Consider the following 144,179-nt stretch of genomic DNA (forward strand, 5'->3'; position numbering starts at 1 on the left):
GGGCAGTTTTTTCTTTTTTTCTATTCTGGCCATTTCAGCCATACAGATGTTTCATTTATGCTATGATCTGAAACACACTTGCACAAAATGTTTATCTTGATGATCTCTAGGCCAAGTTTGAAACTGGGTCATGTGAGTTTAAAAACTAGGTCACCAGATCAAATCAAAGGAAAAGCTTGTTAACATCAGAGGCCATACTTTAGACCCTATCATCATGAAATTTGGTCAGAATGTTTATCTTGATGATTCCTATGCCAAGTATCAAACTATGTCATACGGGGTCAAAAACTAGGTCACCCAGTCAAATCAAAGGAAAACGTTTTAAACACACTTGCGGTCGTATTTACGCTCCTATCTTCATGAAACTTTGCAAGAATGTTTATCTTGATGATTCCTAGTATAAGATCGAAACTGGGTGATGTGGAGTCAAAACCTACATCACCACTTAAATCAAAGTCAAAGCTTTTTAACAGGCCAAGTTTAACAGGTGTGCGATATAGGGTCATCATGACCCTCTTGTTTAACGTTTGGATCATAAATAAAATTTGCTAAATAATTATCAATGATGATGAAGCTATTTTCCTTTAACTGATTCCATATTTACCTGTAAATTCAGCCAAAATTGACAGAAGAAATCTTCAGTCTTTACAGGTAAAGTGAGGAGTGTGAGATACATAGAGGCTTACTGGACTATGTGCCTTTAAATCACAATCAGTATTATTTTAGCACACTTAAACAGTATTATCATCCCTATTATCCAATAATTATGGAATGTAATGTTGGTCCTTGAGAAGCAATGTACTCTTTCACGTAATTTTATTACACATATACTGGAATGAACTTTTCATAACAGGTAATAAAATAATCACAAAGGGCACATATTTATATTTCATTTTATTGCCTCAGTTTTGTTCAGACACATTTAGAGAGATTGTCACAATATAAAATATCACATCTGTTGTCAATCAAGAGTATTTTCTCTCTCCATCAGCGAGTATATCCCGAGACACCAGCATACGCATCACTTCATTTGTTCCTGAAAGAAATACAAACAAGAGGACCATGATGGTCCTGAATCGCTCACCTATCCCCACATGACCCAGTGTTGAACTGAGTATGAAGTCGTTATTTCTATTATTTGTCATAGTGACCTAGGTTTTGAGCATATGTGACCTAGATATCATCAAGATAAAAAATTCTGACCAATTTTCATGAACTCCATTGAAAAATATGACCTCTAGAGAGGTCACAAGGTTTTTCTATTATTTGACCTAATGACCTAGTTTTTGAAGGTACGTGACCCACTTTTAAACTTGACCTAGATATCATCAAGGTGAACAATCTCACCGATTTTCATGAAGATCTCATGAAAAATATGGCCTTTAGAGAGGTCACAAGGTTTTTCTATTTTTCAACCTACTGACCTAGTTTTTGACCGCACATGACCCAGTTACGAACTTGACCTAGATATCATCAAGCTGAACATTCTCATTAATTTTCATGAAGATCCATTGAGAAATATGGCCTCTAGAAAGGTCACAAGGTTTTTCTATTTTTAGACCTACTGACCTAGTTTTTGACCGCACGTGACCCAGTTTCGAATTTGATCTAGATATCATCAAGGTGAACATTCTGACCTATTTCCATGAAGATCTCTTGAAAAATATGGCCTCTAAAGAGGTCACAAGGTTTTTCTATTTTTAGATCTACTGACCTAGTTATTGACCGCACGTGACCCAGTTTCAAACTTGAGCTAGAGATCATCAAGGTGAACATTCTGACCAATTTCTATGAAGATCCATTGAGAAATATGGCCTCTAGAGAGGTCACAAGGTTTTTCTATTTTTAGACCTACTGACCTAGTTTTTGACCCCACGTGACCCAGTTTCGAACTTGACCTAGATATCATCTAGGTTAACATTCTGACCAATATTCATGAAGATCTCTTGAAAAATATGGCCTCTAGAGAGGTCACAATGTTTTTCTATTTTTAGATCTACTGACCTAGTTTTTGACCCCACGTGACCCAGTTTCGAACTTGATCTAGATATCATCAAGATGAACAATCTGACTAATTTTCATGAAGATCCATTGAGAAATATGGCCTCTAGAGAGGTCACAAGGTTTTTCTATTTTTAGACCTACTGACCTAGTTTTTGACCCTACGTGACCCAGTTTCGAACTTGACCTAGATATCATCAAGGTGAACATTCTGACCAATATTCATGAAGATCTCTTGAAAAAAATAGCCTCTAGAGAGGTCACAAGGTTTTTCTATTTTTAGATCTACTGACCTAGTTTTTGACCCCACGTGACCCAGTTTCGAACTTGACCTAGATATCATCAAGATGAACATTCTGACCAATTTTCATGAAGATCCATTGAGAAATATGGCCTCTAGAGAGGTCACAAGGTTTTTCTATTTTTAGACCTACTGACCTAGTTTTTGACCCCACGTGACCCAGTTTCGAACTTGACCTAGATATCATCAAGGTGAACATTCTGACCAATTTTCATGAAGATCTCATGAAAAATATGGCCTCTAGAGAGGTCACAAGTTTTTCTATTTTAGATCTACTGACCTAGTTTTTGACCGCACGTGACCCAGTTTCGAACTTGACCTAGATATCATCAAGATGAACATTCTGACCAACTTTCATAAAGATCCCATGAAAAATGTGACCTCTAGAGTGGTCACAAGCAAAAGTTTACGGACTGACAGACGGACGCACGGACGCACGGACGACGGACGACGGACGCCACGCGATCACAAAAGCTCACCTTGTCACTTTGTGACAGGTGAGCTAAAAAAACACACAATTTGTTGGCAATATTTGGTCTCATCATTTTGGTAAGTTTATTGGAAAGAAAGAGGTTTCATTTCAAGGTGTCTTTTTTTCAAACATCAGGGCCATGATGACCCTAGATCGCTCACCTGCCGTATTTTGCTTGCTTGGAAAATGGTCATGCAAAAAATATCTGTAAAATTATTTTGAAATATGGACAGCGTTTTCTGAAACAAGAGCTGTCCGTAAGACAGCGCGCTCGACTTTTCTCAGTGCTTGACTATGAATTAGAGCTTTGCCAGTAAAAAAAATCCAAGTTAAAAAGGGACATAACTCTGTCAAAATTCAAATCAGAGTTATAGGAATTGTGTGTCCTGGTGTAGACTTAAATAGTAAATAACTGTTTTGAGTTTCAAGTAAAAAGCTTTATTAGTAACAGTGATATTTGACTTTATCAAAAATTTTAACAAAAAAAATCTAAGTTAAAAAGGGGCATAATTCTGTCAAAATTCAATCAGAGTTATGGGGATTGTTTCTCCTGGTGTAGACTTTGATGGTAAATAAGTATTTTAAGTTTCAAGTCAATAGCTTTGATAGTAACAGAGATATTTGACTTTATCAAAAACTTTAACCAAACATTCTAAGTTAAAAAGGGGCACAATTCTGTCAAAATTCAAACCAGAGTTATGGGGATTGTTTCTTCTGGTGTAGACTTTGATGGTAAATAAGTACTTTAAGTTTCAAGTCAATAGCTTTGAAAGTAACAGAGATATTTGACTTTATCAAAAACTTTAACCAAAAATTCTAAGTTAACAAGAGCTGTCACTAATGGTGACAAATGCCCCCAGCAGCACCTTGACCTTTGACCTGGTGACCTTGACCTTTGACGTGGAGACCCCAAAGTCAATAGGGGTCGTGTACTCAGTGAGTACTATTAGCATTTGAAGTTTGAAGGTCCTGGGTGCAGTGGTTCGCGAGTTAAGTGCCTTCATGCAAAAAGTTAACGTTGGCCCCTGTGACCTTGACCTTTGACCTGGTGACCCCAAAGTCAATAGGTGTCGTGTACTCAGTGAGTACTATCAGCATGTGAAGTTTGAAGGTCCTGGGTGCAGTGGTTCGCGTGTAAAGTGCCTTCATGCAAAAAGTTAACGTTGCCCCCTGTGACCTTGACCTTTGACCTGGTGACCCCAAAGTCAGTAGGGGTCGTGTACTCAATGAGTACTATCAGCATGTGAAGTTTGAAGGTCCTGGGTGCAGTGCTTTGCGAGTAAAGTGCCTTCAAGCAAAAAGTTAACGTTGTGACTAACGAACGAACTAACGGACAGTTGAAAACTAATATGCCTCCCTTCGGGGGGCATAAAAAGGGGCATAATTCTGTCATACAACAAACACACACTGTGGTGTCCTCCATACCAGACACACACCATGTTGTCCTCAATACAACACTCACACACACATTGTGGTGTCCTCCAGCCAACATGCTAACTGTTCTGGTGAGCAAAGGCTGGTCCACTATCACTACTAACTTCCGACAGAAAATCTGACTGCCAGCTAACATGTAAGTTCGAATACTAAATGTTTCTTGATTAGGGTGAGTGAGCGATAAGGAGACAAATTTCGATGATCATTATGTAGAAATGAATGCTTTAAAAGTCAAGTAATAAGCAACGACAATTACTGGTGTAAATACTAACCGATTTGAAAACAAGAACAAATTTCAGTCACATAATGGTTACAAGTGACTTGCATGTGCCTGATAAGTTGTTTATTGCTCAGTAATTAATAAGAAACCATTTTCAATCTAAAGGTTACGATGACCTTAACCCTTGAGGTACTGACCCAAAAACAATAGTAGTCATCTCCTGATCAAAGGCTATCATTCTATGTAACCTTAAAATAAAAAAGCTTCAAATACTGCAGTATATCGTTATCAGTTTTGAGGTCACTATGACCTTGACCTTTGACTGTTTAACCCCCCAAGACATAAGCAGTCATTTGTTGACCACAGGCAATAATTCTGTGAAGCTAAAAAGCATTAGGGACAAGTGTTCTTTAGTTGTTAAGCGATATTGTTTTCGTTATTTTCAAGGTAAATGCCACCTTGACCTTTGGCCTACTAATCAAACAATGAGGGTCATCTACTGATTAGAGGCAATCATCCTATAAAGTCTGATGACTGTAGGTCAATGTGTTCTTTAATTATTAAGCAGAAACAAACTGTGACTAAGACCTGTGACCTAATGATCTCTAAAACAAGGACCATCTACTGACCTCAGGCAATCATCCTATGAAGTTTGACCATTCTGAGACCAAGCATCCTCTCATTATTGTTGAACAAGAGGGCCATGAAGGCCCTGTATCGCTCACCTGACCTATTGACCTCAAGATCATCAAGATAGTTTCATTAAGATATGGTCATAAATGTGACCTCTAAAGTGTTAACTAACTTTTCCTTTGATTTGACCTGGTGACCTAGTTTTTGAGCCTATATGACCCAGATTCGAACTTGACCTAAAGATCATCAAGACTAACATTCTGACTAAGTTTCATGAAGATAAAGTCATAAATGTGGCCTCTAGAGTGTTAACAAGCTTTTCCTTTGATTTGACCCGGTGACCTAGTTTTTGATCCCACATGACCCAGATTCGAATTTGACCTAAAGATCATCAAGATTAACATTCTGACTAAGTTTCATAAAGATACAGTCATAAATGTGGCCTCTAGAGTGTTAACAAGCTTTTCCTTTGATTTGACCCGGTGACCTAGTTTTTGACCCCACCTGACCCAGATCTGAACATGACCTATAGATCATCAAGATTAACATTCTGACCAAGTTTCATTTAGATATGGTCATAAATGTGGCCTCTACTGTGTTAACTAGCTTTTCCTTTGATTTGACCTGGTGACCTAGTTTTTGACCCTACATGACCCAGATTCAAACGGGACTTTGAGATCATCATGAGTAACATTCTGACCAAGTTTCATGAAGATACATCATAAATGTGGCCTCTACAGTGTTAACAAGCTTTTCGGTGACCTAGTTTTTGACCCCACATGACCCTGATTCGAACTTGACCTAAAGATCATCAAGATTAACATTCTAAGTTTCATAAAGATACAGTCATAAATGTGGCCTCTAGAGTGTTAACAAGCTTTTCCTTTGATTTGACCCGGTGACCTAGGTTTTGAACCCACATGACCCTGATTCGAACTTGACCTAAAGATCATCAAGATTAACATTCTGACTAAGTTTCATAAAGATACAATCATAAATGTGGCCTCTAGAGTGTTAACAAGCTTTTCCTTTGATTTGACTCGGTGACCTAGTTTTTGACCCCACCTGACCCAGATTTGAACACGACCTATAGATCATCAAGATTAACATTCTGATCAAGTTTCATTAAGATATGGTCACAAATGTGGCCTCTAGAGTGTTAACAAGCTTTTCCTTTGATTTGACCTGGTGACCTAGTTTTTGACCCAAGATGACCCAATATCGAACTCATCCAAGATTTTATTAAGGGTAACACTCTGACCAAGTTTCATTAAGATTGGGCCAAAATTGTTACCTCTAGAGTGTTAACAAGTGTTTCCTTTGATTTGACCTGGTGACCTAGTTTTTAACCCCAGATGACCCAATATCGAACTTGTCCAAGATTTTTATGAGGGTAACATTCTGACCAAGTTTCATTAAGATTGGGCCAAAATTGTGACCTCTAGAGTGTTAACAAGCTTTTCCTTTGATTTGACCTGGTGACCTAGTTTTTGACCACAGATGACCCAATATCGAACTCATCCAAGATTTTATTGAGGGTAACATTCTGACCAAGTTTCATTAAGATTGGGCTAAAATTGTGACCTCTAGAGTGTTAACAAGCTTTTCCTTTGATTTGACCTGGTATCCTAGTTTTTGACCCCAGATGACCCAATATCAAACTTGTCCAAGATTTTTATGAGGGTAACATTCTGACCAAGTTTCATTAAGATTAGGCCAAATTTGTGACCTCTAGAGTGTTAACAGTCAAATTGTTGACGACGGACGGACGGACGATGGACACAGGGTGATCACAAAAGCTCACCTTGAGCACTTTGTGCTCAGGTGAGCTAAAAATCAAATGGTCTGAATGACCTACAGACAATGGGCAAAACAAAGTGGAACATAAATATGGCTTATCTATGGACAAAGGTAATCACCCCATGACATCTGACAGCTACAAATCCGAAAGGTTTTGACAAACTGACTGAAAAACTTTTTTAAGTCTTAATGTCACATTTCCCTTGACTCAAGGAGAATACCACTCATCTATTGGCCACAGGCAAATCTCCTTTCGCCATCTTTCCTCACACACTCACCACATCCCAAAACTAATCAATGTACTCTAATCTAGTTGGTAATCCAGACTCAAAATCAATTTGCTTCACCTTCCCTTATGGATTTCCCAAAATTTAAGCCATAATTTTTCATCTTTTAACTTAAATGACACTGGGTGGTGAAGGAACTAACGAATTCATTTTTAAACATAATTACCTTCAAGAATCTGGTGAACCCGGCAGTCTCTCATATACTGTTGTACTGCATAATCTTTCAAATACCCATACCCTCCATGTATTTGTATCGCTTGATTACATATCTGAAACAGATCAACTAATAACTATTTAAAGAAATATGCAAAGATGGTAAATCATATATTAGTGAATAAAACACATTATTAATTTATACCTCATTTTATTCTCAATGCAAAACTTCCATACGACAAATTTTTGATATCTATACTTTTTCTATAGGAATATTGTGACAGTCGTTATTTCTGTTGGTCAATTTAAGCCAAAAAACAAGAAGCTGCGTTCAATAAACACTTGATGCCCCCGGTGGCATGGGCATCCTTGTCGATACAAAGCAACCTAAGTCCAAAACGAGGTCAAGTTCAGGGTCAAACTGAGGCATGTCTGAAGATGAGGAATGGTCACAGGTTACATCTGCATTAGTATCAAGTCATTCTAGTAAGGGGTATTGATGCTAGACAAAACGGTCCCATTTGGTTAACCAAGAGATGGCCCATATAAAGCAACCTAAGTCCAAAATGAGGTCAAGGTCAAGGTCAAACTGAGGTCAGGTGATGTCTGAAGATGAGGAATGTCACAGGTTACATCTGCATTAGTATCAAGTCATTCTAGTAAGGGGTATTGATGCTAGACGAAACGGTCCCATTTGGTTAACCAAGAGATGGCCCATATAAAGCAACCTAAGTCCAAAATGAGGTCAAGGTCATGGTCAAACTGAGGTCAGGTGATGTCTGAAGATGAGGAATGGTCACAGGTTACATCTGCATTCGTATCAAGCCATTCTAGTAAGGGGTATTGATGCTAGACGAAACGGTCCCATTTGGTTAACCTCGTACGGACGGACGGACAGGACAATCACTATATGCCTCCCGCATCAGTAGATGCCTGGGGCGTAAAAACAAAAACAATGTCAATGACAATATACAAGCCTTCCACAGATTAAAACTTTGTGATTTTTTCAATGAAAGTTTCTAAATGCGTTTGTTATACATGTGCATTAAAAAGTCTTTCTATTCTCCCAACTTTATTAAACATATACCACATCGCGTTACATGGGACAGCTATATATTGCCAACATTTATAGAAATACTGTCAGCCTCCACATTGCCTTTGCTGACAACTTACTCTCCTTATACTGACAATGTTTTCTGTCCAAGGGACCCGCTCAGTGCAATATAATATCTATATGTTTTATGTCGCATCTGATCCTGCATTTGATACAAAATGTTGAAAAAATGATACTATCGATACTGTAAAGTCAAAATTTAATGCAAATCTGAATAGCTTCTCTGGCAGTAGGGAGTTGATAAAAAAATTCAATCCAAAGATTGCCTTTTCTATCTTCAGGTTACTCTCAATGTAATTAAATATTTCAGGAGGAAAATCTTAAGTATTTGTCATAACTTGGCTAATTGCATAGAAATCATCTGTAATTTAGTCTTCTTAAAGAAATTTAAACAAGAAAAATAAATAATTCAGTGCTTCTAGCTTACATTAAAACATTCATCAGTAGCAAAATATTTTGCCATAGAGCACAAGGCGACTTTCTCTGGCCAGTCCTCCTCTAGCGCTCTGGCGGCTTGCCTCACCATGTTCCGTGACACTACAAGCTTTGTTGCCATTTCTGCCAGCAGAAATTGTAAATACTGAAAATAATTAGATAATTTTGCAAAATATCCAATAAAGTAAACAAGAATGATGTCAACAGTGTATATGTATTATATTACATTGCCAACTGAAAATACTTTACAGAATACATGTAAAATTATAAAGTCCCCAAAAAGGGAGTAAAACTAAAAAATAATTGGACATTAAACTCCTGAAAATATGTGCATGTTCACTTCATCTTGATGATGTACACAAAGTTTTATTTGAATTGGGAGGAATGTGTAGTACACAATGTACAGATGTTTATTTCAAAATCCAAAACAGGGCCATAATTCAAGAAAAAAAATCTTACCTACTTTATAAATATTTCATTTGAATTGGATGAAAACTTGTAGGAGTCGAGTACACAAGAAAATGTAACAGATAGACAGACAGTTAAAACACTGTATGCCTCCCTAGTCTTAAATACAAGGGACACAAAGATGTATTCTGTTTCTGCTTATCAGTACATGCATGTAACTTTACTGGTATATATCTGAGTTGTGTATTTATTTTAAAAATAAATTGTTTATTTTTCAGTTAAGACTTCAGTAACAAAACATTTAAAGACACATCTGACAGTTTTCTATATGTATATAGGCAAAAAATTTCCTACAGACAGAATTTCTTTAAACTTTGTGTACTGACTGAGAATCAAGTTTAAAACGGAAATATGTATTATAAATCATAGGTAGCAGTGCTTTGTCTTGAATTATCTGCCCTTGAAAATCAGAAAATACTAAAAAATCCAATTTTCAAGGGAAGATAATTCAAGATTAAGGCAAGGGAACTGTGCATTTTAATTCATATTTCTTTTTTAGTCATCATTTGCATTCGGTCCATGGGAAAGACCAGGACTTTGAGGTATCATTTTGTCATGTTCATAGTCAAGGACATTTGCCACGGTGTCTATATTGACATGGGGCAACATTTTCTTATGGACAGAATTTCTTCTTTAAACTGTGTTTACTGACAGAGCATAAATATAAAATAAAGCAAATCATAGGTACCCAGCCTTGGTCATGAATTGTCTGCCCTTGTAAGTCGGAAAATACTGAAAAAATCTATTTTCAAGGGCAGATAATTCAAGATCAAGCACCGGTACCTATGATTTTTAATAAATATTTCCGTTTTATACTTGATTCTCAGTCAGTTAAAGAAATTCTGTCTGTAGGAAACATTTTGCCTATATACATATAGACTAGATGCCCACGGGCAACATGTCGAGCCCGTCAGCTGTCAAAAGGACTGGGAGTTGCACACGACACTCTGTCGCATTGAGGCAAACATTTATGCCAAATAAAAAAAAGATTGCAAAAAGTTACAATGTAAGTTATTTGTAGTAACAACAAAGGGAAGTAAATCTTTAAAAGAAAAAAAATAAAAAAAATTTGTAAGTCCACACAAAAACCCTTACCAGTAGAGATAGGTCAAAATACACCTCAAAATTGGATGTAACATGCAAGTTGTACTACAGAAAAGTTGTCCTGATTTTTCCCTACCACCAGTAATAAAAAAGTTACAGGGCCCACACTGGGCTGAAAAAAGTTGGAACCACCTTTTTTCTCGGGAACGGTAGGGAGGGTGCTGGAGAGGTTTCCCTTCCCGCGGTGCGTTGAAAATTTTTGTTACTTCCCATAAGCAAATGGTGATATTCTAGCTATATAGGGGGACTTTTGAATGAAAGTGGGTATACCTCTAAAGCAAGTTTTGTATTTTAAAATGTTGTTGGATGTTTGAAGCAACCTGTCTGAAATATTTTTCCATTACATCTTCTTTTTGTTGTGGGCCTACTATGTAAATGCATGGCCCGGGGGCTGTGTTTTTGGTGCTCTGTGCTTTCGAGAAATCTACCCTGATACAGGATTACATTTCAAATCCATTCCTAACTTTTAAAGACATTCAAAAAACTTGGCAAACACCTTTACTAATTACTTACTAAGATCACAGACACGGATCCAGTGTATTTTTTTTTTTTTTGATTAATATAAAAAAACAACCTTTTTTCACAGACATATGCTTTCTATATGTTAGAGAAATGAAAAAAAAAATGATGACAAAAATCCGGTCACAGTGTCGTGTATGATACTGTGACCGGATTTTTTGTCATCATTTTTTTTTTTCATTTGACTAACATATAAAAAGTATATTTGTGTGAAAAAAAGGATTTTTATATTAAACAAAAAATACACTGGACCTGTGCCTGTGACTAAGATACTGTCTGACGGTGCCAACAACGTTAAAAAATTCATCAAACCATTCATTATTTTGCCGATTTATTATTAATTATTTGATCCATGGAAATTAAAGGCATCAATCATTTAATCCGGCGTAATGACAACGAAACAAAAAGATTATTTTAACCCGATAATCGGTTGCTAATTGATTGCAAATTGCATCTTCTCGCGTGTCAAGATGTTTATTACACATTGTTATATGTAAAGCAAGCGCAGACTGGGTAGTACTATCCCGAAATAAGTTAATTTTATAAGGTAAAATTATCGGAACCAGTCAACTGTTTTTTTTAACATAATTTCTCGGAGGTTACGATTTAGAACGTCTGAAACAAAATGGCGGTCCAAATTACGAACATTTTTTCATTTTCGCCACTCGCGATTTTTCTTCGCCACTTTCCTCGCAGATTCGCCAAATGGCTCGAGTGGCGAACGACAGCGTGGGCCCTGAGTTACAATACAAGCTATTTATAGTAACAACAAAGGGAAGTAATTCTAGGTTCTTGCGCATGACACTCCGTCTCATGATGGTGAACAATTGTGCCAAGTTACATCAAAATCCCTCTATGCGTGAAAAAGAAATGCTCCGGACAGTCATTCTTGTATCTGACCTTTGACCTCTAAATGTGTCCTTGACCTTAGACCTAAGGACCTGGCCCCAATTTCACGAAAAAACTTAAGTAATTGCTTAGCTAAGTCTGTTATTTCAAATGCTTGTATTCGCCCTTTATGCGTCTTCAATGTTGACTTTTTCATCCATAACAGAACCGTATATGTCAGTTTCATAGATCAAAACACAATAATTTTGAATTTTACGGAAAATGCAGTATAGAAATAAGAAAAATACTTAAGCAAATACTTAAGTTCGTTATATCGTGCTTAAAGAGAAATGTCATATTTGCGTGACAGAAATAAATACTGCAGAGAAATGCTAGTAACCATAGTGTATTTTAGCTATAAATACATTGTTATAGAAAAAAATCAACTTTAAATAACAATTACTTAAGTAATAACACTATTTTAAAATAACAGACTTAACTAAGTAATTACTTAAGTTTTTTTGTGAAATTGGGGCCTGGTTCTTGCGCATGACACTCTGTCTCATGATGGTGAACATTTATGCCAAGTTACATCAAAATCCCTCCATGCATGAAGAAGAAATGCTCCGGACAAAGTTGTCATTCTTGTATACTTTGACCTCTAAGTGTGACCTTGACCTTAGACCTAGGGACCTGATTCTTGTGCCTGACACTCCGTCTCATGATGGTGAACAATTGTGCCAAGTTACATCAAAACCCCTCCATGCATGAAGAAGCAATGCTCCAGACAGTCGTTATTGAATTTGACCTTTGACCTCTGTGACCTTGACCTTTGAGATAGGAACCTGGCGTTTGCGCATGACACTCCGTCTCACTGAGGTTAACATTCATGCCAAATATAAACAAGATTGCTCCATACATGTCAAAGTTATGGTCCGGACAAACAAATCCGGACGGACGCACGCACATACACCGAACAGCCATTTGGACATCTATGTCTTCGCTTCCGCAAGCGGGCTCAACAAAAACTGTCAGATGTGTCTTTAAGAGCTGATCATGGGCTTCTTTTTTATATTTTCAACATGTATGAACTTGAATATCCATTTATTTGTTTACACCGTACATAGGGAAATATCTAATGAGGAAGAATTAAAATTAGAAATCAAAATTTTAAATTCTTATTCATACTTTTAACTATCATTTAAAACTTATTATTAATGTATATAACAATCATTTACTATACATATGTCAAAGCCTCCATTGCTGATTGCTACTGTTGCATTATGTGAATGATTTGAGAAATTTTGCATCAAAAAGGGTTTATATTTACTGGAAATTAACATGTTTGTCCAAAGGAGATGTCCCCTGCCTACCTGAATGTCTTCCAAAGAACATACTGTTTTCTCCAACTTTGAGATGATCCCTGCTTACCTGAAAGTTTTCCAGGGTTTGTCCAAACTGTTTTCTAACTTTGAGATGATCCCTGCTTAACTCTACACTTGCCTGGGCTGCTCCTAACGAACATGATGCTGCAAATACATTTAAATTAAACAAACTATCAAATGGTCACCAATGCATAATTCCTGCTCTTCACATCATAAACATCCTCTCATATTTACAGACAAACCATGAAGATAGAAGCAGTGATGGTTACTTAATGCCTAATGAAGTGCCTATAACATTTATGTTACAAAGTGTTTGTAAGCTTACAAGGCTTGTTTGGTAACTCTTGTGTTACTTGTGTCACTACTTCATCTGAGATGTACAATTTTCTGGATAATGCCCATGGAAAGCCTGCATTAAGGTCCTCATTTCCATTCTGGAAAATTTAGACCTTTTATTCAAAATAGTAACAAATTAAACCATTATTACAAGTTACAACATATATTAACTGCACCATAAGGAATTTTATTCCAGTTTGAATATTTTTTCATCTGCTTGTATTTCAAAAAGGCATGCATGATGGCCTCCATATTCTTTAAACAAGCCTTTTCAATAAATAAAAATTTACAACTGATTTCTTAACTGAAATTTAATGGCAGTAAACATAGATAAAAGTGAAATAGAAACCATCTAACTAACAGTGTATGGAATCAACATATTTGGTTGTTAAGTAATTCCATTTAGAGACCAGTCTTACATAATTTTAAAGTCTCAAAATCAACTTCTCAGACCCAACTTTAGAGTAACAAGAGCTATCCAAAGACTATTTGACAACTTCTAAGTCAAACAAGAGCTCATCGAACACTAAATGCCCCCCCTTGATGCATTCAGTAATTGCACAGGGAACAGAAATTATATGCTCACTGTTAACAAAAGTTTTTATGTTCTGGTTCAATGTGACATTGACCTTTGACCTATTGACCTCAAAATCAACAGGGGTCATCTGGTGGTCATGATCAACCTCCCTATTAAGTTTAGTGATCCTAGGCCCAAGCGTTTTCGAGGTATCGTCCGGAAAGAGTTTAACTGTTCTGGGTCAGTGTGACTTTGACCTTTAGCCTACAGACCTCAAAATCTATAGGGGTCATCTACAGGTCATGACCAACCTCCCTATCAAATTTCATGATCCTAGGCCCAAGCGTTCTCAAGTTATTGTCTGGAAATGGTTTAAATGTTCTGGGTCACTGTAACCTTGACCTTTGACCTACTGACCTTAAAATCAATAGGGGTCATCGGCTGGTCATGATGAACCTCTCTATCATCTTTTATGACCCACGGCCCAAGCATTCTCAAGTTATCATCCAGAAACCGTTTAACTGTTCCTGGCAAATCTGACCTTGAACTTTGACCAAATGACCTCAAAATCAATAGGGATCATCTGCTGGTCATGATCAATCTCCCTATCAATTTTCCTGATCCTAGGCCCAAGCGTTCTTGAGTTATCGCCCAGAAACCGTTTTACTGTTCCTGGTCACTGTGACCTTGACCTTTGACCAACTGACCTTAAAATCTAAATGCATCATCTGCTGGTCATGACCAACCTTCCTATCAAATTTCACGATCCTAGGCCTAAGTAATCTCGAGTAATCATTCAGAAACCGCTTAACTGTTCAGAGTCACTGTGACCTTGAACTTTGATATACTGACCTCAAAATCAATAGGGGTCATCTGCTAGTCATGATCAACCTCCCTATCAACTTTCATGATCCTAGGCCTAAGCGTTCTTGAGTTATCATTCGGAAACCGTTTAACTGTTCAGGGTCACTGTGACCTTGACCTTTGACATACAGATCTCAAAATCAATAGGGGTCATCTGCAGGTCATGACCAACCTCCCTATCAACTTTCACAATCCTAGGCACAAGCAATCTTGAGTTAACATCCGGAAACCGTTTAACTGTTCCGGGTCACTGTGACCTTGAACTTCGACATACTGACCTCAAAATCAATAGGGGTCATCTGCTGGTCATTACCAACCTTCCTATCAACTTTCATGATCCTAGGCCCAAGCGTTCTTGAGTTATCATACGGAAACGGATTGGTCTACATACAGACTGACCGACCGACCGACATCTGCAAAACAATATACTCCTCCTTCTTCGAAGGGGGGCATAACAAGGGCCATATCTTGGAAAGAATTATATTCTTGAGTTATTTCATTACAATTTTAGTGAATTTATTACAAACTAAAATTTTATTAGGGCAATAATAACCACTTGCATGCAAAACTTCAACCGAATTTTCTAGGTCAAATAGGGGTCATAACTTATTTCAACCAAGAGTCTGAATGGAAGTTGGATGAGAAGGATGTCTTGTGTGAAGTTTCAATCCGATATAGATAGTTATTAGATAGTTAGTTGCATGAAAAACTTTAAGTGACTTAACAAAGTTGAGAAAAGACCATAATTTACATTAAATCTAACTAAAATTTATTTAACTTAGTTATTTTAATAGGTCTGATGACAGGAAAGCCATCTGGCTGTTATTGTCAGACAGGTACACTTAACTACCACTATACTTGATCTCTAGAAATCTTTTAGAGCAATTGTTTGTCAATATTTTCTAAAAGACTAAAAATACATCATTGCTTCATAATCAAAATAGCAACATAACTTTCAAATGAAAATGGTGTAAAAGATATTTTGCACACCCAGTGTTGGTTTTTAGCTTCACTATTCAAAGAATAGTGAGAACTGATCCACTCTATCAGGCATGCAAGATTATATCTTCGTCACTGTTGCATGTATTAGATTGTAACTTTACACAATGTTTCCTTGTCATCAAATATATTGACATAACCAAGTCAGATAACTCTTGTTTGAATTTTATACATGTCATGGCGCTTTTTCCACTTAGAATGTTTTATTAAAGTTTTGCATGCAACTATTAAGCTGTGTCCCAGTAACAGTTACATGTACCGGATTGAAACTTCACACAGTTCAGTTCATTTGCTAAAGCATTTAGCCCGATACTTCAGCAGCCATCAAACAACATGGGCTGGAAGGATAGGAAACTTTTAGTCAACTGAAATAATTTACAGCAAAGAGGGAGGAGAGAGAAGACTTAGAAGGAAGAAGGAAGTGGAAACCATTCAAAAGTTGTATCAACCTCTGATATATATTAAGATAGCTGTGTTTTACTTGCAGAGTCTAATAACAAAAGGCTTTAGTTTGTATTTATTGTGTTTAACAGCACACCATCACAATGTAGGTCATATGGCGACTTTTCCAGCTTCTGATGGTGCATGACGACCCCAGGTGCCCCTCCAGGCATTTTTTCAGACATTGAACCTTTGACCTTCCTTAAGCCAGCTGGATGGCTTCCTCACATAAAGAATGCTACACCCCATGAAAGGTTTCGAATCCACATCAGTGTGAGACAAGAGATTCACAGTCAGATAATTTAAACACTCGACCATGGAGGCACCTAAATGACTTCAGACATCTTGTCTCCAGCAAATCATCAAAGAGACTATATGCCTCCTAAGATTTGGGTCTATGACTACATCTGATTATACATCTTGTGAAATACAATTGAGTTAACAAGACAATGAAGGCATCGGGGCTTGGAAAGAGACTAGAAACATTTAAGCTAACTAGAAAATACGCAAATACTAAATCTTACCAACATTAATTCTTCCTCCATTTAACCCTCTCATTGCAATCTTGAAACCATCCCCAGGTTGTCCTATAACATTTGTAGCAGGTACCTTACAATCTTCAAATATCACAGCTCTTGTTGGTTGTGAATTCCAGCCTACCTAGGAATATTTCGAATTCAACAAGCAATATGATTGGGCTATTATTATTATAGTAGCTTGATCTGGGATGCTGTATTCGGCTCGAGCAAATTTTGATATGATGTCTGATAACACAAGGCGTGCAAGCGCCGAGTGATCCAACCTGGCAAAATCCACGAAAGTAGAATACAAAATCCCAGATCTAGCTACTGTTATAATGACCCTTTTATCACATACATGTACTATTTTGTTATCGAACGAAATCTTCTATGTTTTAACAGTTTATTGATGTTTAAATAGAACTGAGTGTAGTTTTTGTGTACGCTGTCTATAGAACTGTGTCAGGTCATGCATATTAAATGAAAGTAGTCTGGCAACCTACAATACAAAAGGTACAATACAGATTTTTTTCTGCCTGTTCCTATTTACTTGTAAAATACAAGCCGTATTTTAGACAGAACTTATATAGGTATATAATAAATTATATTCATGTAAAATAATAAATTATATTCATGTAAAGATGTCTTTCACGAGACTGAAACCTGTATTTTTCAACTTTATCTTCTCTACTGACCCAAAAAAGCTATTGACATCCTGCTGTACAAAATAAAACACACTAGAAACCTCATATTCTTGCAAAGTGAACTTAATTGTATGTGTGTTTCATCTGAGGATCAGTTTCTCATACCAAGAGGTGGAGGACAAATGATTTCAGACACAATGTCTTTATCAAATCGTCACAAAGAACACCCACCTGGCCCGGGGATCGAACTCACAACTTCAAAAGAAGACCACCCAAGGAACATAATTATGGGCCAGCTAATGATTTCAAAGGACAGATGGTAACTGATCATTATAGCTCACCTTGAGCAGAAAGTGCTTTGATGAGCTAAAAGTGCAAGTTTTTAATATATTTTTTTTAAAAAAGCTTTGTCTTTAACAAAAATCAGTGATTAAGCTGCTTTAAACAAGATCTATATCATATAAACCTTTTTCTCCTTCTTGCCAAAGTCAAGACCAGGAGTCCCTTTCTCTACGAGAAGACAGGAAATCCCTTTTGGACCTTTGTCCCCTGTTCTACTCATGACTAGATACACATCTGTTTCTCCACCTCCACTGATAAACATCTGAAAATAATTATTCAAAATTTACTGGAAAAATATTTTACATTATCAAAGGCAATCTTATGGCTTAACAAGAGCTGTCCGTAAGACAGCCAAGCTCGACTATTCGAAATATTGTCCCAGAAGCAGGAAAATATTACCCAAAAAGGTTAAATATCAAAAGAGTTTTAAGTTCAAAAGGGGGCATAATTTCACCAAAATGCATATCAGTTATGGGACTTGCTGCTATCAACTAGTTTTATAACCCCAAAGGCACATGTGAAGTTTCAATTCAATATCTGCATTAGTTTTGGAGATAGAAACTCGCATGTAAAACTTTAACCAGAATTTTCAAAGTCCAAAAGGGGGCATAATTTGCCCAAAATACATGCCAGAGTTATGGGACTTGACCCAGTGAGGTTGGTAATTGATCTAGAAAAAGAAAAAATAAGTTTCAAATCTATATGCCTTTTAGTAATTGCTGTATGTACTTGCACGCAAAACTTTAACCAGGATTTTCTAAGTCCAAAAAGGGGAATAATTTGCTCAAAATACATGTAAGAGTTATGGGACTTGATCCAGTGAGGTTAGTAAATGATCTAGAAAAAGAAAAAATAAGTTTCAAATCTATATGCCTTTTAGTAATAGCTGTATGTACTTGCACGCAAAACTTTAACCAGAATTTGCTAAGTCCAAAAGGGGGCATAATTTGGCCAAAATGAAGGTCAGAGTTATGGGACTTGCTGCTATCAACTAGTTTTATAACCCTGAAGACACATGTGAAGTTTCAAATCAATATCTGCATTAGTTTTGGAGATAGTAACTTGCATGTAAAACTTTAACCAAAATTTTCTAAGTCTAAAAGGGGGCATAATTTGCTCAAAATACATGTCAGAGTTATGAGACTTGACCCAGTGAGGTTGGTAATTGATCTAGAAAAAGAAAAAGTAAGTTTCAAATCTATATGCCTTTTAGAAATAGTTGTATGTACTTGCACGCAATACTTTAACCAAAATTTTGTAAGTCCAAAAGGGGGCATAATTTGCTCAAAATACATGTCAGAGTTATGGGACTTGACCCAGAGAGGTTGGTAATTGACCTAGAAAAAGAAAAAATAAGTTTCAAAGCTATATGCCTTTAATTGATGGCTGTATGTACTTGCATGCAAAAACTTAACCAAGGTGTGACGCCGACACCGACGCCGACGCCAGGGTGAGTAGAATAGCTAGACTATTCTTTGAATAGTCGAGCTAATAAATATATTGTGAGCAAAATATCCAACAAACAATAGGTCGATATTAGTCATAGTACTTACTGACAGTGAATACTAATGAGTATGTGTGACACAGGAATATGTTAGTCTGTACCTGTTTACACCCCCACCCTTTTATCTACCCTTTACCCATTTTTGTATTTTGCATATAATTAAAATGTGCTATTGTTTGATTTTAAAGTAACCCATCTTCTATATTTTTCGATTACAGTTCCTTTTTGTTGCGGGCCTACTTTACGATGCACGGCCCCGGCTGTGTTTAGGGTGCTCTGTGCATTCGGAAAATCTACCCTTACCTTTTATTTTTCCTAAAAATTGAAATCCTATTGAAAGTAAATTCACTGCTAAAACTTGGACAAAGCTTGCTGTCCTTGCCATTCACTTGCTGGTAAAAGGGCAAATATAAAAGATTTGGTGTAAAAGATATTTCACTGGTACTGCCAGTTAGTAAGTACATACTATACAAAACAAGAAAGAGAAATTTTAGCAGGTTTTACAGAATAAAAATGTCAGGAAAAAAGGGGTATAACTTTTTTTACCTAAATTTCTATTAATATAAATATGTAAATACATGGATCATACAGAATACTCTGAACATATCACTTTCTGAGAATGGATCCAGTTCACATAATGTAGTCAGGTTTGAGAATAAGGGTGCCTTTACACTGCCTTGCAACAGAATGCTATTACAACTATGTTATGAAGTCTTGTGTTTATGTGTGTGAGGTTTTTGGTTCCATTCTTGACCATTGCTTAAATGTTTGCAGTATATTTTCAGGGTATCAGACTGCTCCATATCTCTATATTTAAGCCACGCCATGAGAAAACCAACACAGTGGGTTTGCGACCAGCATGGATCCAGACCAGCCTGCGCATCTGCGCAGTCTGGTCAGGATCCATGCTGTTCGCTAACAGTTTCTCCAATTCCAACAGGCTTTAAAAGCGAACAGCATGGATCCTGACCAGACTGCGCGGATGCGCAGGCTGGTCTGGATCCATGCTGGTCGCAAAGCCACTATGTTGGTTTTCTCATGGTTAGGCTCATTTAAGTGAACGGTATAAAAACACTGGGTCATTGTTAAACAATCCAGATTACTGTTAAATGAAGTCTTGCCCCAGATATTTGTTAGGTCAGTTAAATACCTGTTACCAGTATACAAATGTCTACAACACAGGGATAGGGGCTTAGTAAAGGATTAGGCCTATACAGGACCTCCATAGTTCAAATCACATTGTCGAACATAGTGATAGGCCTATACAGGAATAGGCCTATACAGGACCCTTATTAAAAAGTTGTTCAAGTCAAAAAGTCAAACACAGGGATAAGGCCTATACAGGAATTTTTTTGTCTCTGTATAATAGAAATATTATCATACCCATGATTTTCAAAGTCCAAAAGGGGCCATAATTCTGGCAAAAAAGCAATGTAGAGTTAGGGTACTTACTGTCCAGAGTCAGCTTTTAATAGCAAATTACTGCTCCGAGTTTTAAAGCAAAAGCTTTGAGTCCTTGACCATTAAAGAGAAAAGTTAACCTAAATGCAAAACTTGCTGTACAGAGTCAGCTTTTGATGGTGAACAAGTGTTGCAAGTTTTAAAGAAATGGCTTTGATAGTTTAGGAGAAAAGTTGATCTAAACACAAAACTTAACCAAGAAATCTGATATTTTCTAAGTTCAAAAGGGGCCATAATTCTTGCAAAAAGCAGGATGGAGTTACGTTTCTTGCTGTAAAGAGTCAGCTTTTGATGGTGAACAAGTGTTGCACGTTTTAAAGCAATAGCTTTGATATTTTTGAAGAAAAGTTGACCGAAACATAAAACTTAACAAGGCAATGCCGACGCAGACGCCGACACCGACGACAATCAAGCGATGACAATAACTCATCTTTTTTTTCCAAAAAATCAGATGAGCTAAAAAGACAATTTGTTTTAAATCGAGAAATATGAACTAATCTTAAAAAATATTACACTCCTGATGAAGTTAAACAATATCACCTCTGCAGCACTCATGCATATTTCTTGATACAAGCTAATAACCTATACACACGGATGTCAATGTACATATATACAGTTTTAGCGGAATCCATGCAAAATGGTATGATCAGTCAATAGAGAAATAGATGCAGCCAATTTTACTGTTAACCAGTTAACTGTTTGGAAGATTTAATGGTTAACCACTTATTAAAACAATCGTATATTGACACTCCAACCTATGAATATTGCTACCCAACTATTTTGCTATAAAATGTTTGTATATAAAGAGATAAAAACTTTTTATCCTTTATCTTCCTGGACATGAAGAAAGTACCATACATTTATTCTTGACAAGTTACAGACAAATTTCTGGGACCCAAGCTGCCTCTGATAATTCCTGTAAAAAGCACTTGGAGTTTTACCCTTTACAAAATATGTATTCCAATGCATAATCTGGCAGACATATTAAACTGTACCTACCTACCTTAGAACCATTGAGTATATAATAATCTCCCTCTTTTCTAGCTGACAATGACAAATTGGCAGCATCACTTCCATGATCTGCAGAAAAAATCAGTACGCTGTAAGTCTAATCAAAGATAAGCTTAAAGTGGAATTATGTGCATTTTTCAAGTAAAAATCCAGCTGAAATAGATGTGTGTAAAAAGGGTGGAGGAAATTATAGCTTTTAACCCATTATACCAAACTCTTCCAGTTACCAATACAAAATATTAACAAGAAGACTGAAGAAAAGAACTATTATTTTATTAGTCGGATTTCTTTATTTCTAAAGCATCAACTTCAAATACTTATGCAACATTATCATTATTTTAACACATTTCAATTGCTTTTATAAAGCATTCACCAAAAGCACGCTATGTGCAGTAAGATGCACAAAATTTTTACTTTTTTTTTTCAGCTAGCATAAGCTGTATTTGCTTAATTCCTAAACCAGTAGGAGTGGATCTGTACACAATTAGGACACCTGACTATAAAACCTGGGTTTGTGCCCCCCACCACTCTTCTCACTCAAATTCCTAACAGTCTCTTGTATGAGCATAGAAGTCTTAAATCTAGCACATTAACTACATGTAATCAGGAATTAAAGCATCTGTATCTTATCTGCACTACTGTCTTAAGATATTTTTTGGAGGTGAAACCTATATCATCAGCTCCCTTTATGCCTCAGACAGTAAAATTTCCTGTGCAGCACTGAAAGTAATGCTATTCTAACCACTTAATTATGCATAATCTCTATTTGGACAGCTGCTTTATCCTGTTTTTAACATAAAACTGAAATCACTATGGAACTATAAATATCTTACTTGCTTCAGTGAGACAATATGAAGCTAACGCTTCCATAGTTGCTAGTTTAGGTATCCATTCACTTTTCTGATCTTCATTTCCAAACTCGTCCACCATCCATGCACACATACTGAAGATTGTATTCAGAATTTTTACTTCAATTTCTATTGAACTGTTTGCTAGCATATCCCATTTTATCAAGGTAACTAGAAAATGCTTTTGTAAAAAAGCGCATGTCTCCCCAAATGCAAAGTCCTATAGGCAAGAAGTCAATAGGGGTCAGGAGCAAAAGTCAAAGAGACACTGATGGTTGACTGCAATAGGGATCGTCTACTTGGCATGTCCAGTCATCCCGCTAAATTTCAACACTCTTGGCCTAGTGGTTCTCAAGTCACTGTTCAGGCTCCTAAGACCTTGACCTTTGATCAAGTGACCTCAAAATAAATAGGGGTCATCTACTCTGCATGTCCAATCATCCTGTTAAGTTTCAACGTTGTAGGTCAAGTGGTTCTCAAGTTATTTCCAAAAAATGATTTTACATGAACAGGCCACTGTGACCTTGACCTTTAATTGACTGACTCCAAAATCAATAGGGGTCACATACTCTGCATGTTCAATCATCCTATGAAGTTTCAACAATCTGGGTCAAGTGGTTCTCAAGTTATTGATCGGAACTGGTTATCAATGTTCAGGCCCCTGTGACCTTGACCTTTAACGGAGTGACCCCAAAAACAATAGGGGTCATTTACTCTGTATGAACAATCATCCTATGAAGTTTAAACATTCTGGGTCGAGAGGTTCTCAAGTTATTGATTGGAAATGGTTTTCCATGTACAGGCCCCTGTGGCCTCGACCTTTAACAGAGTGACCCCAAAATCATTAGGGGTCATCTACTCTGCATGACCAATCATCCTATGAAGTTTCATCATTCTGGGTCAAGTGGTTCTCAAGTTACTGACCGGAAATGGTTATCAATGTTCAGGCCCCTGTGGCCTTGACCTTTCACAGAGTGACCCAAAAATCGTTAGGGGTCATCTACTCTGCATGACCAATCATCCTATTAAGTTTCAACATTCTGGGTCAAGTGGTTCTCAAGTTACTGACCGGAAATGGTTTTCAATGTTCAGGCCCGGGACCTTGACCTTTAATGGAGTGACCCCAAAATCGATAGGGGTCATCTACTTTGCATGTAGAATCATCCTATGAAGTTTCAACATTCTGGGTGAAGTGGTTCTCCAGTTATTGATCGGAAATGGTTTTCCATGTTCAGGCCCCTGTGACCTTGACCTTTGATGGAGTGACCCCGAAAGTGACCCCAAAATCAATAGGGGTCATCTTCTCTTCATGACCAATCATCCTATGAAGTTTCAACATTCTGGGTCAAGTGGTTCTCTAGTTATTGATTGGAAATGGTTTTCAATGTTCAGGCCCCTGTGACCTTGACCTTTGACGGAGTGTCCCCAAAATCAATAGGGGTCATCTACTCTTCATGACCAATCATCCTATGAAGTTTCAACATTCTGGGTCAAGTGGTTCTCTAGTTATTGATCGGAAATGGTTTTCAATGTTCAGGCCCCTGTGACCTTAACCTTTGACGGAGTGACCCCAAAATCAATAGGGGTCATCTACTCTTCATGACCAATCATCCTATTAAGTTTCAACATTCTGGGTCATGTGGTTCTCTAGTTATTGATCGGAAATGGTTTTCAATGTTCAGGCCCCTGTGACCTTGACCTTTGACAGAGTGACCCCAAAAACAATAGGGGTCGTCTACTCCAGCAGCCCTACAACCCTATAAAGTTTGAAGGTTCTAGGTCAAATGGTTCTCAAGTTATTGCATGGAAATGAAGTGTGACGTACGGACGGACGGACAGGGCAAAAACAATATGTCTCCTGGGGGAGACATAATTACTTTCAGCTACACTTTAAAAACAAATAAAGAACTGTTAAACTTGAACTGTCTTATTCCATTTTGTACAACTTTTAAAATGAATTCACTTTTTTTCTGCATGTTGATCCTTTGATCATTCTTCTATCTAAATAATTTTTTTTTTTTTAGAATTATGTAAAACTTAAGACCAAAAATGGCTTGTACATACATGTATGTATAATACTTTTTAAATGAGATCAAATCTCATATTATTTACAGAGTGCATTAGGTGGTATATCTTTTCTCTTCTGTAACTGATTCCTGAGATTTTATCACTGACTGTAAATACTGCAGAACCATTTAATTTTGCGAGCAAATAATTTTGTGGTTTTGGCCTGAATAAAGTCGAACTTCGTTCCCTCAAATTCAGATAATTTGAACACCATTTCCGCACGCTCATCGTCAGGTCACAGCCAAATTCCTATATGATATTTATTGTTCAATAACTCGAAATACCTATAACTCGAACACATTTTGACTGTTCTGTCGAGTTTGAGACAACGAAGTTTCACTGTAGCTATTTCACGGAGATATGATTTCATGGACATCAACTTTTGAACATAAATTGAGTGGCAGTTTTACTTTTCTTGTGGTTTAATTTCATCTGTGAAAGTAAGTCCCCCACAAATATTCATGCTTTCATAGTATACTGGTATGACCATTAAGTCCATAAGAACTGATACTTCTGATACAAGTCTTTACCAATCTATATTTGTGAACTTATGAATAAATCCCCAACAGAAATACTTTAAATATTTTATAATTATGACTGTGAACAAATTTTTCTTTCTAAAAAAATAAAATCATTTATGCTACTAAAGTCACCATAAAGTTCTGAAATAAAGAGTTATATTCCTATCAAAAAATATAACTTTCATTACAGTTAACTAAAAATTAACATTTTATTTTAAACAGTCAGGGGTGTAACTGTTTATAACCCATTTGAGTTATTGCTTTAACTTTCATAACTGGTTTCAGTTATCATAAAATATTACAAAGCTCTCCTGTGCCAATTCCTCATTTTGAATGAGACTAATGCAATTATTTCCTGAATCCTTGACCTTTTATCTTTCCAGCTATGCAGTAAAATTTTCTAAGCAAGGCTGATAAAGTTTAACGCAAAAGTTTTAAAGCTATAAAACTCTTAATATCCAATTATGCTTATCAGGTCATGCTCAGGCTAAAAGAGAATTGGATTAACCACAGTTTGCTACTAATTTCACTTTAAAGGTGACTTTGTGAGAACAGCAAAAAGGCTTTTTTTGAATAACTTACCTGAGTTAACTATATTTTATAATTAATACAGGTTATAAAATGCTTGAAAAAGTAACTGAAATAGGTTACATAACTTAAAACAGTTACACCCCTGACTGTTAAATGGAAACAAAATTTTAAAATCCAAAAAGGACCATAATTTGAAGAACAATGAATTAATTTCCACCAAGAGTTCTCTGACCTGGTTATGTAAGTACATTTTATGTTAGGTGAAAAGGATGTCTTGTGTGAAGTTTCAATTCTCTATAAATAAGTAGATGTTACTGAGATAAAGCTTGTAGGTAAGTTGACTATGCAAAACTTTAACTGAATTTTCCGAGACAAGAATGGGTAATAATTTACACCAAATCCAACCAAAAGTTATCTAACTTATTTATTTCAGTAGGCCTGAAGACTGAGAAGCATTGTGTGAAGTTTCAATGCAATAATTGTTACTGATATACTGCTTAGTAGCATGCAAAACTTTATCTTAATTTTTCAAGTGAAAAAATGCCATAATTTATATTAAATTCTAATATGCTTGTAGCTGTTAAAACACGCTTAGGCTAGAATGACGTCAAATTAATGTACGGTGACGTCGAAGTTTTTGTTGCGACCAAGAAAGAGCGCTACTATATTTTATCTACTGTTTTAGATTAAGGGCATATTAGAATCAAAATAATTTATAGCAAAACTGTGTTTTAAAACTATTTATACACTCGGGCAGTAATACGCCGTACAAATAATTTCACTCGGACTGCGTCCTCGTGAAATTATTACACCCAACGTATAACAACCCATCATGCATAAATAGTGTTAATTAAAAGCACTCTTTTTCTATAAATTATTTCTTAATTCAACCAAGAGTCATCATCTGCCATAGCTTGGTTCTTTCAGAAGGTGATGACTGGGATGCAATGTGTGAAGTTTCAATCCAGTACATACAAAATGGTTACTGGGATATGACCTTGCACACAAATGACAATCACCAAGATGAGTAGAGCAGCTCTCACTATTTTCTGAAGTCGCGCTAAAAATTATTATTGGGCAAACATTGAGACTAAAACACTATTTGTTGTCCTACTGGTATAAGAACAAATCTCACTTGTGAATACTGATGTAAGCAGTTGTACTGACACAACCCTGAGATAAAGCTTCAAAAATCAGTGAAGCATCTGTCCTTCCGAGACCTATACCTCCAGACTCTTCCTTACAGTATATAGCACCAAAACCTAGACTGCCTGCCTTCCTCAGTACTTCCACAGGGAATGTCTCCTGGAAAATATAGACATAAAATGTACATGTCTCCTGTTGCAAGTAATAAACTGTATGTACAAATATCCTGAATAAAACCTTAATAAAGAGCTGTCTATACATAGGTTATCTGTCAGAAACAATTAATATTTCAAGCTATATTTAATTAAGGCAACTGTCTCAAAAACTAGATTACAGTATTTCTCTGAAATATCAACATGCAATGTATATTGTACAATAAACAGTAAAATAAATAGCAAACTGTCTGAGGTTCTGAAACAGATAAAACTTACGTCTGCTGTTGAGGACAACATTGTAATTATATTCATTTTAGGAGTTTGACTTTAACTGGTTATACAATGAGACACAAAAAAATGTTCAAAATATTCACATCTCATGAATCGATCTGTTTCCAAACTTTTGCTCAAAATTAAGGAAACAAGAGCTGTCACAGGAGACAGTGTCCTAGACTATTTCGATGCTGGATAGTGAAGCTGGGCACATCTGAGGAAGCTGCAGCTGTCACTGGAGTGTTTAATGACTCCAATGTGGATGAAGATATTGGACAATAGCTTGAGTCTGTGTCAAAAGTAATAACAACAGCTCATAGAACACGAAATGCCCCCCTTGATGCATTCAGTAATTGCACAAGAAAATTATTTGGTCACTTTGCACTGGATCAATAATTATGGGTAATTTACCAATCAAAAGTAAACTCTATATCAAATGTGATCTTAGACCAAAGCGTTCTCTAGTTGTCTGGCAAATAAGGTTCTACTGTTCTGGGTCAGTGTGATCTTGACCTTTGACCTACTGACCTCAAAATGGATAGGGGTCACCTGCTGGTCATGATCAACATCCCTATTAAGTTTCGTGATCCTAGGCCCAAACATTCTCAAGTTATAGTCCGGAAACTGTGTACTTGTTCCAGGTCACTGTGTCCTTGACCTTTGGCTGACTGGCCTCAAAATCAATAGGGGTCATCTACTGGTCATGACCAACCTCCCTATCAACTTTCATGATCCTAGGCCCAAGCGTTCTTGAGTTATCATCTGGAAACTGTTTAACTGTTCCGGGTCACTGTGACCTTGACCTTTGAGCAACTGACCTCAAAATTAATAGGGGTCATCAAAATCAACTGTGACCTTGACCTTTGACCTACTGACCTCAACATCAATAGGGGTCATCTACTGGTCATGACCAACCTCCTTATCAATTTTCATGATCCTAGGCCCAAGCGTTCTTGAGTTATCATCCGGAAACTGTTTAACTGTTCCGGGTCACTGTGACCATGACCTTTGAGCAACTGACCTCAAAATCAATTGGGGTCATCTGTTAGTCATGACCAACCTCCTCTATCAACTTTCATGATCCTAGGCCCAAGCGTTCTTGGGTTTATCATCCGGAAACCGTTTAACTATTCAAGGTCACTGTGAGCTGGACTTTTGAGCAACTGACCTCAAAAGCAGAAGGTGTCATCTATTGGTCATGACCAACCTTTTAATCAACTTTCATGATCCTAGGCCATAGTGTTCTTGAGTTATCATCCGGAAACCAATTGGTCTACAGACCGACCGACCAACATCTGCAAAACAATATACCCCACCTTCTTCGAAGGGGGGCATAATTAATAAGAGAGATAAAGATAAAGTGTATCAAAACATTAAATTAGTATAATTCTAAGCAAAAAGGGGGCATAATTCATAAAATATTGGTGCAAGAGTGATGCACCTTGTGTCATATGATGTGGGTGATGATGTTGAACAACTACTTAAAGTTTGAATCAAATCTATTTAGTAATAACTGAGATAGAGTGAAAGTCTACCAACATTTAACCTGAAATTCTAAGTAAAAAGGGGAGATAATTCATGATATACTGTGCTAAAGTTATGGTCCTTTTGTCATATGATGTGAGTGATGATGTTGAACAACTACTTTAAGTTTTATTCAAATCCACTCTGTAATAACATCTACATATAGTAAAAATGCATCAAAATTAACCTTAAATTCTAAGTAAAAGAGAGGCATAACTCATGAAAAATTGCTGCTACAGTTATGGACCTTGTGTCATATGATGTGGGTGATGATGTGGAACAACTGTTTTAAGTTTAAATCAAATCCATATAGTAATAACTGAGACAGAGTGAAAGTGCACCAAAACTTTAACCACGGTGTTGACGCGGAAAGACACCAACGCCGGGTCAAGTAGGACAGCTGTCCATACTTTGTATAGTCGAGCTAAAAAACTACCTCACTTAATATGGATGTTTAATGATTAACATGTTTTTTTAATGATTAACATGTATTTAATATTTTATTTTGGCATGGCAGTTTCAGAGTATTACACAGATACAGATATGCACCCATGTCTCTACCTTACCTCTAGATCCCATTTTGCCATATGTGGTTGAAGTTCATTTCTGGCAAAGTCTGTAGCTACACGTTGAATCTGTTTTTGTTCCTCATTCAGTCCAATGGAAGCTAAAATAAGTAACAGAGCAATCATTTTTACATTCCTTTCTAACCTTTTCTTAAACTTTTAAGCTACAGTGAGCATTCAATCCCTTCTCTCCAATGCAGCATTCATACTCTCAGACTTCATGATTTTAATTTTTTTACTCACAACAGTTTCTCTTTGTTGGATCCTTTCTTAAGTACAGTCAACATCATACATGCCACCATTTGTATTAAGGAGGTAGGTTACCTTGTTACAAGGGTAAATTCAAATTAGTTGAACCGCAGCATCTTTTTGTATTTCGTGTAATATGAAGCTCTAACTGCTAAAATCTCAGTTTCGTTTGTCTCTGTCCCTTCAAGTTCAATTTTTATCCAGGTTGGAAGAACATGACCCTCCAAAGGTATTTCATATTGAAAGAAGAAGGAAAATACAGATATTTAACACTTTTCAGTGTATTTCAGTTTCACTGATATTCGTAGAAGTCCGCACAATCTATAATTTTACTAGTATGCGCGTTAGCTTTCTAATATAAGCTTAAAATGTATATGTCGCGGGGCTCGTGTTTCCATGGTAACGCATTTTCTCTCATTTTTAAACAACTATGTATAAAAATAGGGGTTTTCGACGGCTTCAGTGCTATTCTGTTAATGACCAACATGGAATATTTGGGTAATATTATTAGCAACATACCAAGCACTATACATGGTACCCTATTTTTCTTAATGTTTAAAGTAACCATGGCAACAGAGATGTTTAAAATGGCTTATATCTTGCTTTTTGTCGTAATTTCTTATATAATAATATTGAATAAGATTATCTTTCTCGTTGATGTAGCTTTAAAACATATTATTTCTAACGTAAGTTATATTTTCGTGTTATCTGCATTTATTCAAACAAATTTCTAAGCTTAGAATACTTACAGCAGTACCCCTCGTCTGGCATTTTTCATGGAAAAATCGTTCAGCATGCTACTATTATTCTCATGGATATTGTTGAAATGAAAATAAAAAGCCGAAACTGTGTTTCTTAAATAGACTAGTGTCAACGCTTTTGAATTTTACATTTAGATACATAGGTCACGGGCTTCGTTTCCATGGTAACATCAATTCAATTCAAGAAACCACAATTTTCTACTGAAATTTGAACAATTTTAGATCTTAGTTTTAGTATATAAATAAAAAATTATCAACGGAACCTGAAAAATAGGTATTACAAATCAAACTGCTAGATTTTTTATTTGAAAATGGCCGTAACAAGTAACCTCTCATCCAACTATATTCCAAATAACATTGGTTACCATCATCCATTTTCTTACATTCTGCATAACATCTCAATATAACTACATAAAAGAAGCAAAATATTGATTATTATTCAGAGGAAAAGACTCATAAAGAATATTTCAGCAAATAATATTTATTTGAAAATAGTTTGAATAAAGAAAATGCACAGAATTACGCTCTTTCAAGATAAAAGCTTTTTATTTTGCGCGGTAACTGACACGTAACGTCATGACGTCAATGACGTCATCTTAAGGCAACATTGTTTTGAAGCGTTTCTGCGGCAATTTATTCATTATTTCTGCATTATTAAACCATAAAGCGTCAGATCGAAGATAGGTCTATGATTTGTTTTCAGAAGAATGAATATACAAACACATTTAGTTTGTCGTAAACGTCGTCGTAAATCGTCACGTTAGCTTCCGGTTGGACATGCGCACATACAAATATAAAGGTAACCTACCTCCTTAAACAACTTTTCTGTTAAACAACCGCTTCAAATCTTGCCAGAACATTATACATCCCACTATAAACAACTTTTGCTTTACCTGACCATCGACCACATGAAACCAACTTGAGAAGGTAAAATTATCCGTAGAAGTATCTATTAAACAGCAGCTGCGTACAAAACTTATGCACATGTTATATACGGTAAATATATAATTAGAGAATAGGTTTGCACAATAATTATGTATAATTCACCTTTCTCATAGTCAGCAAATAAACAGTTTCAAAGGTCAGTGGACTGGGAGAAGTATTCACCACATTTCAGCATCTTTTGAACAATACTGAATTTCACAGTTTTGTGCGCATGGTGTATCAACAGTTAAGCATGATACTTGTCATCCTGGATTTAGCAAAATCTTGTTAAGAGACCATTCTATTAAAAGACCACTTTTTTGACAATCCCTTGTGCAATCCCTTAATACAATGTCTACTGTATATGGACTTCATGTAAAACATAACTGTTAGAACATACATACATACTGACAAACATTTATTACACTAAACAAGTTGTTTTCTTCTTCTTTTTTTTTGTCATGCAGGTGGTATTTTTGGTTCGCTGTTACGTATGTACTGACCAAGTCGGTACCTGTTGGTCATTTGATTATACAAAAAAAAGAAAGAAAAAAAGAACAACAATGTAATAGCAATGTTTGTCTATCATGTGCTTGTTAATCATTTTTACAAGGAAATAATATGTTAACTCACCAATTACTGATAAGATATTAATTAATTTCATTGTAAACTAATGAAGAACATCTCTGAAATTTTGATTTAAAACTCACATACGGGTAAACATTAAATAACTAACAAAAGCTGTTTCTCAAACACCTATGACCCCAACTTCCCAATGATGGCCTGTTGGGGGCAAGTCCAAAACATAAAAGAGTCACAGTCTTCAATTTATCATGGTTTTCATATATACATGATATAAGCATGTCAATGTTTTCTCTTAGAAAGTGCCAGGGGTACAGATCCATACCTTTAGAATCGCATTCTAGGGGTACGTATCTGTACCCCTAGACAATCCTGTAAGGGGTTGTATCGGGGTATAGGGTGTAGTGTGTTATTTACATCTTTAATTTTTGGCAAATGAACAATCAAATAAGATTTCAAGAATATTAAACTAAAGCTTGAATCTAACTTGTTCACAGATACCAGCATTCTAATCACGAGATTGTTAACATTTAATTACTTTCGAAATGTAAATAACTGAGGAACATCAAATAAATGATCAGGAACCAAACTGGAACTAAATAGGTTAGACAAAATGATCTTGAATTATGTTGCAATAAACCATTTATAATGATAATTAGAGTATTTATGTTTTCCTCACATTTGGTGACCATTACCAGATACAGGGGAATATTTCACATGTTTACAGTTCCTTCTACTCATGTCAGATAATTGATAATAAAACAAACTGTTCCTTGCCGATTATTATTGTTATAATAAGTAACAACATAAATGGACACATTGTAAAGATTGTTTTAATCAATTTATTCTTTTCTGCTGAATTTAAAATATCATTCAGTCAAGAATTAGAAACTCTCGTTAATCTTTTATCTACAGTTTACTTTACAATAAATTAATCGATACAGAACTGTATTTTCATTTGGAGTTCCTCAGTTTTTAATGAGATATCTAAGAAAATGTAAATATTAAATCGGGCAAACACTGGTATCTGTTGATTTAAGTTTATAATCAAGTTGAATATCGATTAAATCTTATTTAATATATCATTTTCTACCAAATTCGGATGAAAACAACCCACAATATCTGGGAAAAAAATGTATTTGTATTGGTCTTGCTGCTCTTGCAGAACCTTCATGAGTTCTGATACTTGTCTTCAACATCCATTTAATGTTATCTACCTTTTTAAGTTACACTTCTGGTATTTAATGAAGTTTTACAGTAGAGTCAATAATGACGGCTGACTGAAAAAATTTGGTGGTACTAAATCTAGTATCACCATGGTAACTACAGTATGCAACCAAGTTTTGAATTGTAATACATCTGTGGCATTTAAATGAAATTGCCTGGCAAATTATTCAAATTATCAATTGTACGAACACAGACATTTTCAACACAGGTGCTGGAAACTTAATCCTTTTAAATGTTCTATAGTCCTATATACGTATACAAATATACAGGACTATAGAACATTAAAAAGGATTTAGTATCTAGCACCTGTGGTTTTCAACCACATGGGTTATGGATCTGTAACTCTAGAATCAGATTCTAGAGGTACGGATCCATACCACTAGAGACTTCCATTCTCTTAATATGTATCTAAACTGATTTAAGGAGGTAGGTTACCTTCATATTAGTATGTGCGCATGCCCAACCGGAAGCTAACGTGACGATTTACGGCGACGTTTACGACAAACTAAATGTGTTTGTATATCCATTCTTGAGAAATAAAATCATGAACTTGTCTTCGATCTGATGCTTTATGGTTTAATAATGCAGAAATAATGAATAAATTGCCACAGAAACGCTTCAAAACAATGTTGCCTTAAAATGACGTCATTGACGTCATGACGTTACGTGTCAGTTACCGCGCAAAAGTAATAGCTTTTATCTTGAAAGTACGTAATTCTGTACATTTTCGTTATTTTAACTATTTTCAAATAACCATTATTTGCTGAAATATTTTTTTATGAGTCCTTTGCTCTGAATAATAATGAATATTTTGCTTCTTTTATGTAGTTATATTGAAATGTTATGCGGAATGTAAGAAAATGGATGATGGCAACCAATGTTATTTGGAATATAGTTGGGTGAAAGGTTACTTGTTATGGCCATTTTCAAATAAAAAGTCTATCAGTTTGATTTGTAATGCCTATTTTTCAGGTTCCATTGATAATTTGTTACTTATATACTAAAACTAAGATCTAAAATTTAAATTTCAGTAGAAAATTGTGGTTTCTTGAATTGAATTGACGTTACCATGGAAACGAAGCCCGTGACCTATGTATCTAAATGTAAAATTCAAAAGCATTGACACTGGTCTATTTAAGAAACACAGTTTCGGCTTTTTATTTTCATTTCAACAATATCCATGAGAATAATAGCAGCACGCTGAACGATTTTTCCATGAAAAATGGAAGACGAGGGGTACTGCTGTAAGTATTCTAAGCTGTGAAATTTGTTTAAATAAATGCAAATAACACGAAAATGTAACCTACGTTAGAAATAATATGTTTTAAAGCTACATCAACTAGAAAGATAATCTTATTCAATATTTTTTTAAAAGAAATTACGACAAACAGCAAGATATAAGCTATTTTAAACATCTCTGTTGCCATGATTACTTTAAGATATAAGAAAAATAGGGTACCGATGTAAAGTGCTTGGTATTTTGCTAATAATATTACCCAAATATTTCATGTTGGTCATTAACAGAATGGCACTGAAGCCATCGAAAACCCCTATTTTTATACATAGTTGTTTAAAAATGAGAGAAAATGCGTTACCATGGAAACACGAGCCCCGTGACATATACATTTTAAGCTTATATTATAAAGATAACGTGCATACCAGTAAAATTATCAATTATGCAGACTTCTACGGATATCAATGAAACTAAAATACACTGAAAAGTGTTAAATATCCATATTTTCCTTCTTCTTTCAATATGAAATACCTTTGGAGGGTCATGTTCTTCAAACCTGGATAAAAATTGAACTTGAAGGGACAGAGACAAACGAAATTGAGATTGTAGCAATTATCGATAAAACTTCATATTACACGAAATACAAAAACATGCTGTGGTTCAACTAATTTGAATTTACCCTTGTAACAAGGTAACCTACCTCCTTAAGCCTTAAGTCATTCAATACAAGTAGACACAAGAATGAAATGTCTACAAAAAAACTATCCGAATTTCTATCATATCCGATAAATGACACACTTTGGAGGTCAATACTTATGTAATATTTACAATATTAATACTCACGATCAATGCAACTGCCGGCTACCCAACTGTCTCCGATATAACGCCTGCTTGTTTTGAGAACTGCGTTACTTTTCTTCAGAAATTTTCCGAATTTTGCAAAATTTTGACAAGCCATTCCAAAATTGATTCTACATTGAAGAGTTATAATGGCGGGACTTTTAATTATTTACCCAAGTGCACGTAGATGACTTCAAACGTGAATGAATAATAAGACCTCATCAAGTACTTTTAAATTGAGAACTTTGAGAATTTAGTTATCATCTTAACTCCGTTTGACTGGTAAAAAAAACTGAAGTAGTACCATATTTGACACTTTGGAAGCTGGATAAAGGTAATTAATTAATCCTCTTATCTTAAAATCTGATGATAGTAAATCTGCTTAAACCTTACCTCCCGACACAAACCAAAACTATATATACCACAGAATGAAAAAATACATCTATCAAAGCAATGGCGTATAGAAATCACTGATTCTAGAACTTATCTTCATGAACCCATTGATGTGGGATCTTCGCCTCAATGGTAAAATGCAAATTTAGCTCCAGTCAACAAGAGGGACGACAGGTAAAACCCAGCAACTACAGGCCCGTACACTTTACAAAACCACGGATCATCAATTATCAAACTCTCTACAATCCTCGTCTTTCTGTACCATTGCGAGTATGCTCTTTTAGAAAGAGGCTATTATTTAAGATGATGATGATGATGATGATGATCTCCAACATGGTTTCAAGAGAAAAAAAAAGGATCTTGGGTGACCCAACTGAATTATATTTATAAATGACCTTGTCAAATCAGTGTACAACAAACATCAAATTTTCCTTTTAGATTTTAGTAAAGCTCTTGAGACAGTAAGTAACAAGAAAGCCAAAATGAGAAACTACGATATAGTGGTCAAGCCCCTGAATGGATTGAGGGTTTCCTTCACAACCGGGATGCATGCTTGGGCCCAATATACTCTTCCAAGCATATAAAAAAAATGACGACCCATAAAGTATTTAGTCTAAAGTTCGTCTATGTGCGGAAGACACTGCAATATACACGCCAGTAACTTGCGTCAATTAATTAAAAAAAACGACCTTAAAACATTAGAAAAGTGAGAGTTTGAATAATATATAGAATCCAATCCTCTGCCGATGTTAAGGCATTTATGTCACAAGAAGATAACATCCTATTCCCTAATTCTACCTGCATATGATGAGGAATATAAGGGTCAACTCAACACCCATAATAGATCTTAGACAGACCACAGTTGAAATTAACCTCCTAAGCCTAGTTCCAGAACATACAAACCTAATACACCAAATAGGCGGACAGTGCATTGGACTATGTCCGACTTTGACCGCACTAAAATGCTATGTACACAGTTTTAAACGGCCCTAATAAGAAAATCACGTCATTTTCATCCTCTGACCTACTGGTTAATCTCTGCAAGCAAAGAATATTATGTATACTCTTTCTTTCCTTGAACTATAGTCCTATGGAGTAGTCTTCCACCTGTTATTCTCTCGGGTAGTGCAATCATTGAACTTTGGTCTGTCACATCTCTTATATCTTTTAATCAGTAACACATTTTTCTTTCCCTTTTATTTCCCTTTCTATATGTGTACAATCTATGTGGATCTGCGTGCAAGAACATGTTTAGAGTATGTTAAGATTCCGACAGATAGAATAATGTATATATATATAAATAGTCGAAATCTTTTTTCATATCAGACAAACCATAACTTCGTGTTTCTAGTTTTTTTCTTCGTTTTTTTCTCTTCTTCTTCTTCTTCTTCTTCTTCATTTTCTTCTTCTTGGAACCTCCCTCGTGGAAAATTTATTAATATTTTGGGGTAACCTATAATTTTCTAGAATATTGAATACTTCTGTGCAATCCAAAGTCAACGGTCTCACACAGCAAATATTTATTCACCAACAACCAAATATATTTCTCATCCAGGGATTGAGAAGAAATCAATCCTAACCTTTGAACAGTCAAGGTTTTGGCGAAACACGCTTCCAACAGAAGTGTGCATTCCTTTAAGTTTCGTCTAAGAATCCTTGCCAAAGACGATTTGTATACGCTGGTCCATTAGAGGCTCTTAATGTAATGGTACCCTTGTACTTGCTGACTTGGAGAATATAGCTCCTGTGAATGGTCCTCTTGTAAAGTGGTGCGATTCTGACAACTGTGTACTAGTATCTGGTGGAGTTAAAACTCATTTGCCAAGTTCTTTCTTACCACAAGTAGTCTGCAGTTTTATATGAAAAGGAGACTGTCGTCTGCAAATAGCTTAGATTGGGATGACTTGATATACTAGTAATTAAGAAGGTAATTGATAAAAGCAAGGAGAGACCGAGGACAGTGCCACTGGGAAACACCGAACATAAGGTCTGTTGGTTCTGAATTTATTCCGTCAATTGGTTTGGATCGTTGACTGAGGAATGGTCGAATTCATCTCCTGGTGTTATCTCTCAGTCCATATCTATAGTGATCTAGTTTTAGAAGGAGTCTTGTAGCAAGAGCTCTTAGCTCGTGAATCCGTGCTTGTTGTCATATAAAACGACGTGTCTATCAATTTTTCCTCAAACTGCTATATGGACATTTGTGTTTAAGTAGATGCAAACATGTGATTGATGTCAAGGACACATGTCTATAGTTCGCAAGCAAATGTCTATCATCTTGCTTAAAGATGGGCACCACTAGTGCATCTCGCTATTTCTATTCGGTAATTCCTAAGACTGGAGCAATTTCCGAGTCTGCTGCTTTTTGTATGACGGTAGAGAAAGAGTCTTGGCCGGCTGCTTTATTGGGTCTAAAAATGACTAGAAGTTCATGTACTCCCAAACGACGGTTATATCGTGCAAAGATGGGATGTAGCTAAGGCTAGAGTTCTAAATGGATGATGTGTTTTCAGTCGTGAAGGCAGACTTGAAATGATAATTGAAAGTGGTTTCTCTAGAACAAGTGCTGCACTGTGGAAGTCCATCTCTGTTTTTCAGTGGCGGTACTCCTGTCCCTTTGATTTGACAGTTGGTGTTATCATTGTTGTTCCAACTTACAGTGTTGTTTTTTCCTTGTTGGCTTTTGTTATATCATGAGCTGGATTTTTTTCTAAAGCTGCTTATACCGGTCGTGATCTTTTTCATCTGTGTAGCTTTTTCTTCTTTTCTTCTTAAATACCCCCTGTTTTTATCTAAGTTTCTTCACCCGTGGACTTGCATGGCAGGACGTGATCAACTTTGGCTGTATTCTCTTCTCCAAAAATCCCGGATGGGTCTTTTCAGGGTCGTCCATGAATCGTATGTAGAGCCATTGTCTTGGATTTCATCTGCTACGTCTCTAAGATCTTCTTTGATCTTGCATAGGAAAAGCTTTTGTTGTCGTCTATATAACAGAGTAGTACCTAGAAGTCACTGGTTCCAACGTACGGCATGGATTTGCATCTCTGTCTGAAGCTTGGGAGACGTAATACTTATGTCTGGTGTAAAAGGGTTTCGTGTTTCGTAGTTATCACTCCATAAAGGATTTAGAAATGCATTTGAATTTTTTGTCCAAGCCTGAAAAGACCCCAAAAACAAAATAATCCAAGAAAACTGCATTTGATATTGTGCGTTTCTGACCGATTCGTTTGATTTTCAAATGCATGGCTGTATTTCGGGATAACAATATAGCAATGTTGTACCAAATGAAGTTTTTACTTTTATAGCAGATTGAACGAATAAATAACTGAATGTTTGATATGTTTTAAACCACATTTAGACATGCATGAACTTGAGCCCTTTCTTCCGTTCACAGTCCACATCTGGAATACCCTCTTCAGCCATAAACTATCAAGTTGCAGTCTTAGTCTATTAGGTGAGCGACTGGTTATTGTACCTGTAAACATGTGTCAGGATTCCGAGAAATCAAATGAAGATTTCTTCAAGTTTTGTGTACTTTTACTGTAGGTTTAGGTAGCATGTACACATTAAAACAGTGTTCTAACATAGTACTTACAAGCACTAAATGACTGAATTTATCAAAGTGTAATTGAAACTTAGCGGTTGTTGGACACTTCTATGACGCAGTGGTAGGTCTAGACAGAAGTGCTACTTGCTTTGACAAACTTAGTGGTCTGAAATCCGCCAATCAAATTAGAACATTCCGGTAATCCAGGAAGATCCACCAGTCAAAGGAGTGTCGGAATTCGGGGACCGAAATGCAAAATTCTAGTAGCCACTATGTTGAAATCTAGCACGCAAAAGAAATAAGAAAATAAATAATAAGTAACATATAATAATAGTAGTTGATATATTTCTGTTGTTTAACAATTATAGATACAATTAAATACAGATCACGAATTTTCCTTTGTTTAGAAACAGCGATTATTAAATATAAATGGAAACGTTATAAGCTAATTAAGAAATAGGTGGATTTCAAATATTCCCGCCAATGAAACTTTTGGTAATAATCAAATGTGAAAAGTTCAAAAAGGTAATTATTCCACACAGCTACTGTGGCTTCCGTGTATAAAATGTTCAACTCTAATCAGTTCACTCCAGTTTGACAAGTTCATAAGGTAAGTGAATCTATAATTTGTAAAGTTAAGTTCATGGCACAGGATTTCACATTGTCACCAAAATGACCCTGTATTCAATAAACGGTTATATTATAGGTCAGTCATGCCTAAAACATTCATCAAAATATCATATATACATGGTGTGATATCAACTTTGAAAATATGTCAAAAACATCACCATTGCTGTCATTTTCATCATCAGTTTTTATAATGATGTTAATGATGATGATATTGACCGTGATGATGATGATGGTGATGGCGCTATGTTTTCTATCGTAGCTTTTAAAAGCCGACAAAGCGCGTGAGGACAAATATTGTTCGTGGTTTCGTGTAGGCTCAAGAGCCACGTCTGTCAGTACTGCTGTATGTATAGTGGTTCGTAAAGTTTTATAATTTCCTCGTATGGTTGCTTCTAAGTGGTTTGTAAAGTAGTGATAAAGGTGTATAAATGTTCTCATTGGTATGTATACAATATAACGGTAGTCTCGACCTATAAAATTGATCAAGCTTTGATATTATGCTGTATATCATAACTCTGTAATAAAGTTGAAACAGTTTTGAAAGACGGGTCAGCATTGCTAATGTTTTGTTTGATATTACACCAAGTTTTAGCAAGTTGTTATTGTATAAACTCCTGGTGCTAATCATAAAATCGTTCTGACATGTTTGCATATCAATATCACGCTTGTTTACCTGTGTAATACAGTGAAATTCTCATTTCCGTAATTAAAATATCAATTATTTGGTAGACGAATACAAAATAAAACCCGCTTTGACATTTTCAACCTTTCCGTTGTAAAATGAATTAAAAGCGACATACGAAAGTGGTTTGACAGTTTACGATTCCAAACTCAGATTATTTATTGAAATATTGGAAGAATAAATTGTGCATTATTATACTTTTCACGTATTAAAATACTATTTAATAGCTGTAATTAAATATCGCTTATTTTAAAGGGGCTTGTTTCAAGATATGTAGCACAACATGAAAATTATAAAAAAAAACGATAATAAAAAATATATACACATACAAAAAAGTCTTCTTAATATAAACTGTCAACAGTCATACTTGGAGTTAAATATATAAAATACAGTTTGACATATTCTACTTTTCGCATCTACATTGGGACCACTACTCTGAGCCTACTATTATACCTTACAGTTAGAAACAAATGAGAACATTTAGTTAATTGAAAAAGTGTCATAATTTGGAGAAGTGCCCTTTAAAAATGAAATAAAATACAATGGCAATGGAAAATACGCACACGAGTAGCTTTTTTCACATAAGAACATTTTGGGATATTTTGTGTACAAAAATGAAATATTGAAAAATCGAACGTACATCGAATGCAATCTGACTAAAGTACTTGATCTTCTAAACGAAGATCTGAGAACGGCCTATTCACATTCGTCTTCTGTATATTTTGGATTTCCATTATTGCTATTTTTATGTTATCCAATCAGACGACTTGTTCGATTGTCAAAGGATAAGAAAAATATGCGGTTATTCCAGGACTCGAACCCGGGACCCCTCGCTTACATAGCAAGTGGCCTACCGACTGAGCTAACCGGCTATCTGAAACATTACGACATAAGAATTGTAAATATCAAAAGTCAATGCTACATGTAGATTTGCAAGATGTTGTAAGCTAGGCTCTGATTGGCTAGAGAAAGAGCCGTCAGAACGAGGCAATGAATAGGTCGTTTTCAGATCCTATGCGTAGCGTAATAGGATATGTACTTTAGTCAGATTGCATCGAATGTTGGATGCGAGTCTCCGCGCAAAGTAGTGCTATCTCGCCAAGCGACGTAAGTGTTAAATGATACAATCAATGCCGTAACAAGTACGAGTTCATTGAATGAAATGACTGTGCGTCTATTGAAACTAATCAACACACACTCAACGTGATTCTAAAGATTTTCCTTTTTTCGTCGTCCAAAATCTGGCTTTATTAATGTCCACATATAGATTACAAAAAAAAAAAAAAACAAAAAAAAAAAAAAAAAAAAAAAAACACACACACACATACACACACACAAAAGGACACCATTAGTATTCCGGAACGTAATGAAGTAAAATAATTCTTTGAACGTAAGTTCAAGTGGCGTTTTCCGTTGTATAAAAAACGTGTTTTGGTTAATAAAACAAAGCTACTTTATGTTAGCGTCTACATAAACATGTTAATTAGCACCTGCCAACGTAATATCCTTTAATGATAAAACATTGAATGGAAGAGGAAGCTTAATAACGTCTTTAATGCACGTGCGCCGTTACGTTAAATGATTATTGCGGAATAAAGCTGTATGTTTTGGATTCATTTTGTAGTAAAACTGTTGTATAAAGAAACATTTTGTAAATCACCGTATGACAATGCACTCTAAATGCTTTTAATACAACTTCATGTTTTAATTTTCGAAGATATATACTTGCCTTCCTTTCTGTTTTGTTGCGCTTACGGGTGCTCCATTTTTGGAATATTTAGCTACGTGCTCTATTAAGTAACATTGTATTTTCAGGAAAGCCACTTTGAAAAGTCTAATGAATTTCACAGACAATAAAAGATTGACACACTATATGAAAAAAATATGAAAACATATGTTATTTAAAATATATTATGGTAAATAATTTAAACCAACTTCTGATGCTGGGCAAATATACGAAATGATGAGAGTCTAGCAAATAACGAAAAGATATTTCTTGTCATAGAATAACGGAAAGACGAGTTAAGGGAATACGAGGGTGATAAGCACAAGTTGAAGGGATGAGGCTGTTTAAAGGACAAGTTGAAGGGATGGGAGGGTTTACAAGACAAGAGGACTAGTTGACTGTCTAAATTAAAGTGAAAGTCACTGAAGCTGGATGTAGCTAGTGAAAGTATCATAGAAAACGGAAACGAGAGATTTCTACATTTGACATAATAGTTAATGGATTAAACTAAATTAAGCATAATCCTAAAAAAAATCAGTAATTTAAGCTATTTATTGACACGTCCCTGATTTTGCTCTCATATTGTCGTGTTTGAGACGAAAATTAATATTTTCGTGCGTATTTTTCCTTAGTAGTTACTGGAACAACTGATACGGGGACTGGAAACTGGCATTTATCTTATCTGATGCTGTCGTCCAATCGAAGCGTATGCCGTAGGTTATTCTGCTATTACTAGACCTTCCTGGTAGTTACTAGCAGGGCGTTCGTTATCTCGTTTTGGCAAAACTACGCAGCGAAGTAACAAGCACACAAAGATGGCCCTTATTCGCCACCGTACTGCAGCCTATAATAAACCTACCACAAAGCGCTACAACATTTTCAACACGAGCTTACACGATATTTGACAGATAACAAAACGGAAGAAAGGACGGATACAGACAATACAATAGATCATAATGTGACAGTAGGATCGGAAATTGATACAATTATTCTAGTTAGATACTTGTAACATCAAATATTTGGAAGTATGATTATTTAACGTTTAGTTTGTTAACACTTTGTGCTCTGAAGCAAGATAAAATAACATGCTATAATTTCGTGGAAAGGATATATTTAAGAGTGATTTTCTATGTTTAAAGGATTTAAAATAGATATTTTTGAAAGAAAAAAAGGAATCACTTATACCCAAAACCGCTTGCCTATTTATAAATGTGTTGAAATATGCTAATGTGTTGTTGTTGTTTTATTTACTTTGACAGTGCACGTATTTTGGTTAATACCGCTGATATAAATATATATTTTAAGTTGGAGAAAAGCTACATGCGAGGACATAAGCAGGAACTGTTAAATTTCTATCCATAAATCTTATTTATAATGATACCTTGTAGCCATGAGCAAGATTTATGCATTATGAATGCATTAGATGAAAAGAAGGGTATAAAATAACGTATATAAAACGCATATGGTATGTCAGAATGGAAAACGACTCTTTCTTACATTTTTATCCACTAGACTTAGGAAAACTCGTTCATTTTCCAAACTGAATTTCGAACTTATCTTTGGAATCAAAGGATTACATAACGCGAGTGTTGCACGTGCATTCCTTATCAAAGATAGTTTTAAATTCTAAATATTTCGATCGTGTTTAACCACAAAGCTTACAAGTACATGGGTAACTTTTGTTTTGTTTTTGGCTTTTTATGCATTATGTAAGGCACAAGTACTTTATTGAATAATAATTATGTGAACAAATATATTATGGGAACAAAGTGCATTATGACAGCTTAAGGTTATTTGGGGTAAAAAAAATATCCATTTATCTGTAAAAACATTCTTACTTTAAGTGAAGTGGATGTATATATTGTTGTCACCTGTTGGATAATTAAATAATCAGACCAATGTAATTGAATTATGGATCTCAAGGATTTTCATTTAGTGTCCACTTGAAATGGTTCAAAATATACATACACGGGCACTGAAAGGAATGTTGAAATAGTGTGTTAAATTTTGCAAAAAGCACCTGTTTACAAACTAGTACATCGTGTTTTCTGATCTATCGTATTTTCACAGAAGCTTTGTCTTGTCACGCGGCACGTGCGGAGCTGATATTACCGACAAGATCTGATAACTACTGGCAAGGACCACAACGGAAAATTCGACTAATTATGGGGGATAGTGATAGATGCGTCTTTACTTCTTTGTGAAAAGTAAATCTGACTGAAATATTGCCTCTGTGATAAAGATATACAAGGCATGCCAAACATCTACCAAAGTGTTAATAAATTATCAGCAGAACAACAGAAACATTTTTTTGCAAGAATTCTGGCAGTGTGCATTAATGAATAATGTCTTCTCCGATATTTAGACGACTATCAATGCACAATAAAAACCGTCCATTCCGAGTAGTAATTCTTGGCCAGAATGGAGTAGGAAAGTCAGGTATGTAGTTTTTTGCAGTAATTTTTCATGCTTTCATCAGTGCGTTAATTGGGTTATCGTTTTTCCCGGTATTGCAAATAGAAAAAAAATATTAATTGGACACCATTACACAGGTTCAATGAAAGTTATCTCTTTTCTGTTTAAGACACTGTTTTTTTTTCATAAATTATATGTATTTAAAAAGACTCTCCCTTAATTAGCAATTTGACGTTTACAAAACCTAGAATTTCGTAACTCACAAAAACATTATCCTATAACGATGATGACCCTTTTTAATGTGACGGTGCACAAATAGCAAAAATAAAAGTTTAATATAAGTGAAAGACATAAAAAAACAAGAAGAAGAAAAGTCTTAACTAAGATGCAAATAATGTGCCGAAAGAAATTTGTAAACAGATAAGTGCACGGATAACGCGTGCTCAGAAAATAAATTGCTGGCATTAAATTATTCTAGGCCAAAATTATTGCATTCTGTCTGTTTCATGCCGTGCACTCGTCCCACTTACAATAACATAATGTTTTCTTTGCACACTACATTTATTTAACGGCAGGAACTATCTGATATGTTTGGAACATTCCGCGTTTTTTACGAAATATTAAACACGATTTTATCATACTGTGCAACATAATCGTAAATATAATTGTATGTGAGACATCATGCCAAAAAGGACCCAATCTCAGAATGACGTTTTTTGAAAAGCGGAGGTTGAATGAACGAATGTTAAAATTTTTCTTTACACTTTCTTCATCCTGCCACAAAATGTCCAAAGTCATATGAACTATTAAACCTATTTTCTATAGGAAATGGCTCCCCCAGAAACTATACCTGTCCAATGATTAACTGCATATTGTTAAGGATAAACATGCATCTTGAAGCAATGAACAGTTGAAATGTGTTTTAGCTTACCCGAAATAAGTGGCTCAATTATGGGTTTAAGAATATTATGCACACATTGTACTAGATTTGTTAGCTGATATTCACATATATCCAGCTATTCTAAAACACAGAATGTTTGAGTGTCGTCACGTAAAAACAGGCCTGATTTGGGTAAGAACTTTGTCCTCATGATATTGGGATCCTTACATTACATCGTGCATTTTAGAATAGATTCAAGATATTTACATTTTAAACAGTTTTGAAGCTGATATATAGACCAATCTTAAATATCAGCATCTGTACACGATCCGGAAATGGACCAATGAAAATATTGCATTTTGAGAATGATCTATTAACTCAGTTTTATCGTCATGCGCGTATCTGTTTATCAACAGAATGTAAATTACAAAGTGGCAGCGTACGAACATATTTTACGCACGGAAATAATGTTTATTAAATGGCTGTTTCAAATATGGTATGATTCTCGTATACTACGAGTATAGACGTTTTTCGTAACATAGTTAACTATAGCTTATAGCTTCTTTTTTATTAAAAAATAAACATGTTTTAAGAAGAAAATGAAAGTTATTTCAGGTTTTCAGATAACAAGTGTGTGTAAGCTAAAATGACACGGAGCACTGATTAGAAGAAATACGACACCCAGTTCACCTGACCCACAATGACATTATATACAACATTAAAATTTTAAGCAAATAAAATAATTGCAGTAAGTTATGTGCTGTTTAAAGGTAATCTAAACAGTCATTTTTCTTTTATGTATTTACACTGGTCTTTCAATTACAACCATTATAGGACCATTTCAGCACTCAAGTGATCTTGAAAATAATAAAACCTGTACATAGGCGACACAATATGAGCATAAACCCACGAGGTCACAATAATGTGATTCCTGTGCGACTTTATTCTAATAAAAAAAATGCTTTTCTAGTAAGCAAAGTAGCCCCTTACCGCTGTGGGTTCGAAACCTCGTCTGTGGTGAAGAATTCTTTCATGTGAGGAAGTTGTCTGGCTGGATTACGGAAGGTTGGCGGATCTATACCAAAGTGTCCGCGCTCGTCCCAGAAGTAATGCATGGAGGGGCACCAGGGGTCCTCCTCCATAATCAAAAGCTGGGAAGTCACCACACCGCCGATAATTGTGTAGTTGTGACGTTAAACCCAACAGAAACAAGACATATAAATAAAGTTGAATAATTTAACTATACATGCGCTCTTGAAGTAGAAACTGAATATTAAAGATTCATCGTTATATAATGAAGCAAGTTATCTTTATGTCGATTACTCCAAATCTGCATACTTCAGCAAGTGGCGAACTCACCCTTGAATCCAGTAATAAAACATAAGAAATGAAACTTTTGATTGTTGGAGCCAGGCGGCCTCTGTTCACAGGTATATAATCTTTAGCAGATGATTGTCTTAAAGACTAATCGCATGTGATGTACGAAAACCTAAACCGTACAATCAACCCGACCAAAGGAGGAGGGGAAAATGTGTACAACCATAGATGACTGCTTAAAGATATACTATGCTTAACTTTTCGCTAAAATAATTGATCATTAAAATTCCAGCTACGCTAGGGTCTCTAATCATTCAGATTTATATAAAACACATCGCTTGTTTCTCCGCAAACAGAATAAAAAATATGGACAGACTAGACTAGATTTCGTTGGTAGGCAGACTAACAAAAAGACTGACAAATTCGTGAAGGATAATAAATATTCCAAACACATTTTACGCTAGCTTTCTGCACCACAATACATGTTATGAAAAAATGAAAAACTTCTCTGCAACCGCCTAAATAACATATTTTCTGATATTTTTCAATCTTTTTGTCATTTCGTTCTGTCTAGATGCGTTCAGATATGCTAATAGACATCTGAATAAAGCTGGAACAGGAATTAACCCTTATCAGTTTTGCAAGTAAACTACACTAAAATAAATGGGTTTTTTTTAGAGATAGAGTGCAAAAGTCAGCAACCTATGGGCAATATTAATCATAAATTACACAAACAATAATCAGTCAACTTAAAAATATGCAAGATGAAAGACATGATATGTTTTATGATCCAGACACATGTATTCGTTGACCGGGCATTACCTGTCTGTGTTTTTGACATAGTCATAGTCTAATGCTGCACAGACGAACCTAACTTTCGTACCAAATAGGCCTCGCTTAGTCAAAAGTTAAGGTCAAAGTGACATTTTGAATGGAAAAGAATGTCTCCTCGATGTAGAAAGAATGTGAGCACTTTCGATCCACAAACTTTCTTTAGAATTGGGCAAGAGACGAGTACTATTCAGTTCAGAGGTCACTTTTTGCGATGTCGTCAGCTTTGTCGTCATCCAAAAGCTTACCTGCTCAAGAGAACGCATGCATTTTTATTCTCACACTGATTCACTTAGACATAAGTCAAGGTCAAAGTGACCTTTGAATAGAATCTTCACTTATCATGATGCATTAGTACCAGACAGAAGATCAACCTTATTTAATTTTTGGGGCCAGTGAGACGAAGAGTCCGTGAAAAATGGTACTGTTTATTAGTGACCTGTACAAATGTACTGCTTCTGCAATGCCTGAAGAATATGTGTTCATTTTTGTTTGTTGGGTTTAACGTCGCACCGACACATTGATAGGTCATATGGCGACTTTCCAGCTTTGATGGTGGAGGAAGACCCCAGGTGCCCCTCCGTGCATTATTTCATCACGAGCGGGCATTTGGGTAGAACCACCGAACTTCAGTATGCCTCACATGAAGAATTCGAACCCACATCGATGAGGGGCAAGTGATTTGAAGTCAGCGACCTTAACCACTCGGCCACGGAGGCCCCTTATTTGTTCATTGAAGAATTAATATATATACACATGGCACATTTCAAATTATACATACTACAAGCATCATTATCTTAAGCAAATTCTTTCTTTCCATTTTTCGTTCTATTTAATGTTTTCATTTTCTGCATACATCACCAGTATGATCCTTTGTAAAAAAAAAAAATAAGTACGTCCTACAACATAGAAATTAACCGGAGAGTCCTTCTTCCGCTTCTCTCCCAAACGGTTCCTGGAACAACCGTCACTAAATTGCCCAAAGGAATATCTCTTGGTTCGACATCCATGCGATGTAGCTTACACACAGGCGGATACAGCAACGGTGCTAAAAGGACATGTGCGGATCTGGAGGACGATATGGGGTTCACTGACTGAAGGATGTTAAGGGTGGTCTTGCTCGAGAATTATATTTTGATTACTGGACGATTAAATTGCCCAAGTATGTTCTTTAGTATTTTACAAAATATACATCCGAAAAAAAAGGACAACTGATATGACTGGAGGGGGACCTATCCTCGGACAGCTTTAGAATACCCTTCCAATCAAAAATCCAAAGGTCCTGGTACTGATGACATTTGTTTGAGAAATAAACTGATCCTTTTTTCATGATATGTTGCTGCCGTAAGCATTAGTTATATTTACTTTGTAGTACATTTTGTACTTTAAAAACAGGTTTCATGTTTGGCATACTTCTATACTCTTATGACTATTGACTACAGATGTTCACATATCAAGTTTTCTTTCTAGATTTCATATTGCATGCTGCATTTCTTGAATTTGTTTCAGATTAGCCAATAACACCTGCATCGACTTTAGTGGCATAGATATATAATTAAATTTATATACCATTAGCATACTGGCAGTGAAACAACCTGATGTTTGACGAATTTTAAATATATATCTGTAACAATCAATTATAGAAAATGAAAAGAAAGAATTTAATACGTCATTCTTAATCAGCAAGTACCCTGGTGTTTCTGGAGAAAAATCGTTTCTCTTTTCTTACTTTAAAGCTGTCCCTCTGTAAAGCATACTCTTAAAGCTGTCCCTAGGTCATATAAGCCACCTAAGATAAGTTTGAAGTGATTATTTTTTTATTAATTTCAGTTGCTCCAAAGCATTGTCCACTTTGTACATAATTTACAAACAGTTATGAATAATTCTGAGTGAAATGTTAAAAACTGTTCATTTTGTTGAAAGAATAACGTAATTTCCTAAATCCACAATCAGTGGATATAAGGCTGGATGAATGGATGGATGGATGGATGGATAGAAGGATTGGTGAATATAAATAATGAATAACTGAATTTATGAGTGAATGATTTTATCAATCAATCAATCAATCAATCAATCAATCAATCAATCAATCAATTTCCCATAACTACATATTTTTTTATCAGACCACCACCTATGCATCGGCCGAGTACTAGTATTTCACATTTCGTTAAATAGAAACTTACCTTTAAGGACAACAAAAGATGTTTTATCCTTCATTTTATATATTGCTAGACACTTCTGTTGACTGCTATTGATTTGTTTATTTCTCTGTTTCAGCTTTGACAGTTCGATTCTTGACACAGAGGTTCATAGGAGATTACGCTCCGGACTTAGGTATATAATTATAATTTATGTTTACACACGGGAAACACGACCGTGTTCAATCCTTGGCTGGGCACATAATGCATTTAATGCCTTTTTTATGAAATACCACATTCGTCTTTTGTATCTGTTAAAATTTATTGTACAAAGGAGTGCGACATTTAGTTGTGATAAAAATCTGAGCAGTATCTATTATTTCAGAACATAGAATGCGGAAAATAATTAGAATTTGAAAGGATTTTGTAGCAAAACCGCAATGAAACGAAAACCAGTGTTTTGTATACTTATTATTTTATGACCGAAATGAAAGCATGAAATCACCAAACTAAAGAATGTCCTGATAGAAAGAGCAGTAAATGGTATAAATATGAACACGGCATTTTTAAACCTGTTTGGTAAAAAGTCACTTAAACCATTTTCATACATTAGTAGGTTGGTTTGACTGATATTTTCCCAATATTTCAGAGAATACTTACACCTACAATAAATGTATTGACGGTGAAACAGTTACTATGGAGATCAGAGATACAGCGGCACAGGCAAGTTATTGTTTTTGGATGAAAGAACGCGGACAAAATCGAAACTCGGCAAAATCTTTAATTAAACAAAATTTAAAGATAAAGATATCCCGAAACAATATAAAAACGTTTCTTATCTATTTCTGCAGAATTTTCGACATGCTAATACGTCTGCTGCAGGTAGAAATAGTTATATATAGTGTCGGGTTTTGGTATTTATCAATGTATATACATTTGAGATGATAAATTTTTGCACAAGTGTGTAAAATAGTTGTTTAACTGCAAATACTAAATAATTACGTATAGAGAATTTTTCATGCAAAATATATTCCGAACTTTCCAAACTTACAGTTGTTTTTCTTATATATATACAGGTAGAAAATAACAGACTAGAAGTTAATATCAAATGGGCAGACGCTTTTGTTTTAGTGTATTCAATAACGGACAGATGTAGTTTCAATGAATGCAGCAGACTCAAGGTGTTGATAAATTCATACGCAAGAAGCAAAAAGGCAGGTGGACAAAGTGCGTCTTCATCTGTACCCATAGTGTTAGTTGGAAACAAAAGTGATCGGACACGAGACCGAATGATCTCCACAGCAGAAGGTAGGGAGAAAGCGTATGAAATGAAATGTGTTGCTTTTAATGAAATATCTGTCCGCGAAGACCGTGATAGCGCTGGGGGTATTTTCTTAAATCTGTACAAACATTGTAAGCGACCCGGCAGACGATCGGCGCTTCAACAAAGACTGAGTTGTCCCCCTTCTTTGCAATTTACTCCGGCCCTCACGGAGGCAGAAAGTGCTAACGTGTCGTCTCGGCGCAGACGTAGAGCGTTGTATACAATCAGCTGAGAAAAGTATTACGTTTTAGTCAGTCATTCCATTTTCATTATTAGTCAGGTAGTGTTATTGTTAAAGGAAACAGTGTATCATACATTTATCCGAAGCTACAAAGCGTTCTGTTTCTGAGTGCTAGAATTCAACAGAAGCTGACTAACACGGCTTTGTTAAATTTGAACGTATGAAGACATGGCAGACGGTCACAATACCTCCGAAAAATAACGAATCTTGAATATTTCAGCCATTGTGTATTACAGCTCTGTTTTGTTGTAGAATATTGATATTGATTTTCTTTGTGATAATATTTGATTTGTATCTCAGCATTCAAAACTCTAACTTACTTATTTTACTGTTGATATTATGTGTATCAGATGCTGTCTGTATGAAATAAAAACATTCCATTTAGTGCAGCACTAAACATATCTTATGCTAGTAATAAGTTCAGTGTCGGCCAACATACAAATGTTTTGTGTACATTTCGAAATAAAAATGACTACCTAGTAAGAAATATACAAAAGTCCCAATTGTATGAGAGTGTAAAAGTCAGGTGTCTTGTTAGCAACCGTACTTGTATATTTTTATTTGTACATTTTGTATTTTGAAATAAAGATTATATGGATATTATTTCATCTGAGCCTTTGTTTGCCAATACGATTTAATGGAACAAGTCCAAAATATCTGGGAGAAAGGACGACATTGTATTTTTTTTTAATTCAGATTATCAAAAAACCGGAGGATGTTCATCAATTTAGGTGTGCATTACAAAATCACGATAAGGGATGCCGGTAACACGAAGAAATGGTTTAGGACGATCCTTGGTAAAGGATTCCTGAGCAAAGTGTCAAGGATTTCAGGACGATTTCCGTATTATCTAGGTTCAATAGTACCAAATAGGTAATCAAGCAGCACTTCCGGGCTAGTCGGATAGTGGCGGAGAGAGAAAATCCCCATTTTTCCCTGTTAATGTGGCATTTTCATGTTTTATGTAAGCCAGTTCCTGTTTTCATTTCATTATGAACCTATACATTTTGGTAGCATTTTCAAGGAGATTTTTTTGCATTTGTAGAAATGTAAACAAACCTTATTACTCGTGTGTTCATACCCACATTTTAGCTGTCAGTTTGGAAGCTATTCCATATATAGTGTTAACCTGTCAGACAAAAAATCTCTCATAGAAGATACATGACCCCTACTTTTCTTGGTGTTTTTGGTAGTTTATAGGTCATTTGAGAACATAAGGCTAGTAATTATTTTTTAAGATGGACCTGACTATGTGTTACAGCTCTCAGAAAATTGTTAATTTTATGTAGAACATATAGCAAATTTATTTACTACTGTATAGTACGTGGGCATTTCATGGAAATGATACGTATGTTTAATATTTACCTTATTTTTGATTAGATAGTGTTATTTTGCCTACATTTTTACAATCATTTTGCCTCTTTGATGTCACGGATTTCCTGACGACTCATTTTTCCATGTAACGGACATCTGTTTACAGTACAACAGATATATATCTTAGAAATATGGGTTTAATATTTGGACATTTTTTTATTTTAAAATTCGTCTGTGATACATGAGACAAACATTTCATGTATTAGTAAGTTACTTAGAGGTAGTTCACGTGTTTCAGTTGACGTTGGTTACAGGCATACCCACTGACATTTTACCATATCGTGTTGAAATATTTTACTGGCATCTATACACAACTTTCACAATTGTCTGTGGTATATTTTTCATCGCTTGGTAGCGTATCTGTTTCATGTATCAGAGACGAATTTTCAGTAAAGGAAATGTCCAAAATTAAAATAAATCTGTCATACTGCAGACAGAAATCTATGACGTAAAGAAATTTGTTCGTCATGAAATCCGTGACATCTAAGAGACAACGTGACATTAGGTTTATTTTTATTATTTACAAAATCCATTTCACTGGCAGTCACTATATTATCAAAAATAAGTTGAATATTGAACAGACAAATCAATGCTTTTCGGTCGTTTTCAGTAACGGCAAATAACGCAGAAACCATCCGGAAATTACTGGCACTTTGATTCAGAAATCCTTTACAAAGGGTTGGAAACCTTTTCTTCGATAGGGCTAATCGATATCTACCTTCAAATCATGTCATTGACGTTGAAAGAACATGTCTTCTAGTGGACGGACACGAAATGAGATACCTTGTGACAGGTGGACAGACAACTGTACATCCATACAGACATACAGACGAACAGTCAGTGAAGAGTATTCCTGTTGAATAGCAAACAATGTTAACACTGGGACTGCTTTAAGGACGGATTACACCAAACCGGAAGTGACTACTCAGTGTTACCTGTGAAGTAGTCCAAAATGTAGTTCCATGCTATGGATGAAATCTGGTATAATGAGTGACATGAGGAGGTGACAGTTAAATTTTTGGCTTATGTTTATTGCTTATAGTATTGAGAATAGATCTAGACCATTTTCATTGTAAATTTCTTGGAATAAGTTTTATTCTTTGCGAAAAATGTCTACCTACTCGTAACTGCTAAACGGCTGTTTTCATGGGGGCATTTTTAGAGGGTGATATTTCTCAGAACAGATTATTTTTCTTATATTCAACATAACATGTCAATATTTTTCTATTTTTGATAAGAAGACATGTTATACTAAATGACCATATATGGTTTTCATATCATTGAAATGCTCTAAAGTGCTGAAAATGAGGTCTAAATGTTTTGTTATTAATATGAAATAAATAAGGAATTGAATTGGTAGAATGTAACCATGTAACACTGAGTAGTCACTTCCGGTTTGGTATAATCCGTCCTTAAAGAAACATTTTTCATACTCAAAATGTGTTATTTTCACTTAAATTGTTAAATTGTACCAGTAACCTAAATGCATGAAAAAAATACCAGTTTCAGTTTGATACAATCAATTTTCAAGGTTTTATGGCTTTTTCAGTAACGTATGCTAGCGCGCCAAATTTCCTGGAAAAAAGCTGTGGCGACACCATTTTTGACCACTTTTCCTTGCTTGAGCTTATTTTTGCCATATTTTATCAAGTTTTACCATAAAGTGCACTCAAATCACACACTGTTACTGTAAAATATACCCAAACTCACCCCTGACACCTAAAACATACCAATATTTAGTCAATAAATATGCATTTTTTGAAAAAAATACACCCAAAACAGTGATTTTGAAATATTTTTAGTTTTTCTTCTTTTTCTCTGCTAAATTGCACTGAAATTGTCATCTTCTATCATAATCTGGCCAAACTAGCCTGTTTACATCCACATCTAAACAAGTTTAATTTTATACCCTTCACAACTTATAAGTATCGAGTTCTTTGTAAAGAGACTGCTTGCATAGAGAGAAGCCTCGAAGACACTTTCTTATGTATGAAATACAAGTCATATAAATCTGTTTGATTAAATGTTTTGACTTGTTGCGGTTACTTCCCTTGCATCACTTATTACAAGTCGCGTTTTAAATAAACAACATTATTTTACAGGACTGGAACTATAACTGAAGTAACAATGAATAGATCATACATTTACTTCTTTTACGAAAGAGTGCTTTAGCAGGAAGAATTTCGGTTCTCATGACAGCAATCTGTGAGGCGCTCGTCAAGCGTGGAATATCTTCTGGGATCACAGAACACCATTGAATATGCCATGCACTATTTTAGCTTTTATGAAAGCAGATACATGTGGTAAGATTTGAATTAGTGACCATTGATTTACAATGTAAAGTGCTTAACCATGCCGTTGTTTTCCGCGTACATATAGATTATGTTCCTTGAAAACTGGCCTGCGACAAAACAAAGCTATTTCAGGTTATAATTCTGCAAACGCTATACCTTTTCTATAAACTGCATATTGAACATGACTGCTACATAACATGGAAATCCATATACAGGAAGCTAACTTACCATACAAACGTCAAGTTTCTCATTGATCTAAAAATGGAACTATTAAAAGAGAGTGCACTTCAAATATCATTATTTTTCTATAATTAAATCTCAAGCTTCCAATTCTTACAACTGATGTATCAGAATCTGATTTGATCGCTACATGTTTTTCATCGTTTGCCTTACCAATTTTCCGAGAACAGCGAATCGCACCTCCTCTCTGAAGTTGCCATTTCTATGCCAATAAATAAAAAATATAATAAGTAAGTATTTATTCTTATTTCCAATACAATAATGACATAATCTCTACTGTAAGGATTTATAAAATTCGGAAAATGCAAATTTATCATGTTGACGTGTGTATCACCTTTCTGTCACTTTACATTTGAATACTGGAAGGTCCATGCATAAAACAATGTTATGTCGGTAATTTGTCGACATTTTACTCTTTTCTACGCCATATCTTTTTTTTTTTTTTAATTCATGCAGAAATAATGAAATTAACATTAAAATACCTGCCTAACAGATGTGGACCTGTCCCAGAAAAAGTAACGTTGGATAGCCACCTTGTTTAAGAATAATTCAGAAATATTTACATTTCGCATTGCTCTCTGATATTTGAACCCCGTACTTTTTAAGACCTCAACCCGCCATAAATTGATATTGTATAATTCGCTTCGATAGCCTGACTCCTATTTTTTGCTGCCAGAAATTTCACTACCAGTTGCCTTGACCTCTCTCGTCCTCCGTTTTTATCAATCCTGGACTTTCATCCTCCGATATTGAAACGATGTATATATTCCTCCCACCAACTGATGTGCTTCTTTTGTATCCACTCATTATTATAAAGTAAATATGGAAACTGAATAATGCTCATGGATTTTAAGCTTAACTCTTACCCTGCTAAATTTCTATAATGAACGTGTCCATCTTTCAATTTGGACAATACCATTAACTGCTTAAAAGGGGTGCATATCAAAACGATATTGACTGAATGGCGAACAGTGCAGATCATGATCAGACTGCACGGATGTGCAGGCTGATCATGATCTACACTGGTCGTAAAGGCAGAATCAATCGTGTCCAGCATGATAAGGGTTAAAACCTCTTTACCTGATGTCTATGTAAAATATGTAACATTTAACAGGGTTTTTTTTTTACCATTCAATACTAGTTTTCACTTTTTATGTAATATCCCAGGATCAGGTATGCATTTTATATCAACTTTCGGGGATTGAAGATATTCATTTGTGAAGAAGTAGCTGGTCCTGCATTTCTGCTGGTTCCATACCTTGAAGGAACTCACCGATCGGCCGCCGGCTTTTCCTAAAGTTCACGATAAGGCACCTGATCCGTGTATGGTCGCCGTTTGATCTCACTTGCAACAGAATACGTTACGGTAATGGTCCTCTTCTGCTGTAAGTAATTACGATTCTAATAAAACAGTCCTCATTACCAAGTATTCAAGATATGTGAGGACAATTTAACGTAGTAAGGTGCAGGGATTTCCTGGAAAATAAAAGTAGATTGTATAAACAAGTATTTTACTCAGTTAGTTAAATAGATGTATTAAATTATCAAAAGCTAGGAAAGGTAACTCCGTATCAACTTAATGTGATTATTGTCTTTCTTCTCTCCCTTGAATCATTGTTTCTCGTGAAATGTCTTCAAGATATTTTAAACTCAGTGCCATATTTCATATGGCCGACAGCTATACACACAGAGATTGTAGTTTCGGAAAGTCTTGTACATCTGCTTACTGAATGCTGTAATTTGTCTTGTCATTATTCCAGGCCATATGTTTGCAAATGCCAACTTCCTTGGTATAACTATCGTTCATGACGATGACGATTATGATGTTATTGTTCATGATGACGATGCTGATGATGATGATGATGATGATGATGCTGCTGATGACTGATGTTGAAAAAGAAGAAAAAGAAGAAGAAGAAACAGTCGTGGTGATAATGGTGGTGGGGTTTTGGTGGTGTTGGTGATAATGATGTTGATGATGATGATGAAAAAGAAAGAAAAAGGAGATGACGGTGATGATGATGATGATCAGCATCATAATGATCAGCATCATCATCATGATGAAGAAGGAAGAATGATAAAAAGAAGAAGAAGAGGAAGGTAATGATGACGACGGCGACGGCGACGACGACGACGACGACGATGATGATGATAATAATTATGATGAAAATGATGATGATGTTGAGGAGGAGGAGGTGAAGGAGGTTAAAGATGATGATGATGTGATGATGGTGGAGACGATGGCGACTACAATAACGACGACGGTGACGATGATTATGATGATAATGTTGGTGATGAAAGTGTTATGGTTTGGTTATGATGATTAAGATATGATGATAGTGATGACGATGATGATTACAACGACGACAACAGTGATGGCGATGATAAAGAAGAATAAGATAGCAATGGTGATGTTGGTGTTGTGCTTTTGTGGGGGTGATGTTGATGATGATAATGACATTACAACGATGATAATGATAATCATTATAAAATGATGATCGGTGATGCAGAAAGTATGGTTGTTTAGTAATCTAGATGAAGATGACTATGATTATGATGATGATGATGATGGTGGTGATGATGGTGGTGATGGTTCCGCTCCTGGTGATAATAATGATGCTGAGGTGGAACAATAACAATATAATAATCACTGTTTCTTGATAAAAGCAGTCGTAAATGTGCCTTTCTTTCAAACAAACCACAATGCGTAGTGAAACGCAAGAAAAACTATAATGCATCCGACCCGCTCTATCATATCTCAATATTTGGAAACATTTTTTTCCAATATTGTTCAAACGAAATATGACGGTAGCTATTGTTTAAAATCTATTTGTTCTGTTTTCTGTAATAAAAATCTACCATTCTCATATCTGGACCAATAAAAAAGGGTACCAAAACAAGTTTTGTGGCATTTAATTGATCGAATCTTTCCGGTTTATAGAGAAAACATCCAATTTTGTGATCATATTATGCGCAATTAGCGGTTTTAAGTTTTCACGAATAAGACAAAAGGCGTCCGAAAAGCAATCACGGTGATCATAAGTCAATCACGATCATGAGAAACACACGTTGAAAGTGAAACCTCTGACCCTTGCGTTTCCAGTTGAATGCCGCAGTCTTCTGGCATGTCAAACTTATATCCCAGGGTTCCAGATTAATTGTTTGCATTGTGGCGTTATTGTCAGAAAATTTGAATATTTCTATAACAAATGGGCCGCGTGCAGTGAAGAGAAACTCACTCTGATTTATGACTGTTCATAACGTTAGATATATGCTCGTGTTTTTCTTCAAGCATTTCCGCTAAAGAACCCTTAATGTCTCAGAAATCACAGTTCGTTTTAGATTCTTCTCGTACAGTTTTTTTTGCATTTCGCATTTTTCTTCTGCTTTCGAATTTACTAAGTGGTAAATTTTATTCTATTTAAATTTCAGTCTCAGAAACATCACCAAGCCCAAAGAAAAATAAAAATCGCAAAACTGATTCCGTGTCATTTTGTCTGTTAAGGAAGGAGTATATGGTGGTGTTAGATTCTACAAAATAGAAGGCCTAAAAGTAATCTAAAACAGTTTAGTACTACTGCAAATAATATTTAATGCCATCGAGTTTAAAATGACTTTTTTTATTGACTTTTTTTTGTCTAAACTTCCAAATTTGTTTTAAATGTTTTCATATTGTTACGAGTTTTTAAGAGTCAAAATGTTGTAGTAGATGCTAATACGTAATACAAAACTTCGTCATACTCGTTTTTAGCTGTGTCAAATTTAAAATCATGGTAAAAAAAGTCCATCTGACTAAAAGACGAAAGGTTTTTGTATATACAAACAAACAGTATATAAACTCTTTATTTTATTTCTGCTTTGGTTTCTTATTCGTGTACTTTCAGTCTTTGCTGTAGCTGTATTTTCTACTTCAGACACAGACTATTTTGTATGAGAATTCTCCTTTATATCAAGAAGAAAGATAACCTTGGTATCTACATTTTCACATCATCGTGATTGGCATCTTCACATTCTAACGTTATGTAATCTTTTGCAGCATCATGCAAAAAAAGGTCAAACGTTATTTTTAGCTGGGTATAAATTATAATTACACCGTTTAGGCGTCTGTAAACTTTTGTAAATCTTCTACTAGACTTTGAATTAATGGCCGAATTTTATATGCGGTATACAATCTATACCTTATCATAAAATGTATTATTTATTTATCTTACTATCAAAATGTGTTTAAGATTTTTATCGTCAAGTGAATTAAGGGAGAAAATCAGATTTTATCGCAATTTGAATTATAAACACCTTTTTGTATAACTAACAACGTTTTATTCCATCCAGGTGCGAAAAAAGGGGAAAATGACTTTCTATTAATTTTTTAATACTATCTTTTCATCGTCGTCTTAACTACCCCGTCTTTTACTATCATAAATCATTTGTTTTCTATAATATTGCGCTCCCCAGCTATAATACGATAAAAATACGATGTCATTACACAGCCATATCTCCAACAATCAAAATATTAATAGCGACCACAAAAAATAAAAATCTGAATATAACTTCGGTCATAAAAGGGGGACATGCTAACAAATCTTGACTAATCTTTTAAGAAATCTGATACACTTGTATCCATCATGTTCAGGCTACGCTCTTCAGTCCACATCCCCTTGTGAGTTATAACCCTGTGATATGTGATAGCCTTTTGTCATTCCAGAATTTCCATAATCAGCTACGGACCTTTCATGTAATGTAGACCCAATGATGGGCCCTAGCGACACATGCGCTGTCAAACATTGCACTATTTGTTTCCAGTGTGGTCGGGACGTTCGACATGCGCGTAAAGTAGTAAATATATTTTTTTAAGCGTTTTTATTGCCGTACACCTGGTAGTGTGTGCAAATCTCACAACAAAAACATTCCTTGCTCAAATCGTAAGCAAATAAGTATCTAACAAAATGCTTTCATGCTTTATTTTTCTTTGAGGGAGGGAATATCTGAACTGGATGAATAAAAAATTAAATATAAATATTTGAGTACCTGCATTTTACAATTCAGGGTTCGCACTGATTCAAAGAAGGATAATTAAAACATGACTAAACAAAAACACACTCACGGCCAATATTTGGTAACTGTTTGATACAACTGACTGGGTGTCAGTTTGGTACATTATGTAGACATTATATATAACTTTGGTTCTTCTGTATTAAATGTTTTCTATTGATCCATCTTTCGGTTTATTGAATGTTGTATATACACACGAAATAAAATCACTTCGTATGTGTTCACTGTTCAAACCTTTCAAATTGAATCAAAATGCAGTAGATTGGTGTATTTTTTTTTCTTTTTCTAACAATCCTCTGGTGTATCGAATATAGTACACCAAAGTCAAAATTGCATTTCCAGTTTCCACCATATCAGCACGGTATTTGCACGTGAAACATAAACTCGACTATACTCCTCAAGCAGCATGTCGAAATAAGGAAGTTAGATACGAAATATTTCAATTACACAATTGGCGACATAATTACTTAAAGCTCTAATTAAAATTGCCACAGAAATTTATATTTTTTAACTATATATAACATATTTTCTTCCTGCAAAACAGTGATATAAATATTAGTTAAAACATCTTGCGTTGGACACAGCGCAATTTAGATCTGCGGTAGATACTGCGCCGTTCAAAGGTGTAGAACCAAATTACGTTAGACACATGCAATTCAGAAAGCGGTAGGCACAGCACCGACTATGATGTTGCATATAAAAAAGATTTTTTTTTTGGTGTCTTTTCGACCCATTTTAGTCATAAAAAAAAATATTAGGATGGCCGTAAGTCGCAACTGACCTTTTGGTCTTGAATACTTTCCGACCCTGAAATGTAGTACAACGGGAACATCTGAACAAAATGGAGAAGGGTCAATGTAGTCATGTTTCGTCAAAATTTGGTGAAGATCCTACAAGCGGTTAATGAGAAGACATTTTTGAATTAAAATATTGACAACAAAGGAATCCAGTATATATCCACTAATACAAATAGCTCACGATGGACAAGCTTGTAAAGAGTTATATGTATGGTCACTTGTAAATTGAGAAAATTATCATCATAATAATTTATCAAGATGATTATTTTGATTCTGATGACTCTGAAGACGACTCCGATGATGATTACGCCAATGATGATGATGCCTCTTATGATGATGGTGATTCTTTATGATGATCCTGACGATAATGAAAAGGGAAACTGATGATGAAGCTGATAATGATGAAAAATGATGATGGTAGTGGTCGTGATGGTAGTGATAAGGAGGATAATAATAACGATAACTTTGGTAAAGGTACAAATGATGATGAAAGTGATGGTAATGATGATGAAACTTTTGGCGATGATGAAATGGCGATGATGATGATGATTATGAATGGCCATAGATACGATTTTGTTGATGATAATATGCTATCTGATGCTGGCGGTGGTGGTAGTGTTGTTATTGGTGGTGGTGGAGGTGCTGCTTCCCCTGCCTCTGCTGCTGCTACCTCTGCTGCTGCTAATGATGATGACGACGACGAAACATTCCAGTCTACAAATTTATTTTATTCCATGATCCTGAACAAGCCATATGCTACCTTGTAACGATTTTGCAACCAAAATAAGGTCGAATTTTGATCAAAACTAAAGAAATAATAACATTTTATGGCGAAATACAGCTGCTAAAAGAGAAATTATTTCCAAAAGTCGTTGACAAATTATATGGATCTTTGATCATAAATGACAAAATACGTTGCTCTGAGCGGCAATCATGGGTATTGGCTGTTTAACATTATGTGGTAGGTACATGCCTTTGAAAGTCACTTAGCAAAACCAAAACAGAACTTAAATTTAAATATCCACTGAATTGTGGCTTTACATGTTCTGTGTAATTAAAGAATGGCAGCCCTGCTTTTATTTCGTAAAGCTTTCCTGAATACTAAGTAACTTATCATGCAAGTTTGTTAGCATGTTACAAAACCTGAAATACACACAAAAACGTCGCGAGTGTTTTAAAGTAACCGACAGTAGGCATCCGGCTGCTCTTAGAGTTTGAAAAGAATTCATGTTTAAAACATATCTTTAATGGAACTGTTTGTTGAGGATTTATAGCCATTCACCATGTTTGTTTGTCATGTAAGGCTCTTCCATTAACGAACCTTTTATACTTACACGGAGCAGAACAGATAAAAAATGAAAATCCGGCCACGAAAATTTAAATATGGCCGTTGTCCGCTCATCGTAAACGGCTTTTTAATTGTTACATAATTGCTTTATAATTATTTTCATAATCTTTAAATGGGATAAACACCATCACAGAAGCAGAAAATTAACTAAAAGCATGCAAAACATCAATATCGGCAGCGATATGCTGATTTATCATAAACCGGAAGTGCAACTTGTGAGGCCCGTGGAATAATACAAAATGGCTGACGTAAAGCATTGAAAAGCAGATTAACCGATTTTCTGCTGTCTGATTTGCCCTCAGGTGATTTCATATGCTGCTGCTTAACTGCAAAATGTTTTGTTTTTTTTTATTATTAAAATATGGTTGAATTTTAAGCAAAACGTAAACATTCTGTCTTTTTCTTCCTTTTCGAACCTTAAGTTGTTTTTGTTTTCAGCAAAGGTGTTACCATATTTTAGTTTCAAATTTGTTTTGTTTATAGGTCTTTGCTTTGAACAACTTTGTGGAGAGGGTGGGTTCGGAAGGGTATTTGGGGATGTGTAGCTTTTTACTCGCAGCAAAGTGCAGTTTTCACTCGAACTCTATATCTGTAGACGTAAATATAATGACAAAATTCGGTAAGTAAAGAACTAAATGAAAAATTGATTTAAGTAATTTGACTTGAAATAAATGCGATTAAACAAAACTATATTACATTTCATAGGTTGAAAATTTAAATTTGATTTCCTGTATAAAGTATCTTGTCTCTTGTTATGGTGCAACTTTCTAGAAGAAAGAGAATGCTAGTTAGTAAAGGTTTTGACTTAAGATGTAGTGTTTGACCAGCCATTACCTTTATTTATCAAAACATCTAGATATATTGAAAGTGATTTTATATCTAGACCATATCAGCATGCACTGGCAGAAAATGTCTTTGAAACAAAAAAATTATTTGTCATTTTATCGAAGACCTGCAATTTGATTTGTTCTGAACTGTCCACGACAAAAGCGACTTGCTATCTAAAATCTACGCTGTATTAGACACGACTATCTTGGCCATCAAATAAATTATGTCTTGGCGACAGTTGGCGCTTCTTGGAAATTACGAACGCCATCAAGGACGAATTCTTAAGACAATCGGAATGATTTTGTGATTACCGATAACACGCAAATATTCCCGCATCACTGGACAATGTCCAAACATTCTACCGTCAAACACGGATCTTGGACGGGCATAGTTCCAAAATAGAGGACAGAAAATGTGAATTGTGGCATGCTTTCACAGATTTTATTATGTTGTTACTCCAACTCATTAAGGTTCGAGAAGTACAAAGAGGTTGTTGTACATGACAGCCGGTGCATTTACTTGTTTCACGAGGCTAAAAAAAAGGTAACACACCCCAAACTAAACTCATCATATACAAAAGTTAAATAATTTGTTTGATGTGAACACTGCTTAAATAGAAGTTCGCACCTTTGTGTGTGAAACTGACTTATTTGAACAATCATTACAGCGTAAGATGTCGGCAAGTTCAACCATCGTAGAAATGTTCAGTCGCCGTAAGAACCTTCTGCGCGATTTTCACAATTCATCAATTTTTCCGGCACCGTGCTTCCTTTAGCAACGTTGAGGTATAGTTGGTGATTACAAATATTAAAATCAACATTGATTAGGCGTGAGAGACCGTTGGTAAGAAATGATTAAAAGCTTTAATGTTGATGTACATACAGGATCAAACGAAATTAGAAATAAATAAAGTGGGTTTATAGAATATTCATTATCCTACAACGGGAGGCATCTTCTCGCCCCAGGATTTCATCTTTTCTGATTACACCGATTGTTTTCTAATTTCTGAATGTCTTTTTCTCTGACAGGAGATTTCCTACTGACGACAACGACGACGCTATCACAGTAGTCGTCTGTGACAAAATCTATCTCCGCAACAGACAATATTAAATAGGATACTCGTAGAGACAGCAAAGTTTGTTTATAATAAGTCTAAAACATGATAAATATTTCTTATTTTAAGGTCTGGCCCATCAAGTACTTATGCGTTCTTTGTGGTAATGCTTCGGTCGGGTATCATGCACAATCAATCAGTTAAAAAAAGTAAATTTGGTGCCGTTAATATATCTTTTATACTGTTTTTTTCAAATGTCCGTCTGATTTTTATATTTATGTAAATGGTTGAAGACAGTTTCATTTACAATAATTTGATATGCTGCAGCTGAAGTTTATTTCCACAACAGTTAAGCCAAGAAAAACTACTATCGTATAATGTATTAATGTCACAACTTGTTGCATAGTATCACAATGCCTGCATGGGAAGAGAAGTCGGATGAAAGTAAACTATGGGCATTTTAATTCTACGAAATAATAGAAATTTAAATATTTTCAGTCATTCTATAGAAACTGTGTGGTAATTATCCTTGGTCAAAGACTTCATTACCAGATACCCACGTGTCTTGACACGGCAAGGCTGTTTAGACATAATGCATAATCAAGACCTGTTCGGATTTAGTATTCATGTAATTCATGTTATTTCGCGACAAGATTTGTAATTACTTCCCGCGAAAAATTGTATGCAGATGAAGGAATATAGTCAGAATAATTCCTAGCTGTATTTAAATCTGCACATATCATCTGAGAATTTCAGATTTATTATTCGCTGGCATAGTCAAATTTCTATAATAACCGTGATCAGATGTATAATGTCCTGGTGTTTATACATAAAAGAAATGACAAAATTCGTCAGATGAAAATTCCGACTTGTAGAAGGTATATGTGTGTGGCTACAGCCCTGGTAAGAGGGCAAAGTCCCACTTAGGGTACCACTTAAATTCGAAATACGCTAATTTTTCATTGGATGCATATAGTGTTACAATATATATTAATATAGCAGAAACTATTACGTTTTGACGTAAATCAATTAGTTTCAAACGCAGTTATTTCAGAAAAATCACGTGGAATAACGTCGTCGATGGTTACGTCTTCGTGTTGCGCGTGCAAAAGTGCACGAGGAGTTAACGAAAGTATGAAAAGTTATCCGCATGAAAGAATTCAAAACAGATGAAGAAGATAAGTTGCATTCCTGGGTTTGAACGCCAAACTTCTGCTTCAGGTAATCCTACAAATTTTTATTAAGCACATATTTGACATGGAGGGAGTGAAATAAAGCCATTACATAAATTTGATAAGACACTATAGTGTAATAAAGCTTTGACGTCGACGTTGTTTATTTATAGGAGACGTTGTTCAAATTTACCTGGTCTATGAGAGGCAAGGAAAGAAGAAATTTTGATTTCGCTTACATGTGATGAAAAGAATATTACATTTGTGTCTTTCCACATTGAATTTATTAAACTCGCTGAATAAAATTGATAAAAATTCTCGGCATAGTCCTCGCATTTTATAATTTTATTCAACTAAACGTGCTACGCCCCATAAAGACAAAATCAAAGCATATTATTTCATTTTACAGTATTCTATATATGTATAGCTATTTTTCTGTCATTATTTTGATAAAATGAAAGTGTTTGTATGATTGTTTGCTAAGTTTCCATTAGTTCTGTTTTGAGTTCATTTTGCAAAATACAAGACTAGACCCCGCGCTTGTTCATTCATTTACAATATATAGAACAATGTTGCACATGTGAATTTATTGTTTTAAGAAATATTGTGTTTACTGTGGTGAGCACAAATCGGAACTGGCAAAGTTGTCTACATTAAAGACAACAAAAAAAACGCTCTAAAGGGATCTAGGAGTATCAAATTAAAACGACTGCTCAAATCAATTCAAACCAGGTGTAACTCGTGCGTAGTTTGCGGCAAGACTTAAAATGTACCTAGATCTATATTTGCGACACTCTGGTCATTGACATCTAAAACTCCTTTAGCAACTACATTGTTTTTACACAAAATTAATTGTTATGAATTTATTAATGATTGCTAGGTCACAGAAGCGCTAGAGCGTTTTCCACATTAGAGCGTGTGTTCGGCCGTGCATGCTGTTGCGGTTTTTAAACATTCTGGACAAACTAAAACATTAAAGTCAAAGTTTTGCTTTGTTGTGGAGCAAAAGTGACACTTTGTTTAGTCTCTTAACATAATTTTTTAATTTGTCTTCCAGTAAAGTGTGTCAATTTCACTAAGACAGACACAGGTGTAATTTAAACACATAGGGTGCGTACAACGAAAAAGAAAAAATGACATGTATCTTTTGAAGTTTACAAGTGTATACAAGTGTCTTTTAGCTATGTTGTGAACCAGGCATTAGGCTTGAGTCCCGTTCATTGGACGCCTAAGTAATGGTTTCCTTTAGGAGGAGAGGAGGGTTGGGGAGGAACCTCGGTTGTTATATTAGGCGTAGCCTTCTTATCATCAGCTCCAATAGACGCATGCCAAGACTTTTGTTCGGGCCGTAAAATCTTACATCATGAGTTATTGATCTTTACCAAGATAGCAGAGAAAACTGCTGCTTGTTTGTTGTATAAATGTTGGGTTTTTTTTTTCTCTGAAGAGGACAATTTTCTAAGAAACGGGGGTTTGGTAGAGAGGTAAGTCTCCGCCCGATTATAGGGAGCTGCTTGCACCTCACGGGTCTCTCGCTGGAGATTTTATAAATGTATTTTGTTAGACCTTTTGGTGGATCATTGACATTTCCACTATGTAATATTCAAAATTTGAATGTGTTTTATTTCGTTATAATTTGACGAAAAGTCAGAACAAAAATTCCCAATTAAAGGATTTTAGATATTCAGAGAGCATAAGAAAGATGCTACAGGAGTTTGATAATAAATGTGACCTACCTATTAAAAAATCAGTATTAACAGTAATAAACTTGAAATGTTTCAAGTACTTTTTGAAACTTTTGTTAATGTTTGATTTTCATCTGGATATTATAGAATATGTCAGCATAAGTGTCACCAAAATGTTATCAGTTCTCTCCTTTTTGTTGTTGAATATAAAGGCTGAAACATCACACGGTTTCGGAAAATACCTAACCTGTAAAACCCGAATTTCTGGATTTTTGAATCATTAAACAGCCTTAACTGTTATATATATATATGTATTACTATATTCAAAAAACTAAATTTTGGAATATGAATAAACCCAAATGCGTGATTTCTACTTTTACATCTCTGCCAGCAAGTTAGCAATATTTTATATTTCCCGAGTTTTATTTAGAGCAAAATAGATATAATATGCATGATACAGGACTATCAAGGGGTTACTTTATCGAGTAGTGTAGAGACCTCGGTCATGTACTGGATCGAAATAGTTCCTTTTACATAAATTACCACGATCATTCTTCTTTCATAACACTATAATTTTATTGTCCTAACTGTTTTCATATTTCCACCAGTCTCTTTGTTTCATATAGTTTAAAATTTCACGTGTGCCATCGATAAATAATGTTATATCGCCGGACGTAATACCTTTATCGTGTTTTGTGATCTGGACTTGCCGCTAACTTAGGAGACTGACAATTTAATGCTCGAACATTTTCCACGCCATTAGTCTTAACAAATATTACTGGCGATAGAAACGAGCGATAAGATGTGTTTGCCCTCTTCTTTCCCAATACCAACTCATCTGTAACAGATGGTCTCCAATTTAGCCCCGTCATGAAGAGTAACTTCCCCTCCATTGCACGCGCCCTCCAGCAATGCGCGTTTTTGAACAAGAATTTAATGAATTTGGTAAAGATAAAATAAAATTAAATAGCGTGAAAATGATATAATGTTAGGAAGCATAAATTAGCATTAAATACATTTTCAAACTAGGAAAAATGTAGCCACGAAAAAGAAATTTTAGATCTCTTTTTAGGCAAATGCTCATTGCGTGCGTAATATCTCAATTTTGCAAGAAAAAAACAACAACAAACAATCACAAGAAAAAAAAACACAGAAAGTAAGCATTGTGAGAATAATCATAAAAGCATGGATTTACATAATCAGTGTCTATGTTTTCTAATTCTCGGGCCTATACTATTTAATGAGATGTGAATTCGTTCTGTCATTAGTTTTGCAAAAAATGTCAGTTTACATTTCTTCTTTCGTCTCTTCACAGAGTTCGTGCAGACTTATTTTTGGGTAGAGTATAAGTAAATTACGAACTTTATGATCGTCCACTTACCAGAATTTCCTGTGTCTAATTTCTTTCCCTCACAGCAGCTATTGCCAATGTAATTAGAAGCGACAAATAAACAGATAATGGATTCGAAATGACGTGCGACACGCGACGGTTTCACGAATTATAAACAAATTAACATGGTTTGTCTCCCTTGGGTGACGTTCTTCAAGACGCAAGGACCGTACGACGATTCGCGATCACGGGCGGATATAGTTAGCCAAATATCATTCCACTAGACAACTTAATAGTGGGTATTAAATAGTGCTAGTTTTACAAATCGCCATTTTAGTACTTGCGCCTGTTATTGGCTGTTGTTAACTTTCTGGTAGCATTTCAAAACTGCGAAAAATACACACAAAAAATACTAGGTTTTGTTAAATACATAAATAATGGTTATATTTGAAGAGGTGATTAAGAGAAATATAAATGTAACTTTCTTCTGGATGAATTTGCAGTTACGTTCAGCTAGATATATTTCAACATTTTAAGCAAGGATTTACTCCAACTGAAAATGAAAAAGAAATTATCGGATAAGGAAGGAGTGCAGTTTTACATATAAAAAATACCTTGTGCAATTTTTACCCTCGTTTACGTGAAATCAGCGTAAAATGAAACTGATAGAGAATAAATACAATTGCATAAAAACAGTTCTTTGGCTCTAAGTCACAAATATATAGATACCTAAATAAATTATGTTAATAATATCTTTTTATTTCTTTTGTTTAACTGAAAAGCTGTCGCTGTTTAGCGATAGATGTTTTAAAACTTGCTCCTTGCTTTGCAATAACGAACATTTAGCATGTTAAATTTGTTATCTGTTGGTTTTTATTACGTACATGTTTAGCACTGTTGACAATGTTTATTCAGTATGAATATCTGCAATTGTACTGTTTTCTTACTAGTTTTTAATGCATTTCGACTGTACGCAACAGGAGCAACCAAAGGGAAATGATGGAAAATTCTTCCCCTGCCTCTCTCAGATTTTATCTCAAGAGCCGCCCCAGCCCTGTCACGGAAAGACAGCTACACGAAGCGACCCGCCATAATTGTTTTATGAGGTTCTAATGGTAGATAATTATGGCGAATTAGTCGTGTTACAGTTTGAAGAGAGCGACTCTCTTGGGATTTGAACATTTAGATAATACCATTAAATGTGATACTAAGACGTTTAAAGGCTTATGGGACATTTACAGGTTCTGAGAGTCATAGATTATCGTTACTGATAATGTATGCGTTTTGATAAGGAATCTTTGTTGCTGCAACCCTTAGTTTTCTGTTATTAACTATGCAGAAACATTTTTGAATTTGAAAATCCCGACTTAATGCGGAAATACTTTATGTTTCCATCTAATCGTCAAAAATTATAAAAAAAATATATTTGGTAATTTCTGCTATTAGGAAATACAGTCAAACCCGTGACAATCTGTGAACAGAGACCATCTGTGTCCACAGACTACTTCTTTCGCCGACAATTTATTTGATCACAGGAAACGTTTAGTCTATAGCGATTTGTCTTTAGCCTTAAGCCTGCTGTCGGCAAGTGATTCTGCCTTTGCGACCAGTGCAGACTGATCATAGTCTGCACTGTTCGCTATTCAGTCAGTAAATTTTCAATGAACACCCCTTCGAATAATAAATGGTACTGCCAAATTGAATGATGAACAAGTTCATTATAGAAATTTAGCAGGGTAAAGGTTAGTTAGAGAGATAACTGTATCCCGAAGCAGATAATATATGTCTGCACTGTGACTAATAGTTCTTCTTCTAGAGAGATATCTTTCTTTGTAATAGAGATGTAATGGCAGTATTTGATGGTGAGATAGCAGTCATGTTTTAACTGATAGCTCAATTTATTACACAGATATCTCTTTAATTCCATAGATATCTCTTGAATTAAGATATATTTCTTAGTGCTCGCTCTCTCTCTCTCTAAGTTCAAAAGGCACATATTGAAATTTTGCAGAAAGTGTACACCAAAAAAGGTGTCTGCTTACCAGTGTTATAAAACTATCATTTTAATGGAATGAGAATTCACTTTGTTTTAAACTGCTATCTTTTTACGCTTAAGAAATAAATCTTTCTAATTCAATAGGCGGAAAAATGATAACGGTTCCATATGTTCTGACACGTGTTGAAGCAAACTACTTTGGGCGTATCTCATCAAAATTTGCATTTTATGGGGACCAGCTATATTGTTTTTCTTTTTGTAACGTTACTTTCTCTCTACCTCTTTCAAATAAAATGCTAGCACTTTTGCATATAGAGCTAACTTTAAAATAATGTTAGCACGTTTAAGCCAACAACAAAAGAGAGGTGTCGCTAGCTCTATAGTATAAAGAGATATCACGTTAACGCAAAGAGATATCTTCCATCCAAACAACCATACTAGTATATAATGAGGTATATTTGCATTGAAAATGTATCCCTGTATCTTTATGTGGTTTCAACATCAGAACAAATGTTGAATGTATAGTATTCAAATAAGGGCTTTTGTCAACGATAGCAGAAAGTTCACTGCATTTGTAGCTGTTGTTTCACTTACAAAAATTCCTAATCCAGCTAACATTTCGGCCACTAAAATTGGATGTAAATAACAGGACGCATTCAGATGGGAGAGTGAAGACAGTTGAAAACACTGTCACTTGTATGCATAAGAACAAACCTGATTACATCAGGGAATAGAAGGGTATTATTCTGCACACTGGTACTAACAATGAATTACATGCAGATATAACTGTAGATATAAATGCTGAATTCAAGGACACCATAAACACTATACAGGCAATACATAATGAAGCCAAAATAATTATATCCTAAGACATTTGTAGGATAAATATCAGACCCGTGAATAATATCACAGAGAAAAGAAACAAATCACTACAGGATCTAAGACTTAACCGCAACCTGTGAGTAAAGTTATTACAATGACACTGTTGCTATATTTCTAAAGTCAAAATATGATATTAAAACATATCACACGTTAAATAATTCAAAATAATGTCTTAAAATTAGCATGAAATGTCTGGTTTACTTAAATCATGGTCAAATGTCTCAAAAATAAGCACACGGACCTATACATTTTATTTCATTACATTATAGGCCATGTCTTTATTTACAACTGTGAGAAGTTACATCAAAATCTACATTGTAGAAAAAAATCTATTCGCAAAAATGTTATGAAAGTTATGATTTTCCCATAGACTCCCATTGTGAAATATTGCGTGAGATCCCTATTTTTCAAATCAGTCTAGCAAAAAATCAAGCACACGACCCTATCGTTTTTATTTGTTGAATTTTCTAGGTATATTCTAAAGTTTTGAAAAATCAGAATTAATCAAATTCTACATTGTAGAAATAATTTCGATCCAAACGTGCAGAACTACCTTAATTTATGACAGGGAATTCTTTAAATAATGGTAAATCTGACCAATCATTATCTGTTGACAAGATACATGTAAATAAAAAAGAAGAAACACATAAATAATATGAGAAAAGTACTAGATGATATCCTCGGTACTGCACCAGTTTCAGAGCGTGAGCAATGTCACCAAATGTCCTTGGTACTATTATGATTATTTATTATACCAGATTTATATAGCGCCCTTTTCATGATAAACACGTTCAAAGGCACTTTACATATAGCAAACGCAGCCACACAGGGCGAGAAATTCATCCTCTTCCAGTACAGACACAGAGCGATCTGACCAGAGGGACAGAGTGAGATAAAGCCCCCATAACAGATAGAGAGAAATCATTTTAGATACAGGCCTGTCCGGCTAACTTAGCCTAGCTCTTTGCGAATAGACAGTCTGTTTCTTTAACGTGCCCGGTGTATAGCACCTATACACGCGAAGCCGTCTTTCCTGGGAAGAACCAGTACAGGCCTCTAGTTAGGAGGGAGACACTCAAGAGCATCTCAGAAATTTCGAGTGCCTGGACCGGGATTCGAACCCCGGACCTCTGGATTGACAGTCAAACGTATCACCACTAGACCACCGGCCCACCCTGCATCTGCATACTTCATCTGTGTAAGAGCGTGAACACGGTCACCAAATGTCCTTGGTACTGCATCAGTTTTAGAGCGTGAGGACTGTCACCAAATGTCCTTGGTACTGCATCAGTTTCAGAGCGTGAGCACTGTCACCAAATGTCCTTGGTACTGCATCAGTTTCAGAGCGTGATCAAGGTCACCAAATGTCCTTGGTACTGCATCAGATTCAGAGCGTGAACACGGTCACTAGATGTCCTTGGTACTGAATCAGTTTCAGAGCGTGAACACTGTCACAAATTGTCCTTGGTACTCCATCAGTTTAAGAGCGTGAGCAAGGTCACAAAATGTCCTTGGTACTGCATCAGTTTCAGAGCGTGAACAAGGTCACCAAATGTCTTTGGTACTGCATCAGTTTCAGAGCGCGGGCAATGTCACCAAATGTCCTTGGTACTGCATCAGTTTTAGAGCGTGAACAATGTCACCAAATGTCCTTGGTACTGCATCAGTTTCAGAGCGTGAGCACTGTCATCAAATGTCCTTGGTACTGCATCAGTTTTAGAGCATGAACAAGGTCACCAAATGTCCTTGGTACTGCATCAGTTTTAGAGCGTGAACAATATCACCAAATGTCCTTGGTACTACATCAGTTTCAGAGCGTGAGCACTGTCACCAAATGTCCTTGGTACTGCATCAGTTTTAGAGCATGAACAAGGTCACCAAATGTCCTTGGTACTGCATCAGTTTTAGAGCGTGAACAATGTCACCAAATGTCTTTGGTACTGCATCTGTTTCAGAGCGTGAACAATGTCACCAATCTTCCTTGGTACTGCGTCAGTTTCAGAGCGTGAGCACTGTCACCAAATGTCCTTGGTACTGCATCAGTTTCAGAGCGTGAACAAGGTCACCAAATGTCCTTGGTACTGCATCAGTTTAGAGCGTGAACAATGTCACCAAATGTCTTTGGTACTGCATCAGTTTTAGAGCGTGAGCAAGGTAACCAAATGTCCTTGGTACTGCATCAGTTTCAGAGCGTGAACAAGGTCAACAAATGTCTTTGGTACTGCATCAGTTTCAGAGCGTATACATGGTGACCAAATGTCCTTGGTACTACATCAGTTTCAGAGCGTGAGCAAGGTAACCAAATGTCTTTTCACGATGAGAGGAAGAAATCACAGGGACAGAGGCAATATACTGTTTATGCACAAAATGTCCTTGTTATTGAAATAGTTTCAGAGCGTGAGCAATGTCACCAACTGTCCTGGGTATTGATTCGGTTTTAGAGCGTGTGCAGCGTCACCAAATATCTTTTCGCGATGTGAGGAAGAAATCTCAGGAACCGGGACAACATAATGTTTATGCACAAAATGGCCTTTGTACTGAATCAGTTTCAAAGCGTGAGCCTTGGCACTGAATTAGTTTTAAAGCGTGAGCAATGCCACCAAATGGTTTTGGCACTAAATCAGTCCAGAGCGCTAGTACGGTCAGCAAATTAATTTGGTACTGAATCAGTTTCAAAGCGTAAGCAAGGTAACCAAATGTTCTTTGTTCTGAATCAATTTCAGAGCGTGAGCAAGGTCACTAAATGGCCTTGGTACTGAATCAGTTTTAGAGCGTGAGCAAGGTCACCAAATTAACTTGGAACTGAATGAATTTCAAAGCGTGAACAAGATCACTAAATGTCCTTTTACTGAATCAGTTTCAGAGCGTGAGCAAGGTCACCAAATGACCTTGGTACTGAATCAGTTCCAGAGCGTGAGCAATGTCACCAAATGTCCTTTTTATTGAATCAATTTCTGAACGTGAGCTATGTCAGCAAACAGCCTTTGTACTGCAAAATTTTCAGAGCTTGAGCAAGGTCACCAAATGGCCTTGGTATGGTATCAGTTTTAGAGCGTGAGCAAGGTCACCAAATTGACTTGGAACTGAATGAATTTCAAAGCCTGAGCAAGGTCATTAAATGTCCTTTTACTGAATTAGGTTTAGAACGTGAGCAATGTCACCAAATGCCTTGGTACTGAATCAGTTTCAGAACGTGAGCAATGTCACCAAATGTCCTTTTACTGAATCAATTTCTGAACATGAGCAATGTCACCAAATAACCTTTGTACTGCATCAGTTTCAGAGCGTGAGCAAGGTCACGAAATGGCCTTGGTACGGTATCAGTTTCAGAGCGCAAGCAAGGTCACCAAATTGCCTTGGTGCGGTATCAGTTTCAAATAGTGAGCAGGTCACCGAATGTCTTTTCGCGTGTGAGGAAGACATCTCGGGGACAAAGTCAATATTGCGTTTTTTTCTGCCCAGGGGAAACATTATAACGAAATTTAATTTATCGGTGATGTATCTGATCTCTTGACCAGATGACTCTGTTGATCTGTACATTGATATATTCCAGACTGGTATAAACAAACATGCGCCGTATAAGAAAAAATCTGACTGAGTGACCAAACCAGTCTAACTGGACAAAAAACAAGAGAATATTTCCGTAAAACAAGATGTGGATAAGTTATGCAGACAAAATGTTAAATCCCTGATATATAATGCTTAACCTCAATACCATAATGAAACAATAAATTATAATAGGCACAGTCGCCCTAAAGAGCTATAGAACAGTCTCCATGAACTATCAGGTACAAACTTCAAAACCAACCAACTACAACTTTGTATACAGATGAAGACGATAACCTTGCAACAAACATTTTTATGACTGCTAACACTTTCATTTCACAACAACCTAAAACCGTTTACATATGAAAATTAAAACAAAACAGACATAAATTCAGAAAATCTGTATTCAAAATTCATCCAAAAAATCATTTATTGAAAGTCAGATCAAATTTCTTGGTCTTTAAAAAAGTCGACATGTTGTGTGCTGCTTCGGTAGTTGCTTCTGATATCACTAAAATATGCTACATGTATTCAATGGCTGGTGGTCAATAGTCAAAACTGACTTATTAACTTATTGTTCTGCAATTCTTATTTCTCATCACACTTTCACTACTGTTGTGTTATACTGGGTGCTGGTTCTTTTTCAATTAGGAGTCAAAAATGAATCCTTTAGCTGAATTATTCCTTGTAATATACTGGATGACATTTTCTGAAAGTTTTCTTTTCTTCTTCAGAAAGCTGTTTTGTGTACAAATGACTTGATGGCTTAATCACAATTTACCTAAGAATAACATTTACGTTCTGTCCAGACATTCAGATGAAACGGAAATCTTAATTGTTTAGAAAGTCTTTTGTCTTTTGACTCCAATTTCGTAATGCTCTACCAAATCATTTGATGAGTCAATTCAAACTGGAGCAAGTCATAAGTACATAATTTGTTGTAGGATTGTAATCGTGTTTACTAGAACTCCTAATTTTAAACTATTGTGGCTACATGTTTGTTTGACATTTTTTCGTTCAGTAGACATGGATGTATGTAAAAAATGAATGTACATGTATATATTATCAATGTGAGTTATACGTGGACCATGTGGAACACTGATTGTGTCAAAAGACTTTTTCCCCTTTAAGAAAAGACTTAAGATTTAATTAGAAGCGTGTCCGTATAGAACAAGGATGCCCTAACTTTCTGTCATTGTACATATGTACCTGGACAGTGCAAGATTAGTAAACTTTTTATTACCTTACTTTGGGTTCGACTCATCTGGGAAGGGAGTGTGAAGTGGGGGTAGAGGCGGGGGTATGGATACTACAAAACATCATAAAAAATCACAGCATGAAAGAAACTGAAAAGAGTATTTTTCTGGTGGAGTTGGATGTGGGTAGAAGGGGTTTCAGCACCATGTGCACAACTTCATACGCTAAATAACATTCCTGTAAAGTTCCATGTCTCCATGTCAAATACTTTTTGAGATACTTGCGACACAAACATGTTTGCCTTAATTCGTATTTGTGACTAAGATAAAGGCCATAACTCTGATCCCCAAACAAAACCCCACTTCACATTCATGCTGAACAACAAACCATTGAGGTATGATGACTCTATGACAAATACTTTTCGATGTTGCTCATTGCAGAGCTGGAGTGGTCTTCTGCGCATGTCCGGAAGGAATTATCAGTTGGAAAGCACGGCAAAAATACGAAAATTATTGCATGTCCGCGCGCATTTAGTGTATAATATGTATATTATACTGACTAAAGGTTAGGGTTATTATTACCATTGTTACAAAATATATACATAAAGATACTTTTCGTTCAAATTGCTTTAATCCGGTATATACCGGAGTATGTAATTTATACAGGCGCTCCAGGTCTACATTGAGTCACAGTCAATACTTTTGAGACGTGCACGACATAAATTAAGTCGTGCGGTTGGACATCCGGACGAATTAACGTGCGGCGCGGGCAAATCTAAATGCTCCTCCTCCACACATGCCAATCCCAAAAAAAATATTGGGGGGTTGGGGCGCGCAAACTTGTCTCATCTAAGCTACCGTAGGAATCAAATTTTGAAGAACTTTAAGGCCATAATTTGTGAACAGGATTACAGAGGCCATGGTAACAGCCCGAAATCCCACTTGTTGCTAATCATAAATCAAGGGCTTTCCGTTCTTTTTGGCAAGTCAATAGAAAACCTTTAAAACACTCGGATCTTTTGTTTCGTTGATACTTTTTATTTCATTCTGACTAAATTCCATAAAACACCATATACTCATGGACGTTATACCTACATTCATGTTGTTATAAATAATTGGCGATAGTGTTGTATCGTCTAGTGGATATACAATTATGAGATTTTCTTTATTTTAGTTTTGGACACGGTAGTGTTTGTATCTAATGAAAATCTTTCTCTGAGATACATTTTTTTCTTCTGAAAACATATTTAAAGGCGTGTGTTTATCCATCACAAACTGTTACGAGATTTTTACAGGTGAAAAAAATCACCTCATCAATGCAGGTTATATCTAACATACTTATGACTTTTAAATTCCATTGACTGTTACATCACGCATTCTCGCAAACTTCCACCCATGAATGTCTCCTTATATAAATGAAAGAAATACTGTGATTAACCTAAATAAGTACGGACAATCTAAATAAAATAAAATCATTTGACCAAAGAAATATTTAAGTATATAGATCTTTATTTTGAACAGCTCCTTGTATGAAAGCCACAGATTTCCATGCAAAAGCAGATACTACAACGGCAGTTTTCATCTGTTAAGGTGACCGCTTAAGCCGGTGCTAGGGGGCATGAGAGGTGTTGCACATTTCATTAACTCTCATGAATAGACTCAATCAAACCGAGACTGTTATTATTCTTCTTGGCGGCATTCTTTGCTTCCAAAGGATCTTTTTACAGATTTTATTAACTATCACAACAGCAATCTTTAAGTGCCGTGTGTCGGCTGTAAAAAGTCTCCCCGTACTTGGATTCAGTGTTGTTATATTTTCTGGTCCTTTGGGATCATGGAGTCCACTCAACATATGTGTAATAGAGTTCCGCTTAAGCCGGTGCTAGGGGGCGTGAGAGGTGTTGCACATTTCATTACCTCTCATGAACAGACTCAGTCAAACCGAGTCTGTTATTATTCTTCTTGGTTGCATTCTTTGCTTCCTAAGGATCTTTTTTACACATTTTATTATTTAAAGTACAAAATGTGTTTTACTTCCCTTTTTTCATACAAGGAAAATTTTAAAAGCAGTTAGTACCAGTATGATTTTAAGTGCAGTATGTTTGACTTCCCTTCTGGGTTGTTAATTGAGTTTCCGATTCGGGAAATTTTGAAATATCGTAATTTCAATGCTAATTAATATTTCATTTGGACGTTAAAAAATCGAACGATAGAAATTTAGATAAATCTTTCAGAATTACAATGATGTATCTTATTTAATGATACCATGCAAATCCTTATGTACTAAGCTTTTTGAATGAAACAAGTACAAAATGGGTTTTTTTTCGCAAGCAATATTTTGTAGCCTAATATTTTGTAACAAATTTTCCGTTCGGGAAATAGGGGAAAACCTACAGATTGTTTCCCAAAGGGAAAGTTCCTCAAACTGAGTACTGGACCTTTAATTGTAAAAGTGTCAAGTGTATACATGAACAAATAATGTTATATAATAAAATGTACAGTGCATGTAAAACAGTATATAAGATTTAGATTAAAATTTGCCGTATTTAACCACCTTAAAGAGTTCTTTTTGCAGCTGAGGGTTCGACAGATACAGTGAGCTGAAAGTAAAATCGCTATTGAATGAGATGTTTCTTTTTTGTTTCTGTTCTCCTACTTTCACCGATTTTAGTGTCTCTAAATTATTTACTTTACAAAATGCCAAAATAATTTGAATACAGTACTTGTATTATAATTTTATCATGATCAAAGCTTAAAACGCAACTCTTTTAGCGAAATCACGTAGGTTGACCTGTCGAAGGCCCTAACGGGACACCGTACACTTTGCTAGGCGTTGCACAAACGGAAAAGAAAATATACTGAGCACATGCATGTACCTATAGCATATTTAATACCTTTCAGCACTGTCAAAATGGAATACGATAGTTTCATTGTTTAGATGAATAATACAGAGCTATATGTTACCTGCTGATTGTCAACACGTGTTAATCATGACATGATTCTAAAAGGTCATTAACAAAATATCTTATCAAAATTCATATGTTGCAACGATGCGTCTAATAAACAACAGAACAAAACACTTAATCAAAATTCTAAAAGCATGTACAAGTAAGCAAGTTATTCGAGGGGGTGGAGTGGGGGAGTGGGGACTGTCAGCAGCCATCACTGAGCTCAAGGTTAGGAGTGTAACTAAAAAATCAACAATCCCTGAAGATCGAAAAAAATCTTAAAGGATAGCTAGTTATATTGTCTATGCAGTACTGTAACTTAATTTTAAGGATTTTTATTTAAGTTTTCCTGTTCTTCAGTTAAAATATAATAATTATTACATTTTCTTATTTCAATAAATAATATTCTCTTATTGTAATGTCTGATTTTATATTTACTTTATGTACTTCTTCATATAACGCCAACACAAATTTGAATAAAATTACCGGAGTAAAATATATTTGGGAACAATAATGTAGGTTATAAGCAGTTCCAATATATTTTCTTTATAATACATAATTCTGTGAGAGTTGCATGTAGAAGTCTTTGTTAGTGCGTTCGTCTGTTAACGGAAAGGTTGAATATTAAAGTATAACTAGTTCTTTTTTTTTACTCTTTTAAGTGAATTATTTAGAGTGAATTGTACTCATCATTGGTTCGACTGTGTTTTTCTCTTTTTAATTCCAAAATGCACATGGTAGTCAGTAGGCTAAATACATTGTTTCCCTTTAAAATATCTAAAAAATAGTTTCGGACGAAATTTGAAATGGATGTGTATATTAAGAAACGAACGAAACAATGAATAAGTGAACAAACATAATCAGAATATATACGTGTGAAATAAATAGATGGAAGACTAAACAGAATTATGTAAACTTGTATATAGCAACTTGGAAGACGGCCGGGGGAAAGACGGGAAAATGGTGGCTCTTTTCAAAGAAAAAGAGTTTACAGGATAGAGAAAATATTTTTTAAAAAATGCAATTGAATAAATGAAAAATAATTGTAATGACTGGTATTTTAAATCGGTAGACTGCAAATGTATATGATTGACACAACAATAATCCAGTTTGAAACACATATTTATCCGAATAACTAAATGAAAATTTTACAGAAAGTACGTCACTAGATTGAAACAATATGAGCTAAACATGAATATCAAATTAAATAATACAGCATAATTATGTTTATCAGCGGAAAAGTATAATATTTGATAAAGATATTTGTTATATTGTAATTTAATACGTTAAATATAACAACTCGTCGTCTAAGAGGACTCATTACATTCATTTATTTTGGTTAAAACATAAGCACACCACCTCAACAGCGATTTTCTTCTATTGTGCATATCAACGTCTCGGTAGGCGGAGTCAATTTACCGCAGGCGGAGTAACAAGCAATAGGCGGTACACTACACCTAATATGGAAATAAGTCACGTTTCAGCAGATTGTTGGATGGCCGCGGGTTACAATTTAGATCCAAATAGAGCATTGAGAGCAATTCTGTAAATGTGAAAAGTGTTTGCCCTAACATTTATAAAATAAATTAACACTCGACATTCGAATGCCAGTAATAATAATAATAATAATAAGAAGAAGAAGAAGAAGAAGAAGAAGAAAAAAAAAAAAGAAACTATAACAGAGCAAGTTCCTTAGAGGAAACGTATCACCATGCTCTTGAGCATTGATAAAATGCTTGCCCTGAAAAGGCAGGTATGATCTTGGTGGATGCAATGCTCTTCCCGAGTTGTTTCATGCTCATTATCGAAAACTTTTTTTTCTTCTGAATATTGATACAACGTAAATAAGGGGACAGACTTAGAAAATGTTTTGAAAAAAGCTGTATGTAATATTGGTTCCTGGTGTTAGAACTGCTAAAGTTTTTAAAGTCAGACCAATATTTTCAATAATCTAGATCTTGTTATCTACAGTGTTCGCCTGTTTATATATTCATTTGAAATACATGCAATAGATACTGACCTGATGGTCATTCTCTTTTTCACTGATCTCATATTCTAAAGTTTTAGATAATAATAATCCATATAATTGGTATTTTATGCTATAAAATGTTTTGTATCATTCATTTCATGTATTTTCATGCTAGATTTTGCTGAAGTAGCACTTTCTTGTGTGAAAAGTTAAGTTTTCATTTTTGTAGCATTTATTAAGATTTGACCTGCAACAGTTTCAAATATAGAAATGCAAAGTATGGTGTTATTTAATGTTTTGAAAGCTTTATTGTTCAAACTGAGCATTAACTTATGTCCTGCCATGATAAATTTGGCATGCGTTAAGATATCCACCATAAAAGATTCCATGCCCTGGAAATGAATTTGGTACTCTTAAAATGTGTATATGCATTAAAATTCATGTTCTGAAAGTGAAGTGTAGATTTGACTTATTTTAAATTCATGAACTGAAAATGAATTGTTGATTTGACTTGCTTGAAAATTTATGAAAAGTTATTGCATATTTGACTTGCTTTAAAATTCATGGTCTAAAATGTATTGCAGATTTGATTTGCTTGAAATTCATGGTCTGAAAAAAGTATTGCAGATTTGACTTGCTTGAAAGTTTATGTTCTAAAAATGTATTGCAAATTTGACTTGCTTGAAATTCTATTCTAAAAAAAAGTAGTGCAGATTTGACTTGTTTGAAAATTCATGTTCTAAAAATGTATTGCAGATTTGACTTGCTTGAAAGTTTATGTTCAAAAAATGTATTGCAAATTTGACTTGCTTGAAATTCTATTCTAAAAAAAGTAGTGCAGATTTGACTTGCTTGAAAATTCATGTTCTAAAAATGTATTGCAGATTTGACTTGCTTGAAAATCATGTTCTAAAAATGTATTGTGTATTTGACTTGCTTTAAATTCATGTTCTAAAAATGTATTGCAGATTTGACTTGCTTGAAATTCACGATTTTAAAAAAAATATTGTTTATTGACTTGCTTTAAAATTCATGTTCTGAAACTATACAGTAGATCTAGCCTATTCATTAATATGCATGTTCTGAAAATGTATTGTAGATATGGCCTACAATATAATTCATGGTCTGAAAATGTACTGTAGATTTGGTTTGAATTTAAATGCATTGTTCTAAAATATACCATAGATTTATCATGCACATGACTAGTTTAAGAAACTGTAATAACTTACATGTTTTGTTTGTTTTATAGCAAAATATGTTACAAACACGTCATACACTAAAATTACTTTTCTGAAAATGTATAACTATTCCTGACTTGGCATTGAGTAAGATTATTTTTCTGAAAATGTATAATAAATGTACTATTCCTAAAGGTTCTGTTGCTTTTTTCTGGACTATATATATAATTCAAATAGTGCGCCAAACGTAACGTCATACTTTGACGTTATGATGTCTTGTTAACTGACATCATGACGTCATACATATCGTCCGTTAAAAACCAGAGGGTGGTATCTAGCAAATTTTCTGAAATTTGGGTTTTCGTATTTTCTGTTTTTTACATCGAAAATACGTATTGTGTGAAAATTTGAGCTCTAGATCTTTATTCGTTTTCGAGTTATTGATCAGAGATCAAATGTCGTATCTCAAAATATCGATCTTTTCTTCAGCCAGAACCAAGCATACATAGATACTATGATTTTTTTCAACTTATGTGGCAAACTATCATGCCAGATTGTATCATCCACCCATACAAGGGTTTGGTTTTCATTAACATCTGAGTATATGAAACATACATTTAAACCAGAACATATCATTTGGTAGTAGTATCCTATGGCATTCATCAGAATGAATTATAATTATTTTCTCAATATGCCAGAACCTAGCATCTGGAAATGTGAAATGTTTACTAGTCAAATATTGCCATATTTTATCTGCCAGACTGTGATACATACGGCTAATTGTTTTTGGTTTTGGGAGATTAAGGACAGTATCAGCAATTTTCAAATGCCAGATTGTCTCAGTTATCAATGATACATTTTAACAGCTCTCTTTTGAACTCTAAAAGGGCTAATTGGTGTTGATAACATGGTATATCAGATTTCAGGATTGTATGTTTTGTTTTCAAGAATGACATTTTTTAGTCATTTTGTGATTAATAAGGGAACACAATGTTGTAAAATAAACCAGGGAAAAGAAAAGGTATGTTTTATATTTCTTATATTTATATTACAAAATACAAGTAATTACATTGTATATAAATACCGCAGTACATGAAATGCATTTAAATAAGTAGCAAATTAGTAGATAAAGAGTTGGTTAATCTTATCTATAAAAATGTGCTATACAATTATATTTTAAAAGATATTCACCATTAAATGCATTGTCAGCTCTGAAAATAAGTTGCTTTTTATTATGTAATACTTTGACGGTTACAAATTAACCTTAAATAGCATTTAAAATAGAAAGAAATAAAGTGTGTTATGCTTTATATTATCAGATGTGGACAGACGATAATGACAATGAAATCCGCAGCTATGCAACACAACTTGAATTATTAATACCAGAAAATGTCTATAACAGTGAAACGCCAGATATTTCGAGCAGTGTGGCTACTGTAGAAAATAAGAAAGAGAACAGCATTTTCAATGTTGACGAAAAAAAAAAGCGCCAGTGAAACGCAAGATATTTCAAGCAATGTCGCGACTGAGGAAAATGTGACAGGGATCGATGAAAATAAATACGACAGTGAAGCGCAAAAATGTTTCGAGCAGTGTAACGTATGTAGAAGAAGTGTCAGAGAAAGACATTTTAAATACTGAAGAAAATAATTGCGACAATGAAACGTCAAACATTTCGAGCAGTGTTGCGAATGAAGAAAATGTTACAGGGATTGGAGTTTTGAATGTCGAAGAAAATGAACGCAGCAATGAAGCGTCAAACATTTCGAGCAGTGTTGCGAATGATGTAAATGTTACAGGGATCGGAGTTTTGAAAGTTGAAGAAAATAAATGCGATAATGAAGCGTCAAATACTCCGTGCAGTAAGGCAAATGATGAAAATGTTACAGGGATCGGACTTTTGAATGTTGAAGAAACTGAATGCGACAGTGAAACGTCAAACATTTTGAGCAGTGTTGTGAATGAAGTAAATGTTGCAGGTATCGGAGTTTTGAATGTTGAAGAAAATCAATGCGATAATGAAGCAACAAATACTCCGTGCAGTAAGGCGAATGATGAAAATGTTACAGGGATCGGAGTTTTGATTGTTAAAGAAAATGAATGCGACAGTGAAAGGCTAAATAATTCGAGCAGTGTGGCAAACGAAGAAAATATTACAGAGATTGGAGTTTTGAGTATTGAAGAAAAAAAATGTGACAATGAAATGCCACATAGTTCGAGCAGTGTTGTGAATGAAGAAAATGTTAAAGGGATCGGTGTTTTAAATGTTGAAGAAAATAAATGCAACAATGAAACGTCAAATAGTTCGAGCAGTGTTGCATATGAAGAAAATGTTATAAGGATTGGAGTTTTGAATGTTGAAGAAAATAAATGCGAAAATGAAATGCCAAAAAGTTCGAGTAGTGTGGCAAATGAAGAAAATATTACAGGGATTGGAGTTTTGAATGTTGAAGAAAATAAATGCGACAATGAAATACCACAAGGTTCGAGCAGTGTGGTGAATGAAGAAAATGTTAAAGGGATCGGAGTTTTAAATGTTGAAGAAAATAAATGCAACAATGAAAGGTCAAATATTTCTAGCAGTGTGGATATTGAAGAAAATGTGACAGAAAATGGAGTTTTGGATGTTCAAGAAAATAAATTCGATGATGAAACGCCAAGTATTTCAAGGAATGGGGTAACTGAAGACAGTGTGACAGAGAATGGCATCATGAATGTTGGAGAAAATAAATGCGATGATGTAACACCAAATATTTCAAGTAAAGGTACAATTAAAGATCTTTACATGTGCAATACTGAAGAGAAACCTAAACATACAGGCAATAGTGTTTCAGGTGTAAAGACAACAAATCAAACAGAAATTGAAATTATTAGGGAAATGGTCAGTAGGAAAAGAACTAACCGGAAGCGTAAGCCAACAAGAAAGAAGTTGAGGTACATAACCAGTTCAGACGAAGACATTCCACTTAGTGTGTATGCTTGCAGACACTTTCAAAACGATGACAGCGACAAAGACGAAACCTTTATGCCGAAATCCAAAGATTTAAATTCCACTGACACAGAATATTATTCCGAGTTGTCAGATTCAAGCAAAAAACGTTATAAAAAGGAAAAACTGGTGAAGAAATCATGGAATGAAACTGTTCAGAAATTAACTTCAAAGAAAATGCCACACACAACCAGAAAACAGCGCAAGGCAGTATCAAGCATTCATGCTCATTCTGATAGCGAGGCAGATGTAGAGCGCTTGAAGACATTGAGCTATAATGAAGAAATAATGAGACAAACGTTAATAGCAGCAAACGAAGGGCGTTTAGACCGATTCTTAAATGATGAAGGACTTAAACGGGATAAGGTTCCTGCCGATGGGAACTGTTTTTTCCAAGCAGCATGCTATTCAGACCTTATATCAGAATCACATTCTCAACTAAGAAACTCAATGTGTACCCACTTAGAAGAAAATGCAGTGGAATATATGGGGTTCTTAATAGACAAGTATGGTCCCGAAAAAGAGGAGGAATTTGTTGCTGAATATCTCTCTGAAATAGAAAATATTAAGAATGATGGATATTGGTCAAGCAAAGTAGCAGATCTCTTACCATTGGTACTGGCAAACTATGCTAACTGTTCAGTTACGATATACACTAGCAAACCAGATCAACAAAAGATTATTGTTGAACCAACTTTAAAAGCATATGACGATCATAATGAAATAAAATTAGCATATATTTCAATCCCAGACATTCTAGAACATTATGATGCCTGCATGAGTCTTGCTCATGGTGACTCTGAATAGTTTGTAGCCACACCATTACCAAGTGCAAGTACTGACATACCTGATTCTAGCGTTAGCAGTGTGTCTGTGCATCAAACCCCGAAAAAGGCTGCAAAATTTGTATCCCTAATGAAAAAGAAACTGTTCAGAAAGAGAAAATCGACACCGGAGAACTGGAAGAAAAATGTTAGGAAAAGACTTAGACTCAGTGGTGAAGAATATATATCCAGTTCTGGTAAGAAAATATCAAGAAAGTTAGTTCAAGAATGTGACTGCACAAAATGCAAATACAAATGTAATGACAAAGTTTCATTTGAGAAAAGGTGTGCCATCAGGGACTTCTATTATGGGCTTGATTCTTATGAAAGGCAAAAGGATTTTATCTGTTCAAATGTACATGAGAAAAACACAAAAACATATTTAGACGATGATGGGAACAAAGTTGAGAAGAAAAAGCAAGTAATGAGGATATATTCTATGGAAGTAAATAATCACAGAGTTCGTGTGTGCAAAAAGTTCTTTTTGAAAACATTAAGCATAAGTGAAGCAACTGTAGCACATGCTCTTACAAAAAAGATGTCTGGACATTTTCAAGGAAGGGACGAACGTGGAAGACATAGAGCTCCGAATAAAACTTGTGAATCAAAACTGCAAGAGATCAGAAATCACATAGAATCATTTCCAACCGTGGAAAGTCATTATGTTAGAAAGTCTACCAACAGGCAGTTTCTTGCACCAAACTTAAATATCAAGAAAATGTATGAAGAATATGTTTCAAAATGTAAAGAAAATCAGTCAGAAGCCGCGAATGAGCCAATATATAGAAAAGTTTTTAATAACGAATACAACCTGTCATTTCATGTTCCAAAAAAAGACCAGTGTACTTTGTGTAACAAGCATGAAAATGCAAAAACAGATGGAACATTGGATGAAAAACTAGAAGAAGAGTACAAACTGCATCAAGAAAGAAAGAAAGTGGCTAGAGAACAAAAACAGAAAGATAACCATATTGCAAGACAGGACAGCAAAGTTAAAACCTGCACATTTGATTTACAGTCAGTCTTGTATACGCCATGTTCCCTTGTCAGCTTGATGTACTATATGAGAAAACTTTGTTGTTATAATCTCTCCATCTATAGTGCAGGTGACAAAAAAGCAACATGTTACCTATGGTCAGAAACAGATGGAAAACGAGGATCAAATGAGATATCAACATGTTTGAATCTGTACCTTTCGATTTTGGAGTCACCAGTAGAGCATGTAATACTATACTCAGATGCATGTGCTGGGCAAAATAAAAATCAGATAGTTGCAACCTGCCTCCTTAATTCTGTCACAACAATACCAGGATTGAAAATTATTGACCACAAGTTTTTGGAGAGTGGACATACGCATATGGAATGTGACTCCATGCACTCGGCAATTGAATTTGCTAAGTCCAAGACAAAAATCTTTGTTCCAAGTCAATGGGAAACAGTTATATCAATGGCCAGGAGGAAAAGCCCTTACAATGTTGTAAGTTTAAAATTCTATGACTTCAAAGATTTCAAATCAGCAAGAACAAAAGCAAATTCTAAGACTGAAAGTGGCAAAAAGCCAAGATGGAAACAAATGAAATGGATGCGTTTTATAAAGTCTGAGACAGAGATGTGCTATTTCAAGTACAATTTTGATGAAGCTGAAGAATTCGAGAAAGTAAAGCTTCTTGGAAGGAAGCGTCCAAATGAGACCATTGAACCGTTATATAAAGGGAAGCTCCCAATATCAAGTGCAAAGAAAAAGGACTTAATGTCTTTGTGCAAGCAAAGTGTAATTCCTATGGAATTCCATGATTACTACAAAGGATTATCTGCTAGCCAGGGTGTTAAGGAACGTCTACCTGAACCAGATAGACAGGAAACGGATGATGATACTGACATGGATTAAGAACAGTATATGCTTATACTATGACTGGAACCAAGTATAATATACTTTCACAAGTACCTTTATACACTAAGGTACTTCACAGTACTTCATGTCAGTGCAGTTTTAAAATATTTATAAAACAGCAATAGCTCTTGTGTTGTAGATAATTACCGTGTTCTATTTACGGCTACAATCTCTTTTTATAACAGAAATATTTTATAGCAGAAGTATTTTTGTGGGTGCAGAGCTATCCGTGTTTTAACAAACTATGAAAAGGAAGCATGTATTACTTTTGAGGAGATGTATATGTTACAGTTTTTCTACATGGTTACATTTTTAATAACTGGCGATAGCAACAAGTATGATAAAAGATATTTTTGTGTAATGACTACGATTTGCAAGAAGTATGATATAATATAAATTTATAATGACTACTGACTGCATAATGTACGAATGCAATAGTGTCTTTTAAATGACTACTTACTGGGTGAATAATAAGGTATTCAATAGATGCCATTTATTATGTAAATCATATTACTTACCATTTATTATGTAACTCATATTACTTTTTGACGAGACCTACATGTTTATTATTACTAGTAAAGGCACCAAGTATGATAAAAGATATTTCTGTGTAATGACTACAGAGTGCAAGAAGTATGATATAAATTAAATTTATAATGACTACTGACTGCATCATGTACTAATGCGATAATATCTTTTAAATTACTACTTACTGGGTGAATACCATAAGATTTTCAATAGATATCATAGGCGGAAACTACTCGTGTATGTTACTTTATGTTAGATTTAAGTTCTGTGACACGTAATAAAATGTAAAAATGCATATTTATCTAATATGATGATTTCAAGTATAATGGTCTGAAATCAATCGTGAAATATTTACAGATTTGTTTGAAGGATCAAAATAAAGTATCATCAAAGTCTTTTTTTCTTCAAGTTACTATGTTTTAGATCAAACTTTTTTGAATCAAAATAAATATGTATTACAACCAAAACACCGCACGCCAAGTTACTCTGTTCTGTCCGATAATCTGTGATTTTTTGAAAACAAAATGCATTGCCATATCAGTGTATACATAAATACTATTATATAGCACAATGGAAATGCGTGTTATGTCATCTTTTTATTAAAACCAAACTATGGCATTGGTATATGCAATAGACTGGCCCGCAGTTTGCAAACAATATTCGCAAAAAGTGTAAAGCTATAGTATGTTATGACCATATACTAGGTTCTGGCATATTATTCTTTATCAGATTTTCAGAAATCATGAATGCCAAAAACACGCATCTTTAGCTGAATTGTTTTGGCTGGAGAGGCGCAGAAAGAAAGTTATATCTGCTTAAAGCAAAAACATATTATCTGAAAATGAAGTGTTTTGCCTGTAAGAAAATGCTGATAAAACTCCAAAGTTATAATGCCAAAACAAAATAGTCCAAAATTGTCCTAAGTTTAAGAGCAAATGGGTAGAAACATTTCCTAATATCTAAAGAATGTGATTTGTCACCAAAGTACTAGAAATGGTACAAAAATAAACATTTTTATACGTTTGAGGAAGTTTTTTCAAGTTCCTGAAAAATTTCAAAAAAGTCAGATACCAGGGTCTGGTTTTCAACAGACGATATGTTTGTATACATCGTATGTTTGCCTGAAGAAGTATTTTAAATTAATCCGAAACGCGTTGCAAACTTGAGTTGTCTTTTTTTCTTTAACTATTATGACTTGGCCTTGAGTAAGATTACCGTTCTGAAAATGTATAACCATTCTTGACTTGGCCTTGAGTTAGATTACTGTTCTGAAAATGTATTCTTGATTTGGCCTTTATTAAGACTACTGTTCTGAAAATGTTTTCTTCACTTGGGCTTGAGTAAAATTACTGTTCTGAAAATGTATTCTTGATCTGGCCTTGAGTAAGATTGCTATTCTGAAAATGTAACCTTTACTTGGCATTGAGTACAATAACTGTTCTGAAAATGTATTCAAGCCGTGGTCTTGTGTAAGATAATTGCCGTGGCCGTGGCGATGATTAAAATAACTGTTCTGAAAATGTATCTTAGGCATGGCCTTGAGTACGATAACTGTTCTGAAAATGTATTCTTGATTTAGCCTCGAGTAAGGCTACTGCTCTGAACATGTATTTTAGACTTGGCCTTGAGTAAGATAACTGTTCTGAAAATGTATTCTAGCATAACACTGCTGTTATTGTCACTTTTCGGGGGTGTTTTAACAGAAGAGAAAACGTGTGTTAACAGGGAGATTCTCGCGCTCGCGTGCTGTTATAACACCTTTTTATATATGCACGTTCCGTGGTAGAGCGTAAACGCATTACGGCCCCAAAACGTATAATTCAAAATGAAATGACGTCAACGTGACAAAACAACGTAGACTTTACCGCGCATTTCATGGAAATTTAACGACGTTGAAAAGTATATATTTATTTACCTGATTTTTACGCGTTTATGCTAGAATAGCGTTAGCGCATGTTCTTTTCGTGTTGTAACATCTTCAGAATCCCTCGGGAAATGTTGGTACCCTCGCCCTAACGGGCTCGGGTACCAACCATTCCCTCCGGATTCTGCGGATGTTATAACATGAAAAAACATGCGTTATCGCTACATTTTAGCCTTGGTATTAAGTAAGACTACTGTTCTGAACATGTATTTTAGGCTTGGCCTTGAGTGAGATAACTGTTCTGAAAATGTATTTTAGCCTTGGTCTTGAGTATGACTACTGTTCTGAACATATAGTTTAGGCTTGGCCTTGAGTATATTTACTGTTCTGAAAAAAATATTTTAGCCTTCGCCTTGAGTTAGATAATTGCTCTGAAAATGTATTTTCGCCTTGGTCTTGAGTAAGATAACTGTTCTGAACAAGTATTTTAGGCTTGGCCTTGGGTAAGATAACTGTTCTGAAAATATATTCTTGATTAAGCCTTGAGAAAGGCTACTGCTCTGAACATGTATTTTAGTCTTGGCCTTGAGTATATTTACTGTTCTGAAAAAAATATTTTAGCCTTCGCCTTGAGTTAGATAATTGCTCTGAAAATGTATTTTAGCCTTGGTCTTGAGTAAGATAACTGTTCTGAAAATATATTCTTGATTAAGCCGTGAGTAAGGCTACTGCTCTGAACATGTATTTTAGTCTTGGCCTTGAGTAAGACTACTGTTCTGAGCATGTATTTTAGGCTTGGCCTTGGGTAAGATAACTGTTCTGAAAATGTATTCTTTATTTAGCCTTGAGTAAGGTTACTGCTCTGAACATGTATTTTATGCTTGACCTTGAGTAAGACTACCGTTCTGAACATATATTTAGGCTTGACCTTGAGTAAGACTACCGTTCTGAACATATATTTAGGCTTGGCCTTGGGTAAGATAACTGTTCTGAAAATGCATTCTTGGCCTGGCCTTGAATATTCCGATAACTGCTCTGAAAATGTATTAAAGCCGTTGCCTTGAGTAAGAAAACTGTTCTGAAAATGTATTTTGGCCTTGGTCTTGAGTAAGATTACTGCTCTGAAAATGTATTCAAGCCGTGGCATTGAGTAAGATTACAGTTCTGAAAATGTATTCTTGACTTGGCCTTGAATACGGTAACTGCTATGAAAATGTAATCTTGACTAAGTCTTGTCCTTGAGTAAGATTACTGTTCTGAAAATGTATATTAGCATTACCATTGATTAAAGTCAGTGTCAAGAAAATTAATTCTAGAATTAACCTGCATTAAGGTTTCTGCTCTGAAAATGTATTCCTGCATTAAAATTACATAGTCCGTAAATGTACTGTGGATTTTGTCTGCATTTATATGTCATAGATATGAGCTGCAATAAGATTCTCTGGACAAGCTACATATGGTCTGAACATGTATTGTAGATTTGGTCTGTTTCATGTTTTCTGAAATAAACTGATCTACAGTAAGACCTGTGAAGGTATATCATAGACTTTGCCTGCTTTAAAATATCAACTGCATGTAGTTATCAACACATTCGACGTTCGACAAACAGCATTACCAAAACCGAATGTCAAGCAGAATTCAGCGTTCGAAATTTTTGTTCCTGCAAAAACAAAATTGAGTGCCGTGCTACACGATATCGGACATTCGACATTTTACGTTTCATCAAAGTTCGAATGTCAAATGATGTGCAGCACGACATTCGTTTTATTTGCAAGAAGGGTACTTTCGAATGTCAAATGATGTGCAGTATGACATTCATTTTCTTTGGCAAACAGTCAATTCTCAAATGTTAAATAATGTGCAGTTCGACATTCATTTCTCTTTGGTAAAATGACAATGTTCGAATGTCAAATGTCACCCGGCATCGGCGTCCCGATTTGGTTAAGTTTTTCTATGTAATCTGGTATCTCAGTAACCGTTAGTGGGAATGGATTGAAACTTCACACACTTATTCACTTTGATAAACTAACTTATACTGCACAAGTTCCATAACTTTATAACTAAAATTATGCCCCTGTTTCGACTAAGAAATTTTGTGGTTAAATTTGTATGTAAGCTGGTATCTCAGTACCCACTGATGGGAATGGATTGAAACTTCATACACTTATTTACTGTCATGATCTGACACACATTGCACAGGTTCCATAACACTACTTTGCATTTTTACAAATTATGCCTATTTTTCAACTCAGCAATTTTTTGGTTAAGTTTTTGTATTTAAGCTGGTAATCTCGGTAACCACTTGTGGGAAAGGATTGAAACTTCACACACTTGTCCACTGACAGGGACTGATATGCATTATACAGGTTACTTAACTGGACAAGGTTAGCTAGAAAGCGGCTCGGTTCGTTCTTTTTATCAGGTTAAATGTGAACATGTACACAGCATGTGCACAAAACCGTTATGCAGAAATGTGTGGGGCCTAATTTTTCCCGGGAAACTTCAGCGTTGAGATTTAGTCCAAAACACCGAAAGACGCGAAACGAAAAGAGCTGAGTTAACTCAGTTCTGCACTGCATATTTGCCCATGATCACACATTAGTAATGTTACTTATGTCATGTTTATCTAGCAAAGTAAATCACTTGTGTCTTAAATTAGAAAGTTTTCTGTTGCATATGCGACACAAACAATATGCACTAACCGTGGCTCCCGATCAGTACATTCAGTGCTTTGATTTTATGACGTCTCTTCATATTTTGGTTCGACAAACATGCTTTGTAAACCCGATTTCTATTGGTTACTTTGCAAAACGTAATATCTGGTCTCCGGTTTTTTTTGTTTTATTGATACGATGAAGCTGGAATCCAGGTTGGTCCTAATTTTCGGGACGATCGGAGTTCTAGGTGTGTTCATGTTGTTTTCACACTAAATTCCTAATGTAATGCCTTTATAGGACGTGCGTATGTGTATAAATGAAATGTCAGCTTTTACTTTTGTACATGCTCGGTGTGTACACGTTACAGTTCTACACTGCATACGCAATATGCGTATACATTGGAAAATTATATAACATACGTATAAAATATAACATGCAATGTACATACGCGTTTGTACACACAGAGAAAGTATACCGTGTTACTTGATATGCTGGGAAACGTTCGGGGCGATCTTGGAACCACTTCCGGCACGCCATTGCCAATTAATAATGGGGTTTACACTCGATGATATGTATACATTGGTAAACGTAAAGTACGTGTACTGTTGTTTGCACGAGATATGTTGCATTGATTAACGCATGATGCATATACTGTGGTGCATGCTTTGGATATATGTGTATGGGCAGTAAGTATACTTCATACGGGTGCGTAGTGTTCACCGTGGTACGTGTGTGGCGCGAAACTTTGATGCACAATATTGCGTTTAAAAAATGTGAAACTTCATCAAAAGTTACATTTTATGGTCACAATTTTAATTTTTGCTGAAGCATCAGTTTCAAATTACACCTATTAACATAAAATGATGCTCGTATTATCTCACTAACTTTTGAACATAGTAAAAAACATTGCTCTTATGATGTTCGATATGTGTTCATTCACATGACGGTAGCAAACTTTGCCTCCGGTTTAAAATATCGTTTTACTTTCATTTTTTGACATTATTTCTCAAAACCTACAGTTCATAAATGGGTTAGAGAAATGCGAGTTACATCTTAAAAGTACGTCGTAAGCGATACCTTGATCTGAAAGGAGGTTTTAATAACAAACCAGATACCGGATTTGACCCAGACATTTGAGGATGTACGCATCCTTTACTATATCATATCACAATATCTCTAGCAATAAATAAAAAAAATATCCTTAAAATTGGACAAATCATACACATGTGATAGTAAAAACTGTTGAAACATTTTCAGACACACGATACTGTAAAACTAAGGCAAAATGACGTACCCCTTAAAACCAAACATTTTTTTTCATTGAGTGGCATGGTATGTAAACTCTCCATAGACCGACCATCCCTTTATAACGAACATCTCTGCCGTCCTTCTTTTTCCCCTCTTTAGATAACCCCTGTGTAGAGTATACCCCTAATGCAGCATTTATTATCTATACTTTACGTGAGATCGACAAGTTAATATTTCAGTGAAATGCCCCCAAATTACGGTTTGTGGCACATGAACCTTAGCGGCAACGTCAACGTAAGCGGAAATATTGTTCAGAGGTAAGGCATGTCTTATGACGTTTAACCGTCATGGTGTTTACTGGAGTTTTGTGACGTCATAACCATTTAGTTTAAAAGTGTTTATGACGTTTAACGAGGCCATAACGGATAAACTTTGAGCATTATCACTATATCAAATTAAGTTTGACCGCCTCGGTAGCTTTGCAGCAGAGTATCATATTCGAGTTTAGAAGTTCGTCGGTTCGATCTCTGGCCGGCTCATTACAAAGACGAGAAAATGGTACCAGTTACTTCCTTGCTTGGCGCTCAGTTGTAGAACTTGTTTTAAATCGACCTTAAATAAACTTTCATGGAATTCATTCGCAGTTTTTAAAGAGTAAATATGGAACACAGAGAAAGTGATTAAAGATATTAGAAAGAATTTGAGTTCCGCCGATTTTTGATAAATATGTTAAAATGTTATTGTCGAAATGCAACATTAATGCTGTGACAAAGGTGTGTCACAAACATTGTTCCAGCCTGAAAAAAATACACGGATGCTTAGATTTCATTTCAACCAGTATAAAGGTAGTACCATTGAGTTCAGTATTTCCGTAATTTAAAGCCATTCTCCGACTCGTCGAAATTTGGATTGCAATACGGGTACGGTATATGTACATCAATTAGGAGCAGCATATCCGGCAATCTACTAAGCCTCCATTACAGTTGTGCATATATTTTCCCGGTCAGTGTTGTTTGAAACGACTACTCAGCCCTACTCCGTCGTACGGAGGTACATGTCCCAAGAGTTACCAACTTTAGGTGGCCTGACATTCCCCACCCTAGTTTATTGCATACCAATTTCTTCAACGAAAATAATCTATGAAGCAAAAATAAGTTCATTCATAAAGTGTATGACTTCCGTCATACTATTTCATTATAACTCTTTTAACAGATATAAATTAATTTGACTTCAACTTATATTGTATTTTAATGCGTCTGATAATATGAACCAATTTTGCACTTTAGGTAATATTTGGCTTTTGTATTTATTCAAGACGATGTATAATAACGCAAAAATGTAACTATCTGCCGTCAACACTTTTTTCTCCATCCCCATACCATAATTGAACAGTTCTTTATAGGCACCAACAAAATTTTTTTTAACGTTTATCATGAAAAAATATATAGGGGCGGGAATTCTTATGTCCTTCTCTAGTGTCAGACCACCATTTATTGTTCATAATTGAAATAATCATAATAATTTAATGAAATTAAAAATTGTTGCAATTTTGAGACTGTAAAAGGGTGGGCCTGATGGTGTCTAGTTTGTACACGTGTGTGTTGTGTTAAACAATGCAGACAATCTGAATATTCAACTCAATTTTACAGTATTTGAAATACAATATCAACTTTTGGTAAAAATATCCATGTAATGATATTAGCTAAATGTTGTAAAAAATATGTAATTGTAAACCCGACATTAGAGATATACATTTCATAGTTATTTGATTCCAAAATGTCCAAATTCAAGAGCATGAATGGAGTAAAAACTATCATATAAACAGGAAATGGAATGAGGACAATAACCGAACAGTGGGTCAGTAGTGCACAGCAACGTTTGCAGTGCAACTTCCGTGAATTCACGGGACAGTAGAATGTTCGCTGGTCCGACAGTCATCGTGAAATTTAAGGAATTGCAACTTCAAAAGTAGACTGCCGGGTTTTTTTAGGTGCACGTGTACTGATTAAGGAGTTTATTATAATTTTTAGTGAATTACTGAATTTCTAGAGTGAAATGTATCTGGTATTTACACAACGACAAAATGTCAAATATATTTTTCACTTGGAAGAAACTATTATATTGGTAAAAAATGTTAAAAACATGAAAAAAGTGTTGTTGTTTTTTTATAAGATTAAAATAGCTTTCACTACGTACATTGTTGAAGTATGGAGGACATGTTTCACGTCATGTCACTCTAAAGAATGTCGCCCAAGGTCGTTAACATTAAGAAAATTGAAAAAAAAAAACATGTAGTACCCGAGTCTGAACGCTGATGAGATATTTAATTATATTAGTCAATCAATCTGCAGAGTCTAAATGTATATAAAGGAGCTACAATTCTGGAGATATAGACTTGGCTGCCCGGCAGTTGTCATTCTCGCATACCAGAGGTTTACAATAGTTCCCGAGTTGATTTTGACAAACCTTTGATGGATGAGAATGTGCAGTTGTTTACCAAAGAACGTATGAACCATATTTGAGCCGTGCCATGAGAAAACCAACATAGTGGGTTTGCGACCAGCATGGATCCAGACCAGCCTGCGCATCCGCGCAGTCTGGTCAGGCTCCATGCTGTTCGCTTTTAAAGCCTATTGGAATTGGAGAAACTGTTAGCGAACAGCATGGATTCTGGCCAGACTGCGCGGATGCGCAGGCTGGTCTGGATCCATGCTGGTCGCATACCCACTATGTTGGTTTTCCCATGGCACGGCTCATTTCAATGCGATCTTTATTTCATGTATTTGTCATCCGGTTCGCAAAGGTACACATACCTTAAGACCATTCTAGACAATGTTTTCAATATACAGAAACGCAGTGAAGATCAAACTTGAGCTCTTCAACATTTACTTGAACTATCTTTATTTATATTTACAACAAAGAACATGTATGTTACGGACAGAATACCCTAGGCAACCTGTACAGTATGATAAACCAGGTCCCTACATCATAATGTGTTGTTGCTATTGATCAATTTCAGACTCGAGCTCAGAAAAGAGTAAGATCCTTGAATATATTTGAGATATTCAGTTTGATAACTTTAGATTCTGTGTTATTGAAAGTAGTCCAGTCTTTGTGGACATGGCATCTGGTTCTAACTTTGAAGTGTCCCCATGGAAAGGTTTTGCGTGGCTATTTAAACGTCTTTTTGTGTGTTTTTTCTCAATAAATCGTCCTACATTCAGTTAAGTCGCTTATATCATTGTAAAAGATGATTATACTAACGTCTAACATCTCTACGGTGACAAAATAGATTTGCCTTTTGACACATTCGGTGTTTCAAGTTGCAAGTCATGTTTCAAACAGGAAAACGTTATCTCTTTTATCTTTTACCATTTTTATATCCCTGTAAGAGTATATTTACGATATATATCTGATATCATGGCTGAAGCAAAAAAATAGCTAACGCCGTAATAGAAGAATTACGAAACGGTAAACTTACACCCTGTTTCAATATCAATTCATATATGATGTATTTAATAGTATAAAAAGCACAATATGTCTTAACATTCTGTGGTTTAATTGATCTATTTCGTCTTCTAACCAATTATCCAACTAACCCTTTTGCAATATTTCAGCCATTATCAGAATATCTTCAACTCCATTACGTTATCATAAGTGATTAATATATTCTGTTTGTTTTTTCTATATACCATCGTCGTCATCATCACCGCCACCATCACCACTATCATCCTCATCTTCACCACAGTAATCATCACCGTCACCATCACCACCAACATCAGTAACAACACCATCATGACCACTTTACCATTATGATCAATACCACCATCACCATCAACACAATCACCACCATCGTCAACATCATTACCACCACCATCAAAACCACCGCCATCATCATCACAATCATTATTACTACCACAACCACCACACCAACATCATCATTATCAACACCATCATCATCGACATCATAATAATAACCATCATCTGTCAAAATATCTTCAGCTTCATCACGTTATCATATTTAATGAATATCTTCTGCCAATAGACATATTCGATTATGTCGTCATCATCGTCATCATCATCACCACCATTATCATCACCATTACCATCATCATCACCGTCATCATCATCACCACTACCACTACCACAACCATCATCATGATCATTTTCATCATAATCACCATCATAATGATAACCATCATCATTATCGTCATCATCAATAACATCATCACCGTCATTATCAACAAGAACAACGGCAGTATCGGCGGCAGCAAAAACAACAACAACATCATGATGATGATGATCATCATCAGAACAACAACAGTAAAGATACAATCACAAAAGCAACAACATTGTCACCTTGAGCGGTAGCACTTCATATATTTGACAACATTTTCGTTTTTTTTCAATATTTTTTTTTATTTTTTAGATCATGCTGGTTCTTTATCATCCCAACCGTCTTTATCCATCTATATTTGAAATTTTGGCCATATAACTGTCTGTTTAAGTAAAGACAGTCACACTGTTAGCAGCAGCAACCACAACACATACAGCAGGACTTCCGGTCGAGATACACGCAGCATAACTGCTTACATCATTTCCTTTTCATACCGCTGGCATACAATCCATAATAACCGTGTTTCTTGACCGAAGAAAGAGATGTAATACCAGTTGTCAACAACAAATTAAATGGTAAAGTTTTGTAGCCGGTCTCCAAACGTACATCTAATAACCCAGCACTAGCCCATAAAGAACAGCGGATGCAGTTATACAGTGGTTAATCTATTAGGCTACGAAACCAACTGAAAATACCTGCATTGGGATAAGTCTCGTGCTTTACCCCTAGCACATGAAAAGAACCAGGAATGCTTCATGAACTGGGACGTCTTGCACATTGCGCTATACTCCCACTGAAGCTACTAACAGCCGCCCATATAGGTTACCAGTGGCGGCTATAAATAAGCTTACAAACAAATAAGTTACTATATAGAGCGGATACAGTGGTCCATTGGTAACACTGTCTGACTACGAAATTAGGGGTCGTGAGTTCGAGCCCCCGCTCCTCCAACTAAAATTACTAACATTGGGATAAGAGTCCCGTGTGTGGGTGCTTTACATCTGACACGCTAAAGAACCAGGGAAGCTTCTGGAATTGGAGCGTCTTCTGTATCTTGCACTATCCTCCTACTATCATTACTAACAGTCTTCTGGAGGAGTCGCCCATATGGGTTACCAGTGGCGGCTATATAAATAAGCTTATATACAAACAAACAATAAGTTACTATAAAGAAACAGACTGTTGATGCCGCGAAGGAAGTTATAGATCGACAACATATAGAAAAGGTAGATCAAATGACCTTCTCATTTGGTTAACAGTAACATCACTTCTACTGCACTATGTTTACACCCATCATACCTTACTGTAGGTAATATAATATGAGAGGATTTGAAGTGCGAGTCGTCGCCGTGTGAAAGATGCTGGGATATTGATACAATATCTTTTCAACACATCATCACGAGAAATTGACAAGATATCGAGCTGTGTAGGGCTCCTTCATTGTCCGTCCGTACGCTTCGCTGAACATTTTGAAAAGCGGCGGAAGGGGTAAAATTTAATTAAAATTTTAAAGTTAACAAAAATAGCAACATCTCAGTCGCAGTCATCAGGATCTGACATGTGTATTAACACACTTTAGAAAACTTTGAACAGGTTAAGTCTTGTTAATACAAACTTCAGTGAGCTAGATTAAAACTGTTGATACTAAAGTTTTCGCTTTATTTGATACGATACAGCCGTTACTGATGCATTCGTGATTCCCTTCAAGATATTTTTTTCGAGTGAAGTTTTCCACGACCTATTTCAGAAACAGTTACTGTTGCTTACAATGTGGTTTTTCATCAAGTGTTGTTTACTTTTAACTATAGTGTTGCTGAGTTTTATACCTTTTTGATGAATTGTTGTTTACTTTTTTCAAAATGTGTTATTTACTTTTCTATTTGTTTTCTTTGACAAATGTTTTTCCGAAAAAGAGTTCGGTTTAGTGTGTTCTCCGCAGTTAGGACGTCGCCTTGGTAAATGTTTGCTGTTTGCTGTTTGCTGTTTGCTTTTATCTACCGTGTGATTTTTCTTAAAATTTTACTTACCGTGTCGTTTTCTTTTCTTTTTAATGTTGTTTATATTCCTTCTGGCTTTAATCCTGTCTGTATATGTTGTTTCCCGTGCTGTTGCTTTTTTTCTCCCTTATGGAACGTTTTCTGTTACTTTTACAGCTTCTGTCCATTGAAAAATATTGTTTTTCTTGAAAAATGGCTAAAATGAATATGAGCCGTGCCATGAGAAAACCAACATAGTGGGTTTGCGACCAGCATGGATCCAGACCAGCCTGCGCATCCGCGCAGTCTGGTCAGGATCCATGCTGTTCGCTAACAGTTTCTTCAATTCCAATAGGCTTTAAAAGCGAACAGCATGGATCCTGACCAGACTGCGCGGATGCGCAGGCAGGTCTAGATCCATGCTGGTCGCAAATCCACTATGTTGGTTTTCTCATGGCACGGCTCATATAGATAATTCAACTATTCAAACATTTTCTTGCCAGTATCGGAATTTAACTGACCAAATTCCAGAGAACGGCATTAACGCTGGACCTGTGTGGCGGTATAGCGCTCGGGAGTCGGATTGACTCCGTGTTTACCCGTGTTCAATTCCTGAGTATGGCTAAAATCTTCATCTTGGGGACGTTTAGTTCGTTATTGTTCTAAATCAAATGACTGTTGCAATTTTCAAAACTTTGAAGTAGGTTTGATGTCAAGAATATGTTAACAGCTGTGTCATCAATCGCCATTCGGTGCTTTTAAATTTGTTTTTTAATGGTAACGAAGGTCTGTGAAGTTTATATTTGGTTCCGTCATTTTACCAAAACCGTCAACCGAATAGATCCTTATTGTTCGTTACATAGACATAATGGCTGTGACTGTTTACATCCTAGCCCACGAAAGGAATGATAAAGCCTTGACCTTTAATAAGAGTTGATCTTTGCACCAAAACTTATGTCAAACTTGCTTTGATGATCCAAAAGGTACCAAATATATCTTATACATTTATAGTTTGAAACAATGATATATGACTTATTTAAAGGTGTCATTGGGTTCGTAGTAGAAGAGCGCCGTTTAAATGTTGCACTTGTCTTAAAGGAGGTCGAACGCCGAATAATAATTTTACATTTTTAAATACCATTTGCAAATTAAATTTATTTTCAGAGCGTTATAGCTTTCTGTCGTAGGGAAGAAAACAATGAACATAAATGGAATTATTATCAGCCCACATTAAAGGAGACTAGAATAGGTGATAAAATTAGTACCATTTCGTAAACAGGTACTTATAACATAATATAAATGTCAAGTTAAAACACCAGAGTGTATTTTTGTATCTGTATTTATTTATCACTGTACAAGTTCCTCATAGGGGCATTTCCTTCAGAACAGAGCATTTTATGTTTCTTTTGTTGTTGTTGTTGTTGTTGTTGTTGTTGGCAGTGCCTGATTAATAACAGGAAGTTTTGGGGTTCTTTGGCATACACACACTAAATAACTTGCCTTCATTGTTCTGTATAAAATTAACAGGTTACAACGCTGGAGTAGGCACTTTGGGCCTTTTGAAAAACCGTTTCATTGAAATACATTCTCGCTGCTAAAAGAAAACAGTAAAAAGGTGGGATCCATCTCTGGTATGCGAGAACGAACGAGACGCCAAATTTTAGTGGTAGTGTTGCATGTTGAATTCTTGTGTGCAGTTATTACATACTACCAATAGCATGGACATGTCGTCTGATTTCAACAAGATAACAGCAATAAAATCTATGAAAATAAAAGCTCTACGGAGCACAGTACTGAGAACTGTTTTGGTGCAATTAGGCTATTTAGTATATGTATACAATTAATTGTGCTGCTTGAAAGCGCTAGAGTATGAATATTGGTTCACTATCGCCCAAAATACTTTTGGTCAATTTGGTTACAGCAATGAGCAGTCAAACTCACGTTTTCTGGCAGTGTCTTAATCATTGGACCACAAATTCGTCTGCTGCTTATTTTCTCTAAATGCCAGATAATATCTACTCCTGCATGTGTTGAACATGAAACGACAGTCACGAATATACCGGTTTCGTTGAAAAGGCGTGTATTACATTTATACAAGAAAGTGACAAAAGAGCAAAAAATAGTTTGTAAGAAAAATATATTGTTTGTTCATGCATTTCATGGTTATGACACCTATAGGTGCTACGTTCTGAAGATGAAAAAAGGTGTATGAATCGATAATGTTTGACTTATTATTCAGCCCGTCCCCCGTACACAACCTACACAGCACATGCGTCTCACCAAAATATTATTTTACCTGACATCCATAACTGGTCGTCACGTTAAAATTGTTAATGCCACGACTTTGTCCTTGCAAATATTTATTCTTCACGGTAAAAAGGTAAGTTTGTACCTTTTTATGAAGTCCAAAGACAATAATCAAATCTCCATAAATCAAACCCATTAAATGGGTCAAGCGGGGTCATCTTGAACCCTTCCATCATTGCGAAAGATTGTTTATGCCTTTGATACACAAAGCATATAAAACGTATAAACAAACATCAAAACAAATCAGACTTCAATGTAAAAGAAGATCTGAAATAATTACTTTAAAAATTAATAAACGAGTTGATAGATGTATCGATTTATATAAGATTTAAATTACTTCCTTTTATGAGCGTTTTGCAGCCTGGTGTAGTATAGAATTTCTCCAAAGGCAGCTAAAGTGTAGGCATTTAAATTTTGACAACAACAAAAACCATGATCGATATGATCCTGGTGTAATTTAAGAAGTCGAAAAATCCGGAGGTGTTCTCCCGCTGAGGCCATCTTTGTGTTTACTTTTTTTATCTTATTTTGGTTGATTCGGATGATGCATTTAAAATCCTATCAATCAATGATTTTTTTTCTTGCATTATTTCCATACAACTGTTTTTTTTTATTTTCTGTAATCTATACTCTATGATTAAATATAGTCAAATCTGATCAAAATGGAGATTTGCAATAATTGTGTTTTATGTGTCAAATATAGGTAATACAAAGCGGTCCAGTTTTTTAAAATTTCATGAGGTAATATAAAGAATTTAATGTGTTCAAATGCCAAACAAAAAAGAAAAAACAGTGCAAAACTTAAAATAGAATGCAAAGTTAATGTAACTTCACTGCACTTTCCGCGGTATGGGTTTTATTTTTGCTGTGATAATATGTTGTGCTATATTAAAGAACCCCGCATCGAATATTTGTATATTATTTCAATTACTATATTACCCTATAACGGAGACATTGCATTAATTATTCAATGCCAAATTTTCATTCATATAAAATATGGCTAATTATTCATTTTTGAAACCATGCGAGCTATACACGCATAAGAGCCTGTACTCCCTAGTTTGTTCATTTTATTCTATCCGACTATAGGTTTACATAATTTGAATATCTTGAAAGGAATAGTTTCCCTTTTTTGTAGATTGGTATTGTGAAATACATGTTTTAAGTTCTAAGTTACAAACTCGCTGACAGAGACTTTAGAATTCTTAACTAAGTTGGAAAACGTCTTAATCTTGGGGGTTAATGGATGCATATTTTATTCTAACTCTGCTCACGACACAGCATAGCATGAATTAATCCACTACAAATTATACAATTATGATTAATTTAAGATGGTATAACATGGAATAATAATAGAAAATGATTTATAGTTTTACACTTGCAAAATTTGTCCTTTACTCATATGAACTTATAAAACTTCCGAAAAAGTTTCAAATAAAATAAACAGTTTTGATTTAAATATAAGGGTTGTTTAATTAAGGTGTTAACATAAGTTCATTAAGAACATGTACCTAATTAAGAAAATCTTATTGTTTAATAAAATAGTTGAGCATTATTTGATTCTTCAAATTTCTTAATTTATAAAGCAGGAATACAATTTCTGCTATCTTAATTACACAGAAATAAAACAATAAAGGTGTATTTTATAATATTATAAAAGGACAATGCATTTCTCACCAACAGAGGATTGTGCTTATTTCAAACAGAAAATGAGATTATATCTCTCTTCCAGTCAGTTTAAATGCTAGTGTGCCTTTAACTGAAGATGCTTCTACAGAAACGTCCGATAATCCGACTGTTGAAAATTGTCAAGTAATCTAATAGTAAACATCAACAATATATAGACGATTTTATAGGCCTTTATTGAATAAACAAGATATAGATATCCAGCTATTTGTCCGGACTGTTTGAATAGCAGTGATATTAGGGTAAATAGTTCGATGTTTACAATAGAATAAAATGCGTAAGTGAGATTTGGAGTAACTGCAAAATTACAGACCTTTACCCCTTTTTTCGTTAAAGCCTTTACGAGCGTCTGGCTTTTGTCGTCTAACCAATAGGCGTGCTTGCGATAAGTGTCACCGCCTCCGATACACTACTGCGCATGTCAATCATAATCAGATTGGCCAATCATATTAGGGCTAATGGTGACATCTATCATAATGACGTTAGTTGTCTCGCAGTTAAAGTCGGAAAATTCTCTCAGTGTACATGAATTAGTCTATGGATCGTGATGTGAAAATTTTGCAAGTGAAGTCTATATTGACTGTATACATAAGTGAGTGAATCTTGTTTGTGTTGGTAATGAAGTAGTTACACATCAGGATAAAAAAACTTCTCAATAATAGTGATCGGTGATATTAGACTGAGTAAATGATTCTCCAAGGTACGGATGTAAGCAGAGACAACCCGGATCACAACATGGCGATGACTGCGGCATCTAGTTCCGGATTGTACCTAGGTTCGAGCTCCCCGACTGGACATAGTGGCTCCCCTGTGGATTTTAATTACCCGGCATCTCAGTCCATGCCTTATATACACAGAGACTTTGGTGAAATGAAATACATGCCGCCACAGCATCATCAAAATGGACATGGACATTTAAATCATTATGCTCACAACCCATGGAGTTCGATACCTACAGATATGGGTCCGTGGTCCAACAGCGGAATGGGCTCACACTTGCACAACCCACACCCCGATATGAGGGATATTAAACCTGGTCTACAAAATCAAGATTTGAGCAGTGCAGGGAGTACGTTACATCATCGACCCCCTCAGCACATGCATTCCCCGCAGGGATGGCACTCCCCTGTTACACCGACACACCTAAACCTGAACGGTAATGGGCATCAGCTCCAGCACCCGGGGTACGGTCTTCCTGGCATGAATGGCATGCTCTCACCCGCTCACCAGATACACCCGTCACTCAGGGATCATGACCCCTCAGATCTTGACGGCGGTCCCCACACCCCATCGGACGAGGACGCACCATCATCTGATGATTTAGAAGTGTTTGCTAAACAATTTAAACAGAGAAGAATAAAGTTGGGATTTACCCAGGCGGATGTAGGATTAGCACTTGGAACTCTATACGGTAATGTTTTTAGTCAAACAACCATTTGTAGATTTGAGGCATTGCAGCTTAGTTTTAAGAACATGTGTAAATTGAAACCCCTCCTTCAAAAGTGGCTTGAAGAAGCGGACAATTCGACAGGGTCAACTACTAGTATAGACAAAATAGCCGCGCAGGGCCGAAAACGTAAAAAGCGGACAAGTATTGAAGTGACTGTTAAGGGAGCCCTTGAGAGCCACTTTCTCAAACAGCCCAAGCCTCAGGCACAGGAAATATCGCAGTTAGCGGACTCTCTACAACTAGAGAAAGAAGTGGTTCGGGTTTGGTTTTGTAATAGGCGCCAAAAAGAAAAACGTATGACCCCAGCTGCTCAGTTGGGTCCAAATGGAGAGCTTTTAGGAATGTCAGATAGTGAACAAAACGATAATTCGCCACCTCAGAGACATGATATGAAAATGGGCAATATAAACTCGGACTCATGTAGCCCCATACAACAGGGCGGGGGCTCCGGTGACTCTGGGGTTTTGAACCTCGGTGGTATGGGTATGCCCTCTCTCGCGTCCTTAACCTCTCACAACTCAATGCCCACTAGTAGTGGGGGACACATTGTATCTATGTCAATGTCACACCTCCAGTCGCCGGTCTCACACCACCACTATCAGCAACCCCCGGGACATTGACATCGCGGCGTCACAAAAATTAAAGAAACAAACTTACCAGGTGACGTCCGAGTTCTAAGCAATGGATACCCTCATAACAGTGAGCCTGTGATTCTCGGAAAGGGGAAGGACGCGGCGGATTGGATCAGATACTGAAGTGACGTCATTGACGTAAACGCAGACGGCCAGTTTTGGTGGCTTATGTTTTGTAATTTATTATCATACTGTGAAAAAACTGAATGTCGTTGAACGGGAAAATGTATCTCAGACAGAAGTTCGTAAGTTTTATGTATGTTACAACAAAATCGTCAAAAGTGCTTCATTCTTTTGCCTTACTCGCGGTTTTCACACTCCTATGACCATATTTCAAAGTTGATGGCCCACATTATGGAATGTTTTACTTTCTTTTTCCTACTTTGTTTAAAAGTTAGAGAAATGAGTTGCCTTTTTTCACGAAATATAAAAAAAATATTTTGGAACAGCGAGTTATTTTTGTCGTCTGCTTTGAAATCAAAATTTCTGCTTGCAGGAATAACAGATATAATTAGCAAAGGGCAATTTTTCCCTATCAAGATGTTTTGATTTCTTGATCATTTAATAATACACGATGAGGCCAAGCATCTGTCGGGGTGTTTCGCTTCTCAGTTTTTCTAGTGTAACAGCGATACGCCATGATTTAATTTATATCAATTTTACAGTGTTATAGTGTCACATATGCGCCTAATGGACACAGAAATATTACTGCCCCGTTAAATTTTATTTAAGCATCGGTCATGCGTTACAGACTTTGGAAGGTTATAAATGATGCTGGTAATTTATATTAAAGAATGCTTTTGAGAAAGTAGAAATTGCTACACGCGTTATACCTACCTTTAATATACGCATCACCAGGGCAAATGACGGTGTTTTAAAGAAAACGGTCTCATATCCAAAGTTTCAAGTTTAAATTAATTTTACAGATAACAAAAGGGTTATTTTGAAACCCTAGAATGTGCAGTCAGGCTTACATTTTTTTCACCAGCTAAGATAGATTATGTGAAATATAGTTTGTTCAACCCGTGACAATCTTGTTTTGCTTTCTACGTCTGAAATTAAATTTACACTCGAGTTTATGTGGTCTAGTTTCTTCTTAATTTGATATATACCAAAACGTTGTTATTATATGGAAGTAATGTAATAATAATTACACAAAAAATGATTTTTTTTTTGGCGAAGGAATTATGGCCAGCTTGCGGGAACCACCAGATCAGAATTAAGTAATATTATATGTAGAAAATTTATATTTATGAGTCATTGTTGTATGTATGTGCTACGAGATTTTTTTATGAATGATAATATTTTTTCCAGATTTTTTTCTCTTCATTTAATAATGCATATTGTTATTTATTTGATTTGTTAGATCGATATATTGACGCAGTATTCAGTGCAACGTATGTTCCTTACTATTCTAAAGGATTAAAGCAAAAGTAGTGTATGTGAATAAAACTTTAGATACAGATGAAACAATTTATTTTCAACCAGTAAAGTACAGTTCAGATTTTTTTTACCTTCGTACAAGATTGATTTAAACCGCCGTTTTGTGATGTCAACTTTAATATGTCATCTTATTTTTGCAATTTATTTTCTCAGTTCATTCCTTTTTTCCTTATTTGATAGAAAACAGCCGTTTCAGCGAGTTATTTTTTTTTTCAAATGCAAGTCATGACAAAAACTGTCTAATCAACAAATACACTAAACACATCTTTATATTAGGAAAACCTGGCTGTGAAACGAACTTAAAAATATACTGAAAAATGTTGTTATCCTGCTGTATCGCTGTATGATTAATTGCTTATAAAGGTTTCCTGCCACTTACATACTTATTGCAGAAAAATGAAGGTCGCGCTATAATGATGAGAAATTAGGACAGAATTGTTTAATTACTTTTTCGTTGTACAGTGACTTTGAGATAGATTTTTTGTAAGGTTTTATCCCTACATCGAGGCAAAGATTTATGGGAAGTAGCACCACAAAACTGGTTTATAGTAAAACTTCAATTTATTTCCGCGTCCAGGTTGATTTTATGATGTAAAACTCTTTGTTTTCCCACAACTTCATTTCAGAAAGAAAAAAAATCGGGCAAAAGGTACAATATAATGATTCAGAAAATTTATTTCAAAAGCTTACATCTTTTTTCTACTGACAAATGTTAAATATCATAATGTGTATTTCAAGATTTTTCAACATGTCCCATGCACGAGTGATACACTTTGTTCAAACAAGACAAAATTTCTTTATTTATATATGAAGTAATAAACGCCTCTCTCTTATCTTTATGATCTTTATACTTAATAACGCTATGGAGTAGTTTTTTTTATTCAGTCAATATTTGAATGCGTAAAAAAATTGTAAACTGTTGTGCCATGATTGTTTTTATTTCTGTTAAGAAGGAATGTAACTTACAATTAAAAGAGTATACTTTTTATGCGGAGAAAGTGAAAATAGACCTTGAAAACAATGAAGAATACCTGTTATTTCTTTATTATTATTTATTTACAAATTTTGTAAATGTAGATGTATATTATTCTTTTATTATTTATCATTGAGAAAATTAAGTGCCATGTTTTTTTCATTCGTCCGTTACACATGTATTAAATTAATCTTATAATTTTATTTAATAGTTACGTCTTCGAGAAATGATTTATTTCTTCTTCTTTTTTTTGATTGATTTGCAATATTTAGATATGAACTCTTTTCTATTTACTTCAGTTTTTTAACTTTAGAATTATTGTGAAATACTACAGTTTAGGATCTCCAAAAAATCGGCATGCGAGTTCTCTCATTTTCCTTTGTACCGGTCATTCATCTTTAAGTATTTTTATCCCTCTTCCCCTTGAAATTCTCACCAAAAATAATAAGATAAGATAAGATAATAAGCAGCACAGTATTTCTGTTCGCTTATACAATTTTTTTTCTACCCGTCATATGAATTTTTTTTAAAATTAAATTTTCTGTACGAATGACCAGAAATGTTACATGTTCGTTCAGGTCGTTGAAAGGGAAATCGCCGACAACATTTTCATTGTAAATCATAATTGTACTTATAAGCATTGTATGGAGAGATGATTTTCGTAATTGCTCAGTTTTTTCTCCTTCATTTATGTGCATATTTCAATGTGTCTGTGTTTTTAAAAAAAATCACTGATTACGAGCCTGGTTGATTTTATATTGTTTTAACATAGTTGCCATTCGATATATGTGGAAAATTAATAAACAAATGATCTGCAGAACTCTCATTTCTTCTCTATGTTGTTTTATTACATGTTTTTCAATGAATGGTTGAAATATTATCTAATGAAAAATATATTCTGTTTCTTTTTTTCTGTAAACATACCAGAGATATTTGAATGTAGAACAAAATGCTCAGCCCCTCACCCCCGGGCTCCCCCCTCCCATCCCCTGCTCGATATCGCAGCTAATTTTACAGTGAAAATACAGAATATATTTTTCACTGCTACAAAAACTACATTAATGGGTAAAATTAGTTAAAAATATAGAAAAGACAGGAAATAGAAATAATATTTGACACTGTGTGCTACAAAGGATACCCATTTTTTGCTACTTAAGAACAAAGTATTCTTCATTCATGTACATCAGATCCGACATTTTCACACTATGCCACTCCTGAAAATAGTGCGTCTGGTGTTTACGTCGTGAAGATATTTTAATCTTATTTAAGAAAAAACAAACAAATATCCTATACATCAGCAGTATTCCTTCAGCTATCATTAATACGAATAAAAATGATTGAATAGACTACCTACAAAATGTTGAAAAAAAATATTTTCAGACATCTTTCATAGTTCTGTGTTTTCAATTTAAAAATGTTACACATCACTTCATTTTGTTGAGAATTAATTAAATATTTGGACCCTGCTTAATTCTGTTATAGAAATGCCTCTTACACAAGTGCGAAGTCTCTTAATTAGTAAATATTACATTTCATTTATGCAACAAAATGAGTAACTATGGATGTACTTCTAATTTGCATAGTTTTTGGAAGCGTTACCTTACATTTCAAAACATGTTTCGTGCATTGGTTTTATTACAGATCATTCTAGATAGATAAAATGCCCTGCATTTATGTAGGTTTTCATTTAAGGACATTTAATGATTGAAAAGACCCGAATGGTTTGATTGGGATGGCATTTAAGACTCTTTTAGATTATTTAAGAGCCGAGAAATTGGTTCCTTTATTGGCTAATTGAAAGTCTAACAGAGTTTTTGAACGTTTGAAAAAAAAAAAAGACGAGCGGGAAGATATCGCAATTATGAAAGTTCTATTATTGACCACGTTCTTGAAATCTGTTGCCTGATAAGAAGTCCATTGGTGATTAGATTCAATCGTTAACCCTTAGCCTGCTGGCGGCATATGGTTCTGCCTTTTCGACCAGTGCAGACCAAGATCAGCCTGCACATCCGTGCAGTCTGATCATGGTCTGCACTGTTCGCTATTCAGTCAGTAAATTTTAAGTAAACACCCCTTCAAATGATAAATATTACTGCCCATATTGGAAGATGGACCAGTCCATTATAGAAATTTAGCATGGTAAGGGTTAAATGTCGTATTAGTTTATATTGATGATATTGAGTTGTACACTGGTTTAATTTCATTATTCCTACACTATATTCAACCGCTGGATTATTCAGCTATTCTCTTTGAATCTGCAGATACTATCTATCAACTGTTGGTTTAGTGTTTAGCAAAAGGTAGCTGAAATGTCACGATTAAAACGGCCATCTGTTTTAGAGTGCAGTTTTACTGTAAAGAAAAAAAAAACAACTTCTTGTCTGTATTAGAAGAAAATGCATCTTGATTCTGAGTAAGCTTAAAAAGCTGACTGAAACTGAAAAAAAAAATGGAAGTTATGGACCTTTTTAACCTGACTATTCACACTTTCTGATAAACTTTGTTACTGAAGGGGCAGCCAGTGTCGCTACTACAGTCAAATTTTAAACGGAATTAAATTCTCCAAGACAGATATCGTTGAACTATCACCGGCAGACGAAGTTATAGATCTGTTACCCAATACACAAAGAGTTTGACAGTTAATTGTCACGATGGGTCCAGATAAGATAACGGATTAGGGACCCCGTCTGCTGTCTTGACACCTAGAGTCCCCGCGGCGTTAACATACAACGCAGCTCTACATGTTCACAATACACAACCCTGTTTTACTGTGTCAGATACATGTCAATGTAATATCTATACTAGCTGTTTTCGCGTGAGAAATCTGGTTGTTATTTGAAACAAATGGCCAATATATGTCGAATGCAGTATCGCTCGAGACATATCGATAATCGTTTAAATTGTACGATAAATCATTTAAAATAATGATCAAGATCCAGTACCGTGAAAACTACTTAGTTTTTGTCATGTAATTTATACAATTCAAATATGAATTGAAATTAATATTTATTCATTGATCATTAACTGAACTAAATGATTTTTATTTGATAAAATATTTGTGTTGCATTTTAAGTTAGAAATATGCGTGTATTCTCTAATGTGTAATCAGAATCAGAAGAAAACATTTATTTCTAATTAAGCCGGCATCATTTGCATTACAAAATAAGGAAACTATTTTAAATAAATAAAGTACGTGCGTATTTAGCGATCAAAATACCCCCGAATAGTGTAGTCTTACTCTACCACATTTTCCACTCCCTCGCATATTCTGTTATTGATTTTCAGTAACTTAATTTTACTTTTTGCAATATTAAAATGTCACATATTTTCAAGAAAAAAAAATCTTATTTTAAAGACGAAAATCTTACTTTTAAAACGAAATTCAAAAGCAATTATATTTTCATAAAGTCTTGAATTTAATATGGCCATGTTTTGTGGCTTTAAACATAGTTATTTTATTTAATAATAAACCACGGAAATTCCAAGTTTTTTTCTGATATTATATGTGCTATGTATCACTGTCTAATATAGTTTCCCTTCTCACTGTATTTAGCCATAATCTGTTTAAAAGAAAAATAATTTTCCACTTTGATAAAACATTAAGGATTACTTGAAAATAAGGGTGGCATATATCTGATATAGTCACAGAGAAAAATATCAAATATATTTTTCAGTTAATTTGTAAATTTTCATTAAAACATGAAATCAAAAGAAAACTCAAAGTCGCTTTCGTCTAATTATTTGGCCGTCTCACGGTGAATTACACTGAAGCAAACGGAATACGGACAAACTTATCCCCGGACAAAGTACCCACCTACCCTCCCCCCCCCCTCCCCTCAATGTAATCTAGTTGTACAGAATCCCTCATTGGTATTTTTTTCAAGTAAATAAAAAATGACTTCATTCCTTTTAAAAATGCATGATTACCATCTCAAAAATTGCAAGCTTTATCTTCTATATATATTTTTTTTTTAATTTGATAATTTCTACTGAACAAAACCAAGGACAGGTAAATTGGTATTTTTGTCCGTTTTGATCAAATTTAGAAGGGGCGAGGGTTGTTCAGGGTGGGAGGGATTTTGTCTTACATTCGAAACAAACAAATATCCTTGAAATTTGAAACACTTCTTTATTATTATATATTTTCTAAATAAGTGAATTGAATGATTCGTCCATGCAACGGTAATGAAGTTATGTGGGTGATATTTTGTCCTGCTATACAAATGAGCAAAAGGGTAAAGATAACTTCCGGTTGTAGACCAGAAATAGTGCTCGTGCACGTGCACGTATCTACACTCCTTCTGTAACATTCAAACGATCAAAATCACACAAAAGAGTTACAGTAGCTTTTATCCCTTCATTATATACCAAATGAGTATGCTGTATGCAAATGTGAGTGTAACGTAACTGTTGATAATGTAAATGTAACACAGGGTTAGAAAAGAATCAACAAAAAAAAAAACAAAACGTTATACAATAAAACATATTCTTGTATACACGCATATTAAATACATCCCACTCTTGATTCGGTCTCTTTTGAAATAGGTATGAAATGTGGTTTGATAATGGATTTAGAGCGTATCTGAATCTTTCAAAATTATTTTCTTGTTTCTTTTTTTTTGTTGTTGTTGTATAAAAAACATTTTAAATAGGAAGCGCGATCATGTTTCTGTTCCTTGTCTACGTAATAATATCTTAAAGTTATGTAGTTTTTGTTTTTAACCGGTGATACTTTCGTTTGTCCTCAGTTTAAAACATTAAATAAGATCTAAGTACATGTAAAACATAGTTTAATTGATGAAATCCTACACATGTAAGAAGTAACATGTCATTTAATTATAATTTGTTATTAAAGACTTATGGAAAAACTAAATTAATTACATTTCCCACTAACAAAAACAGATCTGATCCTACATAAACTGGTCTGCTGTTGACTGATGGTTGTGTTGGTGGTGATGGTGGTAGTGCTGCTGAAGATGATGACTTATAATAATAACAATGATGATGATGATGATTATGATGATGATATCACTATTAACGATGATGATATAATTCTGATGATGCAATAGCTGCTGATGAAGATTAATAATAATGATAATGATAATGACAATGATGATGATGATGATTTTACAAGTAATGATGATATGATTCTGATGATGCTATAGTTGCTGGTGATGCTGCTGATGATTAATGTTGGTGTTATCATAATAACGCTGATGTTTACAAAAACGATAACATTGTTAGTGATAATTATAATAACAGTGTATGTAATGATAATTTGAGGTAATAATAACAATAATAATGACAGATGATGAAATCATGATAATTGTTTTATGATAAAGAAGACTAAAGCCATAATTGAACGATACAGTCAAGAAGTTGTAGTTGAATAAATTTTACGGTTATTAAACGTCAAAAGTTTTGTTTCAAAAGATCTATTTCATTCCTAAAATCTTTTTTTTTCCGAACATAGTTATCATGTCTGTAAATTTCTGAAGACAATTTAACTTTACTTCATCTGACATTTATTTCAAAATCGAAAATAGCAAACAATGCGTATTGCACATAGGCTGCCTAGCAATGGTTAAACACACATTAACTTTAATTCATTTTGATGAAAAATGCTTCTGTGAAATAAAAAGTGCACGCTGATTAATCAACAGGATAATTAATGACAAAAACTTCACGAATCAAAATGGTAAAAAAACGAGAAATAGCCGTGCAGTGTTTGTGTGAAGTACTGCGCTTTCAAATTAAACGAGTTGCAATTGTTTTCATTTTGATCGTCTTTGCGATTTGATGTGATTTCAGTTATATGTAGAGAAGACAACTAAAAGAAATATTAGAAAATATATACACACTAGTATGTTTATTTATCAGTTCACGATAAAAGGTCGCCTTGCGCAACAATGTAGAGTTATAATGCAGCTGTGAAGATTCTATTTTTTTTTTAGTTCAGGTGCAAGATACCTTTACAAGTATATATTCTCTTGCACTGGGAAAACCACTTTAAGTAAAATCTTTAAAATTCTGATTTTTTTTTTTTACCGGATGGCACATATTCGCAATGAGATACAGAGTGGCGCCTGTTTTATAATTGTAAAGACATTCGCAGCGGCTTTAACAACCCATCTGTCTGAAATGAGCGTTAGAATTTTGGCCTGTGGGTTGAGGGAGTGAGTGTGTTTGTCTGGATCACCAAGACGGTTCACGTTCGATTCTAGATTTATTGCAATCGTACGTAGACTACGCTGAATACAGTATAACAATATGTGTTACTGTTGTATTTTTCATACGGTATAATTGTTTGACAAGAACTGAGACAAGATGCAAATTTTAATGATTTTCACAAGTTACTTGACATTTCTTATAATGCAAAAAGCAAATATGTATCATAACTATAGCTATATCGAACTTATCTAATGTTTTATAATACAAAGAGGAAACTACGAGTGTATAATTTGTTGCGGACAGACCAAACGTGTGAAACGTGTGCATCTAAATAAGACGTCCCGTCGTAATCACGTCCATGAAATCGGAATTTATTTTTAACATATATTCTCAGAAAATTGGCAACGGAACATGAATTTGTATTGAACACTTTCGTATCTTAATAGCCGCCTGGTCGATAATCACTCTAACTGCGAAGTCTCCCTTTCATTTGCATGATAATCAGCCTAGATTGATACTTGATAGCTCTATGTAGAAATCCGAGCGTTTTCATGCTTTATTGAAACTAATTTACGGGAAAAATCCGCATCCTTTACACAAAAACAACAAGTGCCCCTGTAATTAAGTTAATTACAACCATAATCCGGCCAATGATAGCGCTTTTGAAACGGCTGGAAATGGTCTGAAGCTATCGCCCTTTGAATTTCCGTACTCTGCAGCGCTTTATGATACAAAATAATAGTAATTTAGTAGTTGAATGATTGTTATTGAAGAGAAAAAATGGAAAACCACCACAACAACAACGAATATTACGTCTTAACTTAGATTTATCAAAAGTTATTTTAAAAGACTTCTTGCCTGGACATATATACACACGAAACAGTACATGTAAATGAATGCACCTGCCTTATTATCTCGTTCTTTAGAATAAAATTTAAGCAACAGTAGCAACAGCAACAGTATCATTATATTTTCATAAGCATCATCATCATTGTCGTCATCATCAGCAGCAGCGGCGACAACAACAGCAGTAGCAGCAGCAGCAAGAACAACAACAACAATATCAACAACAACAACAATTACAATAACAAAAGGTTGACATTTCAACAGCTACTGATTTAAAAAAACAGCTAACCATAAAATTGTGATGTTGTAAATGAGAGTATTTTATCAAATAGTTCAATAAGATATTTCCACCCTAGACTACACAAGTGCGTGGGAGAACAGAAAATAAAATACAAGCTGTAAATTAATCCTTGCACAATCGTTCTAAACACAGACACAAAAATAATATTATACACCCAGTTTCTTCAAACCAATTATATTTTCATGAGAAGAAGAGAACCAGTTTTTAAACCTACTGATTTTTCTTCGTTTGAATTTGTCACTTAAAATCAAATACTTTATGTAATGTTCAGACTTGTTTATTTGATTTTATGGAAATCTTGCAACATAAAACGTCTACATGAACACTATATGGGTGGTGCAGAAAAAGGGATCAACACACTTCGTTACCGTCATTACTGTGTACGTCTGCTGTCTGCAACACGTCGTGACGTCATTTGGCACTGCATTTTTCGTTGATCTGTTTATATTTCTTAACAAATGGAATACTGATTCTTACTTTTCAACACCCAGAAGCCATTAAAAAGTTCTATATAAAATGTTAGATTTTATCTTTAAAACCTACAAGTTTATACAGGCTGTAGCTAGATGCACACATTCCCGACAAATTATCGAGTTATCATGTTTCAAATTTGAAGATATTTGATATGAGTAGAACGTTAGATCACCCTAACATCTGCAAATAGGTATAGTAATTAGATCAACCCGAAATTGACGATGTCTGCCCACCCGGGGTAAAAATGTATCTTCTATGTAAGGAGTATCAGCAGGGACAAAAGTATAGTTAAAATACAGGTTTTTAATTTACTGTCTATTTATAGGGAGTTATGGAATCTGGAACTGCTTCTATAAAAACAATGCAAGATATATGAATTAAAAAAGTACATGGAAACTCACTGCAGGTCAAGTACAAATGTTTAATTTTTGTTTAACAAAAACGCTGAATAACTGGAATCGTAAGTAACATGTAAATTCAGCACTACTGGTCCCAGTGAACTAGAGTACGAGTTCCGGCATTGTTTTTTTAGATATGTGACCCGAGAAGCGGCTTACCTGATGTTATGACCCAGTGCAGTCTACAGTACAGTGCTGTCGATGACGAAGTGCGTCCATGACCCAGTAGTCTTTATTAGCCAGTGCAGTTTATGCCCCAGTGCAGTCTCAGTGCAGTATATGACCCAGTAGAGTCTATGACCCAGCGCAGTCTATGACCCAGTGTATTTTATGAACATGCAAATCTAAGACCAGTGTAATTTATGACCCATGTCAGTCTATGACCAGCGCAGTTTTTGACCCAGTATTAATGACACAGTCCAGTTATGACCCGTCAGTGTAAATTTGTATGACCGAAGCGCGTCCTATGACCCAGTGTTTTATGACCCAGTGCAGTCTATGACCCAGCGCAGTTTATGACCCAGTGTATTTAATGACACAGTCCAATCTATGACCCAGTGCAGTCTATGATCCATTGCAGTTTATGTCCCTGTGCAGTCTATGGCCCAGTCCAGTCTATGACCCAGTACAGACTATGACTCGTGCAGCCTATGACCCTGTGCAGTTTATGAGCCAGTGCAGTCTATCACCCAGTCTAGTTTATGACCCAGTGCAGTCTATGACCCTGTGCAGTCTATGACTCTGATCAGTCTATAACCCGGTGCAGTCTAAAACCCTGTGCAGTCTATGACCCAGTGCAGTCCAAGACTCAGTGCAGTCTATGACCCAGTGCAGTCTAAAACCCAGTGCAGTCTATGACTCGTGCAACCTATGACCCTGAGAAGTTTATGACCCAGTGCAGTCTATGACCCAGTGCAGTCTATGATCCAGTGCAGTTTATGACCCAGTGCAGTCTATGACCCCGTGCAGTCTATGACCCTGAGCAGTCTATGACCCAGTGCAGTCTAAGACCTAGAGCAGTCCATGACCCGGTGCAGCATATGACCATGTGCAGTCAATGACCCAGTGCAGTTCATGACCCAATGCAGTCTAAGACCCTGTGCAGCCAATGACCCAGTGCAGTTCATGACCAAATGCAGTCTAAGACCCTGTGCAGTCTTTGACCCAGTGCAGTCTAAGACCCATTGAGCTCTGTCCAAGACAGTACACCATAGCTTCATAACATAAAAGTTTGACAGGTATATAGAATGCAATATTGTCAGTCTGCCCATATGCCATTTAACTTGGCAGATATATCAGGTGTTTTAGAAACATACGAAACTGAGCTGTAAAAGTTAAGAGGTGTTTTGTCTTGTCATTTAGACGATTTCGTCTGAATATGATTACATCTTGTCCATTTCCTGTCCATTCTTAGATAGTGTGCTTCCACAATCCGTCTGTGGTTAAGTTCAGAGCTCTGGTTTCTGTTTATGTCCTCTTAATATTGTTCTTCTCAAACTCTTCTCCGCTATGGTGTCGCCTAAACGCACAAAAAATACTACCCGTCAGCCGAGCTGCAGCCAAACTCTGTTCGCGTTTTTGATTTTAACCCTAAAATGAGCAGGAGCTCCCTAAAGAAACACATTCTATGGAACTAAATATCATGTAATTCCTGGACAATAGCTACGGTTTTTTTTTTCTATGAATGCTGCAATATTTTTATGCAATAATTCAGCTTCGCTAAAATGTTTTGAATTCTTTCAGTCTCATGCATTCCTAGCGCATCGAAATTATTATCAAGGATCGTATCTTCACATTAAGATTATATGTGACAGATGAAAACGTTTATTTTTTTGTTACATACATTAGGAAGAAGTAATGCATCTGAATACATGCGTAACGGTTACTGCAACCTGTTACACTGTCTACAACAAAACGTTCAATTAAGTTTTGCTACAATATTTACTCTCAATCTGGTACTTTCAACCTCACTAGATATGTATATACTAGTCTAGATTTAACGTCGTTTTGCACACATATACCTATTAGTATAACTTAATATTGTGCAAAAAATAATTTTTATCCAAAGACGAATTTACCGCTTCACCACACGTATATGCAGGGGGACTGACGATATTACTTAATTGCATGGATTGGGGATGTAACTCGTGGCCTCTGTATCCGTAGCAAGAAGCTAGTGGAAAAGAACACGCTGGAGGAAGACTGGAAGAAACCAGAGAGATTGGACTTGTGAAATTGAACCAGTCGGGGAGGGGGTGTAGAGTTGTGAAATGGAACCAGTCGAAGGGGTTAGACTTGTAGAATGGGCTCGACCGGAGGGGATGAGGGTACAATTGCGGTAGGAAAACAAAGACAAAAGTGTAATATAGGTGAAAAGACCCGCCGTCGAGACAGAGATGTTCTATTTAATTAGACAGATATGGGGAGGCATTCGATTAATCCTTCAATGGAATAACTCCAAATGGACACTATTTCACACGTAAAGACCCAAGGGAGCCGTACATTTTTGGAGATTATTGAGCGCCTATGCGTTCTCTTGTGGCAGAAATAATCGCTTCAATTAGATTCCATTATAAGGCTTGATGATCTGTACTGATATCGACTTGGAAACTTTGGAATTCTCTCTGCAGAATGCTACAGGTTTTCTAGGAGGTGCAATTTAGTGGTCGCTGATCGTAGAAATTCCACATCGCTTTCCCGATAAAAGGGAGAGGGGGAGTCTTAATTTACAATAATTGACATAAATGGTGATGAAAATTGCGAAATGGGGTTGATATAATTTGCTGGGAAATTTATTGTGATATTTTATGTGATAGCGAATTCGCTTGACGCATTTGAATGCCACGATAGTGCACAAAATACATAGTATAGTACATGTGTAACATTTCATAGTGCTGTAAGTAAAGGTTTAGTGGATACATCTTTAAGAATGGATACAGAAAGAAGCAGACATGCTCAACCCTGTTCAATCTCATTAAGCAGACGATTTTGCAATGCTCTGATTTCTTAGTACTAGTACTTTTCCGGGTGAGGTAGCTATTATGCTATCTGAGAAAATTGATACTTTTAGAGACAGTGTTATGAATAAGAAATCATAAACGAGTGTTTAGAAAACCAAAATGGAAGCATAAAATCACTGGCTCATGTCTAAATGGCCATATATTTTAAACATTATTGTGCAGATGTAATGATAAGTGGTGAAAGAAATCGTTTAGTCACGGTAAAGTTAAATTTAGTGCTCCGTAGATCTTCTCTAGGGATAAAATTTCTCCTGCAGTAACTTTCTACATACTTTATGTTGTTATAAATAAATAAATGTTAGCTATTAGTGCTGAAACTTGGTATATAATAGTAGACAAAAAAGAACGGACACCCAGAAACTACTCACGGCAATGCACATGCGTTTGAACGCCTACGTAGTTTTAAATAAAATACATCGATACACTAGTACATAAAAGATTGATAGTATTGCCTGTTTCAACTTGTAGAAAACTCACTTAGAGATAAAAATACATTCGTTCATTGTACGTTGTGAATTTTATTTTGCCCAGTAATGCGTCAAATGTGATTTGTGTTGTTTTTTTTCAGGAAGAAATAAAGTTTTATAGGTTATGGAAAAAACAACAACAACAACAGCATTGGTTTCAAAATAAAGAGATTGTTGTTGTATGTATTCATGTTATTAAAGTATTGTGAAACACTATATTTCGTGTTAAACTTTGTAAAAAAGCTTAGATGTCATACCAAAAAAAGTGTCAGGTCATATTGTAAGGAATCATATAGATATTAAGTTTGTATTTAAGTGATGTATACATCATCTAAACCAACAACTTGCGTGTTCCGTTCTCATTGCACATACACGAGTAATACTGTTACTGTAAATGAGATGTAAGATGTTATCAATGATAAACAAAACTGACACCATGTAAGGTTATATGAGCCGTGCCATGAGAAAACCAACATAGTGGCTTTGCGACCAGCATGGATCCAGACCAGCCTGCGCATCCGCGCAGTCTGGTCAGGATCCATGCTGTTCGCTTTCAAAGTCAATTACAATTAGAGAAACCGTTAGCGAACAGCATGGATCCTGACCAGACTGCGCGGATGCGCAGGCTGGTCTGGATCCATGCTGGTCGCAAAGCCACTATATTGGTTTTCTCATGGCACGGCTCAATTATAGTGAAAGTCATAACGCTTATTCAAAAACAATTCCAAGACGGAACAATCATATTCCAAAAACTCAGCCACCTTGAAGCAATAAATAAATAAATAAATAAATAAAACAAACAAAAAACAAACAAACAAAAACAAACTACACTATGTATGTATGGATATGTGAACACACAACACATGGGCAAAGCAGAGCGCTATAGAAGAACTAGACGAGACGGACAAATAAACACACGAAGGAACACAGCTGGGAACCGCACTGGAACAGTCCGTAGCAAAAGTAAGAATAAAAAGGAAAGATAACCATTCGTTTGTTGTTCGAAGAAAGTTACAGTATGGAAAAATCAATACAAAAAAATCCATGTCTAAACACAAAAAGTGTAAAATAGAATGCAGAATAAAACACCTAAACAACTTCATGCAGGAAAACAGATATGAATTCTTAAATCAAATTCTTCTTAATCCAAACACTACTTGTGAATTTTATCTTAAAACTAGTCAAAAATGCAATACTTGTATGTATCAGGGTTATATGGAGAAATGTGCACTTATCGAATATTTTGTATATTCGAAAGAATAAAGTTCAAAGTTCAGACTTCAACTCAGAAAGGTAAATGCAAATAATATGTCCATTTTGGTATGGTCTAAAAGAAGGAACACTCGAGTGTCGTTTTCTCTGTGACTCCAAAAATAAATACCATGTAGGCTCGTCTCTCCAAGTCTTTGCAAGGCATGTTTTTCTACGTCGCACAAATCTTCAATATTTTGTACTTTGTCTAAATCTTTTTTCAAATTTTAGCATATAAAATCTGTCAAAATTGTCTCTCAACATAACATAAACATACTACAGGTAATATGATCGTGACAAAATTGAAATTTCATTTCGTATTGATGGTACGTTTAGTTCAGCTTGTGTATTTTCGACATTAAAGACTGCTCTATCTCAATTTCACACTCGCTCAATGTATCCTATCCTCCCATCATTACACTGATTGTATCTATTGATTATTTAGATGAATTTTCTGCGCCGTATATTTAACCACTCAGCCGCGGAATAGACAACTTAGAGTGATGATTTTTTTTCTGCCACTTTAATACTGTTTTCACAACATCATTTTTTTGTGATGGGAAATTAAAAGAGAACGCTTTATCATTTGCTGTGTGAAAGTTTATAGAAAAGTCTGTTTTCGATTTTAGTGTTAGATAGGAGAGTTAAATTGGTACATTTACAATTATTAGGGGTTAGCTGGGTAAGGCGAGTGTAAGGAGGCTTTAAACAGATCCGAGTGACGCGGTGATTGTCCGTGGACTCTTGACAAGGTATATTATTTCTCAAAGAACTCGTCGTGCACACTCCAGATGTTTTAGGCTAAGCTGCCAATAACTTGCTCAAAAAGAATTATTCCTAGTGAGAAAAAGTGTGCAAAAGTTGCCGCGCTTACTGTTACGTTGATACCAATTAAAACAACCAAACAGATAAGAATTTAGTGGCGCGCATAATTTTCGCAGTCAAAAGTTCCGCACGTACGATCAAAAAAGAATATGTGCACGGACTTCAGAAGGAAGAGGAAAGTTCTCGTTTCAGTTTCAAGATACTGTTTCACTTTTCCCCAATTTTACCTAATTTTGGATTTTTCTGAAACATCGTTGACAAAACTATAAAAGTAAAAATAAAAAACTATGAAAGAAATAGTTTTATACTATCTTACAAAGAACAGGTAGGTCATTCGTAACTAAAAGTATCTTCATTTGATTGTGTGTGTGTGTGTTTTTTTGTAACATATACACAAAAAACTATTTGCAATCCGAGCAACAGGATGCGCGTTGATACTGCTGTGTTGTATAAAGATTTATTGTACAGATGCTCCTCAATATTAGAATACCCTCACCCATTAAGCAAGAGAAATAATATAACTTTCTCCTATTTAACTTATTATTAAGTATACAACATATAATCTTATATCATATAACATATCATTAGTCCCGGCGAAATTGTCTGAATTGTTCGCAGTAACTATTGTCCCCAGTCTCACTATGTAATAAGATTCACTGGTGTTCGAAAGTAAATGATGTGTTTTAGCACAAAGAAAACTAGACTAGATTTATAAAAAAAGAAATTCGGCAGATATAAATAAAAGCTATGGTCCATTACAGACAAAGAAACACTCAATACGGTGGAGGGGCTTGTAATCATTGCCAGAAAACAGTACAATTTATTATCAAGCTTTATGACATATGCAAAAGAATGCAAAATAAACAAGAGCTTTTACTGTGCATATGGGTGTAAGATGCACGAATTGTCAAATTGAGACGGACCATCTGACTATTTTTATTTTCCGCATCTTACAAAACTCATAATTATTTTGTGTATTAAAATAGTTATGCACCTTATAAAGTGTTCATTACATTTTCATGTGTACGTCATACATCCTTTTGTCTATGTAAGACACTTTACCAATTGACCTTTTATTTTTTAATAACTAAAGTTTAAATATATACATTGAATAGGAACATGCAATATTCATATTGAGAACGCATCTATTTGTCTTCTAGTCTTTTTTATATAACATTACATTATTTTTGCAACAAGCCCGAACGATTAGTTGCATTAAGGCATTAAGAATAAGACCTTTTAAAAATTAGTATCTTAGTTGTCATTCTCCGATTCACCATATAGTGTAGTGCCCGTAAAAGGAAAGATGATAAAGTCACCGTGCCCAAAAATGGCTGTCATTGCTCCGGAATAGTACAAAACAAGTGCATCATCGCAAAAACCATTATTATTAACGTGACGGCCTTATATATTTACTAATTTACAAATGCTTAAACCTATATAAGCAGCCAGTTAAGGGCGAGATTCAGCCTGTCCGCTTGTTACAGGTGACTGCTTAAGATAAGTTGAATTTAAAAAAAAAATTAATTCGTGAAGTTAGTTTACTGACTGATTAATGCAAGAGGTTGTTTAATACAGGTGGTTGATAAGGCAGCTTCGAGTGTACCTTAAAAATACTACTAAATCAGGTATATTATAGATATAGATGTTTATTAAAATGTAGCTTTATCTAATAATTTTGCTTTAACGTCGAGTATGCAAAAATACGATTAAGTCAAGAAATAAAACAGCCGGTGAAAAATAACATTCATTAGAGGCTTTAATGTCCCTAAAATAGAAACAGTCCAAATTTTACTTCCTTCTATAAAACTTGCACAAGGCTTGACAAGGTCTATTTAGCTCGACGAAGTAAAAAATTAAGCTCGCTACAGTGTACAGGTGTCTATATACCTACATCAGCACTAATAAACGTCATCCTAGCTCGCCCAACCGAGGAGAACGGCTGATTCGACTTGACATGAGGTAAAGTCATACGTAACGTTACTTTTTTCCTATTGTGTAACGTTGAAAAGTTTTTACAAAACGGGAAAGTTATGTTTGTATACAAGTAACACGAGCATTAATGTCATTACTGTTGCTCGATTGATAAGATATTAACCCTTACCCTGCTAAATTTCTATAATGGACTGGTCTATCATTCAATTTGGGCAATACCATTTATTATTCGAAGGGGAGTTTACTGAAAATTTACTGACTGAATAGCGAACAGTGCAGACCATGATCAGACTGCACGGATGTGCAGGCTGATCTTGGTATGCACTGGTCGCAAATGCAGAATCACTTGCCGCCAGCAGGCTAAGATATTAACATAACTGTTCACAGAATATATTTATAAATAGCAGAGTTAATTGCCCATTTCAAATTTAAATGTGGAATTGACAGATAATATTCTACTTAATGGAAGTGAACTCGGTGTGCAATAGCTTACTTTAGACTATTTCATGTTCAAACTGGTTACTACATTATCACATGCATCGCTATCGCAAGTCATAAATTTAGGCATACACGTGAGACGAATGTTACCCTGAAAAGACGCTAATTCTTGAAGAAAGTGCACAGAATGATTGCAAATGCCAGTCTATAAATTGTCAGAGCAGATGAAGACACGTGTTGGTGCAAGTTAAACTATGCTTAAATTTCATATCTGATAAAAGAGCAATTACCAAAGGAACACACACACATATACACACGTCCGCGTACACAACCATAGTGGATATATATAGTCCGGTTTAAAATAGTTTCCGTGTAATAATGTTATAGGCAAACACAGCATAAATTTAGAATATCACTAAAACTGTGTGCAGGAGCTTTCGTTGCCGCTGGCTCCGAATACCTAGCCGCTCACCGCTGTGCATCCAAAACTTCATTTGGTTCATGTGAGGCAGTCATCCAGCTGGCTAACTGAAGGTCGGTGGTTACACCCATCTGTAATAATGTTGGGTATTGCTCAACTATTTAAAGATGGAAAGTCGCATTATGACCTATAACTGTGTGCGATGTTAAACCGAAAAAAAAAATGCCGAGCGCTACAAAATGTTATCTAATTGTGAATGTTGTTCCGCATATACAGTTACTTTATTAGATAGATTTGTATGAGACTTTCCTATATTTAAAGAAAAATATTTTAGTGAAAGAAGACCACAGTATATCTTTAAGATTGTATAGGGTATATATTATACCATTCTGTTTTCCTTATATAAATTTACATGATACAAATTAGCTTCCTTTTCATTTATGTTGAAAATGTTATCTGATTTCAACAGAATGTATGAAATATGTAATTAAATTTTGCAATGGGGAGAAATATCAACTTGCAATTTCAATATAGAAATTTATTTTACAATGGAAAATACTGACTTTCTTTATCACTTTTATAGTCTCATCACGTACTAACTAAATGACGCACATAAACCAACATAGTGCATTGCGACCAGCAGATCCAACCACCTGCGCCCCGCAGTTGTACACTGCTGTTCGCAATAAGCTTTAACGAACAGCATGGATCGACCAGACTCGCAATGAGAAAACCAAAATAGTGGTTTGCGACAGCATGGATCCAGACCAGCCTGCGCATCCGCGCAGTCAGGTCAGGATCCATGCTGTTCGCTAAGAGTTTCTCCAATTCCAATAGGCTTTGAAAGCGAACAGCATGGATGTGGCCAACGCGCGATGGCAGGTGTCTGATCCATGCTGGTCGCAAATGCTCTATGTTGGTTTTCTCATGGCGCGGCTCATAATGATCAAGTAAAACACAAACAATTATCCAAATTTTCATTGCACTTTTTTTTTCAAAACAGTATCCATGGCATAACTTAATCAGTATAAGTACATAGAAGTGTTTGGAATGGTATCGGGTGTAAGGATAGGATCCCACTGTCTAATTTGCTTTATAAGTATCCAATAATACAAAGCTGGTGATCTACCGGGACCCGGGGAAGGTACACCAATTTCGGATATCCCAATTTTGGCCTTTCACTGATATGAATGATGGTTCGACATGAATACTCTTCACACCATTTTCGTCCAATACTGGCCAAAACTGAAACGCTATGATAGAACAATGTAAAAATCAAAATATTTCAATATAATATAATATACATAATATTTTTTTAAACATCCGTTAATTGTTAGGTTATACCATCTTACTCAAAAGAGACTGATATAAGAAATAGATACGTCAGTATAATGATATGCACGTTTAACAAGTTTGTTAATGATATTGTTAATAAACATATCGGGGTCATGTATAGAATTCAGGTTCAGCATATAATGATTCTAAAGTTTCAAAAACACTTGTCGGATACTCGTTTCACCTAGAACAAGTCAACATCTGAAGACCAATGATACAACTTAAAGGTCAAGTAAATGACAAATATGGATTTCAGCGGGTCATGATATCGGCATTCAGTATTCGTATGATAAGCAAATGATAAGTGTAAAGACATGGTATGAATATCTTTTCCATGGATACCTTAAAAAGTGACATACATTCTGTTTTCCTTTGGTGTGGATCAATTTACAAAAAAAACCACTTAATGTGTCAAGCGTGCACATTATTTTACGAAATTAGACACAGTTTGCTTACTCTGCAAATTTGTATCCAAAATGTAGCCCACCTGTATATTAAAACTTTCATTCACAAGGAGGAGGCCTTGTTTAAGATTGTAGTTACATACACCTTGAAAATAACTTGCGTGTTAGGGTAACGTAAGCCAAATAAATGTAATTTAAGAGAAAAATCGTAAATGCAGGGAGTTGAAATACTTACCAGCATAAGCATTACCACCTATGCACATATGGACGCTGAGCTACAAATCACTTTACCTAGTTCTTTTTCTTAAATGCTGATACAACTGAAGTTTCAATATATATATGAACCCCACAAGTAGACAGAAAAGAAGTAATTTTCTGACATGACAAGAACATATATTATTCAACAATTCACGAGACCTCAGCCCAATTTTATAGGCATTTTTGCTCATAACATTGACGACAAACATTATGTGATTTAGGCCCCGTCATTTCAAAACTGAAAATTATATTTACGTGACCTGGTGTTTACAAATGATTTACACGACTCTTACACTTTATTACACAGCACAAGAAGAGGGAATAGATGGTAGTGATGTGTCGATTTGAACACATTGAAACTAGATATTAAGGAAAGCATCTTTTGAATAGAAGAAGTAAGAGGACAATATTTTGTTTTTACAAAAAGTAAAGAAGCATATAATAAAAACAAACATGTGAAAGAGAATAGTAACAAGTTAACGCATAGCAAAAGTTCCTTCTAGGGCATATCTATATAAATATAAAATGATCATCTTGTAAAATTTTGGTTGCAATGTCTGTTTTATACTGCAAAAAAATTCAAGTAAGTATCTACGCTAGTTATTTAACATAAATTGTTAAATCCAACAACAAATTAAATCTGTTACCACTTTCAGTAGAGTAAATACGGCAATAAGACATTGACCCAGTCTAACGTCAGAGGTTATTTCTAAGGTCGCGGAGTTTTATTGGCCAGCTTTTTCGGTATCAGTAGCTCAGTCAAGTGTGACTTATTGAACTATAATATTCCTTCTCAAGAAAAGGAATAATAACACGAGATATTTCATATGCGTAGTAGCAAATAAGGTTATAAATGAAAATGAGAAATAAATAAATAAAAAGAAAAACAGCGTAATCTCAAAATGATTATATTATGTCATCAAAACTTGATCATAAAGAACTGCAAAGTATGAATCTGACTTCAATGATTACATATTGAGCAGGACAGTAACAACAAAACACTTCCTGCGGTCTGTCTTCAGTTATTTCAAAGTAAATATGACAGGTTAAATAAAACATTTTCCGAGGATTGTTAATGAAATAGTTCGAACATAGATATACAAATACGTTTATAACTGTGTTTTCCCCCTCAATATTGGGACACATGTTACTATTTTTAAAGCGTTTTCTTATGGAACAGAGACAGACGATATGCTTCGTCCACTTTATTGCTGTGTTCAAATACAATGTATAATGAGCTTTACAAAGGTTTAGACATACCCAGACAGAAAATCTCTCAATAACATTTATAACTGTTACATTAATCACTATCTCAATATGAATTCTGATATGGTTTTCTCCTTGATGCTTAGCTTTCTCCAAGAGGGTGCTTTGAAGACAACGACAGGAGGAATCCGTCATGACAAGTATTATTTGATGCACCAACAAAGTACAGGCTATGTAGCGCCAAACAAGACTAAACATTTTGGTTTCACATCGCATTTATATTTAAATAAAATATGAAGTATGAAATCAAAAGTTTTGTACGTATCGGAATCACAGGGATACAGCAAAACCAAGTGTTTACACCACATAACTCGCCTCTTATGGTCATGCAAGGGTAAAGAGTGGCTCCAGTTCTTTACATAGACAAGTTATCATCTCTGTACCACATGGGACGACAAGCTATTAACAACAGATATTTTCTGTTCTATTAATAAACTAGAGATTGATAAGAAATTAATTGAAAGTCGAACTTAACAGATGTGTTTAATAAATCAATATTATGCATTAAAACGGAAAAAGTCACATCAAATGAAATTAAAAATGCAATATTATTTTATCGAACAATAATTGAAAACATTTCGAGCAACACTTCTATAATCATGCATTTTTAAAACATTGGCACCAAAATCAATTTTCAGACAAGCTTTGATTGATGAATGCAATAAATAAGTCAAAATAAAAATCATAACAAATTCAGTTCCCAAAAATCTTTCGTGGAGTATTATGTTATCCCTTTTATGTAAAGAGTGGTTAATTTAACATACAGCAGTTATATCTGTGCTTCCATCAGGAAATACAAACTCGTATCAATAATTCTGAATTAATATAATAATAAATGAATTATAAATTAATAAATAAAAATTATACATTTAATTATTGTATCAAACTCTTAATATGAATCTGTACACAATGACTGTCTTTGATGTTTTATTTTTATTTTTGTAATTCATTGATTCAACCTTCTTTAATCAATTCTTTTAATAACTATATGTCTTATACATCAACAGATACTTTAAATAACCTTGATTCTCAGTGATATCTTGCTCGCAAGTTGAAGCACCTGTCTTTGAAAGAAATTACACTGATTTCAGCATTGTCTAAAATAAATAGTCATTACATTTGTGTAAAATTTACTGCGCAAAACACTCTATTCCCAGTATAATGGAAGTACTTAATTGGTCCATTGACTGGTTTATCAATGACATCCTTTTCTTCTCACTCTCATGGTGGTATCGCACAATGCTCAACTAAACTGTCAACATTGAAAACCTGTGAAAGAATAAAAAAAATATTAAATTCAATAAATGGAGCAAATGAAATAAATCATGTTTCAAGTGGTGTAATGGTGCGTACTCTTCCGTAGAATTGCCAAGAAAAAACGGGTAATTTATATGAGAAGCATGCTACGGTAGTAAAATCAATGACTGTGGGAGATGGGGCAATTGCAGACATTGTTGTGCAGATTGCAAATGATAAGGAATTTGAAAGCGATGAAAGAGATTTTATAGTATTTGAAAACCTTATTAGAACATGTACATCACTGATCAGGAATGGATCATTACTTGTAGAACAGGTAAGAATAGTTATAATATGCCGACTGCTGAGAAATTGCAAGCAGTGTTTGTACAGTTTACGGAGTATTACGTTACATTATTTAAATCACATTTTAGAAATAAAAACTGAAATTTGCAATCGCCCAGATTTCCAGAGACATTGATTGTATAAACTTAGCATTTCTCTTCTAAATCAACCTAGATACGTAAATTACATACTCATTGCCGCTTTGGTACCATTGTTGTGACATGTGTTTCCTACCGGAGGTCTGTCAGCAAGCAAGCGAAAAATCATTTGGCGTGTAAGATGGGGCACTTGCAGTAATTGTTGTTATATACGTATTTGCAGCCGATGTACGGTTAAACCAAAGGGTTGTTAATAATGTGTATTATTTCTTGAGCTATTAAAATAGAAGCACTACGATCGCTTTTAAAATGATTATGTTAAAATCAAGAGTGACAGTACTTTTCATTGCGCATGCCCGTGATGAAATAATGCACGACGGGGCACCTGGGGTCTTCTTCACCGGCAAAGCTGGAAAGTCGCCTTATACTTTTGTAGAACAAAACTTTTCAATGCGTACGCAAAAATATACATGCGTATTGTAAATGTGGTTCCTGCTCTAGAAAGGTTTTATAGGGAAGAATGCAACTGTGTTATATTTCAAATGGTGCAAACTATGAACATTATTTAAAAAACAATAATACATTACTTCTAATATTTACGTTGTTCTGACTACTCTTCATGTGTATATAATAATTTTAACATAGTTTATAATGTTACAGCCTTGAAGAAGGCAATGGTAATATCCAGGTGTGCGCCCGAAACTAAAATAATAACTAGAGGGGCATCATATACAATCGATCTTAAATTTGTCGACTTAAATTTAACAGTTTAATCAACAGCGTAACCTAATAAAGTTTGACCGTTTTTTTTTCATTATGAATCTTAATTGGTGACGTCATCAGACATTCGTTTGAAGCAGCGTTGTATATATCTAAATATACTGAAAAGACTGTCGAACATGATGATATAGAATAGAAAATTTCAAAGGTCAAAACTGTATTGTAAACCCGACAAGCTACATACAAGACACAAAACTAATTGCAATAAAGAGCTGATTGTGGGCTAATTGTGCTGACAAATTGACCTTTAACACTTTTCTTTACATAATGTGAATGAAGAAAAGTTAAGGATACACCATTCAACAAAGTGACATTAGAAATAATGTTCAGATAGGTAAATATGTACAATTTGACACATTTATGATTGACAGGTCATATATCACCTTGACAACCGGATCAATCTGTCTATCATGATGAACCGATGAAAAACACAAACTAAATCATTTGACATTTTCTGGTGCGACAAAAAAGGACTATCGGTTCGTAGTTTGTAACCACATCACACGTTTGAATTGCATACCGTACAGATCCGTTTCTGCCCTTGACAAAACATGTGCTTAGCTTTTCCAAGAAGAAGAAAATAAATTTGCAAATTTTAAGGCCATGCCTATTTATCGTATTAGTTATTATAAACATTTCCGTCATTGAAGTTCATATCTATAATTAGGTTTCAGGCGGATTAAAAACTGAAAAACAACAACAACAACAACAAATACTTTTATTTCCAGTCAGGTTACAACATAGTAACAACATGGCAATAAAGCAAAATGTTTTAACAATATGTGGGTTTACAAGCATAGAAACATAATTTTCATATAAAATGACAGTCAGTCTCTTAAATTCATAAGTAATTCGTAACATAAGGCAATTCACAAAATAATAATATTATTATGCCCTGTTACAAATATAAGCTGGTCATTTAACTTTTGGGGTTGAACTAATTCCAACATAAACTTTTTGGTGTGGAATAAGTAGTATGTAAAGTAATGAAACATAGAAAAAAGTCCTCAAAAAGATAACTTGTCATCGGGTACAACATTGGCAGAGTTTTGATTTAAATTAAGATTTGTTGCATATTTTAGAGAAAAATAACGAAGTATGAATGTTTCAGGTTCAAGAAAAAAAAAGAAGAATATAACCACCCTCTGCTGGCATTATGTACTTAATGCAGCACTAGTGGACATGCTATAGTCGGCGATCTTAGCATGAGACATATAGGGAGATTGAGGGGCAACCAATTTTCACACTTTCCAGTAACACATTTGAAAAAGTGTCTCATTACTTTAATTTACAGTCTCGAAGATTTCCGCTTGAGCCCGTAATAGGTGGCTAGATCATTGTTGCATATACATTACTTTTTATGAAAAGACTGGATTAAACTCAGCATATTTTGCTTGTAGCGTCTGATGGTTCCAAAGTTATATTACTTGCACTTCATAACCTTTGAATACAATATATACACTTTCCAGAGCTTAATACCTTTTGTCGTAGGAGGTCACCATAGCTGCTCAGCACACTAATTATGACACAAAACTGCGTACATCGTTCCATTAAACTCATGCGGCAATATGACAGGTTTAAATAAATCAAGAAAAGAATTGTATGCCGAAAAAGACTCACAGAGACTCTAAAATGTCACCCGGTGTAAAAGGAATTAAAGTAGTATAAATATATCAGACTAGATTGAACTTAACAGCTTTAAGATTAATTGGGCGGGGTGCGAAGTTTCAAAACTGACTGGGTCATCATGACGTTTAACCTTTTTCTTGTGTCAAGGTTTTAAATTTTATTTTTTCGTACTTGACAGAGCTGTGACACAGTGTGATAAATGCAAGTTATAGAAAATATAAATATATCAAAGTAATCGTTTGATCATTCGTCATGTTACTAAACTAGCGAGCTATATTAAGAAGAGATGAAAACAAAATAGTTCACAAGGTCCAGGGCATCAAGTAAATAACGTCCACAGAAGTGAGCATCGACAGTTTTCACTGAGATTGGTATTCGATGTAAATAGTTCGAAAAATGAATGCAGGTATAGTTCACCTTGATAAAGATATGAAATATGTTGGGACCAAAGAAGTCCAGGCAGAAAAGTTAATAAATGCAAATATCTGATAAGAATAGGCATATGACGCAAGTACAGACGTCATTCACTCTTACCTCTCTTACCTCCATCGGATATAAGCTACCTTCAAAATTTAACTTCATTTAGGATTTTTACTACTGTTAAATTATCAGAAAAAGTATACGTAAAGACGTTAGCAAGGCCCTGTGCATCAAGTAAATGGTAATCAATATATAACTTGGTTTCACGTGTACGTAAACTAATTTAAAAAGTGATGAAATGTTTCACTGTACCCTTGTGTTGTAGGCGTCCGGTTCGGGAACAGGCGGTCGAACATCCGAGCCCCACTGGGATCAATTTTGTTGGCGGATTGATTTGTCGCTAACTAGTCAAAAATGGTTACCGAATATCTGACATTCAAGGAAATGATTTGGGAGGTAGATGCGTGTCATTTAAGTTAAACTGGAGGTGAGACATTAGACGATATGTATAAAGCAAAGGAGTATATGCAGACGCGGCTTACCTTTGCTCTTGGTATACAGTAGACAAAGAGATATATTTATGGTTTCAAAAACCATTTGACAACAGGGAGGCAAAACTTGCTGAAATGCTTTATGAAGTCCACGTTCAGCGACGAGCTGAACGAATAAAAGTAACTTAGCATTTAACACCTCGAGGTAACAACAAGCTCATATGCAGAGGACATTAATTAATAGCACAAGCCCATATTGCAGCAAGGAATTTAATATATACAAAGCCCATATTGCCACGCAGTCATTTATTATATACAAAACCATATGCCACGCAAGAACATTATAATAGCAAACAAGCCCATCTGCCACGCAAGAACATTAATGAATATAGCAAGAAAACCCTTATGCACGCAACGAACATTATAAATAAATATAGCAGACAGAGCTCCATTTTTGCTACGCAACCAACATTATAAATAAATATAGTAGGCAGAGCTCCATTATTGCCACGCAACGAACATTATGAATAAACATAACAAGCAAAGCTCTGTTATTGCCGCGCAACGACGAACAATGTAAATAAATATAGCAGGCAGAGCTCCCTTATTGACATGCATGGTATATATAAATGTATAATAAATGTGTACAGCACCAGCCTAAGTGGATTTTATACAGTCTATTGACTGGGCTGCATAATACCTAAACTGCGCCGTTACAAAATGATATATTCAGTATAAGGTAACATTAAAAGTAGTTCATGCATTAACATTATGATGTATAAGTGACACAGATATCAATGGTTTAAATAAAAACACTCAAAAGCAATAAACGTAATGATCACTTCAAAACCTTTAAAATACTTTAGAACAAATACTTTAGTACCAGTAAAGTGTCTCCAGTCCCGATAGCCAGAAAGATCAGTAAAGACACTCCTATAAGGCTTGTGATATATTCGTTTGAAATGAAATAAAAATGTTGCGTTGTAGCATAAATGCTATACTACTGTTACATTCTATTTCAGTCATATAACGTTATTAACAGTCGAATAGTAGCTGATACTTATTATACATCTAAAACTGCGTGTTTGTATATGTGCAGAGTATTGCAATGGTCAATTTAGTGTGTTAGTAAGAACATTTACCGTTTCTGTCAGGCTTGCACCGGATAAAGCAGTATAATACCATATCACATAGGTATATGACCTTGAGGAGACCCTCTAGGCGTTATTTCAGGCACGAATTGGCATCTAGGTAGAACCACGAACCTTTCACAAACCAGCTGGATAGCTGCTTCGCATGACAACCCAAGAAGAAGTCCAACCCCCAAAGCAGAAAACGGGACAAGTGACCGTAACCATCCAGATATACAATATTGTATTCCATTCATGCCGATAACATAAACTCTCATTTATGAATATTCATAATTATACTTAAATTATTATGTATTTATCAATGTTATATAAAAGTTTGCACTTTGTCTCTGTGCTATAATTAAGTAAATAGATAGCTACAACTATTTATCAATGTAGCACAGCCTTGCTTCATGTGAGGAAAATTAAATGCATTACACGGCAATCTTGCCATAAAAACAGGCTCAACCTCGCTGCTAGTGTTTAGTTTCACCTTATTGATGCGGTGAGGCGGGGAAATTGTCATTCTACATACATCATCACATAACTGGTGATTATGTCTCTGTTAAAACATTTGTCGTTTACATGAGAGATAAGATGCATATGGCAATGCAGAGAAACATAAAATGTTTCGTCTTTTGTGTCTACCGCTTTGTCCTGTGTACTTAAGCTGCACAACCTCATCTAGATGTAGTGAGTTCCTGAGGCTTGCTGTGCTAGCAGTTCAGTAAGGTAAGAATTTCTTCGAATGCATGTATCATTGGTCGCATAAAAAACCCTGACCTCCTGACCCTTTGACCAATAGCGCTATTCCATTTTCATTTAGGTATTGAAACTAAAAATGATATAATAGAACAGAACATATTTTATTACACATAAACTATACAGTTTTTAGTGTTTTCCAATATAAAGTTTAAACACAATATAAACAAGACATATATGGGAACAAAACGTGTATACATAGAAAACAATATTTTCCTTAACAAAGTTAAGTGGATGAACAACGATTGTTCTTGGATTTGTCATAATGCAGTTGACTTGCCAAGTTCCAGTCAATGCATGATCAGAGCTAAGAGTAGCATGTTTTGTCGTTGATATTTTGTGCAGTTATTAACAATCATGCGTATTTCACAGACTGTTTTATATTCTGTTTGATCGTATTGTTCAAAGTGTGATATCAAATTACTAATGTTTACTTTGCTATTACATAATGATTAATCATCTTAACATTAGCTGACTGTTAAATAAACAATTTTCTGTCGCTTTATTTTTGCATAAATAAGCTATATTGTAAAGCATATCTGTCTGATATGCTACAAATGGATTCAAGCATGTCCTAACAGACCATGCTTCTTATAGCTGTCATTTACAATATCAAATGGTTTATTTATCGTAACTTTACATATCATACTTGGTATATGGGAGGTATTACACGAATCTCTTGATATCTATATTGTTTACTTTTTATTTTTGTAACCGTATCTTAAAGCTGTTCTATTGCTGGTTTGACATAATTTATTGAATTTTCATTGGAAAACCACGGCCAACGGTAACCTCAACCTCAAATGATGCAACAGACAAGTGTAAGAGATGCAAGAGAAACTAATTTGTACATGCAAGATGGATGACATACATAACAATTGATTTTAAAAATGTTGATATACGTTGACATAACACCGATCAATACTTAAATGAAGCTATTTGTTTTAGCTTAATTTGTAACTATAGACGTCAATCGAATCAAAGGCTTGCCATAAATCAATGAAAGCAATGTAGAACGTCACCTGGTCATCGGTTGTCAATGAGGTGTCGACTTGTTACCTTCAGGTGAGAACAAACGGACCGCATGTCCTCAGGCCACAAGGAGAAATGATGACTTCATTATTGGACATTGTTACTAATGACAAAATACCGGACAAGAAAAAAAGATTCAATCGGGACTACCGCTCTATCAAAAGCACTTAAGTTTAACGATGATAAAATAAATTACCCTCATAAACATTAACAAATAAATTAACCGTACTTATAGTTTTTTGGCTAATTGTTGTTCGCCTAAAAAAATTACTTAAGAATTTAGTGAAAGGTACAAAACGCACTGCGTTTTAAAGTTTTCGAGGGTATTTCAATGTCGATACTTACAGAATGGTATGTTCATAGGGCAACAGATGAATGGTTGTTTAACCCTTACCCTGCTAAATTTCTATATTGAACTTGTCCATCTTTCAATTTGGACAGTACCATTAACTGTTAAAAGGGGTGCATACCAAAAAGATACTGACTGAACGGCGGAGATCTGCACTGGTCACAAAGGCAGAATCGATCGTGTCCATCATGATAAGGGTTAAAATTCAATTTTGTGTTTATTTTATTTCATTATGCATGAAAAGTTTATATTCATGAATTACTAAATTTATTACGAAATTTATTTTTCTTCTTTTTCAAATGAAGTTTAAGTACAGAATAAAACAATTGTCTACCAGTAAGCAATTAGGACTCTTTAATTTCTGAATAGAAAAGATTACTTTTTACTCATTTGCACGAAATCTAAGGCAGCGATTCACAAATGACAAGATTTTAACATCGTAGACAGTTTTAGATTATAAAGCCGTATCAAACTTCTACGCACTCAAATTTAGCTGTTTATAGGGATTATAGGACTGCTCGAAATCGTAAAAGATCGCAAAAAGCATATTTGTATATCAAATGATATGTTTATTTAGGGTGGCCTTCCATAAAACCAGTATATAAACTGTTCATTGTTGTACAAGTGGGAAGCAAACTGTTTTCTTTGCTTTGAAGGTGTAATCAAGGGTTTCATCAAGGACCTTGCTATATTGTTTTAAGTCGCTGTTGTCCTGGGCACGATAGCGGTTTATAGCTGCTTAAAATCAAATATAATAATAAATGGTCTGATACAGAATGACGCCGTGTAATACAGTGCTTGTGTTAACATTTTTTAAAGATGTAATAAATATTGTAAGTTTTTCTGAATCGATTTTACAATCCATGACTGAATGGTCAAGGTCGCTGATTTTAAAACACTTTCCACCCACTGAGTTCGACGAGAAGTCAGCTGACGTGTGAAGGTTTGTAGATCTAGGCGCCTGTTTATGTGGAAATAATACCCTGGGATGCACCTGGGGTCTTCCTCCACCACTAAAATCTGAAAAGTCGCCGAAAGACCTAAAATTGTGTCAGTGTTATGGTAAACACTACAAAAACAGCACAAACGTTTTGACAATGATTTTTCATTTATAAGAATGGTAAATGATTATGTAATGATAGAAGGAGCACAGCTATTGGGCAGTAGTTAGTCTGCAAAATACAGCAAGAAACCGGTGAACCGCTCTGCTAATTTAAAGTATTAACAAGTTTTAGAACAATAGTCTAGATTCCAGTATGTTTATTCTACATATTTCACGTAATAAAGCTGCTGATATCCAATGTAGGCTATGACTAAACTTAGAATTCTTTACAGGTACTAAAAACAAAGTCCAACGGAAAACCCTAATTCAAAGAACGCAGAAACCCCGGCAACAGTCCATATAGAAATAGAAGTACACGTTAATGTAAACACGTGCATACTGATTGAGCACGTACATACATAAATAAAAATAAATGCGATAAAAGTGTAAAAACAACAGAAATAATAAGAGAAAAAAAACAAGTATACATGCTGCAGGAACATAGCAGGACACCGCCTTGGAAGGGTTAGTGGCAAGCCTCCAGTCAAAAGGTTAAACCAGTACTAGTTCAATATATCACTATTTAAGCTTCATCTTGGGCATTGCAAATAAAAAAAATGAGTAACCGTAAGAACATATTGTAAAACACAAATATGCACAAGTAAAATTTCTCGTTCAACAGCTCCGACCACATATATTCAACAGCTCCGTCCACACATATAACAGTGATGAACGCAAAATGAAATCTACATAGAATATTGTTTTGCTTGGCCTGTAGACTATTTCTAAGGTTATCCAAACAGGCATCAGAGTTGTGTGACTTCGTAAAGAAATTTTCTGAGATTTACCAGCTATCTGCCAATAAAACTACTGACACATTGGTAATTTAAAACACTTTTATGTGTATAATGTGTCCAACTTAACTAAACCACATCTAGAATCTTCAAGCATGCATACTTTATCGTGTCAAGTTCTTCAGTTGAGGAAAAATTATGCTTTAGGCGTACATTTAGTATTAGTAAAAAGTTGCATTATAATTTCAATGTTTGTTTTGGTCTTGTCTGGTTTTCAGTCACACAAACACAATATCAGTGTCATATTCCATATGGCGAGTTTACAGCTATTGATGGCAGGAGACTATTTCAGGCAAAGGACAAGGCCAGGTTCTGGTAACATTTGCATTTAATAAGGAACGATGCTTCCTGATTTGTGGTTTATCAACACATCAATAAAGTTGTCTTGCAAAACATTAATATTTATACATACCTCTTTAAATTTTAAATGATAATTTGTCATTACCGTTGTCAGAATTATTAATTATTTGCCTTTCATATTTTTATTGTTTGATTCAATGCACCTAGACCATATTCATTATCTTCCACTCAGATATTACCTTTAGAAATACCAGATTTAGCTTAGAACATGTGAAACAAACTTTAACAGAAAAAAAAAACTTTTCTGCATGTTTTTGACCTTGTGACTTACTTAAAAATATAAAATAAAAGAGTCCATGCAATATAAATCTTACATAGCTTACTAGTGGTATATTGTCCCATGATACAGGACACACACTAGTTGAAATGTGTGTCTATAGTATTCCCCCACCCAGCCCCTACTTCAGGTTATCTTATGGCTAATTCCTCGTACTTTAGACCTACCTTCTAAATTATAAAAAGAAAATCAAATGAAACAAAGAACAAGACAACATATTAAAAAGTCTGTCTGTAAGATTGACAGTAAGTCAGAAGTCAAACACGAGTTGTATGTACTGTAAACAGAAGTTTATTTATAAAGACACAGCGGTACCAATGTGAGAGACATTCCACAGAGCAGTATACGGTTATATTTACTGTCAATGAAATCTGGTGATCTTTACAAATATAGGGATTGATCAGTGTGTTTGTTAGGCATAACAAGTATATATCCAAACAGCTGACAGTAATTTAAGATTTATTGCAGTCCTGCTTATGATGAAGAACGAGCGTAAGTTGTTGACCTAACAATTTACCTTTGTCAAAGAATACTAGTACACCAATCATAGCCCGCACAGTTTGCTCATTATTAGCCCGCACAGTTAGCTCATTGTTAGCTCATTACAGCCCGCACAGTTAGCTCATTATTAGCCCGCACAGATAGCTCATTATTAGCCCGCACAGTTAGCTCAGTCGTAGCCCGAACAGTTAATTCAGTGACAGTCCGCACAGCTCAATCAAAACAGTTAGCTCATTCGACCAGGCATATGTCGCGAGTTTATTCTTCCACGTTAGCTCATTCATTTGGTCAAGCATGTGTCGCAAGTTTATTCCCGCACGGTAAGCTCATTTGGTCACGAGTTTATTTTCATGTGAGGTAAATGTTCTCAGTGACCATTTGACTGAAGGTGACATATCTACGGTCATTAGTTTACGACAAGTCAGTACTGGCACAAGATTGAGGCATTGGTTCAGAGACCGTCATTTTTGCAGCAGTTGATAAACGAAATAAAACGAACAAACAGAGTGGAGTTCCGACACCCACAAGGCATTACAAACCTGTCTCCAAGTTCTAGAGGTTTCAATATCTGTAATGTATTTTAACCCTTTTTTAAGTATTTATTTTTAATCATCTTTGTTTCAAGCATGTAACTAGTTCTATTGTTCACCGCCGTATGAATACACATGCGAGCGTCTCTAAATCTGTCTTATTTCGATACTTGTTAACCTTTGTAAATGTTGAGTTCTGCTCAACCCGGAGCTAGAGGGCGTAGACGGTAGCTTGCATTTCCACTACAGGCCATAAACAGGCTCAATCAAACCGAGCCTGCAACATTTTCATTGATGTCGTGTTGGGCGCGACCTGTGGTTTTCCAAGTTTTCTGTTATATACACTGGTTAAGATTACTGAAAACAACTTTTTTGAATATAAGTAAATGTACAACAAGACCACATGTATAACTACAATTAACTCTGTTCTCCCACATGCCACAGGTGCTTATATTGTTATAGAGCTGTCGTAGAAAATTGACAATTACAACATTTTCACGTTTATTTTAATGAATTATAGTGAAATTAAGCAACAAATTTATCATCATTCACCCAAAATACAAGCATTTTCTTGACATGAATTGTAAACCGCAAACTCATTCGCAAAAATGAACGAAATTTACAGAGAAAACCATTAAACCGCATTATTGTAGAGTTTATATACAATGCAGGTGGTTGTTTTGTATATTCTTTCCAAATCATGTATCTCCGCTTGCACAATACAGTATTCTTTAAAGGATTGTAAAACACAAATGTCGATATAATCACTGATATAAAACACACTAGCAGACAAAATCAAACACTGTGACCATTGCTGATATAAATCAGTCATTTTGTATAGTGAAATTTTCCATTAAATGTCTATTATATCTATGAAAGGCAAATATTAATAATTTTATCGCTACCATACCATACTCCCTTCTAAATCACGGTTATATATGTATTTTGCGCGATCGTATCCCACGGTATGACAGTCATTCATTTAGGTTTAAATGACTTGAACACATTAACATTCAAGATAATCGACTTTTATATCCAAATTGATATCATATATCTTTACTATTTGACGGTTAATATTATTTTGCCCCACGGAAACTAAGAAACTATATTTTTGTACCTTTAATAATACATCTTTAAGTCTTTAAGTCTAGTTAGAAATACACCTTTGATTTGTAAGCATAAAGCTGCAAGGACAAAGAAATTAATACGCGCACAGAAGGGAACAATATGCAGTAAAAACGATATCGAAACAATCTCATCTTTAACACTTGAAACTAATGTTAAACATTTATACATACATATGAAATGTAAATGCTTTTAAAATATATACATTTTTGGTTAAAAAAAAAACGATATAAAAACAATATTTTCTGAATTAAAAGTATACATATAACTAATACATTCGTTACTGCTATCATGGAACCAATAACCTAACGCTATATTGAGCCAAGAACAGATACTATACGGACATGCCATTAAGGCAAGACAACATATACAAAACCAATTTACACATCAAAAGCTGAGAAATATAACAAAAAAGATACTCCAATTCCGATAATTTACAGATGGAAAAAAGCCCATGCATGGCATTGGACAAATAATGGTGATAGGAGCATTGTTAGACAATAGATCTGTTTATTTATGTTTGACCGACATCTTTTATTTTCACTTTGTTTCAATTCTGTCATAGCTGATGTTTCTTTACAATTTTCCAGAATATCAGTCTCTGTTTTCAACCAGAATGTTTGAAAGCATTCTCTGTGACCATTGCGTATGTTAGGAACACACCCGACGGACATTATTTTTATTAACACTGGTTTGTAATCTGGTGCATTATGGGGACAAAGAATGATATTTGATGCACACTTAACTGGTTTAAATTCACTAGTGAGGTTTTTGCCACCGATCGTTACAAGACGGTGCCCAACTGGGTTCCTATATTTGAGCCGTGCCATGGGAAAACCAACATAGTGGGTTTGCGACCAGCATGGATCCAGACCAGCCTGCGCATCCGCGCAGTCTGGTCAGGCTCCATGCTGTTCGCTTTTAAAGCCTATTGGAATTGGAGAAACTGTTAGCGAACAGCCTGGATCCTGACCAGACTGCGCGGATGCGCAGGCTGGTCTGGATCCATGCTGGTCGCAAAGCCACTATGTTGGTTTTCCCATGGCACGGCTCATTTGTTTGTGTTTTCCCTCGTAAAATGAGCGTTTAATTTGGCTATGTGTATTTAAATTATATTATGTCCATTCAAATGTAAACATACATTGCTGTAGGGTTTTGTATATTGCGGTCTTAAGACAGGGACTTTTCCTGCTAATAAAGTTTGTCGTTTTTCTTTGTAAGGAGGTACTTGTAGAAGTTGTTCAGTAAACAAAATCAATGATAATGTTCTCTGTTTTTCAGTCTTCTTGTTCATGCTTAGTATGTCAGTGAGATAACTGTGGTCATGTAGGAAGATGATGACTGTAAGTTTACGAGCTGGTTCGTTCCATTTATAGATACTTATATTGAGTAAGATCGCCGAGCACCGGGTAGCAAAGGTTGTTGTCTATCGGATGTTTCAAAACACTTATCCCTCATATCTGTTGTCATCCTATTGAAATAATCTCAGGAAGGACGATTAAAGTCATCCTACTGAAATAATGGCACCTGATGTAATGTCCTGCTTAATTCCACCTGAAGTCATCCTACTGAAATAATATCTGGAAGGACACCTGAAGCCATTTTGCTGAAATAATGGCACCTGATGTAACGTCCAACTGAAATAATGGCACGGGTTGTAACGTCCTGCTGAAATAATATCTGGAAGGACACCTGAAGCCATTTTGCTGAAATAATGGCACCTGATGTAACGTCCAACTGAAATAATGGCACGGGTTGTAACGTCCTGCTGAAATAATATCTGGAAGGAAACCTGAAGCCATTCACCAACAGTTAATATGGAAAGGTTTCATATTTCCTAAACTATGTTAGTGTGACTTAAAACCAAACAAGATAAGTTCAGTAACGTGGCCATTCCATTTCTCTCAAGAATGAAAACGTTACAAAACTGACAATATCCAACAAGATTACGATCGTGCAAGATGCAAGTTCACATGCAAATGCAATTTGAACGCTGCTGATTTCTACTCAGAATGAAAGTTTAATTACAACGACCTTAAATTTCCGACTGGGGAGGACAATAGTTGATTTTGTTATGGCCATCCGATCTTAAGTTATATAAGAACAGAAACACACGAACTTGACTTTTACCATGTCCTTTATTATGACATGGAGCACCATTTTATTGATGTTAGCCTTTATTTCTAGTCTTATCCAATAAATGTTAATCGGAGTTTTATTTCACAGCAGCATATAAATATATGTTGATTAAGCACATTGTTGGCTGTAAAATGTCTGTACCGCCTTACACTTTCACACTGCCTCGCCTGTTCATTTTTGATATTTTTAACCACAAAAATATTTGCTTATGTAACATTTTTTGATGGGATTAAAATGTCACGGAACAAACGCAGACGCACGTTTTGGAAATTCTGCGTAGAAATAAGTATAATTTTATTATAATATCAAATACATCCGGTGATTTGGAAAAAAAGATCAAACAGGTAGTCAGCATTGATGTACATGTCGTAATTCTTCGACAGAAAGTCAAAAATGATGCAAGGCTAGGCTTGTATATGTCGTATCCTTTCATGT

General features: G+C 35.1%; 3 protein-coding genes across 3 annotated transcripts; 2 read left to right on the forward strand and 1 right to left on the reverse strand.

Annotated features, from left to right (window-relative positions):
• Positions 1–901: 901 nt before the first annotated feature.
• On the reverse strand, positions 902–35,407 carry LOC128556185 (isobutyryl-CoA dehydrogenase, mitochondrial-like). The gene is made up of 11 exons (XM_053540333.1): positions 35,243–35,407; positions 29,423–29,523; positions 26,894–27,063; positions 22,625–22,734; positions 21,784–21,860; positions 17,940–18,077; positions 16,836–16,971; positions 13,201–13,298; positions 8,843–8,995; positions 7,315–7,417; positions 902–1,036 (listed from the first exon to the last, which is right to left on the reverse strand). Exons 1-11 carry the CDS (start codon positions 35,355–35,357, stop codon positions 966–968), a joined length of 1,272 nt encoding a protein of 423 aa, XP_053396308.1. The 5' UTR covers positions 35,358–35,407; the 3' UTR covers positions 902–965.
• Positions 35,408–43,110: 7,703 nt separating this feature from the next.
• LOC128556115 (uncharacterized) lies at positions 43,111–61,470 on the forward strand. Its single transcript, XM_053540032.1, has 8 exons — positions 43,111–44,656; positions 49,938–49,994; positions 50,448–50,737; positions 50,797–51,352; positions 57,032–57,147; positions 57,782–57,875; positions 58,539–58,622; positions 61,376–61,470. Exons 1-8 carry the CDS (start codon positions 44,563–44,565, stop codon positions 61,468–61,470), a joined length of 1,386 nt encoding a protein of 461 aa, XP_053396007.1. The 5' UTR covers positions 43,111–44,562.
• Positions 61,471–104,833: 43,363 nt separating this feature from the next.
• Positions 104,834–109,660, forward strand: LOC128556186 (POU domain, class 3, transcription factor 4-like). The gene has a single exon (XM_053540334.1). It carries the CDS (start codon positions 105,024–105,026, stop codon positions 106,404–106,406), a length of 1,383 nt encoding a protein of 460 aa, XP_053396309.1. The 5' UTR covers positions 104,834–105,023; the 3' UTR covers positions 106,407–109,660.
• Positions 109,661–144,179: the final 34,519 nt, after the last annotated feature.

Source organism: Mercenaria mercenaria, chromosome 4 (genome assembly GCF_021730395.1).
Source record: "Mercenaria mercenaria strain notata chromosome 4, MADL_Memer_1, whole genome shotgun sequence".
In the NCBI taxonomy this organism is placed as follows: domain Eukaryota; kingdom Metazoa; phylum Mollusca; class Bivalvia; order Venerida; family Veneridae; genus Mercenaria; species Mercenaria mercenaria.

What these genes read in the sequence shown, in the direction of transcription:
- LOC128556115 (XM_053540032.1), top strand. Translation starts at nt 44,563, where the DNA reads ATGTCTTCTCCGATATTTAGACGACTATCAATGCACAATAAAAACCGT. An exon ending in GAATGGAGTAGGAAAGTCAG is followed by an intron (nt 44,657 to 49,937) that starts GTATGTAGTTTT and finishes TCTCTGTTTCAG; the next exon opens with CTTTGACAGTTCGATTCTTG. An exon ending in ATGATGATGATGATGATGCT is followed by an intron (nt 57,148 to 57,781) that starts GCTGATGACTGA and finishes TCGGTGATGCAG; the next exon opens with AAAGTATGGTTGTTTAGTAA.
- LOC128556186 (XM_053540334.1), top strand. Translation starts at nt 105,024, where the DNA reads ATGATTCTCCAAGGTACGGATGTAAGCAGAGACAACCCGGATCACAAC.
- LOC128556185 (XM_053540333.1), bottom strand. Translation starts at nt 35,357, where the DNA reads ATGGCTTGTCAAAATTTTGCAAAATTCGGAAAATTTCTGAAGAAAAGT. An exon ending in AGCCGGCAGTTGCATTGATC is followed by an intron (nt 29,524 to 35,242) that starts GTGAGTATTAAT and finishes TACTTATTTTAG; the next exon opens with CTTCCATTGGACTGAATGAG. An exon ending in TGGAGGAAGAATTAATGTTG is followed by an intron (nt 13,299 to 16,835) that starts GTAAGATTTAGT and finishes ATGTATTTGCAG; the next exon opens with CATCATGTTCGTTAGGAGCA.